This window comes from Mesoplodon mirus, assembly GCF_964341445.2.
Source record: "Mesoplodon mirus genome assembly, chromosome: 6".
Taxonomy (NCBI): domain Eukaryota; kingdom Metazoa; phylum Chordata; class Mammalia; order Artiodactyla; family Ziphiidae; genus Mesoplodon; species Mesoplodon mirus.
Genome location: NC_138982.1, coordinates 145,725,269 through 145,863,621, shown reverse-complemented (window position 1 = coordinate 145,863,621; position 138,353 = coordinate 145,725,269). Strand labels below are relative to the sequence as shown.

At 54.5% G+C, this 138,353-nt stretch overlaps 4 protein-coding genes across 7 annotated transcripts; all 4 read left to right on the top strand.

The window, feature by feature from the left end:
• The first annotated feature begins 9,679 nt into the window (after nt 1-9,679).
• ITGB2 (integrin subunit beta 2) lies at nt 9,680-35,165 on the top strand. 3 transcript variants are annotated; one of them, XM_082626026.1, is made up of 16 exons: nt 9,680-9,789; nt 19,489-19,549; nt 19,884-19,972; nt 22,695-22,875; nt 24,149-24,319; nt 24,556-24,797; nt 25,698-25,853; nt 26,618-26,713; nt 29,079-29,168; nt 29,963-30,103; nt 31,361-31,548; nt 31,632-31,876; nt 31,982-32,201; nt 32,396-32,598; nt 34,372-34,538; nt 34,700-35,165. In XM_082626026.1, the coding sequence occupies exons 2-16, from the start codon at nt 19,492-19,494 to the stop codon at nt 34,760-34,762; spliced, it is 2,310 nt and encodes a 769-aa protein (XP_082482152.1). In that variant the 5' UTR covers nt 9,680-9,789; nt 19,489-19,491; the 3' UTR covers nt 34,763-35,165. The 3 variants fall into 3 exon arrangements, with proteins under 3 accessions (XP_082482152.1, XP_082482151.1, XP_082482150.1); XM_082626025.1 differs by lacking the exon at nt 9,680-9,789 and adding an exon at nt 15,558-19,187 and having other exon boundaries at nt 24,556-24,782; XM_082626024.1 differs by lacking the exon at nt 9,680-9,789 and adding an exon at nt 15,558-19,187.
• A 7,271-nt stretch (nt 35,166-42,436) lies between these two features.
• PTTG1IP (PTTG1 interacting protein) lies at nt 42,437-60,031 on the top strand. The gene is made up of 6 exons (XM_082625086.1): nt 42,437-42,656; nt 49,840-49,892; nt 51,685-51,793; nt 55,379-55,553; nt 56,373-56,419; nt 58,233-60,031. Exons 1-6 carry the CDS (start codon nt 42,557-42,559, stop codon nt 58,277-58,279), a joined length of 531 nt encoding a protein of 176 aa, XP_082481212.1. The 5' UTR covers nt 42,437-42,556; the 3' UTR covers nt 58,280-60,031.
• An 8,649-nt stretch (nt 60,032-68,680) lies between these two features.
• Nucleotides 68,681-79,951, top strand: SUMO3 (small ubiquitin like modifier 3). Its single transcript, XM_082625540.1, has 4 exons — nt 68,681-68,822; nt 73,447-73,575; nt 77,597-77,668; nt 78,649-79,951. The coding sequence occupies exons 1-4, from the start codon at nt 68,802-68,804 to the stop codon at nt 78,781-78,783; spliced, it is 357 nt and encodes a 118-aa protein (XP_082481666.1). The 5' UTR covers nt 68,681-68,801; the 3' UTR covers nt 78,784-79,951.
• A 3,050-nt stretch (nt 79,952-83,001) lies between these two features.
• Nucleotides 83,002-113,824, top strand: UBE2G2 (ubiquitin conjugating enzyme E2 G2). 2 transcript variants are annotated; one of them, XM_082624962.1, is made up of 6 exons: nt 83,002-83,113; nt 97,373-97,408; nt 97,502-97,547; nt 107,530-107,648; nt 110,505-110,629; nt 111,999-113,824. In XM_082624962.1, exons 1-6 carry the CDS (start codon nt 83,071-83,073, stop codon nt 112,200-112,202), a joined length of 573 nt encoding a protein of 190 aa, XP_082481088.1. In that variant the 5' UTR covers nt 83,002-83,070; the 3' UTR covers nt 112,203-113,824. The 2 variants fall into 2 exon arrangements, with proteins under 2 accessions (XP_082481088.1, XP_082481089.1); XM_082624963.1 differs by having other exon boundaries at nt 110,505-110,645.
• The last annotated feature ends 24,529 nt before the right edge of the window (nt 113,825-138,353 follow it).

Below are 138,353 nucleotides of genomic sequence, written 5' to 3'. Positions count from 1 at the left end.
TGCTTGACAATGAGAAGTGGGGGGCTGGGTGTGCTGTGGCCAGTGTTCAGGACAGCAGGTAGCTAGAAACGGCCCCCAGCCTCTCACATCTCTTCTCTCCTTTCCATGCTCACTTGGCTACCCTCCTGCACGTAGCGCGGCCTGGATTAGCGCAAGGCTCTCCACTGCCCTGGCTGGGTGGCTTGCTGCCTGTTGGTGTGGGTTTGTGGGGGGCCGAATGAGCCAGAGCTGCTTAGAGCCCTTGCCCTGGCGAGCACTACTTCCTGCTCCGCTCTCCCAGCCCCCCTGGAGTGTGCTTGCCACCCCCTCTGCAGCTGCCTCTGCCAGCACCTCCCCTTCCCCCCGTCACGCCCCCACCCCCGCCTCCCCACCCCGCCGCCATCCCCCCCACCTCCCACCCCCGCCTCCCCACAAAAGAGCAACAGCTGAATCCACGTTGCAGAAGGAACTACTGGCAGGAAGAAATTTAAAAGAGAAAAGCAAAGATGCGGGAAGGGTCTGGAGAAGATAAGGGCTGGGTTGGAGGGGGAATTTGCCGGCCAGGTGGGAGGGCGGTTGGCAGAGGGAGGTGAGATGGTGGAGGCGTGCCGGCCAGGAGCTGAGGGCTGGGAAGGAGCTGCCGGCAGCCTTGCTGCTCCCATGAACGCCCGCACGTCACGTGGGGCGTGTCCTCAAGGGACTGCGTCTGCCTTTTGGGTGCTGGGTGCTGGGTTGGTCTTTCTCCGGCTCTCGTGCCTCATCTGTCCCACAGACACAGCATCGTGGGCTTCAGTGTCTGATTGCAGCCTCCCCCCAGTGTCAGCAACAAAACTGCACCCACCCGGGAACCTCTGTATGGTGAGCCTGGAACCCCTTCGCATGTTCTCCATCATTAAATATTTCTTAATCTTCACACTGTTGCAAAGGAGCCCCCTTCTTGTGCTCTCGGGGCTGTGGGTTGTGGGGACATGGCTGGGCGGGAAGGGGGCTGGCGGAGCCCAGGTCAATGTCCACGATGGCAAGGGGATGGCATCTCTTCCTCTTTTCTACACTCACCTGGCTGCCTCCTGCCCACCCCAGCCCCCAGGCCTGGCACACTTTGGGGTATCCCTCCCCACCCTGCTTTATATCACCGTGACATGCTTGCCTCCCGAGCCAGGCCATGATGTTCCGGAGGGCATGGCCGTGCACCCTCTGGGAGTCCAGCTCAGTGTCCCGCCCAGGCACTGGAGCCCTCAGTGAACACCTGGTGAAATAGAGTCAATTTTCTGGAAGGTGGAGGTAAAAGTGACTGGACTTGGAATTTCTCGGCTGACTTAGGGGAGAAGATTATTCCCAGAATCCTGCTCTGAAAGCTCACTCATCCCTGGCTTCAGTTTTCTTCGAGATGCAAAGCCCTGTCCCTCTCGGTCACTCCCCACAAAGGCCTGTGATGTCCTGTGTTTCACGTTTTAATTCCCAGAAGTCCCTGTCTGCCTTCTTGCCGCCGGCGTTTCAACTACTTAGTGAATTCCCAGGAATGGATGCACCAGGGTTTGCCGAGGCCATTTCCCTGGTACTAGATGAGATTTAATGACATTTCATACAAATACTGCCCCATAAAGACACAGACACTTCAGAAGTCCTGGTGGGTATCGTTCCTGGTGGGTGCTGCTGAGCCGAATGGGGTGCACACTGTGCACCTAAATACAGGATGCCACCCCCCCCATTTCCCCCCACTCTTTAATTCGCCTTGTAGATTTTGTCCCTGTGATGGCTGGGAGAAGGATTCTCATGGCAGTTCTGATGGTAATCTCCCCATAGGCTGGAGTCTCTATTTGCTGGTCTTCTCAGCACAATGCCTGAGAATCATTCATGTTGTTGGGTCTCTAATGTTTGCATTTAATGCTATAAATTTCCCTCTATACCTTGCTTTAGCTACATCCTACAAATACGGTATGTTGTGTTTTATTTCATTCCATCCAAAATATTTTCTAATTTCCCTTGAGGCTCTGTTTGATCCATGGATTATTTAGAAGTACGTTGTTTCTTAGGAGATTTCTTCTGTCTTTCTGTTGCTTATTTTCTGGTTTAATTCCATTTAATAATTCCATTATGGCTACAGAACATACCGTGCATGATTTCAATTCTCTTAACTGTGTTCTGGTTTATTTTATGGCCCAGGACACAGTCTTCCTTAGTGACTGTGTTGTGGGCACCTTCTGCTGCTGCTGGGTGGAATGTCTTTCAGGTCCAGTTGGTCAGGGGTACTTTTTAGGTCTTCTGTGTACTTGCTGATCTTGTGTCTAATTTTTTAAAAATTGATCACTGGGAAAGGAGTATGGAAGGCTCCAGCTGTCATTGTCTATTCCTCCTATTAGTTCTTTCAGATTTTGCTTCATGTATTTCGATGTTCTGTCATTGGATGTACGCACATTTACAACTGTTGTATTGTCTTGTTGAATAGACCTTTTCATCATTAAGTCAAGCCCCACCATACACCTGGTAATTTGCATTGCTGTGAAGTCTCCTTTGCTTGACACTAGCCCAGTCATTCTATTTTTCTTTTTATTAGTGCTTGTATGGTATAGCTTTCCCATCCGTCTTCTCTTTACCTACCTATATTGTCATATTTAAAGTGTGCTTCTTACAGGCAGCATATAGTTGAGTCATATTTTTAGAAATTCCACCTGCTAGTATCTGTTTTACAGTTGGTGTATTTAGATCATTTACACAATGTAATTATTGAAATTGTTGGATTTAGGTCTGTTGTTCAAATTTTTGTTTTCTGTTTGCTCCCTTTGGTTTTCACTTTTCTATTTCCATTTTCTGCTTTCTTTTGGATTGTATCAGTGTTTTTAGTATTACATTTTAATTTATCGGTTGGTTTTTAAACTATATCGTTGTACATAGGCTTTTCAATGGTTGCTGGAGGAATTGCAATATATATACTAAACACCTCATTGTCTACTTAAAATGAACATTTTACCATTTCAAGTGAAATGAAGCGGAACTTTAAAACTGTGTATATTCCTTCACTGTTCTCCTTTTATGTTGGAGCTGCCACGTATTTTACATCTACATACATTGAAAACTCCACCAGACAATTTTGTCTTTTTCCTTTTTTTTTTTTTTTTTTTTTTGCGGTATGTGGGCCTCTCACTGTTGTGGCCTCTCCCGTTGCAGAGCACAGTCACCGGACGTGCAGGCTCAGCATCCATGGCTCATGGGCCCAGCTGCTCCGTGGCATGTGGGATCTTCCCAGACCGGGGCACAAACCCGTGTCCCCTGCATCGGCAGGCGGACTCTCAACCACTGCGCCACCAGGGAAGCCCCAATGTTGTCATTTTTACCATTAGCATATTGCAAAGACCTTAAGAGGGACAATAGCGTCGTTACCCTCTATTTTCCATTTCTGTTGTTTTTTCTTCCTTTCTGAGTTTCCCACGTTTCCTCTGGTAGCATTGCCCTCCTGACATCTTACGATTTCTCTTAGAGTTTGTCTGCTGGGGACTCGTTTTCTTACTGTCCCGTCATCTGCGAGTGTCTTTTTTTTTGACCACACTGCATGGCATACGGGATCTTAGTTCCCCAACCAGGGGTTGAAGCCTCGCCTCCTGCAGTGGAAGCTCAGAGTCTTAACCACTGGACTGTAAGGGAAGTCCCGAGAATGTTTTTATTTCCCCTTCATTGGTGGAAATAATTTTGTGGGAACAGAATTGAGAGCTGGCAGTTCTTTCCTTTGAGCACTTTATACAGGTTGTTCCATTGTCTTCTGACCTCTGTGGATTCTGACGGGAAATTAGATGTTTTTCAAATGGTTCTTCCTGTATATGTGATGTGTCATTTTTATCTGGATGCCTTCAGGACATTTTTCTTTATCTTTGGTTTTCAGCAGTCTAAGTATGGTGTGTATAGGCTTGATTTTCTTCAAGTTTATCCTACTTGAGATTCACTGAGATTCATTAATCTGTAAATTTATATTTTTCCTCAAATTTGGGAAGTTTTCAGCCATTATTTTTTCAAATACTTTTTCTGGGTCAACCCATTATGCCTCTTATCCTGGGGCTCCAACAGCAACAAATGTTAGATCTCTTGATGTTATTCCACAGGTCCCCAGGCTCTGTTCATTTTTTGTCAATCTTTTTTTCTTTGTCTTTAATATTGGATAATTTCTACCGGTCCTCAAGTTCACTCGCTCTTTCTTCTATCTTCACCACTCTCCTATTAAGCCCACTCAGTGAATTTTTTATTTCTGTAATCATATTTTTAATTTTAATACCCATTTGGTTCTTTTTTATAGCTTTTATATCTCTGCTGAAAATTTTTACCTTTGCATTTGTTTCAAGGGTGTTTTCCTCACTTAATAGGGCACATTTTAAATAATTGATTTAAATGCTTTATGTGATAATTTCAACATTTGGATCATCTCAGAGTTGGCATCTATTAATTGTTTTTTTCTCTTACAAATCCTTGAGATTTTCTTTGTTGTTATTGTTGTTTGAGTACTTCTCGATTGTGTCTCGGACATTTTAGATATTATTTAATGAGGCTCTGGATCCTATCAAAATCTTCTCCAATGTTCTCCAACATCTCTCTCTCTCTCTCTCTCTCTCTCTCTTTTTCTGGCCATCAGCCTGGTTGGGTCAGACCACAAGTTCAGACCTGCCTCCTGTGGGCTGTGGTTCCAATGTGAGTTTAGTTTTCAGACCTGCCTCCTGTGGGCTGTGGTTCCAATGTGAGTTTAGTTTTCAAAGTATCTGCTGTGCTACTTGGATCCATCTTGCACTTGCATCCCCCGGTCCAGTTTTCAACTTTGGCAGTGGTCTACACCCCGATTCAATTCTCAAAGCTTTTGACATGGTATTTGGGTCATTTCCACATATGTCCAGCTCAGGGGTGAGTTTGGAACTTCATATAAAGCTTTATAGGGGACTTCCCTGGTGGCTCAGTGGTTAAGAATCCGCCTTCCAATGCAGGGGATGCAGGTTCGATCCCTGGTCAGGGAACTAGATCCCAAATGCATGCCCCAACTAAGATTTTGCATGCCGCAACTAGCGAGCCCGAGAGCCGCAACTAAGGAGCAGGCCTGCCACAACTAAGACCTGGAGCAACCAAAATAAATAAATAAATATTTTTAAAAAGGCTCTATAGGGTCTCTTTCTTAATCTCCTTCTTATTAATTTCTGTGATGCTCTCTGGCTTCCCGAGTCTTCCTTTCCAGGTCCTCTGGCTATAAAGCAGGAATTTTAGCCTCCTGCACTGTCACATGCTTCCTGTGCCTAGATCCACCTCTGGGTCAAAGTGACGATTACAGTAGCTTCTGCCGCTATAGCTGCTGCTACCACCATCTTGGGAGTGTGGCTTTGGGACAGAAATTTGTCTCTGGGGCAAGACCAGGAAAAAGAAAATGAAATAGGGCATTTCTCTCACTCTCTCTGTCTTTCAGGGCATTGCTCCTCCCAGCCCACTGACCAGAAAGGAGGGGTTCTCTTGGCTGTGCTCACTGTGCTGTCCTGGGGTGCAGGCTACCTTGAATCTAACGCAGGGGATGTAGGGGGACAAGACATTTGCTACCATATCAGCCTTTCATCAGGTTTTGATTTCTCACCCCAGTCTGTCTAGAAAGTTGCTTTATTTTATTCTGTGTGATATTTTTAGCTCTGGTCAGTGTAAAGGTGGAGTGCAGTGTGCTTACTCTGTCTTAGCTGGGACTGGAAGATGTTGGTGCTTTTTTCTCTTATTCTTAATTTCAATTCATGTTTTACAGCTTCATTAAGATAAAGTTTGAATGCCAATATCCACTCATATTAAGTGTACAATTTAATGATAATGATTTTTAGCTGAATTTAAAGATTTGTGCAATCATCACCACAATCTATTTTTAGAGCATTTCCATTACCCTCAAAAGATCCTCATGCTCATTTGCAGTCACTCCCCATTAGTTCCTTTTTTTTTTTGAATTTTCTTTTCTATACAGCAGGTTCTTATTAGTTACCCATTTTATACATATTAGTGTATATATGTCAATTCCCAATCTCCCAACCCATTAGTTCCTTTTCAAAAAAGAAAATAGATTAATCTCAAGACTACAGGAAAGGGTGGAGATCAGCATCACCAATACCCTTGTACCCACCATCCAACTTCATCAAATCTTAATATTTTGCTTTACTTTGCCAAGAATTGTTTCTTCTTTCTTCCTCATAAAACTTAAAAACATAAAATTGAAGCCCTCTACATACCTCTGCCAGGACCACTACTTTCTCCATCTTCAGAGGTAGCCACTACCCTGAACACGGGTTGGTGAGTACAGGGGTGTTTCTCCTGTAATCACGGGTGGTATAATAGGAAGCCCCCTGTTGCAACTTGCCTTTAAAAATAACCTCAGTGTTAACGGTTTGGGGCGTGTCGTGTGGGCACATAGAGCTCCAGATCCATATTTTAATTGCTGCTCCTTGTGCATGAAGGCCACAAGGTATCTATTTATGCCATGTTGGGTTTGTTTCCAGTTTCTTGGGGTGCTGGGTTTTTCTTTAATGCTATTCTTTGGTCAGCACCTACTGTTATTACATTGTGTCTGTGAATTTGGCCTCCTTATGATTTCTGTGCTTTAGAAGATGTTGAGATTTCCTTTGTGGCTTAATAAATGATCTGTTGTCATTGTCCCTCATGTTTTAACTCTACTGTGTACAAGGTAAAGAGAAAGCGTTATATTCCTCAAATTCTCCATAGGCCTGGTTTTCTATTTGATCTGTTCATTTCTGAGAGAAGTATATTAAAGATGTTTGCTACGTTTGTGGCTGTGTCCATTTGCTTATGTATTCGTCAGTTTTTGGTTTTTATATATTGTGGTGATTTTGTTCAGTATATAAAAATTCATGACTGCTAAACTTTCTTTGTGGATTGAAGCTTTCATTACATACATCTTTCTTTATTCGTTTAATGCTTTTTGCCTTGAATTATATCTTTTAATATTATCTCTATATTATATTTTTAGTATTTTCTAGCATGTGATATGTAAGTTTTCCAATACTTTATTTTCAGCCTTCAGTGTCACTTTTAACAGTTTATCTGATAGGTGGCATTTTTTTCTTTTTAACTGTGGTAAAATACATATAACATAAATTTAACCATTTAAACATCTTTACCATTTTTAAGTGTAAAGTTCAGTATTATTAAGTATATTCACACTGTTGTGCAACTAACCTCTGGAACTTTTTCATCTTGCAAAACTGAAACTTTATCCCCATTAAACAAATTTACACTTCTGTTTAAAGTTAGAAAAAAATTTTTTTTACTACAGAAAATCTCACACCTATGCAAAGTAGACGGAACAGTTTAATGAACCCATGTGTCCTTGACGTCTGCTTCAACAATTATCAATTTGTAGCCAATCTTGTTTTATTTATATCCCTACCCAGTCTCCCCTACCCACCCCACCCCTGATTATTTGGAAGCAAATCTGAAACATCCTGTCATGTCCTGTGCAAATATCTTAACATGAGACTCTAAAAGGTGACGATTCTTTAACATAATCACGAAACCTTTAACACGTCCAAAAGTCTAACAGTAATTTGTTAGTGTCCTATGGTCCGTGCACTGTGACTGGTTGATATTCTCTCCCATCTCTTATCTCGGGTTCCCACACCTCCTCTCCTCTCTTGCAACCTGCTCTTCATCTTGGGGGCTTCTGTCCAGCCTGGATTTTGCTCAGTGCATCCCTGCCAGACCATTAACCCAGTCCTCCGTCCCCATTGCTCCCATGTACCGGGAGGTGAAGGGTTGACCTGATTCGGGTTCAAGAGTAAAAGTTGTGATTTTTATGTGATTTACTTTATGATTAACTTACTTTCTATTGCTGTTTTCTCCAAGGCCTAGGACAGCAAGCAACTTGTGTCTGTGAGTGGAGTGTGTCCTTGTGGTGTCACAGCCAGCGACAGTCAGTGCTCCATCTGGTCAGTCACCAGGGGGCGTGATTCGGGGACATTCTCAATCTCTCCTTTCTTTTCTGTTGTATTTTCCGGAATAGTTCCATAAAGAGGAAGTTCCCTTGATAGAGAACACTATTTTTAAAACTCATCAAGACTGTATTTGAGGAAGGTGACCCCTTCACAGGTGCTGTGACCCTGGAACTCTGGATTCTCCGGAACTTCTGAGATCATCCCTGATACCTTACTGTGTGTTCTTAATTCACAATCCTTTCTTGTTTGTTCTGTTTCCCTTGCATTAAAAAAAGGATTTGTCATATTTTCTTCTTTTTCAGATGTATACTTCCTATTTCTATTCTTTTTTTTTTTTTTTTTCTTTTCGGTACGTGGGCCTCTCACTGTTGTGGCCTCTCCCGTTGCGGAGCACAGGCTCCGGACGCGCAGGCTGAGCGGCCATGGCTCACGGGCCCAGCCGCTCCGCGGCATGTGGGATCTTCCTGGACCGGGGCATGAACCCGTGTCCCCTGCATCGGCAGGCGGACTCTCAACCACTGCGCCACCAGGGAAGCCCCCTATTTCTATTCTTTAGGAGAGTTTTAAGTGTTGTCACATATAAAATTAAATATTTCCTAGCAAAGCGTCCATTGATGAGTATCAGAAACTGCAGCATGCCCCCCTACTCATCTGTCCTGCTCCTCTAGGATTTTTGTTTCAAATTGTTAATATTTTTACCTCTATTTTAAAATCAACAATTACTTAGGCTTAACAATTTTTCCTTATTTCTTTGGTCACCTTTCCCTCAGGGACCCTTGGATTCCTCTTGGATTCCTTCATCTGTCTGTCTTTATTTCGGGAGGGCATCTTCCAAATAGATTTTAGGGTAGTTATGTATCCGAGCCCTGGTTCATCTGAAGACTCCGCTTTCTGTTTCTTTGTGGATGTAACCAGTGTCTCCTCTTCTGCTTCCCCTCCTCCCATCCTAACCCTCCCCTTCCCTCTTCTCTCTCTCTGTCTGTCTCTGTCTCTCTCTGAATCTGTCCTGTTTTCTTTCTATCACTAACGTTCTGTGATAGCGTCACAATTTAACCAGTTTCGGGACCTTTGTTCTTCCTCCCAAGCCACGCAGCAGCCTCTTCATCTGGGTCCCCTCTCTCGGAACTTCTCTTCTGTTGTCTGAGTCTCTCCCCTCTCTGTTTACTGCTCTCTCCTGGAATTCCTGTGGGCAGGGCCGGGCACATGGACTGGCCTCTTCCCCGTCCCATTGTCCTCCCAAGCCGACGCCCTCATCCTGCTCTCCAGCTGATTTGCTGTCCAGCTTCTTGTTCTGCCCTTTGGTCCGTGTGATGCCTTTTTATTTCCGTGACCCAAGTTTGAATCCCCGGTGCCTGTCTGCTTCTTCTTTGGTGGGTGCATGCTCCCCTCCCGTGTGCACAGTCTGCAGGCCGGGTCCCTTCCTGGGGTGAAAATTCCTGGGCACTGCCCTCCAGGGTTTTCTGTCCCCTGCGGGGCACGGCCACCCCCTCGGCCCGTGGGGGCATCGCCTGGTGCCGCCAGAGGCCCTGCTCCCACCCCATCCTCCCCGCACGCTGTTCCACTTCCAGCTGTGAGCATGTGTGATGGATGGTGTGTTCCCATTGTGTGTTGCTCCTCTGACAGCCCTCTGTCAGGGGCCCTGTAGGCAGAGGGGCTGAGGTTGGAAGGGACACATGTGGTGCAATCAGCCACATGTAACTACTTCCTCCAGTTCCTGACTTAGAACAGGAAGCATCGTGCCTTCACCAGTCTTGCACAGGCCGGTGTCTTCCCACACCCGCTGCAGCACCAGCCTGGTGAAGAGCGGAGCCGAAGCCCCTGCCAGCCCAGCCAGGACCACCCCTGCTGAGACCTCCAGGGCATCGAGCAGGTCAGTGGACAGAGGCCCCTCTGTGTCCGGACTGGTTTCTCTGAAGGGGAACAGCTCAGCCCTGAGGCTCTTCCCCTGGCCGTGGCTGCTGCCTTTCCCAAGACAAGCAGCTCCAAGGGGCCCAGCCTGCAGAGGCCCTGGTGGCCCTGGTCCGTGTCACACACCCCGGGATCGTCCACTCTAGGCCCCCTGAGCTGAGATCCGGCAAGGGGAAGTGCTGAGCCCACCGTGGGCAGAGCTAGTGCGGGGTGATGGGAGGGATGTAACCAAGGCGATGTGACCGGCCTGGTGGGAGGATGCACTCGGACCCCAGCCTCGGCTCCCCTGGTGAGGGTCCCTCAACAAGCCCCAGGCACTTGCTGAGCCCCCAACGCGGGGGCTGCGAGACCGGGCAGAGCCAGGAGGAGGCTGGGGGACAGGCAAAACCCCCGTCTGGTGGGTATGGGGCCGGCATGGCCAGGCTGTGCAGGAGGGTCCCTGGGCCTCCCCAGCTGCGCCTTCCACTTCCTGCTTGAGCAGGTCCCGTTCTGTCTTCACAGCTCTGTGGTTGCTGGGGTGGTTCTGTCCTCCAGCAGTGTGTGTGTGTGTCTGTGTGTGTGTACGTGTGTCTGTGTGTGTATGTTTGTGTATGTGTGTATGTCTGTGTCTGTGTGTGTATGTGTGTGTCTCTGTGTGTATGTATGTGTGCGTATCTGTGTGTGTCTGTGTATGTGTGTATGTCTGTGTCTGTGTGTGTGTGTGTGTGTGTGTGTGTCTGTGTGTGTGTGTGTTCTGTGTGTGTCTGTGTATATGTTTGTGTGTGTGTGTGTATGTGTGTATGTGTGTGTGTATGTGTGTGTGTGTGCACGGTACATTGTCTCGGGGGTGGGTCTGCTGCTTCTCTCGGACTCCCGAAGGTTCACGAGCTCTGGCCTAACGATGTGAACACGCTGGGTGACAGTTAAGCTTTAGGGGGTGAGGCATTGGGTGTGTGACCTAAACCTCCCACAACCAGGCCCCTGGAGGCCTGTCCCCTTAGGAGTGGGGGGGCTGGGGCCCGAGGACCCGAACAAGCACCAGGAGAGGGGACTCATGGCTGCCCCAGGGCTTTGTCCCGACGGGAGTGAATCGAGACGTTTCTTGAGGGGCTCGGCCCAGCAGCCAGACACGGCTCCACTGGCCTCGGGTTTCTCAGCTGAAATCGCATGGATTTGTCTGCCTGCGGCTGTCAGCTTGCACTGTGCTGGAGCAAAGACCCTGGGCGTGTCACGGTCACTTACTGGAGTTTTCACGAGGGAAGACACCCCAGACAGCTACGGGCCCTGAAGAAGCTCAGCAGAGGGAGCACCACTGTCCAGGGGATGGGAGAGGCCTGTCCTGCCTGGTCCAAGGTCCCCCCCACCAAAAGCCAGGGGTGTCCGGGCGGCTCACCCTCCCAGCAGTCGAGCAGCAGGCCCAGGGTTGGGGTGCCACCTCCGCAGGGCTCTGGTGGGGGTGGAGAGAAGCAGGAGCCCAGTACCCTCACTGCCTCCGAAACCCACGGAGCAGGAAAGCACGGCTCTGCCCGCTCACCTCGAAGCGGTGCTGAAAAACCCCTCCAGCAGCTTCCCCTGAACCTGGGGTGCTCGTGTTGGGGTCTGTAGTAGTGCGGGCTCCCCAGAGAGACAGAACCAATAGGATGTGTGCACGTGTGCGTGTGTGAGTGTGTGTGTGTGTGTACAGAGGCAGAGATTTATTTCGGGGCTTGTACGATTGTGGAGGCTTGCAAACCCCAAATCTGCAGGGCAGGCTAGAGACCCAGAGGAGAGGTGACATTGCAGCTCGAGCCCAAAGGCCACCTGGAGGCAGAGGTCTCCCCTTCTTGGGGGACATCAGTCTTTTCTTTAAGGCCTTCGACTGGTTGGATGAGGCCCGCCCGCATCATGGAGGGCCATGTGCTTTACTCAGAGTCCACTTCTGTAACGTTGAGCTCATCTAAGAAACACCTTTTCAGCAAACATCCCGACCAGGGTTTGAGCAAACCTCTGGGTACCACGGCCCAGCGGAGTTGGCATGTGAAATTCACCATCACAGCACCCTTCGCTCTCTGTGACAAAGGAGGAAACTGAGGTCCAGAAGGGGAAGTCACTTGTCCACACTCACTTGGCAGCTGGGCGTAGACTTGAGCGTGTCAGCCCTGGGGTCAGGCTGACGTGGGCCCCTGTCCTGGCATCTGTCCTGGCTGTGTGGCTGAGGGGCTGACCGTCTCAGAGCCCTCCCTAGGAACAGGGAGCAGGTTTGGTCCACCCCCAGGGCAGCTGCGGGCGAATTGAGGCTGTGAGTGCAGAATGTAGCCAGGCCAGCAGGGTGGCTGCCATGGGCAGGGATCCCTCTGGTATCTGGGGTCCTGAGTGGCTGTCCAGGCAGGGACCGCCGCCCACTAGCTGAGGCTCCCTTGAGGACTGACCATGTCTGCCGTGGTCCCCAGCGCTGTGGCCCAGCCTTGCACAGCCACTGCCCCCTGCCCAGGAGTCGTCACAGAGCAAGTCACAGCCCCTTTCCCATTGGCAGATGTGGCGTCAGGCCCCTCGGATGCTCAGATCTGGCCAGTCTGAGATGCAGAGGCCTCCACACCCATGTGGCCTGATTCCGCTGCTCTGGAAGCTTCTGGAGGGAAGGTCATCTGGGTGTGTCACACCCTGGGCTGCAGCCAGAAGTAGTTGGAAGGGTTCCCTGCTGGCTGAGGAGCTAAGATCAGGGGCTGAGGTCAGCCTCCTTGACGGACGAGACCTCCGCGAGACAGGGCTCCTGCCTGACGGACCTCCGTGGGCCCCGGGGCCAGGCGTTCTTTCACAGTGCTCCAGGGGCTGGGGGCACACAGAAAGGCAGCCCCTCGGGAGCCGTGCTGCCACCAATTTATTTTTTTTGTAAACATATTTTTATTTGTATATGGTTACAAAAGACAAAACAAATGCTTTATAATTTGTTGCAAGTTGGAAGCATCCAACGGTGGTCTGGAGGCCCTTGCTGAACACCTAGTGATGAAAACCCACCAGTTCATTTTTAAATAGTATAGGTGTGGCCATGCGTTGGTGTCTGCAGCAGTGGGGCTTTCGGGTGTGATGCGAATCCGGGGGAGGTGTGGGGTGTGGAGATGCCCTAAGGTCTTGGCAGAGGTCAGAATCCTAGAATCCGGGAGAGCAGTGCCCAGGGGCCAGACAGGCAGCACTTGTTCAGTGAATGAATGAGTGAGCAAGCGAGCTATGAGCAGATGTCCCAGCAGGGAGTCACTGTCCTCAGAAGTGTCAGCAGTGGGAACAGAGAAACGGACCACTTTAGGAATCTAGAGACATTTCCAAGCAATTCCTCAACCACCACGATATTCAGATTTTCTTAAATGTATGAATTTTAAAAAAATCATTATATATGTTTATTGTAGAAGGTTTGGAAAATACAAACCAGAATAATGAAGACAATTGAAAATACTTATAATGCCACCACACAGAAGAAACATGGCCTATTTTGGTTATTTACATTTATTGTTTTCCCACTCAGCGACTTTTGACTGTAGAAATTGAGCTGCGAGCAGCCATTCACAGATTTTCATGCCATGTAGGTTCCACTGGGTGGGCCTCATGGATGTTAAAAACAGTGTCCAGTTTGACAGCTAGACCAGGAATCTAGATATTTTGATTACAATACCCAATTATCAGCCAGAGCAACCTTTCCAAATGTTTGGTAACAAGCTGCCTTTTTTCTTTTGTGAATTATCTGTTCACAAGATCCTTTTCTACGGGGTATTTGCCTTTTTGTTATTATTTCTAAAATCTCCTTGGACACAAAGATTACCATTCACCTTCTGCATGAGACAGATACTAAATATTTTCATCTATTCAATTTTTTATGTACAAAATTTGTTTTTAGAGCCTGTCTTCTTTTTATTTATTTAATTTATTCAAGTGTAGTTGATTTACCATGTTTCAGGTGTGCAGCAAAATGATTCCGTTTCGTATATATATATTCTTTTTCAGTTTCTTTTCCATTATAGGTTATTACAGATATCGAATATAGTTCCCTGTGCTATACAGTAGGTCCTTGTTGTTTATCTATTTTATACAGAATAGTGTGTATATGTTAATCCCAAACTCCTAATTTATCCCTCCCCCTTTTCCCCTTTTAAACCATAAATTTGTTTTCTATGTCTGTGAGTCTGTTTCTGTTTTGTAAATTAGTTCATTTGTATCAATTTTTAGATTCCACATGTAAGTGATATCATATGCTATTTGTCTTTCTTTGTCTGACTTACTTCAGTTCGTATAATTTCTAGGTCCATCCATGTTGCTGCAAATGGCATTATTTCATTCTTTTTTTATGGCTGAGTAGTGTTCCATTGTATATATGTACCACATCTTCCTTATGCATTCCTCTGTTGATGGACACTTAGGCTGCTTCCATGTCTTGGCTGTTGTGAATACTGCTGCTATGAACGCTGGGGTGCATGTATCTTTTCGAATTAGACTTTTCATCTTAGAGTCTATCTTCTTTTTTTTGGTGTTTATTTATTTGGCTGCACTGGGTCTTAGTTGCGGCATGCATGCAGGATCTAGTTCCCTGACCAGGGATCGAACCCAGGCCCCCTCTATTGGGAGCGCAGAGTCTTAACCACTAGACCACCAGGGAAGTCTGAGTCTATCTTCTTGGTATTTTCTCCTTTAGTTTTTACGTTCAATGTCCTTACTCTGAGATACACATTCTTCTATTCCTTTTATCATTTTATTTCCTAAACCTGGGTTCACGGGTCCCATGGTGTGAGGGGGCACTGCAGGGCGCGTGCCTTCCCGGGAACGTGCTCTGCCTGGTGCCTTTGAGGCCGGAGTGCCGCTGCTCACTTCCCTCCCCCCGGCCACCGGCCCGAGGGCCAGGGTCACACCGACTCTGTCCCCAAAGCTTCTGGATGCATTTTACAGGCCAGTGCACAGCTCACTGCTGCCTTGCCTCTTCCTTTCCTAAGCTCCCTGGCGACTGCCATACATGCTCTCTTCCAGATGACCCATTTTATTGCTTTTTCCAAAGAAACGATTTTTGATGTATTTATCAATTTTAGCTTTTTTGTTTGTTTTCGGATTCATCGACTTTTTCTGTTGTCTGTGTATTTCCCACCTCCCTTCCCTTATTTCCTGAGCTTTGTGGCTCTTTCTCTCACGTCTGAACTTTCCGTCCTGCACGTTTATCATTCCCTTCCGTCAGGCAGAAAAACATTTAGGGCCTCGGGCTTCTCTCTCCATCGGGGACCCGTTGAACAGAGAAAGTTGTGTTGTCTCTTTTCTGAAGTGTCTGTACATATAAATTTGATTTCCTCTTGGACTTAAGGGATATTGAGCAGAGTGTTTTAAAGGTTCTAATTAATATGTGTATGTTGGGGGGCATCTCATTTTATTCCATTTGGTCAGAAACTGTGGCCCTTAAAATTTCCACCATCAGCCTTCACGGGTGGTGAACGGAGCAGCAATGAACACGTGCAGTGGATTCTCCTGGGGCCGAGAATGTGTGGGTTCAGAGAATACGTGGGTGGCCTCCTCCTCAATCCCCTCTGCCCTTGTCTTCTGATCTGTCTGGAAACTCCGTGACCTGGGGCGGGGCGGGGAGGGGTTCCAGCCCCCACTGGAATCCGCTTCTGTCCAATTCTTTTTCGTCTTTACATAAAGCAGAAACGACCACATCCTAACTTTGTCTTTTGGTTTAAAAAGGTTGATGCTTATTTTAGATCCATTGTCAGCACTGGCCTTTTTCTACATGAAACAGCCTTGCACCCTCAGCTCCTGGGATGAATACCGCACCCCTGCCTTCCCCTCTTGTAACCTTTTCCTGCCAGCATCTCTGTTCCTTGTCACACACTGGCCGTGCCTCTTGGAAACCAGCACCAGGTGGTTTATGGTCTGACCTTGAACAGTCAAGGGCAGGCTCTGACGCGAAGTCCTGACGGTGGGTGAGTCCTGGGGCCCCGCAGGGCCTTGTCTGAGGGTCTGCACTTTGGCAAAGCTTTCGTGTTTCTGACAGCAAGCCTGACCTGACAGCAGCGTACCCCGCCTCGGACCCTCCTCTGCCTCTTAAACTTTTCTTTTTTGATGTTTCCTCTTTCTCTTCTGTCTTTTACGAAATAGAGACTATGGGCTTTTGTGGAGTGCGTGGGATTTGGAAGGAATAGATCCTAGTTTTCTTCTGGTGTTCCCTGACGGACCCCGACACTCAGAGTTTTATTCATCGTGAAGGGTGATCTTCAGGGTGCCCGGGGCCCGCGGGGATGGGGATGCGCCACTTCCTGCAGTTGCGCTCGGTCGCGCCAGCAACCCTCTGCCGGGCAGGGTCAAGCTCAGGGGTAGCTCTGACGCAAAGTCCTCACAGGCCCGTGGGGCCTTGGGTTTCTCAAGCCACCTCGACTTGGGGTTTTGCACCTTGAGTCCTGGGGCGGGGCTGCCCTTAGATCTGGGGAGAGTGCAGCCTCGGGGCCGTCGGAGTGGCAGGGAGGGTGCCGCCGGTCTGGCCCAGCTGGAGCCCACGCCCTCCTCCCTGCTCTCGGACCAGCTGTCCCAGCCGAGTCTGAGTCAGGGCCTCACATTCACGAGGGCGGTCCGAGCCTGCCCTCCCCCAGAGCGGGACCGGGCCCGCAAGCCCTTCCAGGCACGCAGAGGGAGCCGAGGCAGAGTATGCCGCTGGGGCAGCCAGGGACCCGGGCACGGGCACTGCCCTGTGCCGTCCAGGGGGCCGGGCCCCAGGATGACACCCAGAGGAGGCCTTGGTCTGTGAGGCCCCGCCATGCTGGTTGCGGCATCGGGGCCTCTGATGGCCAGTCCTGGCTGCCGGGCATGTCCGCTGGCACCCCTGCCCGGGGCCGAGAGGAGGGCTGGCTGCAGGCTCTTTGCTCCGAGCTCCCAGAGCCACTGCGTGTGCGGGCGCCCTGCCCCCGAGGGGCCGTGGGCACTGGGGCTGGGACGGAGCCGGTCGCAGCAGGAGTCCCAGTGCTTAAGGGGGAAGAGAGAGCGGCCCCACCCCTCCCGTGGCCTGTGGGTCTTCTTGCCATAACCGAGGTGCTCCCCCCACCGCCTGGGAGGGTGCTCCAGCTGTGAGCGGCCCCGGGTCCGCATCCTGCTGCTGCCGGGGCCTCGGCTTCCGCAGGTGGGGACCGGACCGGGGTTTGCCTGCTGGTTGCTGTGACTGCTTGGGGTCCGTGGCCACAGGGACGGGCGTCGAGCTGCTTTTGGAGGGCCTTCCCCACCCCTGGCGGGACTGCCCCCCCGCCGGCTACGTGCACAGCTGGGGCGCCTGGGGCGGGGGCTCCGCGACCTCTACTGGGATCAGCCTCTGACTCCGAAGTGGGGTGCTATCCTGAGGCCGACTGGACCCGGCGGCGCCCAGGTCAGCCGGGGGGTCAGTGAGCACGCGCGGGCCTCGCGGGGCGTCCGGCTGCGGAACGTTAGGGACCCTGGGGGCTCTGGGGCAACACGGGGCTTTCAGAAGTGGGTGCGCGTGTTGTAAACCGAAAGCACCTTCCCAGCTCCCGCTCTGTGACCCCGGAAGCCAGAGCAGGGCGTGAGTTCTGCTTTTGACCTGAACAGGAAAGAAAAGGGAAGGGGTCTGTTCTGTTTTGACACTTCTAGCTCCTGGTTACGAGCTTGGTGGGGACCGGGGTGCGGGGTCACCCCCAAAACGACCGGAGAGTGGGGCTGGGCGGGACCTCTAAGCACTGGGTCCCTCCGTGGGACCCCCTGGGATCCTCCTCCACCCCAGAGCCCCTGGTACACATGCAGGGGTTATGCGAGGGCAGAGGCGAGGGCAGCACCCACCTTCAGGTGCACCCAGAGCCCACAGGCCATGGCAGAGGCCACCACGGCAGGGGCCACATGGTCTTCAACACAAGCGGGCCTTGGGTTGGAGCATCTGCCGGCACAGATTTGGGACCCTGAGCCCACCGTGCTGGCCCAGCACTGCCGAGCAGTGTGCTGGGGAGAGGAGCTGGCGTTTGCGGGTGTTCAGGGTGAGCCTGCTGACCCTGGTTTCGGATAAAACACCCCCCTTCCTGCCTGCTGCCTCTGGTTTGCTGGCGGCTCAGCACCCTCCCCGCTCTCTTGGCGTCAGATTAAAAGGCAGCAGCCCTCCAGGTTCTCACACGTGGGGGCTCGCGGGCCGACGAAGCGCTGCCACCCGTCCCGGAAGCTGGCCTGGAGGAGGTTTGCTGCTTTGGGCCCAGCCTGGGTCCCTCGGGGCACTTCCGGGGGAGGGTGGAGCTGCCCTCCTGGCCCCTGCGCAGCGGGTTTGAAGGTGCTGCTTCCACCTCCAAGACCTGGAGCCCCAGCGCCAGGCCTCCAGCCCGCCCCCATGCTCTTGCCTCTGGGAGCATCAGGACCAGCCGGTGATGGCCCAACATCCTGTCCACGCCTTACCCCAGGCCCAGCAGGTGTGGACGAAGAAGAGCTAAATAATGGTCGCCTAGAGCTCGTGGCCTTGGGCACAGCAGGTGATGGCTCTGCGGGCCCTTCTGTTGTCAGACAGCCCAAGTTCGAGTGCCTGATGCACAGTGAGGCCAAACAAACCGAAACAGCGGAGTCTGGAGCAGAGAAAGGTTTACTGCAGGGCCGAGCAGGGAGACGGGTGGCTCAGGCCCAGAAAACCCCGAGTTCCCCAAAGGGTTTCGGTAAAGGCCAGGTGAGGGAGGGGGGTCGCAGGGTGTACGATCAGCTCGTGCACAGTTCTTTGATTGGCTGATGGCCGGGTAACCAGGCCGGGTCACAGAGGCTCACATTATCAATCCTTAGGCTCCAGTAGGTGTGGGGGCTGCATGTTCATGGTCATCGTGCAATTAACGTCTTCCATTTGGTAGGGGGTTTAGCATCTGTAAAACAGCTTAGGATATGTGCATCAGATACCCTTAGCTAGGTACTTCAAGGAGGAACTAAAGATTCTGTGACTGCCGTACGGCTGATTTACTGTTTAAATTCTTACCAGTTCTCCTGGCCCAACTGCTACTTTTTTTTTTTTTTTTTTCCAACTGCTACTTTTGTCACGACGTGTTCACATCCTTTCAATTGTTAATTCTCCAGCCAGGCTTTTGTGACTCGGGAGGCCTGGGAGACTAAGCTTTTCTACGGACAAGAGGCAGGCAGAGGACATGGGGGGAGGGGTCTGTCCCAGGCAGGACCCAGATGTCCTGCCCGATTACACATCCTCGCCCAGCGGGCAGCTGGCACAGTCCTGGCGCCGGTAGGTGCTCAGAGTTGGCTTCTCTTCCAAGTCCTGGTTCAGCCTCCTCCCAGGAGACCTGGGCCAGCCGAGTCTCTGCTCCAAGCTCAGCTCAATTCACTGAGGATTCGGGGCCACGAAGGCCACGCGGGGCCCTGACCCGGAGCGCACGGCACCTTGGGCACGCGTGTGTGCGCACATGCGTGGTGAGTGTGTACGTGTGCGTGTGAGCATGTGTGCGTGGGTCACTGTCAGGAGGCCCACCCCCTGCTGGTCCTCGGGGGCTGGGGGCTCGGCTGCACGGAGCGCACGCGGCCCCATGCAGCCCTCCTCTCCCGCTGGTCCGCACGGCCCCGTTGGTGGGGGGGGGGTCGGGGAGACTGACCCGTGCTGGCTACGCCCCAGCGCTGAGCACCCCTTGGCAGCAGGGACGGCCCACCCAGCGCTGCGTCTCTAGGCCCAGGGGCTGGGGTCCCAGGCCCTGTCACCGCCCCCTCCCCTCCACAGGACATGCTGCGCCAGCGCCCCCAGCTGCTGCTCCTGGGGGGCCTGCTTGCCCTCCGGTCCGGTGAGTCCCGCGGGGGTAGCTCCTCATGGGAGGAATGGGACCCGCCCTGGCACCCTCCTGCCCCGAAGTCCCCTGGTGGAGGCTTAGGAAGGGCCCTGCTCTGCCGCCCTCCTCCATTCCCCCACCCACTGTGGGGCCCAGCCTCCTGGAGGCCGCTTCCCCTGGGGCCCTGGTCTCCCCCCTCCCTTCTGGTCCTCCCGCTGCCCCTTGTTCTCCACCACCCCGTTCACACCCCCGGTCCACTACCGCTGTCCCTGGAGGGCCTGCTCTCTCTGGGGGGGTCGGCCAGTGCCCGCCACAGGCTACGCCCACCAGCCTGCCTCCTCTCCCCCAGTCCTCTCCCAGGAGTGCACGAACTACAAGGTCAGCACCTGCCGGGACTGCATCGAGTCAGGGCCTGGCTGCGCCTGGTGCCAGAAGCTGGTAAGAGCCTCACTGAATGCTGTCAGCCACCCTGAGGGTCCTCACGCCTGGCCTGCCCTTCCCCCCTTCCCTCCTCCTGGGCTGGACCCCTTTCTCTGCCTCTGAAACTGCTGGCCTCCAGGAGCTTCACCACTCTGCTTTCTAGTGGGGCAGGAGCAGCCCAGGGACACAGTGCTGTCGGAGAGACAGACAGGCAGACACAGCATGTCCCCAGGCAGCCTGGCAGAGGCAGATCGGAGAGTGAAGCCGCTGGGTCTGGACAGGTGCAGCCCGAGCCCCAGAGGCAGGAGCCCTGGCCAGAGACAAGGCAGAGATGCTTTGCAGCAGGAGGGCAGCTGCTACCACCCGCCCGTGTGCCCCGCTGTCCACTCCCAGAACACGGAGGACTGGGGCAGTTCCCTGCTGGAAACCTAACTCTGCTGTCCTTAGTTACTTCATATTTTACTTGTGAGACCCTCTGGGAAGAAAGGCAAAGGCCCAAGACGGCCAGGACGGGGGGTAGCTCCACCTCCTCCTGGGGAGGACCCCTTCCCTAGGGACCCCCAGATCCTGACCACGCCCTCCTCATGGGGGTCCCTGAGGTTCTGACACCACAGGTCTGTTTGGAAACACACACATGCACACATATTATTTTCTTTCTCAGTTGTTTGAGGGTAGGTTGCAGACACAAACCCCTTTGTCCCTTAATATTTCCAGGGACTTTGCCGAGAACAAGGTACTCAGTTACAAAACCACAATGCATTTATCAAAGATTGGAAATTTAACACGGTACTTTACTCTGATCAAATTTACGCACCTTGTGCATATTTTGCCAATTGTTCCCATAATGTCTTTGATATCATCCCCCCCTTCCCCCCCTACTCCGCACCCGCCCCACTGGTCAATATTATAATCCAGGACCACACATTGCATTCAAATGTCTCTTTATCTCCTGGAATCTGGAACATTCATCAGCTTTCTTTGTCTTTCACATCCTTGACATTTCTGAGGAGTTCACGACAGCAGTTTTGCAGAATGCCCCTCATGTGGGTTTGTCTGGCCTTCCCTCTGATTCAGCCCAGGGTGTGTGCTTTGGCAGGAACCCCATGCAAGGCTCCTGTTGTCACTTCGTCCTGATATTGGGGGTGCAGCCTGGACCACTCAGCTGAGGTGGCGTCTGCCAGGCTCTCCACCATGACGTCACTATTTCCCTTTTGCAATAGTAAGTAATTTGTGGGGAGATACTCCGAGGCCAGGAAATACTCTGCTTCCCATCAGGCTTACACCCACTAACTTGAGCATCTGTTGGTGTTGGGTGCCTGAATCAGTTCTCACTGGAATGGTTGCAAAATGGTGACATTCCTGTTCATTACTCCTTCTAATGGCTTCTAATGTAAGGAGGAATGTTTCCTTCCCCCAATCTCCCTCTCTCTGTCTCTCTCATCGGTGTGAACCTGTAGATGTTTATTTTATTCAGTAGCTTATAAGCTATCACTTTCATTTTGTCATTTTGAAGCTCGAATTGTTCCCCGTTTGGCCTTTAGGAGCCCCCAGGCCGGCCCTGTGTCCTGTTAGCACGCCCCAGCATCACTTCCTGAGCTCTCTTACTCTCTGGGATGGGCAGAGTTCCAGGCCCGTCTGCACTTGCCTCGCCCCCACTGGGGACTCAGACATTTCTCTGAGGGTTCCTGGTTCCCCTTCATGAGAAGCCAGGTTCCCAACATCCGCAATACATTTCCCCATTTTCTTAATCCTACGATTCACAGAAAGTGGTTACAGAGTTGCTACCCACACCACTGCAGGGGGCAGATCGGGTGTGGTCTGTGTTGTCTCCTCTTGTTGGGGTGCGGTCATAGTCCCGGCTTAAAAAGTCCCTCCTCAGGTTGAATTTCTCCCTTCCCCTTCCTGAGTTTATCATATGCATTTGAAATGCAGTCAGGTTCAATTGTTTCCGAGTGGATTCCATTTTAGGGGTTTCTTCCCTCTCCATTCCTGTTAATTTTCTTTCTCGAGTACTTAAAGCATTAATAGGGTTCCAAAAGCGAGGACAGTTCAGAGGCAGCTCAGGAAGCACCGCCCCCTGCTGGCCCCGCCCAGGCACTGGGCACGCCCCCTGCACCTGCCTGGTCTCCTGCCTGCGGTTGCTCTTCCGAGCCTCCTTTTGTCGAGGAAGCCGAGGGCAGGACCCTCCGAATGCGGCCGCTTCTCTCTCCCTGCCGTGTCCACATCCAGGGGGCCTTCGTGGGGGCTCAGTGGTCACGAGGGAAGACCCAGGACCCCCACGCTCCCCTTCGGCCTGTTTCCTTCTGAGCTGCCTGGCCCAGAGCCCTGGCCTGTATTCCGAGTCCGCGTGGTGCCTGGGGGCTAACACGTGGGCCAAGAGGGGGCGCTCGCGTCCCCTTGGGAGGGAACCACTCCCTCCTTCGTCGGGTGCTGCTGACGTTGCCCAAGGGCCTGAAAACCCGGGGCCAGATGCTCCGTGGGCCGCAGAGAGTCCCCGTGGCTCCACCTGGGGCTGGAGCCGTAGGATCCTGAGTCGCCTCTGCCTGCTCGCGGGCTCTCCTGGGCTGCGGAGCCTCGGGAAGAGGCCCTCTGGAGGCCACCCAGCCCCTGCCTCGTCCCGCTGCCACGGGGACTCCTGACCCGAATCCGGTGCAGATGAGGGGGTCAGCTTTGCACAGCACCCACAGTGTGGGCTCCCATCTTTTCTCTGCCCCTGATCCCTGACCCCTGGCTCCCCCAGAACTTCACGGGGCAAGGGGAGCCTGACTCCGCTCGCTGTGACACGTGGGAGCACCTGCTGTCAAAGGGCTGTGTGACGGATGACATCACGGACCCCAGGAGCCACGCCACGACCCAGGAGGACCAGGTGGGGGGCCAGAAGCAGCTGTCCCCACAGAAAGTGACGCTCTACCTGAGACCAGGTAGGTTTGGCCTCGGCTGGGGGTGAGCCAGCCCCTGATGGCCGCATATCCATGTGTCCAGGTCAGACAGCCAGGTGGGCTGGGCGAGGCCCTGGGACTGCTGGGAACCAGTCTGAGCTCCTCTCTCTGCCCAGGGGAGGATGCCCCCAAGAACCCCGTCTGCGGCTCGTGTCTAGTCTCTCTCTTTTTTTTTTTTTTGCGGTACGCTGGCCTCTCAGTGTTGTGGCCTCTCCCGTTGCGGAGCACAGGCTCCGGACGCGCAGGCTCAGCGGCCATGGCTCATGGACCCAGCCGCTCCGTGGCATGTGGGATCTTCCCGGACCAGGGCACGAACCCGTGTCCCCTGCATCGGCAGGCGGACTCTCAACCACTGCGCCACCAGGGAAGCACCCTAGTGTCTCTTTTAACCCTGAGTTCTGTGTCCTTTTTAAAAGGGAGAACAAACCATCTGGAAAGCACTCATTTGTCCCACTCTCAGAAGGCCAGGTACTCTTGGCAAAGTAAAGGCTCTGACAAGTCCTGCAGCCAAGGAACCCCAGTAACCATTTAAATCAGTGTTGCCCACCTGACTTGACCACGGACCCAGGTTCAGGACATAGCTCCCTGTTAGCGCTCCGAGAAACACCCTTCAGGAAGGCGGCGCGGTGGAGCAGTGGGGGGACGTGGCGGGCGGGCCTGGGCAGGGCTGGGGCGGCCACACGTGGGAGCTGGTGCTGGAAGGTGGGCCAGGCAGAGGGGACTCGATTTGGAGCTCGGTTCCTCACGTCTGTGTCCAGCACCAGCTGTGTGCTAGGCACCGTCCTGGGAGCTGGGGACACAGGCTATTCGTATTGACAGATAGACAAGTAATTACAGGCACAGGTGGTGATTAAGATGAGGAAGAGCGGAGGCCAGCGGGATGTGACTGAGGAGGGGGGGTATCCCCAGGGTGGCCAGGGAGCCCGTGCTGGGACGGGACGGATCTGCTTGCTGGCTGGTGGTAGAGAAGGCCTTGCCGGGGAGATTGAGGGAGATCCAGGTGGATCTGAATTTCAACAATGCCAGATAAACAACGAACACTTTTCAGTATCTCTGTGCCCAAATAGTCTTCTATTTGGGAATGTGCTCTTTATCTGAAATTCGAATCTGAGTAGGCGCCCTGCATCTTACCTGCAGGCCTCAGAGAGTGGGGAAGTCATGAGGGTCCTGAGGCCTGCAGGGGGCACCAGTGCCCCCGAGCCCCGCTAGATGCGGTGGCGTGCCTTCACTCTCCCGCGATCCCCACATCCCGCAGGTCAGGCGGCTGTGTTCAACGTGACCTTCCAGCGGGCCAAGGGCTACCCCATCGACCTGTACTACCTGATGGACCTCTCCTACTCCATGCTGGACGACCTCATCAACGTCAAGAAGCTGGGGGGCGACCTACTCCGGGCCCTCAACGAGATCACTGAGTCCGGCCGCATCGGTGAGCTGCCCGCTCCCTCCTCCCCTGAGCCCCGGCCAGCCTGCTGCCTGCACACCCCCCAGGCCCCCACCCTGGGCACCTCTGTGCCCCCACGTCCCGAGGGCAGGGCACCAGGGCTCCAGACCTAGTGTCCCTGGGTGCAACCCCCCAAGTGCCACCTTGCTTCCTCCCCCCCACCCCACCGCCCTCTGGCATGAGGTGGGGAAGCCGGGGCTCACAGCCCGCCCGACCCCTAGGCTTCGGGTCCTTCGTGGACAAGACGGTGCTCCCCTTCGTCAACACGCACCCCGAGAAGCTGCGGAACCCGTGCCCCAACAAGGAGAAGGAGTGCCAGGCCCCGTTCGCCTTTAGGCACGTGCTGAGGCTCACCAACAACTCGAACCAGTTCCAGACAGAGGTCGGGAAGCAGCTGATCTCGGGAAACCTGGACGCCCCCGAGGGCGGGCTGGACGCCATGATGCAGGTCGCTGCATGCCCGGTGAGGCCCCTGCCTGCCCTGATTTCTCCAGACCTGGGGGCCTCCGTCACGACACCCACAGATTCCACTATTGGCTTGCGACCCTGTGCAAATCTTTTGAAGCCTAAATACAAGGAAATGATCCCATTAAGCAAGACCCCTGAGCTACCTAACCCAGGCGGTTCCTGCAGTAGAATCACCCCTACTTCCAGTGCCCCTCAAGGAACAGAGGGTGTCCTGGCCAGGCTCCCCGACAGTTATGTGGCTTAAGTGTCGGTGCCGGCCATCCCCTGCCCGCTGCTGACCCCTTGCCACGTGGTCCTGTCCCGCTGCTGTATTGTGATGTGTTGCAACACATCGACCCGTGTTTAGCCACGCAGTCCTGCCACCTTCACAGACCGGACCCCAGTCCTCCAGCCTCTCTGGTCCCTGGGTGCAGCATCCCGCATCGCAGACACACACTTTCATTTCTGTGTGATGTCACGGTTCATGATGTGCCTGTGCCCTGGCTCTGGCAACCCCCTCATCACGGTGTCCGTGGGTTCCTCCCTCTGTGTTTGCAGTGCTTTTCCCTGAGATAAACATTTCCAAGTATTTTTTCTTCTTTGGGAGTATCCCCTTAGGAGGTGGTCCCAGGTCTGAGCTGACTGGGCCACAGAGTGTGCAAATGTAAACGTGCATTCCTGTCCCTTCGGTGTCCCACACATTCACCTGGGCATCTGGGAGGTTGTCGTCCCACAGACACTTCTCGAGCTCCCCTGGGCGCTGGGTCCTGTCTCTGGTCCTCCTGCTCCCCAGAAAACCCAGGAGTGGGGGGCACACAGCCCTGAGGCCAACACAGCAAGCTCTGCCCTGGCTCCCCCAGTCTGTGGGTCCCCGCTGCGGAAGCTGAGGCAGGTCACCATGCCCTCTCCTTGTCAGGAGGAAATTGGCTGGCGCAACGTCACCAGGCTGCTGGTGTTTGCCACAGATGATGGCTTCCACTTTGCGGGAGATGGGAAGCTGGGCGCCATCCTGACTCCCAACGACGGCCGCTGCCACTTGGAGGACAACGTGTACAAAAGCAGCAATGAATTCGTGAGTGCGGTGTCTTGGGGGGCGGAGTGGGGAGGTAGGCTCACTCCCAGCCCCGGATCCAGAGGGGTGGGGAGGGGCCCTCGCTCTGGGAGCAGCACTTTAATGGCACCAAGAGGTCAGAATTCTCTGGTCCAGGGCTGCTGTGCAATGATGCTCGGCACCCTGGAATCATAAACCCCAGGCACTGCAGAGGACTTTAGAGATGTGACCCTTGGGGTCCTCCACCTGCAGCCTCCAGACTCGAGGTGGGTGTTGGTGGCAGCTCTCAGGCCCACCGACTGGGACAGGACAGATGTGACATCTGAGGCTCCACTGAGCCTCTGCCTGAAATTGCGCATGTCATGAGGTTGTGAAAATAGGTGCCACTGTGCTGGGGGCAGCGTCTGAGATGCCCCCCCCAGGAGAAGTCAGAGGCGTCTCCCCAGTGCCCCACAGTGCGGACACCGCAAAATGCTGCTCACTCTTCTCCACTTTGAGTGTCTGGGAGCAGTTATTCGCCACTGGATTTCTTTTTTAGCGCATTGATCAGGAAGCACTTCTCAGCTTTTAATATTTTCTTGAGCGTATTTCAATATTGTCAGTTTCCCTCCTAATCCCATTATCTCACGCGTTTGCGAACATCATTGGGAACGGCCCCATCACAGCAGGAGGCAGGCGGAGCCTCTGCGCCCTGGGCCGTCACTTCTGCCAACAGGAGCGGACAGGCAGCCTGGATGGCTTGTCCCCAGCCTTGGGAGCCATCTGACGGGGGGTCCCCTCTCTAGGACTACCCATCAGTGGGCCAGCTGGCGCACAAACTGGCAGAAAGCAACATCCAGCCCATCTTTGCTGTGACCAAGAGAATGGTGGAAACGTACGAGGTAGGTGGGCTTGAGCAATCTGGCAGGACAAGGTGTCGCAACTGAATGGTGACAAAATCCAGGGTGACCACAGCCTGAGTTCTGCTTCCGTGCTGGGTGCGTGGGCTGTGGCCACGCGGGCGGCCCCGAGTTTCGGGGAGTGACCCCTGCTGCTGAGGAGCTGAGGCTTCTTTAGGCCACATGACAGTGAGAAGTCCTTGTACTTCAGTGATCATGGTTTTGCCTCAGCAAAACCCTTTGGGCCTGCAGACCCCATTCTTCACGGCAGGGGGAGTTCCTTGTCTTGTGTCCACATACGTTTGCACGTCAACACTGTCCGTGCAGTGTAAGGTGTACACAGGAGGCTCTGGAACCCCCAGCGCACGGCTCAGTGTCGCGAGGAAAACACCCTCAGAACCAGCAGGCGCGCGGGCCCCCCAGCAGCCGAGACAGCACTTCCTTCCCGGCTCAGGAGACCTGGGTCTGTCCTGACTTTTCTGAATTGCTGTTCTTACTAAAGTTTTCTGTGCCGTGGAATTCTCGTGGGGAATTTTCTTTTGTCTTAGAGCGTTTTTCATCCGTCCTCCCTTCTCCCAGTCACGGTGGGGCTGTTTTACTTGCTGTGCTTTCATCTGCCGGGCTCAGCGTGGTGGCCTCTGGCTGCGATGGGCTGGGAGCGCCTCCTGGCCCCTCTCCTTCCCTAAGTCCTGGTCCCCTTCCTGCTGAGGCCTGTGGCGTGCTGTGCCTGTGTGGGGCGTTTGCCAGTGGGGCCAGCCGCGCCTGCCATGAGCGTTCCCAGACCCCAGACTGGGGACACGTTGCAGGGGATGCCGAGGGAGGAGGGGCAGGTGTCCGGAAGACCCCCCGGGGGCTGGCAGTGGGAGCTGGCCAAGCCACAAGGACAGCAAGGCTGGTGGCCGGGGGCCGCTGAGAGACCAGCCGCCCACACGAGTTGCCCGAGCGCTGGCAAGTCAGGGCCTCACAGCTGCCGTGTCCCCGACCGTATTACGGGATGTAACAGTCTCCTCCTCGCCAGGTGGTGGCAGGTCCCAGTAATTTGCTATTAGGTGCAGGAGTCGTGTCCCAGAAGGCAGTGCGGTGATGGGGTAGAAGCTGGAGACGGGAGCCTTGGACCCCAGACCCTGCTCCCCAACAGCAGGGACAAGGCCCTGGGCAGGTCACAGGCCCTTCTGAGCCTTAGCTTCCTGACCCCATTCCCGGGGCTCCTAGGGAGGGGGGGTCGAGGAGGCCCGAGTGTGTATGGGCAGCTTACGCTGGACCCTCCTCAGTATGTGTTTCTGCACCGAATGGAGAGCGGGTGGCCAGGAGGGCTCTCCGAGCCCTGGCGGGGTCCCGAGGCAGAGGAGGAGGGGAGAGGGTGGCAGAGGGCAGAGGTGGGGTGGCCAGGCTGTGTGTCCTCGTGAGGTTTGAGGAGGAGACTGGACTCCATTCTGGGGCGTCACAGCAGGGCTTTGTGGCAGGGACGTGACCCACCCTTGGTTCTGCAAGATAAAGTGATGGTGCAATTTCCCGTGAAAGATGGGCTAAGCTAAGGGTGGCAGGGGACACAGATGTTCCCTGGAGGCTGCCCCAGGCTTGTCTGCATGACCCCGGGCTCCGGCCTGCCCACCCCAGAGGTGCCGCTGGACCAGCTGGCCCCGCCTGCCAGAGCCATTTGTCACAATGTTATTTAACACAGCCATTATGAAAGTTCAGTTATGTCAACGCACATGCTCAGAACACATCGCTTCCTGATCTTTTGCCACATTTCACGATTACCTGTGCCCTTGGGTTGTTTGTGCCCATCACATCTGCGTGATGCGGTGGCATCTTTTTTTTTAATAGACTTTATTTATTTATTTATTTTATTTGGCTGCGTCAGACCTTGAGGCACGTGGGATCTTTCGTTGCAGCGTGGGCTCTCTAGTTGTGGCGCGCGGGCTTAGTTGCCCCGTGGCGTGTGGGATCTTAGTTCCCCGACCAGGGAGTGAACCCGTGTCCCCTGCATTGGGAGGCAGATTCTTAACCCCTGGACCACCGGGGAAGTCCCTGGGGTGGCATCTAACCATGGCGAGGCACATCTTCCCAGCTCTGCCTTCAATGCTGGGAAATCAACCAGGGTGGAGTATTTCTACCGAGGAAATCGGCAAACGCCGCAATTCACGGTGTTTTCCTTCCTGAGAGCCAGTGGTTAAACGTTTGCCTGCACAACACTTGACTACGTGCTGTCTTAACTAAGTACAGTAAGAAATCGGGGGCAGGGTTGTCTGAGCCATCTCACAAGCAGGAAGGAAACCCTCTGGGGTGTTATTACAAAACTGGGTGGATGCCGAGGTGTCCTGGTACCAGGGTTCTGGCCACGCCCACCTGTCTTCTTCCCTGACAGAAGCTCACGGAGATCATCCCCAAGTCTGCAGTCGGGGAGCTGTCAGACGATTCCAGCAACGTAGTCCAGCTTATTAAGAACGCCTACAACGTAAGTGCCCCCTGGGTAGTCAGCCAAGACGCCGCCCCGCTGCAGGCCAACGGGAGGATGGTCTGGAGAGGAGAGCCCCTGCGTTCTGGGGGCCATCCTCAGGCACTTCCCCAGGCCCTCCGTGCCTTCCCTGGGACACAAGCATCAGGCCCTCTTCCAGCCAAAGGGTCTGCTGGCCTCGCGAGCATAGCTCGCTGGGAGCACCCAGTAAGCGCTGATGACACTGCATTGAGTCAGAGCCCCACTGAGGCAGCTCCGTTTGCTGCTCGTACCCTCTTGGAGCCCTAGCCGCCCCCCACCCCGAGCAGGCCCTGCCGAACTCCACATGCTGCCCGTGGGGGGCTCTGTCTTTGCACCGATGATGCCACCTTCAGTGAGTGGCTCATTCACCTCTCTGTGTCTCTCTGTGTCTCTCTCTGTCTCTGCTTCTCTGTCTCTCTTCCTGTCTGACGGTCTGTCTCGCTCTCTCTCATTCACTTAGACAGTTTTTCCAGCTCCCACCCTGTGCCAGGCACTGGGGTTTCAGTGGTGGGTGGACGGTCAAGCTCCCGTTCTTGCAGGGCTATGACCTGTCTCCACGTCTGTCCCTTCCACTGGCCTGTCTCGGGGGGCGTGGCATGGGTAACCCACCCGTAACCAGCGGCATGGGGTGCAGGACCCGGCACCCATGGAGCTCTCAGTGGACACACGGGTGGAGGGAGGGGGAGGAGAGGCGTGCCAGCCATCGGCTGGGAAGGGGCGGGAAGGGTCGGGGACAGCGGGATGAGCCTGATCATGATGCTCTTTGCCCACAGAAACTGTCCTCCAGAGTGTTTCTGGATCACAACACCCTCCCTGACACCCTGAAAGTCACCTACGACTCCTTCTGCAGTAACGGGGTATTGAAGGTGGACCAGCCCAGAGGGGACTGCGACGGCGTCCAGATCAACGTGCCGGTGAGGCTCCCTCCCGGCCTCTGGAAGGGGCTCCCCCAGGGACAGCGAGGGAGGGTGCACCCCGGCACACGGCTTCACAGGGACCAGCAAGAGGTGGGGTCCAGTCCACCGCGGGTCCAGTTCCTTCCCTTGAAAATCCACACACACTGTTCGCGGCCTGGTGTACACCGACCGCCGCGAGGACGGCAGCGCCCCCTGGGGGCAGATGCCGGGTACAGCGCCACCCGCCTAAGAAGGGCGTTCCTTCTACACGGGGCCATCTGCTTTGATTTGATTTTCTTGATTTTTGTGTTTTTGTTTTTTGACAAACACATTAAAGTAGAGGCCACACAAATGATCATAAACAGGCACTGAGTTATTTCCCTGATATTTTAAATTTGTCGTGACCAGAACAATTAAACTTTTCCTTTCTCCAGCTGTGAATTAATATTCAGCAAAATACTTGCTTTTACTTCTAAACGACATCGGAATTCTTTCAACTATGTGACTTACTAAATGTGTGTGACCTTTTAGTGAAATGTATCCCCCTCATACTGGGTGATCCATACAGGAATTTATTCAGTCTTGTGACTGATTGATTACTTCCCTGATGTTTCTGCTCTGTCTTAACATACGGGTTGGAGATTCACTTACATTGATTTGCAGTGAGGCTTGCCGTGGACAAGCCGGTGCTCCCTGAAGCTCAGTGCTGGCTGAGCAGCAGTGCTGTGTGAGTGGCAGGGACTTCGCCCGGCCCGCTCGGTTCCCCTTGGGCATTCAGGGTCAGAATACAACCCCACTTGCAGAACTTAGGACTTCCTGTGCGATTTTGGCATCTTAGCCTCCAGGCTTCAGGACAAAATACATGGAGAAAATATACATCATTTACAAAGTCACTCTAAAATTCTTTAAAAGTATTCTAAAGACATCCCTGCCCAGTCCAGGCCACCAGAGGATGGTGGGTGGGGGAGCTGTGGGAGGGCTGGGGGGCATGTTCCAGTATCTCTGACTCTGAGTTTCCAACTCTCATCCTCTCTTCCCTCATCTCCCCTCCCAAGTCCTGGAGCCACCTGGAGTGTCCATGTCCTTCCCTCCCCCCACCGACATGCACTCCCCCGGGGGCCCAGCAGAGGCGGTCCCCTCCATGCTTGGGAGCCCAGGACGCTGACCCTCACCCTGCTAGGCCGTGCCCTTGTCCACGCTGCCCAGGGAGGAGATGGGAGCAGGGTTGTGTGGCCGGGGTCCAATGTTCACCTGAGCCCTGCTTTCCCGCTACAGATCACCTTCCAGGTGAAGGTCACAGCCACAGAGTGCATCCAGGAGCAGTCATTCGTCATCCGGGCGCTGGGCTTCACGGACATGGTGACTGTGCGGGTCCTCCCCCAGTGCCAGTGCCGGTGCCGGGACGCGAGCCGGGACCACAGCCTCTGCGGCGGCAGGGGCTCCATGGAGTGCGGAGTCTGCAGGTGAGGCCGCGGCCCCGCCCCCCGCGCAGGCGCGCTGCGGCAGAGCCGGTTTGGGAGGGCTCTGACCTCACATCCCTCTGCAGGTGCGACGCCGGCTACATGGGGAAGAACTGCGAGTGCCAGACGCAGGGCCGGAGCAGCCAGGAGCTGGAGGGAAGCTGCCGGAAGGACAACAGCTCCATCATCTGCTCGGGGCTGGGGGACTGCATCTGCGGGCAGTGCGTGTGCCACACGAGCGATGTGCCCAACAAGAAGATCTACGGCCAGTTCTGCGAGTGTGACAACATCAACTGCGAGCGCTACGACGGCCAAGTCTGCGGGGGCGAGAGTGAGCGCGGGGGACAGACCAACGGGCGGAGCCTCCGCCGCCCCTGGGACGGGAGGGGGCGGGTTCGGGCGGGGCTCAGTCTGCGGGGGGGCCCCTGTCTTCCAGAGCGAGGGCTCTGCTTCTGCGGCACCTGCAGGTGCCAGCACGGCTACGAGGGTTCGGCGTGCCAGTGCCTCAAGTCTACGAAGGGCTGCCTCAACCTGGATGGCGTCGAGTGCAGCGGCCGCGGCCGGTGCCGCTGCAACGTGTGCCAGTGCGACCCCGGCTACCAGCCGCCCCTGTGCCTCGAGTGCCCGGGCTGCCCCGCGCCCTGCGCTCGCTACGCGTGAGTGTCCCGCCGCCCCGCCCGCCTCGCGCCTCCGCGCCCGGGAGAACCGCCGTCCGGCCGGACCCGGGGCGCGGGACGCTGGGGACGGCCCTCCCCCGACTGCCCTGCACGGCCCCGAAGCTCCGGGTGGCCCGAGCCCCGCGCCGCGCGGACACCCGGGACCCCGCGGTCATGCCGCGCCTTGCCCACAGCAACTGCGCCGAGTGTCTGAAGTTCGAGCAGGGCCCCTTTGCCAAGAACTGCAGCGCAGCGTGCGGGGAGACGAAGCTGCTGCCCAAGCCACTGCCCGGCCGCACGTGCAAGGAGCGCGACTCCGAGGGCTGCTGGATGACCTACACCCTGTTGCAGCGCGAGGGGCGAGACAGATACGACGTGCACGTGAACGACACGCGCGGTGAGCCCGGGCGGGTGGAGTCAGGACCGGGTCCTCGCGCCGCTCAGCCCGCGCGCCGTGCCGTGCGCTCTGCTCTGGGGCGGCTGGCTGTCCCGCAGGGGCGCTGCCTGGAGCGCTGGCGCTGAGCGCGGCCTGGAACGCAAGTCCCGAGAGCCGGCCCGGGGGACCATGGGGGCCGCCGGACCCACATCCGGCCCTGGCCCTGGAGGGGCCCGCGGAGCCGGAGCCGGCTTCCCCAGGTGCTGCGGCCCGCCCGCCGCCCTGCTCGCCGAGGGCCCAGAGGCTGACTCTGTCTTCATAGGTTCCCGGGACACCGGGTGGGGACACATGAACCTGTTCCCAGGGGCAAAGACACCGGCGGGGCGTGTCTCAGAGATCATAAGGTCTCTCTGAGGAGGACACTTGCAGCTGAGATCAGGGGATGAGAGGGCCAGAGGTGCTGGGCTGGGCTCTTACTGGGCCCCTGTGAGTCCGGGGGCGGGGGTGGGGTGGGAGGGGTTGGGCTTATGTCTCTTCCCAGACACACCGGAGGGCTGCCAGCCGGCTTTCAGAGGAGTGAGCTGTGCTCTCACAGGCCGGGTGCAGACCTGGGAAAGGCCACTGCCCAGTCCGGGCACTGAGCAGGGCTGGGTTGGGGTCCTGGGGGCGGCGTGGACAGAGCCTGCCCTTGGATGGAGCTCTGGGCGGGATCGGGAGGGAGGGCAACAAGTGGGGACGGAGGGTAGGTCAGTGTCGAGGAGGTAGGTTGAGTGGACAATGACAAAGTGTGTGTGGAACGTGGGGACTTAGAGTACCACACCCACGAGGGGATGGGCTTGAGGGTTACATCAGCAGCACGCGGAGCCGTGTGGACATACCAGCTCTCGGTACCCCCGCCCCTTGACTGCTCAGAGAGGCTGCGGGGATGGGGCACAGGCTGCAAGGCCGGCCTCTCGGGTGACCGCAGCAGACGTGGACAGCAGTCCACCCCGGGGTCACTGCAGGACTGAGACCTGCTCCCAGCTCCCCTCCCCACGACAGGACCCCCAGGAAGGCAGCTAGGGCCCAAGCCCTTTGTTACCGGGGCGGCAGAGCCCAGCCTGCTGGTGCAGGCAGCTCTCCCCGGGCGGGCGTTTTAACAGGCACGTGTGGGGTCAGGTCTGGTTTTGTGCGCGCTGGCTAAGTTGTTCCACTTTTGTGAGGACATGGAGGCTCCCTGGAGAGGCCAGGATGGTGCGGGGAGAGTGCCCGCAAACCCCAGTGCCCACGAGCCAGGCAAACGGGCTCACACTGAACACTGCCTTGGTCAGGGGCCGCGCAGGCGTGCTGCAGCCTAGAGCCTCCCTCTCCCCCAAGCTCAGCAGGAGGCTGGGTGCAGCCCCTCGGGCACTGGGACCCCACCCCTCTCATTCCCAAGGCTGCTGCCATTGGTTCTCCTGGGAAAGCTTTTATGAGGAGAGCGCCCATCCCTAAACTCTGATCCAGCGTGGGTTAGGTTAGGTTCCAGTGATTGGGTCATTGGCTGTCCAAGTGGGAGGCCACTGTCCGGCCCTGGTTACTTACTGGCCACCACGGCCCCCCTTCCTTCTCCATGAACAAAGGGCCTCTCAAGTTCATTTGGAACCACAGGGCCTGGCCTTGTGCCCAGCTCTGCACCCTCCCTGGCTGGGGGCTGGGGCCGGGGCCAGGGCCAGTTTGCTCACTACCTGTCGCTGAGAGCCAGCAGTGGGGCCCCGACACCGTGCAGGGATGGGGCGGGCCTGACGCCCCCGTGTGTGTGCCTCCTTGCCTTAGAGTGCGTGAAGGGCCCCAACATCGCCGCCATCGTGGGGAGCACCGTGGCCGGAGTCGTGCTCGTCGGCATCCTGCTGCTGGGCATCTGGAAGGTCCTGACCCACCTGAGTGACCTCAGGGAGTACAAGCGCTTCGAGAAGGAGAAGCTCAAGTCCCAGTGGAATAACGTGAGTGGCCCCGGGCCCCCGCAAAGGCGCACCTCCCACCCTCTGCACCGAGGGCATGCCCACGGGAGTGCGAGCCTGCCTCACCCCACCCTCGCAGCTCGTCCCCAGAGCCCAGCGCCTTCCTCCCTGCGCTGACAAGTCACGCTTGCTTTTCTCACCAGGATAACCCCCTTTTCAAGAGCGCCACCACGACAGTCATGAACCCTAAGTTTGCTGAGAGTTAGGACTGCTTGGTGAAGACAGGGCCTCCTGCACCGCCCAGGTGGGAGCACCCCACGCCACGTCCGCTCCAGCAGGCCGACCGTGACCCCGTCGCCCGGTGGACTTGGGTGACGACACTTGACAGCTTCACCACTAACTGAAAATCCACCGTTTTTCCTGCCCCCAGAATGACAGATGGCGGCCAGATAATTCTAGGGACTCATCGGAAGGGCCAGCCTCCCCCTTCTAATATGAGTGACTTTTGATAGCAACCTGAAGAAGGAATTGCTCGCGGCCTGTAAGGTTAGACACGTGTTGTCCTTTGTAAAAATTAGCACAGCAGTCTGGTGAAAGGTGGTACAGATTTATTTATATGTGAACTTCTCAGGGTGTAAAATTACATCCCATTGATCATGCTGCCCCCAATCATGTGTACAGAAAAAATTAATAACCCTTCCACGGGGGCTTCCCTGGGAGCCGGGCTCTGTGCCCCACCTCCACTGCTCTTCACACACTCCGAGGGTCCGTGTAGACTTTGGGCCGCGGCTCAGGGTTCTCTTTTTTTCCTTCCTCACCTGTTGGCCATGCAAGCCCCTCTCTGTCCCTGTCCCGGCGCCACCTCCTAGGCAGCTTTCAGAAGACGGGACAGCCCCAGCATAAGGGGGTCCCCCTGCAGAGCTTGAACGGGGCCGAGGCAAGATGGGAAAGCGGGCGTCTGTCACGCTCTTGGCTGTCTACACCCGCTCTTGGATAATGAGTGGAAGAGAGTTTAAATAAGTGTGTTTCTCACAGGCTGTTTCCTGGGGTGACCTGGAGGTCAAGGTGATCCGGTGTGATGGTAGTAGGTGGCAGGTCCCAGCGTGATCACCTAGCCGTGTGCGTGTCCGCCAACCTCTGCAGGGTCCGTGTGGGTCAGGGTCCGGGTGTGGCCCGTGAGGGCCCGTCAGGGTGGGGCAGTCCTGGGTCCCCAAGGAAAGGGTTCTATTCTGGTATGTTAACATCCTCCGCAGCCCTGCCAATGCTGGCTCTGTGCTCGTGTTACACAGACCTGAGGGAAGCAGACAGATGTGAGTACGGGGTGCGTATTTGGGAATATATATTCACATGCATAGACATAGCTTCAGATGATATTTTCCCTTATTTTTTTCCATAAAATGTATAATATTTTATTAAAACCCCAGCATAACTCTTTATTAAAAAAACATCAGTTCAGGGACTTCCCTGGCGGTTCAGTGGTTAAGAGTCTGCCCTGGCACTTACAGAGTACTGCTCATGCCCATCTCTGTGCAGAGAACAGTGGGCAAAAGCAGAGACCCTCACTGCCCTCCTGGAGGTACACAGAGGGTAGCCTCACAGCCAGTGTAAAATGATAAACGGTGCCCGTTGAGATGGAAAAGCACGTGGTCCAGGATTGAGAGCAAGGTTTAAAGAAATAAAAGTGACCATCTCACCCACTACACTCCCGCAGCTGATAACTTTCACTGCTGCTTGTTCCCCTGCAGGGGGCAAGCTCTGCCTTCCCTGCTCGAGCCCACTCACAGCTGCTTGGATGTCAGCACCCCGTCCTGTCTCGTCCTGTGTCGCCTCATCCCACCTAAGGCCTCTTACGCCTCTCCATCCACGCACCAAGCGAGGAGTGTGGCTAAGGCCCACGGGTGCTCCCGCCTGTTGCCCATCACTCTAGTGCCCCTGGCATCCCTCCTTCCTGCCCTGTCCATAAACAAGCGGGTTTAAAACAGAATAACCAAAGGTTAATCTTCTACCACCTTAGTGGTGCTGCATCCTTCCACACCTAGGCGAAGAATCAGGCTTTATTTTTCCAAAATGTTAAAACCCAATTGAACAAAATGGAATCACTTGCAGACAACGTTGGGCTGCAGGTCATCCAGTCTCCCCACCTGGTAAATGTGGATGGCTGTGCACGTTCCCAGCCTTGACCCTTCCCTCCATAATCCCCGGAAGGCGAGCCCCTCCTCCGACGTGGTCTGTAAGCCAAAGGTCCTCACTCTGGTCCCAAGCCCTTGCAGACGCCCCGCCCACCACCATGTCACACAGGCATGTCCAAGGAAGTCTGGTACCCTCTCTCAAACGGCTCCTTCCTCTGGGGTCCCCTGTATACAGTCCCCGTGCCCTTCCTGTGCATCCGCATCCACAGACAATGATCATATTCCCTCTGTTACAACTGGGGTGCAGTTCCCTCCTGATGCCCCTTGGTCCCCAAAACTCCAGCTAGACGAGTGCCCTTCTTCCTCTGGCAGCACAAGCCAGTGGACCAGAAAAAACGTCCCGAGCTGCACCCTCCAGCTTCGGCGGTGTCCTCATTCACCTTTTGTTTTTTTGTTTTTTGTTTTTTTTTGTGGAATGCGGGCCTCTCACTGTTGTGGCCTCTCCTGTTGCGGAGCACAGGCTCCAGACGCGCAGGCTCAGCAGCCATGGCTCACAGGCCCAGCCGCTCCGCGGCATGTGGGATCCTCCCGGACCAGGGCACGAACCCGTGTCCCCTGCATCAGCAGGCAGACTCTCAACCACTGCACCACCAGGGAAACCCTCACCTTCTGTTTTAAACACAGGCTTAGAGACTCAATTAGGGTCACAACCCTATGTCACTCATCATGGGCCCGTCACCTGATGGGTGTTTGTTTCTAGACTGTGGGTGCATTTCAACAGGATAAAACAAAACCCATTTCGTGGGTTTGTTTTACCCTTTTTTAATGCAACCTCCATCGTGCACCATCCTGTGCTTCAGCAGTGTCTCCTCCTTAGCCAGATCCATCCCAGTGCCCCACAGCACCTATGTGGGAACCTGGACGCTGCTAAGGCCCCGGGTCAGCTGGGCCCTCCCCCTCCCCCAGCCCTTCCTCCCCGGGGTGTTTGTGCTGTGAACAACTCTGAGCTCCCACACGGGCAGGTTGTGACCTGCGGCAGGTGGCACACACCAGACTGGGGGTGGGGGAGGCGGGCGGTGGTATCGGAATGACGTGGGAGCATCGTTTAACAGCCAGGTGCCAGTGACCAGCTATCCGGGGTGGCCTGGAATGTCCCTTTTCTGGGGGGGGGGACCATGCCTGTGGCTTGCAGGATCTTAGTTCCCTAACCAGGGATGAGCCTGTGGAAGGGCGGAGTCCTAATCACTGGACCACCAGGGAATTCCCAAGGGATGTCATGGTTTTAACCCTCAAAGTCCCTTACCCCGGGAAACCCTGAAGTCTGGGCAAATCTGGACGGTGGGCCATCTGTGGTATGTGTGTTTTTCCCACACAGCCAAGCAATTAACTCAGTTCTCTGAGGACACTGACCAGAGTCCCACAAATTTAACTCCATTCTGACACCATCTACCTGGAGATCTCACAGATTAAGGGCTCAGTCCCACAAGACCACCCCCCTTCCCTTGCCCATCCCAGGTTGTCACCTGTCCTTCTGACGAACCAGCTATAGATCAGAGATTCGGTTCATTTGCAAGAGGGATTCACAGAACTGGAAACCAGTTTACTCACTAGATTACCAGTTTATTTTTGTAATAAATGAACAGCCAGATGAAGAGGTACACAGGGCCCCCAAGCCCTCTGAGCCCACTCCCCGCCGCAACTAGAAGCTCCCTGAACACCGTGCTTCTGGGTTTCTAGGAAGTTCCATTATACAGGCGTAGGCATGGTTGATCAAATCACTCCAGCCCCTCTCCCCTCCCTGAAGGCAGGGGATGCAGAGGGGACTGAAAGTTCCCCAGGCAACCAGACGCCTTCCACAGTTGCTTTCCAAAGGTCACCACATGAACAAACTCAGATTTGCTTGAAAGGGGATTGTTATGAATAACAAAGACACTCCTGTATCACTCTTGGGAAATTCCAAGGGTTTTAGGAACTCTGTGCCTTGAACAGATGAAGACCAAATATATATTTCTTATTCTATCACAGTATCACACCACCCTCTGGGCCCCCAGCAGACCTGCGAATGGGCACATCTGGAGGGCATCTGGCTTGGAGTCCGCTACTTTTATTTTAAATTCTAACTGCTGAGGGCCTTGGACTGTATGGGACCTGGGACTCTCCACCTGGGCAGCTGAGGAACTAGAATAGCGGGTGCCTTATCATTGCCCTTCCAGAGCAGCACTTCCCAGCCCAGGGTCTCAGCAGCCTGTGCCTGGGGAGCTTTAGACAACACCTCGCCCACCAAGTTCTGACTTCCTTGCTGGTGTGTGTGTGTGTGTGTGTGTGTCTGTCTGTCTGTCTGAGAGAGCTGGCATTGCCACTTTTAAATGGACTTCAGGTGATGTCAGCTGAGGTTGAGACCCTGCTGGCCCAGAACCATGCTTCTCAAAGGCTGGTTCAGACAGCAGGCTCAGCTTCACCAGGACATTTGTTAGATGCAGATGCTGGGCCTGGCCCCCCACCTGTTGAATGAGAGGCTCTGGGACAGGCTTGAGTTCCACAGTCGAGTTTTGCCAAGCCCTGCAGGTGATTCTGATACACTCCATAGTTTGTGTATAGTCAGGCAAAGCAAGCAGATGGAGATCTAATTCTGTACATAAGGGTGCCTCTGTGGAAGGGGGCTGCAGGTGCTCTGGGTGCAGGGGGTGATGCCCCCTCAGGAGGAGGCTCAGAGGGCGCTCCCCTCCCGCCCCCCTACCCCCCTACCTGCCCACCCTGCCTCTCACTGGCTGCATGACCTTGAAAGAATTAAGTTTTCTGTCTTGTCAAAGTGCAGGTGAAGGGGTCACAAGAGCCCCCTTCCCTGTCCCTGAGAGGAAGTGCGCTGAGGATCATGACTGCCCACGTGGGAGGGGGCAGGTGGCAGGGTTTTCTGTGTCTCAGTCCAGGGCAAATCCCTGGGCTCCAAGAGGTCCACCCTGGCAGGGACCAGGGAGCCCTTCCCAATTGCAGCCCCCCTTGGAGCCATCCTCATACCCCGGGTGCATGCACGGTCTGTCCCATCTCTTAACCCAGCCACAGAAAAGGGGCTCTGGCCTGTCGGCACAGTCCTCTGCTTCTGTCCATCCCTCCCGCTGCCCCAGAGCCCCGCTGCCCCCCAGGGCTGAGAGTACCCACAGACCTTTCCAGATCCCTCCGAGGCACCTCCAAAGTCTGAGGCCCTCAAGTGCACCCTTTGTCCTCAGCTGAGCCGCAAATGAGCTCTCTGCAGTGTTAAATAAAGATTACGGTGGTTAAAGTGTGACCGGCCCAGGTAGAAGCTTCGATCTTTTTACACAGCCTTTCTGGAAGTAATTCTTTAACTTACTAAAGAATGTACTAACAGTGATGAAAAAAATCAGACGGCACACTCAACCACCAAATAAAAACAACTCAGGTGAAAAGGCCCAAATTGTGTGATTCCCATAGGCACAGTCCAGGGGCGGGGGCCCTGGAATTCCAGAACCAGCGGGGCTCAGGCCTCAGCCCACCGTGGCCGGTCCACCCCCGGTCAGCCCTGTCCATGGTGCTGCTGTTGGACACTCCTCCTAAGTTAACACCACGAACTGTATCAAATCTCATCCCTTAACCACAGTTCTGGAAAAACCATACATTCTTTTTAAATTCCAGATGGCAAACAGAATCATCATTCTGTTTCTCTGAAAAGTCACTGTATTTCGTATTTCTCATCCTGTGTGGTTTTGGGTCTTTCCTATCAGCTTGAAGCTCTTTGACAATCGAATGTGTCAAGTTAAATAATGCTGTCCCATCCTCCCCCTTTTCAAACAGGGACTTGGGCTCCAGTTACTGAGTTTTTTTTTGAACTTCCTCATTGTAGAATTGTCCCACAGCTCAGTTGTATTTTAAAATGCCATCGCTGATGGCACTGTTTGAGATGCAGTAGCGTTCACTGCGTCTTGGTTAATGTTTACAAATGTCCAATGTCCTTCAAATGCCAGTACATGGTGGTTGTGTGGTTGTTAGGATGAAAAAATGTTGCTTTCTGGGGCCATAGTTCTAAGCCCAGGATGGTGTTTTTGTTTTTAATTCCAAAACTTTCTTTTTAAAAAAATTTTTTTTAAATTGAAGTCTAGTTGATTTACAGTGTTGTACCAATCTCTGCTGTACAGCCAAGTGACTCAGTTACACACTTATAGACATTCTTTTTTTATATTATTTTCCATTATGGTTTATCACAGGATATTCAATATAGTTCCCTGTGCTGTACAGTAGGACCTTGTTGTTTATCTCGGGCTGGTGTTTACTCCAGTTCCAATGGCAAATGAGTCTTTAAACATCTTTTTCTGTATCAGAAGATCCAAACCAAAGGGAGATAAGAAGTGTTTGAACTGGAGGATGTGGGGCAGACACAGCTTACTGCAGTCAAGGGCGCTTTGCTGCCTCACAAAACAGGAAGGAACTTTGTCCCTCTACAAAGAGCCAGAGCCAAGTTGAAGGCATGCTTGTTAAAACATTGGACATCCACACTGGTGTGACGTCACCGATGTGCAGTCACCGTGTGCAGGAGCGCCAGGCACAGGGACGCTAACACTGGGCCCCAACCTGTGGCCCTCGGGTCCTTTCTGTGCGAGACCCCGTGACCTTGTGATGGTCAGCGGTGCTGTGAGCTGAGCTGTGCCACTAAAGCGCACGAAAGCTCAGGTCATGGAGGTAGGAACTGGCGGGGTTGGGATGCCAGCCTCACAGTCCTGATGCGCTGTCTTCCTGGCCCTATGACCTTCTGCAGGCACCCTGCTGGGCCCAGTTTTCCACATCTGGCAGCGGGGCAGGATGAGGTCACCTTGCCTTTGGTCCCTGCACGTGGTAGAGGCACAAATACACTGCAACCAACTGTGTCCTCCTGGCCGAGAAGTCTTTCCACACTGACCCTGGGGGTTGAGGGCCAGTTACATTCCAACCAGTTGGGGCCGTCTCAGGGAGAGCAAGCATGGAAGATTTTAAAGGCCACACCGCTGAATCCCAGCACACTGAGAGGGAGGGATGCTCTGATCAGTCTGCACCACGCCTACCTCGCCGGGGTCAGCTCGATTCCGTATTGGACTGCAAAGCCCACTGCCCGGATTTCACCACAGCCCTGAGTTGAGGTAGGTGAGGGACAGCAGTGGAACGCGACCCAGTAAATGACGCCGGGGCCCTGGATTAGGTCAAAGACGGCAGACACCTCCCCCGTGACGGACGGCCCACCCTGATCCCAGCACTGCTGCTACTGGGAAGGTGGTCTTACCAGGCTGGTCCAGGAAGCCACAAGCCAGTGACCCCAGGAAGTTTAGGAGAAGTATCCCTGGCTTCCCTATACAATACTCAAAGCCCCACTGTACTTTGGCTGTGGAAACACAATCTTAAAAAGAAAGCAACTGGACTCTGGCAGTATATGTTTTTATCATTCCATGACGCCGTCCGGGGCCGGGATCCAGCAGACCTCCCAGGAGCCGGCCGCCGCCCGCCCGCTCCCTCCCCGCGGCCCGAGCCCCGACTCGGGGGAGGTGACCTCCGGGACGAAGGTCTTCCGGGCGGGGGTCAGGGCCCAGCGTGCTGGCTCTGCGAGGCCCGCGGGACCAGCCCAGAAAGCAACGGCTCCCCTCCACTCCCTGAGCGATCCTCCACCCCTTTACGGTCAAGGTTGCGTAGCGCCCCTCCCAGCCGCGCAAGCGCACTGAGCCTCAGCGGCCCTCCGCAGCCCGCGGCCTTCCCGCCGCGCAGGCGCACCGATCCGCGCGCCGGGAGGCGGGACCGCGAGCGGCGAGGGGCGGGCCCCTGTTCCGCACTGGCCCGTCCGCCGCCCCCCCCACCTCCGGCGCGCGGCCCTTCCGGGCGGAGGCGCCTGGCTGGGGTCCGAGGTGCTGCGCGTCCGGCAGACGAGGAAGACGACCGATCGGCGGGGCTGCAGCCGCCATGGCATCTGGCAGGGTCCGCGGGCCGACTCCGCGCTGGGGACTGGCCCTCGGCGGCACCGCGCTGTTCCTGGTGCTCCTCCCGGCGGCCGCCGCGCAGGGTGAGGGCAGCCGGCGGGCTCGGGGGCGGGGGGGCCGGGGGGTGCGAGGCGGGGTCGCGGCGGAGGGGGAGGGCGCGGGGGGCGCGGTGTCGGGGTCAAGGGGGGCGGAGGGCCGGGGGTCACAGCCGCTCTGAATCGCTGCTCCGGGCCCGCGCGGCCTGCGGCCGGGGCGCCAGCCTGGGGCGGCGGGGCTCGGGGACGGCGGTGGGCCGGCCCTTTGTCCTGGCTCAGCATGCGGGGTGGTCTAGGACCACGGCGTCGGCCTGGCCGAACGCAGCGGCGCCACGACCCTCGGAAAGAGCCGTCTCGGGTGTGGACTCGGGGTCGAAAGCAGAGCTGGGGAGCTCGCTTGTCCCACAGCGGGTCGGCGGCCGGAGTCCAGGGGCCGGGCCCTTGTGCGGGCGCGACTGGTGTGTTGGGGGCCCTGCTTGCTTCGAGGAGGCCTGTATGCGGCCCCTACACCCGCCACCGTGCGGAGTAGGCCCCTCCGAGGAGCTCCAGGGATAGCGGCCGGTGCTTGGGCTGAGCCCGCCCTGCCGCTGGTTCCTGGGCTCTGCGGGCCCGCGCTCCGTGGGCAGGTGGGCGCCCTTGCTAGGCGATCCCCCCTGTTCTCCGTAACTAAATACCTGTGCCAGGTGCCGGGCCCACGGTGGTGACCGGCAAGTGGAGGCGACGGGTTTCTGGGGGGCCTGACCAGGAAACGGCAGTTAAGAGTCGGGGGGTGTGGTGAGGGGAGTGCGTGACCTAAGGGCCCAGCAGTTCCAGAAGCGCTGGTGCTGGAGGGTGGCTTCCTGTCGGTGGTCTGCAGGCTGCTGGGAATCTTGGGAGCGTTTGATCTGGCTGCTGTGTGTGGCATCCCCGCGTGGTCGCTAGTGTGGGGAATCGAGCCTCGGGCCGGTGGCCTAACCGACCTGGGTCAGCCTGAGGGGCCGGGGGTTTTCTCAGCGCCAGTTAGCTGCGGCTTCGTTACTTTTTGTTTATCACAGCAAAGCACCTTTCCTCTTTGTGACCTCTTGGGGTGTCGGTTCCAGGGCAGGACTGCTTGAGTTTTTTCTCATCGCCTTCTAAGCATACTTGTGTGTACGTTTGTGATATTATTCGTTAATGCAGCAGTCGAGTGACACAGAATAGGGAACTTTCGGTCCAGATGGATTGTTCAGCACAAATGTGGTGAGTGCTTTTTTACCAAACTGGGTGGCTGAGAGCCAGGAGTCCTCAGTCACCCGAGAACCTCTCCTTGGTGGCCACCGGCTGTATATTGTTAAAGTGGGTGTGTCAGGAAATGCCCCAGGTGTGTTTGACTGCCAGCTTTTCACCGCGCCCTAGCCCTGGACTTAAGGGCAGAGACCCCTGTGGGTTGAGTGGGCATGTCCTGTGACAGTTTGGGAGTGAAACTGGACTCGAACCCTAGTATTTCAGGAGAAAAGTGGCTCTTCTTCTAGCCACACTGAGCCTGGGCTTGCTGTGAGATTTTACCGCTTGTCATGCTATAGGAATGTGACTACACTGTTTAAGAGACTTTGTTTTCCTCGCAAGGATGCTGTGTGTATTAGGAAAAATCACTCTAGAGAAACAGAACCAACAGGATATACGTAGCTATAGAGAAAGAGTTATTTTGAGGGACTGGATCACGTGACTGAGGGGCCGAGGAGCCCACAAGCTGCCGTCTGCTTTCCCGGAGAGCTGGCGCGTAGTCCAGGCCACACCTCAAGGCCAGGCAGCGGGGAGCCCGGGGGATACGGCCCAGTCTACGCCTGAAGGCCCAAGGGCAGGGGGAGGTGGACGTCTCGGTTCTCACACAAAGAGCAGACTCCTCCTTCCTTGCCTTTCTGTTCTGTTCGGGCCCTCAGTTGGTTAGGTGATGCCCACCCACCTTGGAGAGGGCCAGGTGCTTTCATCCATCCACCAACTCATGCTCGTCTCTTCTGGAAACACCCTCACGGACACTACCAGAAACAGTGTTTGGGGAATTCCCTGGCAGTCCCTTGGTTAGGACTCTGCGCTTCCATTGCCGGGGGCTCGGGTTCCATCCCTGGTTGGGGAACTAAGATCCTGCAAGCTGCACAGCAAGGCCACAGAAAAAAAAAAGAAAAAAGAAAAAAACCTTAAAAAAAGAAAGAAAGACACAAAGTGTTTCACCAGCTCTCTGGGCATCCCTTAGCCCAGTCAAGTTGACAGATGAAATTAACCATCACGGGTATGTGAATTCAGAGACCATCATACCAGTCCAAACCCAGCTGTGTCTAACGTCTGTCTTCTCTACTGTGCACTTGGGTGGGGGGGAGACGTTAGGAACCGATAAGGTGTTGGAGATCTTCAGAGGGAAGTTCATTGAATTAAGGAAGTTTCAGGGGCTTCGGACCCCGCTTTAATTGTGTGTGGGGTCAGACTCCACCCCAGAGTTTCACCTTTACATCTAGAGGGAAGGCAGCCCCTAAAGGGACCTCAGTCTTGTCCTAAACAGAGGGGTCCGGAGGAGCTGGTGGTGGCCAGGGTAGCTGGGGGCGGGGGCTCCTTACAGCGGTCCTGCTGCGGAGAACTGGGGCTTCCAAGCAGGTTGCGGGGCATTGGGTGTGTGCACGGGTCCGAGCCTTTGCCCTCTGCCCTCCTCACTCCCCCTTTTCTGCTGAGGCGGTGGGACAGCCAGGACTGTTTGTCAAGGTGAACTTTCTGCCTCGTTTCTCACGTGAAACGGACAGCGCAGGCACTCTGTGCCCTGTCACCGTGCGGCACGGCCGTAGTGCCCGGTTCTGGGGCTTTTCCACTGCCGAGGGCACTGCCGAATGCAGCCCTCTGGCCTGTCGTGTTCCACGGTAAATATATTTATTCACTTCCTTGTTTTTTAAAACCATACCTCTTTACACACACTAGTGTGTGCCCTTTTGTGCTTAAGCAGTGACTCACCCGAAACTTTAGGAAGGAACTCAAATGTATCATGGGTTAGTGTGTCCTGAGAACCTTTTTTTTTTTAACTTAGTTTCCCAAGAGCATGAGACTTAAGGGTCTCTAGTCACTGGTAAGGGGAGTCCAAGCTGAAGAGTCCCGGCCACGGGCCTTCCGAAGTCAGAACAGTGACATTCAGCGTTAGACCTCGGAAACTCAGGCCACATGTTTACACGTCTCTGGCTTTCGGCACAAAGTTTTCTGTTTCCGGGATGAGATAAGATGCAGTGAGTGACTGCTGATGCCCAGTCTGAAGCAGCTGCAAATGGTTAACGTATTTCCCTGTCTTACTACGCAAAACACCCTGGTGTTTTCAAGGGCGAGGAGGGAACCACCTTTTCTCGGCTCTGAACCGGCTTTGGGAGGGCTGTTGAACCTGGGCGTTTCCGGGTTGAGGACCTGCCTGGTTCCCGGCCGTGCTGGGAGCAGGAGAAGGGCGAGGCCGGCTCCTTGGCCCTTCCCCTCCCAGGCCTCTCTGTTGACTCATCTGGCCCGTGACCCAGAGACCCCAGGGTGGACGGGTTTATGGTGTGTATCTTGGAGCCGAGGTCTGTTAGTTCACGCAAGGCCAGTTATCACACAGACTTTTAAATTGGAGAGGCCTGAGAAAAAATTCCCATGCTTCATCACCTGCTGCCTGGGGCCTCTCTTACAGTGCTTCAGAAGGCCTCAGAGTGGGTGTGACAGGTGTCGTGCAGGTCCCCACCATACCTCCCTGCCCATCGCTTTAGCAGAAAAAGTTGAAGGAGTAAATGGTACAGTGAACTCCTGAGTCCCTTTCTGTTCTTACAGCCTTTGCCATATTTGCTTTGCTGCTCCTTGTCTGTGTCTGCTTGTTTCTGTTTCTTTTGGCCGTGCCTGGCAGCTTGTGGGATCTTCCTTCCCCGAGCAGGGATTGAACCCGGGCCACTGCAGTGAAAGCGCTGAGTCTTAACCATTGGGCCACCGGGGAGGCCGCTGCCTGTTAGTGTTGTCACCAGACCGTTTGAGAGCACGTTGTGATGTGGCCATTTACCCTAAATTCGCCAGGGTGCACCTCCTAAGAAGGACATAGCCAGAACGTGACAGTCAAGTCTGCACAGAGACCATTGGTACGATCCCGGACCCTTGATCTAACACACGCCTGTACACACAGATCACCACTTACCTCAATAGCGTCCTCGGTCCTCTGACCCCGGCTGGCGTGTTGCTTTTAGGTGTCATGTCTCTCAACCTCTGTTCCCCTGGAATAGCTCCTCGGCCTGTCCTTGTGCTCAGAGGCCCCTCTGTGGTCCTGTCTGGTTTCCTCTGATTTGATTCGGGCGCATTTGGGGAGGGTGCAGCCGCTGGGTGACTGTCCCTTTCCTGCACCCCTCAGAGGCCCCTCTGTGGTCCTGTCTGGTTTCCTCTGATTTGATTCGGGCGCATTCGGGGAGGGTGCAGCCGCTGGGTGACTGTCCGTTTCCTGCACCCCTCAGAGGCACCTGCTGTCACCTTGTGCCGCTGTCTTGTCACAGGTGGTCTTGGTGATATCTCCGATCACTTTTCAGGTGCCATTTTCTATTCACAAGTATAAATAGACCGGGGTGGGGGGTGCTCTGAGACCGTACACAGCATCTCGACCCTCCGCAGACGGCGCAGTGGTCTTGGTGTCCCTGTTGACTGTGACGGGGGACTCTTGGCTACGTGTCCTTCCCTGTGTTTGTTCTGTATCCGTGTGGAATCATGGGCGTTCAGGAGCTGGGAGTCCGTTACTGTCATTCACTCTGATGTTACGTTGAGCCATGCCGGCCTCTGGGTCCTTGTGCCACTTTCTGGCTCAGCAAGCTGTCCAAGGCCGGGGTGTCCTTTCTCTGCCCCGGTTCTGGCATTGTTGTTCCGCCCGTTTCCTTTCAGTGGGGACAGTGGCTGGAGACCACAGACCTGGCAACATGTGTGCCGTCCTCTCTCAGCCCCTTGGTGCACAGAACTGGGAATCCGGCTCGTGAGTGAAACCGTCCTCGGGGCTGTTCCCTCCTGCCGGTCCACAGGGCCCCGGGGCCCCTCTCGGCAGTGCTCTGAGAAGTGGAGGTGTTTCGGGGGCCGCCAACTGGCTCTACCTTCCTGGGGCTGAGGGAGTAAAGCGGTTTAGGATCGGCTTGAACACAAACCAGGCAGCACGCCGCTAGAGGCTCTGAGGAGGGTACTACTCAATAACGACTGCCGTAGAATGGTGCGTTGTGACAGGTGAGCTTTCATTTCAAATAAAATAGGATTTTGATTTTTAAATTTATTTATTTATTTATTTAGGGCTGTGTTGGGTCTTCATTTCTGTGCGGCGAGGGCTTTTCTCTCTAGTTGTGGCAAGCGGGGGCCACTCTTCATCGCGGTGCGCGGGCCTCTCACTATCGCAGCCTCTCTTGTTGCGGAGCACAGGTTCCAGACATGCAGGCTCAGCAGTTGTGGCTCACGGGCCTAGTTGCTCCGCGGCATGTGGGATCTTCCCGGACCAGGGCTTGAACCCGTGTCCCCTGCATCAGCAGGCAGATTCTCAACCACTGCGCCACCAGGGAAGCCCGGATTTTGGTTTTTAAAAATGGAACGTAGAAGACTGTTGAATAGAAGAACTCTCTAGCTATTTCAAAGTAGCAGTTTACTGTATGAGTCCTGCTTAGCAAACATGAATACAATTGTAACTTAAAGCTAAAGCTCTTTCCCCCTGCATTTTATTAGGAGAATCTTGGAAAGTAGAGGGAAGTTGGGAGAGCTGGGCAGTGAGCAGCCCTCTGCCCACCACCAGGTCTGTCGCATTTTGAAGTTACAGCCGCGCACCCCCCCCCCCCCCCCGCCGTGCACCTCATCACTAAGAGCTCAATGTTCGTCTCCTTCTTTTGAGATCAAGTTTACATACAGTGAAATGCAGGAATCCTACGTGTGCCATCCAGTGAGTTACACCCATGAGACCCTGACCTCCTACAAGCCTCAGAACAGGCCTCTCCAGGGGGTTGGTGCCCCACCCAGCCCATCCTTCCCCCGCTCCGCCCCTGAAGATGAGTAACCCATCCCCGAGCCCTGCGCTGCGGGCCTTTGCGGGAGGCTTCCCCCAACCCACGTCATTTGTAGAGTCATTGTGTGTGACGTAGACGGCGCACTTCTTTTCAGGGCTGAAGAGCGTCCCACCGTAGGACTGGTCCGGTTTCCCTGTCCATCCTCCAACGACCTCTGTCCCCTTGCCCCTTGGGTGCAGCGTGTCAGGAGGAGGTGGTCCCGGGGAGGGTCGGGTCCTCCATCCAGGTAGGAGGAGCAGGCCGCACAGAGGCCCTGGCCAGGGAGCCACCTGGCAGCTCTCAGGACCAGTGGGGAGGCCGAGGGGCGTGCGGGGCGCCTGGACATCTGGGCCATTTTCAGCTCTCGGCTGTTCCTATACGTAAAGTTGCCATCAGCCCCCCTGTGCACGTGTCCCTGTGCAGGTGTCCCTGTGCACGTGTCCCTGTGCAGGTGTCCCTGTGCACGTGTGTTCTGGTTTGTCGTGGGTACGAGACTGAGAGTGGAATTGCCAGGTCTCGGAGGAGCACGTGTTTGTTGTCGAGCCGCTGAGCCCCGTCCTCACCACCATGAGCATCGTCAGTCTTTGTAATGCAGCCGTTCTGGTGGGTGTGAAGTGGGGCCTGACTGCGATTCTCATGTGCCTTTCCTGGTGGCTGATGGGATGTGCTCAGGCCTCTTCCAAGTGTGTGCGTGTCTTAAGGGGCGGCGTGGGGTGAAGCGCGGCTGCTTGGTGGTGGATTGGAATCCTTTATTCGTACACCAGCTCTTCACTTCTGCTTAGCTTGCCTTCCGGAGCTGTCAGCTGCTCGGGGTTTGAACCCTTCCCATAGCACCTGTACAGTGAAGAGTGCCCGGGGGTGCAGGGGGTGTCCGCAGGGTTGGGACCAGCGTGGGGGCCACGGCCTGGCTTGAGTCTGGCCTGGCATCGCTGAGGCCTCTGGCTCCAGGGTGTCTGCTGACGAGCCGGTCAGTGGTGTGTGACCACGCAGGTGAGACGTAGGCGGCCGGCCTTGCTGGGCGGCACCGTCTTCTCTCCCAGGAGACCCCTGGGGTCAGGACCACACGTGTGCTGCTTGTGTGTCCTCCCAGGGCCCTGCTAGGAGAGGCTCAGTCATGTGCCTTGAAGGCTTGGTGCGGGAGGGGCCGTCCCTTCGGGGTTCTGAGCGTCACTTGCCTGCCCCTCCCCACGTCGATGCCGCAGGATTCTCAGTGATGCTTGTTCTTTCCCCTGCAGGTTGTTCTCAGAACACAAACAGAACCTGTGAAGAGTGCCTGAAGAACGTCTCTGTAAGTATCACAGGGTCAGCACGTGATCCAGAAGCAGACCCGCTGTCCCTGACTCCAGGGCCGCTTGTGTGTGTTCCGGGTTCTGTGGTCTGGGGTTTGTGGAGGTATTTTTCATGATGGCTCTTAACAGCCTTTCTCAGGCATATTAAACCATCTCATGAAAGCTGCACACACCACTTGAGTGTTGTTCACATGCTACTTCTGCTCCTGAAATAAAACACATAAGTTTCACACAGCCTGGAACTTGTGTGAGACCCCGGGGCCCGCAGGCGTGAGCAGAGGTGCCCGGCAGCAGGGTGGGGGCCAGGGAGGCGGGAGCATGTTTAGCCCCTCCTCTGCAACTGTTGACCTGTGCCCAGGGCTTTCCCACGGGGCTCACTCCACCTTGGAGGCCTCTTGTCTTACAGACGGGCCCCGAGACGCGGCGGGTGTGCTCGGAGCCCTCCCAGCCCCCGCCGGACTCTCGCAGTGCTGAGGGGGCCTCAAGCTGGAGTGCCCGTGCTCGGCCTCCTTGTGTGGGGTTGGGGGGTGCCCAGACCACAGTGGGGCGCCACCTCCTCTGAAGGCCTGACCCCCACTCTGAACCCAGACAGGTGAGGTCAGAAGTGCAGATGAAAGCCAGGGCCAGGGTAGACCCCGCCGCGTGCCAATCCTCAATGCACATGGGCTTCCAGAAGGATCTGCTGGCGCCCCTGCGTTGTTCACCACGTGCGTGTACCTCATTAATCTAAAAAACAAGAGCGACAGACAGCCACGACACCACGACAAAGAGAACTTATCCTCCTAGTGAGCTCATACGGCTTTCGGTAAAACTGTCATGTAAAAACGGAAAATTAGGTGTTTAAAACTTGAGCTGTTTGAAAATGGTGGATTTCCCAGAAATTGTTAAGCCAGGAAAGAACCACTGAAATGGAAGGTATTCTGAAACGGCCAGAATGAAGAGGGCCTCCCTGCTGTTCGTCATTTTGAACACAAGACACCAAAGTGGACACCGTGTCAGTGGCCCTGGGACTCCAGGTTTCAGTAAAACATTTTTCTGTAATAGATTTTCACCCTAACTTGGGACCAAAACATACCATAACCTTCCATCCTGTTAAAACCTCAAAGAAAAAAAACTTAGTGAAATCTTTACCTTCAAGCTTGAAAATATCCTGAACGTCCTGACCTGGGTGGGTTGTTAGGTTGACCCAAACCTCAACATCTGTGCCAGGGCCTGCCCGGCTCTGGGCCCCTTGGCTGGTGTGCTGGCCAGGTCTCTGCCGTGCGTTCCAGGGACTCGGGCACACCTGCCAGGTTCTCTCCAGCTCTGCGGTTCTGGACAGATGCCCTTGCGCTTTAGTTGAATCATCTTTAAGACAGCCAGCAATAAGACAGACCGCTTGGTTCAGTCCTAGAGATCAAATTAGGATCTTTACAGGGTGCTGACCATGGGCGGACACCACTCCAACCGTGCCCGGCTCGGTCCCTCCTGCAGGGGGACGTGGAGAAGGGCAGAGGCCTGCCTTCCTGCAGGCGGCTGACGCCTGGGTGCTCCGGGTGCTAGAAGGTGGTGCCTCGGAAGGTAGGGGAGCGTCCGGGCGGGAGGAGCAGGCCGTGCAGAGGCCCCGAGGCAGGCAGGGCGCCCGGTGGAAGAGGTTTGAGTGGGGAGGGCCTTGGTGGGTTGGCGGCGTTGAGCCAGTGTGGGAGGGGCCGAGGGGACAGCAGTGCGGCCGGCGGGGCTGGCGCGGTCGGGCCCCGGCCCGTCTGCCCTCCAGCCTTCACGCGTCTGATGCCCTGTCGCCGCCTTTTACAGTGTCTGTGGTGCAACGCTGACGAGGCGTGCTCGGACTACCCGGTGACCAGAATCCTGCCGCCCAGCTCTCTCTGCAAGCTGAGCTCTGCGCGCTGGGGCGTGTGCTGGGGTAAGTCGCTGTTGTCGCTGGCCTCCTGCAAAACCAGTGCCGTTTTGAACATTCTGGTTGTGCTCAGTTAATGTGAGCTGCCACAAGTGGGGAGGTGGCGGAGGCCGGTGAGAGCGGTGGCGGCTGGGAAAGTGGCCGGCCCGGGTCTGGAGGCTGCCCTGAAGGCCACGGCCTTGGCTCTGCTCTGCAGGCATCGCCCCACGTCCCGGGGCCATGCGGGTGGTGTGTCAGCACCTGTCTCAGTGGTGCTCTTTCTCCAAGGGAAGCGATCCCTAGGTGAGTCCCAGGTTGTTTCCTAGGTGGCCTTTTAAGTTGGTTTGTGGTGTGTGTTGCCACGTGGAGCTCATTTTTATGAGTTGGGCTTATCGATCCTCTCCTTTATGGCTTCAGGTCTGGGGCCATCGGGAGGCCGCCTGGCTACAGGTCACAGGAGCCAGTGCTCTCACAGAGAATTGTGATGAGCTGTTTTATCTGTCTTTTTTCTAATTGATTTCCACCTCAGAATCTGTCAGCCTCCGTCTGAAACTTCTGATTTCATTTCTGAAATCACTTCTGATTTCACCAGCTGAAACCCAGGGAACCCAGAAGTTTGTGTCTGTGGGAGTGTGTGCGTATGAGTGCGGGTACATGTGCAGACACACCCGTCACGTCCTCCCAGCTGGCCGTTCCCTCTGCTGCCCTCACTCCAGAAAGGCTCCTTGGGCCACACGGCCGTCTGCTTCCATGTTGGCGGCCGCCTCCTCCGTGGAACCTTCCCTCCCCGTCTGTTCCGCAGAGATGGCTCCCGCACCAGGGAACCAACCATCGGCATCTGGGACCTTAACTGTTACAATGCTTTTAAACTGAAGCATGACTCTAACACAGTGCACACGTGAGCCCTCGCTCCCTCTCTCCGGGCCCTGGCCTCCAGAGGACATGCACACGTATACACGTGCAAGTACAGACACATGCGTGCACAGATGCACGTACACTTGTGCATATACAAATGCCCGTGTACTCAGTGAATCTTCCCGTGAGTCTGCAGGTTATCGCCACTCAGCAGAACACACAGACCACGTCCAGTGCTCGCCTGTCCCTCAGGACCCCGTGGGCGACTGCTGCGGGGCACTGGTGCACACCGGGCTGTGTGCGGGCTGCCGTGTGCTCCCGCGGGGGCTGGACACAGACGCCCACCCGCCCTGGGCGTGCGCTTCGGAGCAGACTGCTGACTGGCACCCCTTTCACGTCTAGCCTTAGTCGGTCGGCCGCACGTTTCTCAAGAGTGGCTGCCCCAGTTGATGCCACCCCAGGCAGCATGGGGGCACATGGGCTCACGGGGGGTGAGCAGGGGCGCTGGGGGGCAGACTTTGTAGTAACAGGAGGGTGCAGTAGTACCCCGGTTCCTGAGAGAAGGTGCGTTGACCTTGTCGGGTTTATTCCTCGGGCCTGCAGGGAGCTGGGACCTCATCCACGGGAGCTGAGCGGTGGGGCCTTGCGGTCAGGCCACTGGAGACCCTCTTGGTCCACCCCGTGGGGCCAGCGCCTCTCGCTAACTCAGCCCTGGGCCACAGGTGCTTTTATTCTTACAAGTTAACTGTGGAATCATCTTAACCAGTTCTAGGCAGAATTGGGGTTGTGATTGTAACGACCTTAAATATATACGTTCAGGGGACTTCCATGGTGGTTCAGTGGTTAAGACTCTGCGCTTCTACTGCAGGGGACCTGGTTCGATCCCTGGTCGGGGAACTAAGATCCCACACGCTGCACAGCTCAGCCAAAAAACAAACAAACAAAAATACACACACACACACGTTCAGTTGGAGAACAGCAAGATCTTTACCGTTTGAACCCTCGTCTGGGAACAGGTGTCTCTCTCCGTTCCGGTCTAGTACGTCCTAGAGTAGATTTCTCGGAAAGAAGCCCATAGTTTTGTTTCCCATCGTGGTGGGATTTCTGTTTCTGTTTTATAACTGGGTTTAGCTGCTAATCAGAAAAGCTCTTGTGGGGGTAGGTGTATTTTAGAGCCAACTGTCTTACTGGTCTCACAGGTTTTTGGTTTTTTTGGTTTCTTTTAAATTTTATTTTATTTATTTATTTTGGGGGCACTGGGTCTTAGTTGTGGCAGGCAGGCTCCTTAGTTGCGGCATGCAGGCTCCTTAGTTGTGGCTCGCAGGCTCCATAATTGTGGCATGCAGACTCTTAGTTGCAGCATGTGGGATCTAGTTCCCTGACCAGGAATCAAACCCACATCCCCTGCACTGGGAGGCGGATTCTTAACCGCTGTGCCACCAGGAAAGTCCCTCGCCAGTATTTAAAGTTGATTGTTCTCGGGACTTCCCTGGTGGCACAGCGGTTAAGAATCCACTTGCCAACACAGGGGACACGGGTTCAATCCCTGGTCCGGCAAGATCCCACATGCAGCGGAGCAACTAACCCTGTGCACCACAACTACTGAAGCCCATGCGCCTAGATCCCATGCTCCACAATAAAGAGAAGCCACCACAATGAGAAGCCCGCGCACCACAATGAAGAGTAGCCCCTGCTCGCCGCAACTAGAGAAAGTCCACGTGTAGCGACGAAGACCCAACGCGGCCAAAAATAAATAAATAAAATAAATGAATTTATTTTAAAAAGTAAATAAAAATAAAGTTGATTGTTCTCGAGTTCTCTAGTCAAAAAGTTACGCCACCTGCTTGTGGCAGTCTCCTGTTACTACTGTATCTTGCAGTTCTGGCACCTCCAGATCAGGTCAGAGGAGGAAAATCCACGTGGTTCAAAGGTCAGAAGGCAGAGCGAGTGCTGTGACACTGGCAGCCTGAGGGGGGCTGGGGGCACCGGGGCACTGGTGTCTCCCTCCCTGACCCGAGGAAGCGCTCTCACCTTCCAGACCCCAGCCCACCCCACCTCCCCCCAACCAAGAAACCAGTGGCACCCGAGCTTACGAGCTCTGTGCTGCAGGAGGCCGTCCTGTGATGGCCGCACCGCTGTCCAGGGTGGGGCGGTGCTCACTGGAAGGTGTCAGCCCGTCCTGTGATGGGCTCTGGCTTGAATGGAGTGGAAAAGTACCGACTGACGGGTCTTAATTTGTAAATCCTCAAGAGAAGTTGGAAAGAATTGCAACTCGTTCTGAGTGCGTTTGGTCTGGACAGGAAATCACAGTCACCGTTTTCCAGCCCCTGGGCGTTGGCCTGGGCCGCGGCTCCAGCTGGTACTCTGCCCACGCGGGCAGACGTGTGTCCTGTCGGCAGCAGGTGGGAGGCTCTGGGCTTTGACTTACATAATCACGGAAGCCGCGTCGGGCTTAGCATCCGATTGCGTGAGATGGAGTTCCAAGTGGTGTAGCAGCTGAGTGCACTGCGGAGCTTCTCTTTTTTCCTGGTTTTGTTAACTTTTCTCAGGTTGGAAACCGCTTTTCAGCATCAGGTGATGAGAAGAGCTACCTGCTGCTTCAGGTGGAGGGGAATGGTGACTAAGTCACAGAAGCAGGCTGGAGGAAGGCGGGGGTGTCGTCGTCCGAGTCCCCCACCCCCCCCACCCACCCCCACCCCGCCGAGGAGGGGGCGTGGCCGTGAGCCGGGCCCTGACTCTGCGCCTTTGCGTCGGCAGTGAACTTCGAGGCCCTGATCATCGCCCTGTCGGTGCTTGGGGGCGCGCTGCTCCTGGCCGTCGCCGGCTGCTGCTGCTGCTGCTGCTGCGGGAGGAGGCGGAGCCGGCGGCCGGACAAGAGCGAGGAGAGGGCTGCTCGGGAGCGAGAGGAGCGCCGGGTCCGCCAGGAGGAGCGGTGAGGCCCCGCGACCCGGGGGCGGTTACTTGGTCCCAGTTTTCTCCACGTGCAAAAGTCAGGACCGTGTCGGGCGTCCGAGGGGGCTTCTCGGTGGTGACGTGGAGGGTGGGAAGCCGCGTGGCAGGGACCTGGCCGGTGGCCACCAGCCGGGACTTCGGGGTTGGGCCGGCGAGGCCTCTGGAGGCCCGTCCGGTTCTGAGCCCGCGGGGGCTCAGCAGGAGGAAGGCTTCTGCCTGGGGTCTCCTGTCTGTCCGAGGCCACACCGGGTCTTTTGTGTGACTAGCGCTCTGGTGACCGTGCGTCCCAGGTTCCAGAGCCCTTTGGCGTGTGCGCGGGGGGCTGGGGGCTTGTCAGCCCACGGCTGCTGGGCCGAGGCTCCTGCGAGCTCCTAACCACCTTCAGAACCAAGCGTAAGATCGTTGCCGATTGGTTCGTTTTCATACGGAAAAAAATGTCGTCAATCACGGTACGGGGTATTGGAATTGCTTTTCTTGAAATGAAGGGGTCCGTGCTCAGCACCCTGCCCGTCCCGGTGGGAGCGTGGCCGTGGCCACGTCAGAGCCGCCACCACTCAGTTCTGGCTCCCGGAGGCCACAAGGGAGTGAAAGGCACAGCTGTTGGAATTACACTGTGGGGACTTCCCTGGCGGTCCAGTGGTTAGAGCTCTGCGCTTCCACTGCAGGGGCCCCGGCTTTGATCCCTGGTCGGGGAACTAAAATCCCACAAGCCGTGCAGACACACACACACACACACACATACACACACACGAAACTGACACTGTAATTTGCTGCTGAACGAGATTTCTGTGTTTTCTAGGAGAGCAGAGATGAAGTCAAGACACGATGAAATCAGAAGGAAATATGGTGAGAATTGCCTGGCTCTCCATTTCCGTTGGCAGGAGCTGGCCTGGCCGTCTTGGCCGCCCCCAGCGCCCGGCGGGCTCTGCTGTAGGGTGTGGGCTGCACCGGGAGCAGTGCCCCGTGAGACGAGGCCTGCGAGTGCTCCTGCCTCTGCCGGCCTTCCGGGCACCTGCTTGCTGGTGAAGTGCTGTCCCCCTTTGCCGCCTTGTGGTCTTGTTTGCCCTACGGTGGGGTGAGTCCCTTACCTGCGGGGCTCTGCCCGCCTTCTCCCTTGTGCTGGAGTTGCTCCCGGCCCGCCTCCTGACCGAGTCGGCAGTAGCCACACTGAGGCCTTGGACCGCTTGTTTCCCGGGAGCTGTGTCCTGGTTCTGTTCTGGGTTTTTGTTCGGTGAGGTTTTCGGTGGGGGGACTATGTTTTCGGTGTTTGAGAGCATTGAACCTGCTCCTGTGTTTAGCTGGCTCTGTACTGATTTTCAAACCACTGATATCATTGGTGTTTTCTGCTCCCTGGCACTTGGTTTCCAACGAAATTTGGAAATTATGGAAAGGAGCTTTTTGGCATCTTATTTTAACATTAATGTAAATAAAAGACAAGATGGTTGTGTGTTCGTGTGCGTGTACACACACACACACACACCATAGCACAGGTTGTGATGGGATCCTGGAGCTCTGCTCTGCCCGGCCTGCACGAGGCCTTTTCTGGAACAGTCACGGATTCGCTGTGTTCCTATCTTGGAGCCGGTCGGTTGCCCTTTAATTGCACTGATAGAATTATCTTGTGCCCTTTGTGTAAAGCCCTTTGAGTGGCCTGGACTTTGGAAGGAAGCCTCAGCTGTGGGGAACCTTCGAGCTACGGGTGGGAGGGGGAGGGAGGTGCTTGCCCCTATTAACAGCAAACGCACCGCAGACGAAACCATCTCTTGACTTCACGAGGCCTTTGGTTTCTTTATCACAAAGCAGTTTGTGTCTGTTTTACCCTCTAAACTAGAAGTAGAGCCAGGAGCTGGGGGTTTTGGGTTTTTTTTTTTTTTTTTCCCAACAGGGCCTTAACAAGACTGCTTGTATTTGGTATTTGGCACATGATAGTTTTTTACCCAAAACCAGCTGTGTGCTCCGCCCCACCCCCAGGCTGAGTGCTTCCCCCCCCCCCCAGGCTGAGCGCTTTCCCCCCGCGGCTAAGCTCACCCTGTTCCTCTGACAGAAGGGCCTTCTCCCCTCTGCCCTTACCTTTCCCCCATTGTCCCCCACCCCGCAAAACCCTGTGGTAAGTCGATTTGTTGCAATGGCTCCGGATAGGTGTGTGTACAGTCCAGACGTTTAAAGAGGGGAGAGAGAGGGTGTGTTTCCAGGATGCAGAGAGCAAACTCCGAGTCTCTGGGTACTTGGCTCCTTCACAGTTCAACTGACAGTCACCTGCTTTGTGTGGCCTTAATTCTGAAAATTAATCAGCATTTATAAGAATATCTAAAGTAAGGTGGTTTTGTTTTGTTTTCTTCTGTATAATTTAGCCAACCACTGAGGGAAGAAACGGTGGCTTTAAATTTCTTATTTCTCTTTGAGAGAATCAGCAAACAAGTCTTATTTCTTAGGATCTGTGTTTCTTAGAAATATTGTTTCCAATAAATTCCACTTCAGTTTTAAAGTCACCTGTGGTGTGACTTTCACGAAAAGGTTAAGGGTAGTGTTTGAACTTGCTTAGCATACCCGTCTTCCTTTTGGCCTCAGTAAATCTTCATATAAGACACCACGTGTTGCTTTCTGACCCTCGTTTCCTGTTGGCTGAGTGCATTTCTAATCAGGCCCGTTTTGTTTTCAGGTTTGTTTAGAGAAGAAAACCCATACGCTAGATTTGAGAACAACTGAGATGCACTTCGTGGCACGGCAAGCGGTCTCCACGCCTTTCCTCGGGCTGTGGGTCAGCAGGGACCCGCTGCCCCATCTGCCTCTGACCCTGGGGAGGGAAGCTGCCCTCCAGGCCCAGGCCTGGGAGCTTCTGTTCCCTCTTCTCTGATTTCTGTATTTAGTCACTTGAGACATTAAGACCGTCAGGGCTTTTCTGTTGTTCGTTTGGGGAGGAAACTGCACATCCCAGGCCTCTGCTCCGTCTGCGAGCCAGTGCAGGGCGTGTCCCTGCGTCCGGGCCCGCGCAGCTCCACGCGCAGGAAGTGGGGCGTCTGCAGTCCGTCTTGGGGCCACCCCCCAGCCCCTGTCATTTCCCCAGAAAAGCACAGACGACTTGCCGTTGACATCGGGGTTGGACGCAGTTGGACGAGGGTTTGCTTTCTGACCTTGACTATACCGAATAGCACTGAGCCGTAGTTAAACTCACCTTACGTCGTCTTCTTTTTTTTTTTTTTTTTAATAATTCTTGGATTTTATTCTCCCACCTAAAAGATTCCACCAAAAAGCTTTGCTGTCAAAGTTCAGGCCACTTATGGGATGATTTTTTAGTGTGTCTCTTTACTGGGAACATCAAGATAATTTTCCAGTAAAAGTTTGAATTATAAAACCTCTCTGAGGGGCGGTAGTCGGTCAGGTGCTGGCGTGTGGATGGCAGGGGGCGCGTCTAAGAGGCTCCGCCTGCCTTCTTTCCCGCCCCGTTGACCACAGGCCTCAGGCCCCAGGGGCGGAGTCTCCTGAATCAGACCTTCCCTGCCGTCTGCGATGGTCACCTAGGCTCTTGGGTGACCGCAGGTCCGCCCTCGGCAGGCCTGCACTGGCCAGGCTCCGCGGGGCCGCTGATGGGATCTCCACACACGACAGACGCTGGTGGTTCTCCTGCTTGGCCAACAACCTGAGCTCCGGCCTCCTCCTTTGTCTCGGCCGTGTTCTGGGAACTTCCTTCAGTGGCCACACGTGGTGGTTCCTTTTCTTCTAGATCAAGATGCATGACTGCAGTAAATGGTCTGAGCGCTTCCTGGCAGGGCCAGCAGACCGTGGAGTCACCGTGAATGGCCTTTCTTAAATCTGAAAATAGTCCTAGTTGCCAAATTGCTTTGAATGTGAAAATCATTGAGCTTCAGGGAGGCGGGTGAACAAGCACATGAAGTGAGTGAGTTCGTGCGGACCCAGCGATCAAAGGACGTGTCATCAAACGGTTGCACGTGCCTTGTTAGCTACACAGATCTGTTTGATTTAACAATTCTACCTTTAAGTTTCACAAACAACCTTTAACAAACTCTTTAGTCTTATTTCTTTGGTTTCTTGGGCATTTGATAGCAATGAAAGTATTATGAAACATTCCTAAGTATTTTATAACATTTTGCAAATTTTTACTTTCTACTGTTTGTTCATAAAAGAAACTTTGTGATAGACTTCAGTGAACTTTGTATTAACACGGTAGTTCGTGTGGATGTAAAATCACTCTCTTGACCTGAGGCTGCCGAGCTGAAAGCAGAGCCGGGTTGTGAGCGCGAGTGGTTAGAGTGAGGCGTTACGGCGGGCGCCGTCCTCCCACAGGGCACGGAGCCCGCCCCGGGAGCGTCGCTGTAGTCATGAGCTTCTGAAGTGGTACCAAGCAGCCAAAAACCATAACCTCACAGAGACCGTAAGCCTGAGTGCCTTAATCTTTAACCAGTTTCCAATCAGCAGATTAATACACGCTTTTGTTGACGATGCTTTGCGTTCCTTGTGTTTCATTTCTGGGCGGTGTGGACGTGACTGCTTGGGGGGTGAGGACAGTGGGACTGTCCGGGTAAAGACGGGCTTCTGCACCCATCGGTGTGAATGAGCAGCCCCCCTCCTAACACCCGGCCGGCGGGGATCGGCCCCACCGTGTGTTCCTCCTGCAGCGCTGGGATCAGGTACAGAGCGCTCCAGGGGAAGCAGCTGTACCTTTGAGCTCGGAGTCCTTGGCTCTCCTGTTTGAAGCAAGTGACCAGCAACAGACATCTCCCACCCTAACACCCAGAGGCTTTTTGAGCCCCAGCCCCCCGTCTCCTTGCTGGGCCCTTCTCTGCTCCAAACTGCAATGTTTTGCTTGGCTTGGCCTCACTGTGCGTTGGGCACAGAAGCTTGCCTTCAGCGACAGGGCTGCTGACGTGACTGGAAGGGGGGCCCCTCCGGCCTCCCCCGGGAGGAGGTGGAACGATCCACGCCCGGAACCGAGCGGCTCAAAGCCCCACCCCAGGACCCAGCTTCTTGGGAAGGGAAACCGTGGTGGGAGCGAGCCTGGGTGGCTGCTTGGGGGAGCTGGCCGCTTTCCCAGGAGGGTCCGGGCGCCCCCTGCCCAAGGGACGGAGAGGTCGTGCCAGCCGGTGAGGAGCCTGCCCGCTTGGCGACTCTGACCCCGCGGTCCTGGGCTCCAGAGCATGGTGGCCGAGGGTCCGGCCTCAGAGCCGGGCCAGCTCCCTCCCCTCCCCCTGCTCAGGCCCCAGAGACCCCGACTCCACTTTCCCGCCCCTCTCCCTGAGTGGGGGAGCCACCAGGGTCACGTGTCCTGAGCCGGGGCCGCTTCCTCCCCCACCCTGGCCCCCGCCGGTCCTAGCTGAGCGTCTGGGCTGCCGCCGCCTCCTGTGCACCAGGCCCACCACCTCCAGGGATGTCGGGGTGCGCCGCGGGTGACCGGACCAGAAGGTCGCCCGGCCGAGGTCAGCGTGGAGGCGCTCTGCTCTCCCAGCCCCTGCAGGCACCCGCCGGCTGGCGACCGCGGTCGGCGGGGCCAGAAGAGAGCAAAGCCCGGGTGCCAGGAGCTGCGACCCCAGGGCCCTGGCAGTGACCCACAGCCGTTCTTCAGGACCCGTGGTCTGTAACAGCCACAGAGGGGGTTCAGTGGGCCGTGGGCTATCTGCTCAGGTCACCGTGACAAGCACCGCAGACTCGGGGCTTAAACAACAGACATGTATCGTCTCACAGTCTGGAGGCTGGGAGTCCAAGGCCCAGCGGTCGCAGGGCTGTCCCTCCCGAGGCCTCTCCTGGGCCTGTGGACAGCCGTCCCCTCCCCGTGTCCCCGCGTGCTCGTCCCGTGTGTGTCTGTGTCCTCGTCTCTCCTCGTAAGGACCCGGTCAGGTTGGATTAGGACCCACCCAGCGACCTCGTTTTAACTTCATGAACTCATTAAAGGTCCTCTCTCCAGATTCTGCACATTCTGAGGTGCTGGGATTAGGGCTCTGGCTTGTGAACTTGGGGGGACACAGTCCAGCTAGTCACAGGCAGGAAGCCTTGCGTTCGAGCCTCGGGGGCGCCCTGACCTGCAGCACTCCCTCTGGGGATGTGGCGCCTCTGGGCCGCCTCCCGCAGCAGGGGGTAGGGCTCCGCGGGCTTCCACGGGGCCTTTCTACAGCATGGCCTCCGCTCCGGCCCCGAGCACAAGTGGGGAGACTCCATAGGGTGCTAGGTGTGCTTGTCCCCGCTACACGTTCTGGGTCCATGGTTCCCACGGGCCCACGGTGAGCTAGACTCGGGGTGAGACCCATTCTCATCCGGCCTCCACAAGCCCACTCTGGCCAGTGGACCTCAGTGGCTGACCGGGCCTCTTCAGAGCTGGTGTGTAGTAACCCCTGAGGGTCAGGGGCTTTCCTTTGCTCCAGGACACAGTGACCCTTGAAAATGGTCATCGGTCCTTCTGAGGAAGCCCTGAGAGCCACTTGCTGGTCTCACCTGTGGCTGAATTGCAGGGTCCTTCCTCACCAGTCCTGGAAGCTGCTGGGAAGAGCCAGGCATCCCCGTTACAGTGACGGGTTGGGGCTTGACCAAAAGACCTAGAATTATCCTGCCTGCTAGTTTAGCAGCTGTGCATCAGTTTCATTCCCAGGGTCCCTGCCATAGGTTCAAAAAATTCTGATTCCTCTCCTTCCATGATTATTTGCTCTGCGTCTGTCTCTAGTGTTAAGCACTGACATCTGGTACCACCATGCCAGGACCCCTCATCCCCAGGGAGATCGGATGACCCCGCTCCATGGCAGCCTCCCCGGTCTGCAGAGGACAGCCACCGAGGGCACTTTGCCCATGCATTTCTCCATGACTCTGTGCAGGGAGCGTCCTGAGATCAGCTGGAGGGGAGGTGCGCAGGCTCATGTAATAGGCCCACCGACACCCCCGTTCCTGGGAGCCCAGGCCTTTCCTCCGCAGCAGCGGGCCTGCACCTCGGCTGTTCGCTGCGCTCGCCAGTGCCAGGCCACACTCCCAGCCACGCTCATCTCATGGGTCTCATTTCACAGGTGGTTTTTTTCCCAACATCTCCAAGTGATTCTAATGCACAGCCGAGGCTGAGAACCGCTGCCCTCGAGGCTTGCTCCTCATGATGTGGCCCAAGTTTTAGTAGACTGGCATCACCTGGGAGCTCGATAGACCTGCAGCACATCAGTCCCTACCCAGGACCTGCTGAGTCAGAACCTGCATTTCGCCAAGATTCCCTGATGATTTGTCTAGTGTCCCATCTGAGCAGCACTGCTGTCCACCAGGGGTTCTCAAGCTTGAGCTGCATCGGAACCTTCTGGAAGGCTCATAAAACCCAGATGGCGGGGCCCCGCCCCCGAATTTCCGAGCCAGCGGGTCTGGGAGGGGCCCCAGAGTGTGCACTTGTAACACGTTTCCAGCAGATGTGGATGCTGCTGGTCCAGGGACGTTGGGAAGATTGCTCTAGAATGCCGGGGACATTTGTTATTCTCAGCGGTTGGATGCCGGTGATGCCCACATTTCCGTTAGCCAGACTGGTGACACCATCCCCGCATCCTGGGGCGGTTCTCACGGAGGTACCTTCAGCCCAGTCAGGCTTGTGCATCATCTCCCTGGTCTGACAGGTGTGAGCTCTGGTTCTACGATGTTCCTAGACCCTGCCAATATAGCTGGTGAGGGCCCACAACCTTCAGGTAGACGTGTGGACCTCTGACCCTTCTTTGGGGCCGGCAGGAGGTCAGCGGAGGGGCCCCGCCTGCCTAGGGGAGGGGCCGGTGGGGTCATGTGCCTGGGGCTGCCTGAGGGCCAGGCAGGGAGGGAAGAGGGATAAAATGAAGGATCCCCGCCGCTCCCTGGACCACAGGACCCCTCTTCCCGGTTTCTGTGGCCAGAGGGATGGGTTTTCTCCTGAGGTGTGGGGTGCCTGGTCTACGGCCACAGTGCAGCTCCAGGATCGGGGTCTCTTCAGGACAGGATCCGGTGAGTAAAAAGCACAAGACCAGCCAACCAACCAACCAACCAAAACCTGGGTTCACTCACATGCTTTGGCTCGCAGGGTCTCCCTTCCTCCGGCCAGAGAGAGAGGCTTTCTCTTGGAGGTTTTGACACCTGCACTGGTATGTAATCCCACACTGGGGTCGACCTCTGGTCGAAGCTGGCCGATGAAAGACGGGGAACACTTGGAAAGTCACCCCATCAGGTCTTTAAGTTTTGGGTCTGCTCTCCAAGCTGCCTGCTATTACTGACCTTTCAGAGTCCTCGGAGGGTTGTGTCCTGTCCACACCAGAAGTCTCTCCTTGGCTTCTGAAGGCTGGTTTGCTGAGTATAGAGACCTTAATGATATGTTAAGCTCAGATTTCTTTCTTTTTTTTTTCGAATTTTTTATTTACTTTTGGCTGGGTTGGGTCTTCGTTGCTGCACGCGGGCTTCTCATTGTGGTGGCTTTTCTTGTTGCAGAGCACAGGCTCTTGGCAGGCAGGCTTCAGTAGTTGCAGCACGTGGGCTCAGTAGCTCTGAGGCATGTGGGATCTTCCCAGACCAGGGATCAAACCCATGTCCCCTGCATTGGCAGGCAGATTCTTAACCTCTGCACCACCAGGGAAGTCCTTAAGCTCAGATTTCTATACTCAGAAAACTAACCTTCAAAAATGGAGAGAGTTCTGGCGTGGACAAGACAAAGTAAGCAACTGTCTGAGACTATGAAAGCTTAATAATAGCAGGCAGATTAGGAAGAGGACCCCAAACTTAAAGACAAGGAAGCCGAAATCCCAGCTTTTTGAGAGGTTTAGGAAAAGTTACGATTTTGAGCTTGTTCAGCTTTTCTTGTTTTTAGACGGGGGTAATGATCATTCCAGCTTTCTACATCCTAGGCAGAACTCGCCCTCTGTATGATTTTGCTTCTTACAATTTAATGAGGTTTTCTTAAAGACCTAACATTGCTCAAACTTTGTAAATATTCCACAGGTGATTAAAAATATTACATAAATTTTTCATTGGTTTCCAGATTCTTTCTCTATGCATTATCATGAGTTTATTGATTATGTTATTCAGATCTTCTATATGCTTACTTAGTCTTTGTCATTGTGACACCTTTCAGAAAGAAGAGGGAACCTCACCCAAAATTTGGTCCAGTTGTCAAGACTGGTGACAACACACACACACACACACACCCCAAGAGGGTATGGAAATGTTCATCCCTCACATAAGGAGGCTTTCTAGGGAGAGCAGTGCAGGCCTCCCAAGCTGGCCTGAAAATGGCTTGAGAGCCAGGAAAGGAGATGCACTTGGGGCTTCTATTGTGCTAGGGCGGGGCCGTGGTGAGGGTTTCTGCATGGGCAGGTGCTTGAGTGGTTTGAATTTCCCACCGGTACCAAAGGAGGCAGCGCCCAGTCTTTATCTGCGTGCTAAGATGTGGGGAAGAAAGAGAAGAGGCAGGGATGAGGCTTTAAAGGTGTCAGCTGTTAAACATCAAAAATACAGTCAGACCCTATTTGCATTTTTCTACCTGCTTCTTGGTGGCATGGACCCATTACTAATGTAATATATCTCTCATTGTCCATTTAATGCTTTGCAGGTTGAAATGTATTTCATCTGATATGAAAACTGTTATAAGCTATAGCATTTTTGCCTTTTATTTTTACCCTTTCTCTACTCTACAGTAGAAGAAAACATAGTTGTATTTTTTTGACCCACGTAGGGAGCCACTGTCCTTAAATAGAACAATTTAATCCATACATATCTAGTATGATTGCTGGTCTTATTCTTTTTTTTTTAAAGGTAAAGTCTTTTTTTAAAATTTATTTATTTTTATTGATTTATTTTTGGCTGCATTGGGTCTTCGTTGCTGCGCATGGGCTTTCTCTAGTTGTGGCGAGCGGGGGCTGCTCTTCATTGTGGTGCGTGGGCTTCCCATTGCAGTGGCTTCTCTTGTTGCAGAGCAAGGGCTCTAGGCTTGCAGGCTTCAGTAGTTGTGGCACGTGGGCTCAGTAGTTGTGGCTCACAGGCTCTAGAGCACAGGCTCAGTAGTTGTGGTGCACGGGCTTAGTTGCTCCGCGGCATGTGGGATCTTCCCAGACCAGGGCTCGAACCCGTGTCCCCTGCATTGGCAAGCAGATTCTTAGCCACTGCACCACCAGGGAAGCCCTACTTATTCTTACTATCTTATTTTGTATGCTCTATTCTACTTTCTTGTTGTAGAGCTGGTATAATTTCCTTTGCTTGAATCCTTGCTCTGCTGCTTTTAGTAACCAGGTAAGCTTGGATGTGAACTTGTGCCTCAGCTTCCATATCTGTGAAATGGTACAATAATGGTACCTACCTCATTCCATTAATGTGTATGAAGGTATGAGAGTGCAGGTCACATAAGTGCTACATAAATGTCTTCTGTTATTTCTATTGTTTCCTTTTATCTGTTTTTATGACGTTGTCAGATTGGTTGAGTTTTGTTGCATTGTTCTTGCAGTGGTTTGAAAGTTATTTCTCCTGTCCTTGGGACAGTCCTCTCCCTCTGCTTCTGTTTTCTTCTGACCTACCTTCCAGTTCATAATCTTCTCTTCCACTGTGTCTAATCTGTTGTTAAACCCATCTACTGAATTCATAGTTTCAGTGATTGTATTTGTTTTCAAATTTCCATTTCTTTATAGATTTCACTTATCTGCTGAAAATTTCCATCTCATCGTCTATTTCCTTGAACATATTAGAGTTATTTAAAAATCTATCTAATAATGCCAATATACTGTTCTGCTGTGGATTTATTACTAATATACACATATTTCTTCCCTTGGTTTTGGATCATTTGTTTTCTGGTTTTCTTTGTGAATTTTTATTCTGTTCTGGATCACCTGAGGCCCCAGGTGATGCTGCTGTCCTCCAGAGGTTTCCTTCGGCTTCAGGCTGGCAATGGGAAGGAGAGCAGATCAGCTTGGTGCAATTTGGGAGTGAGCCGTTTGGATGCTGGGTTTCAGTCTGTGAGGATTGATCTACACCTCAGCCTCACTCCTTTGTTGTAGGTTTCAGTGTTCCAGCTGCAGGTCCAGGTTATTATCAAAGCCCCCCGACCAGTTTATCTTGCAGTAGGTCCTGCCCAATTATTGTCTCCCCCATCCTATGAGACTCAAAAGTGTGCTCAGTGTCTCAGCTTCTTGTGTGCTGCACATATTAGGGACTGCATTGTGTGTCTACCTCCCTCCCTTTCCCTCTCCCCCTCCCCTGCACACACAGAGGAAAGCCATGCGAGGACATGGGGAGATGGCGGCCATCTACAAGCCAAGGAGAGAGGCCTCAGGAGATACCCATACTGTCCACACCTTGATCTTGGACTTCCAGCCTCCAGAACTGTGAGAGAATATTTGTTTAAGCTGCCCAGTCTGTGGTATTTTGTTACGACTGCTGAGCTGACTGAAACATCATACTAATCGCTAAATATCTCAAAAGGAAAACCACGTCCCTTCTTTCTGGGATCTTCGCTCCTCAAGAAAGTCTTCTCTGTTTTGGCAGTTATCGGGTGTCTTCAAACAGATTTTCAAAATATTTTATACAGATTTTCTTGTTGTTCAAAACCATAATGGTTTTATAATTTGCTTTAAAAAAAACACATAATGTGTGAGCATCTTTTACTGTTTTCAACTACTCTTTCTTTTTACACATTTAATAGTGGCATAGCCTTTCATTATATGAATCAACCATAGTTTAATTCCTTCTTGTAACACATTTAGATACTGTATTTCATCAATTCTAATTGGGGTGTCTTGCATCCATAACCTGTCATAGTTTAACGTGTGTGTTAAATAAAACAATGTTTTATAATTGCTGATGTCTTAAGAGTCGATGATGGATAATGGGTCCAAGCTCTGCCTACCTGAAGTTACACCACAGCCAATAATCTGGGGTGGGGGGGGCGTCTGGTTCCCATTGTCCACGTGTCCTGGAAGGGGCCAGTTCCTGGAGATTCCCCTCTCCAGGAAGCACAGCTCGAGCTGGCCACTGTGCCCGGGGATCCCCTGGTAGAGGCACCACAGTCCAGGGTGAAAGGGACCAAATCCTTGGACCTGGCTGAGATGGAGGTCGGCTCTGACCAGAACTTTCAACAGACAGACTTCGTCAGCCTGTGACATGGCAGCTCCATTCTGGGGGGGGCGGCCCATTCCCCTCTCCTAATTGGTGCCTCTAGCCCAGGAAATGAATTCTGAAGAGTCAAAATTGGTTTGTGAAATTAAGGCCCGTGAAAACTTGGCTCTATGGCCTTTCAGTGTTAACAGGAAATGAGCTGAACCCAGGAGGCTAGGTCGCTGTCTCCCCCAGATGCTCAGCTTCCACTGGCTGGGCTCAGAAGGCCCCAAAGGGGGCTGGACAAGGGGAGACAAAGGAGCCGCAGAGTCAGCCTGGCTAAGCGCTCAGTGAGAAGTGGACGGAGTGAGAGACCTTCCACCTCCCTGACCCCCTCCTAGAAAAGCCCCGTTTAGGCCTCCGTCCACTGGGAGCTCTGGGTGGAAGCAGCTGCAGCTTGTGCGGCCTCGCTGAATGAACACGTGCCGGGTGTCCTTAGTGGACGGAGCTGCCCGGTGGGTCAGCCTGTTAGGCCTTCTTCCTTCACCCCCACTTCCTCAGGACCTGACACTTGGCTCCTCTGTGAAGGTGAACCGAGACTTTCCTAGCCCTGGGGTCGTCCCCGCCGGGGCCACTGGAGGTAGTTCACCTGGCTGGCTTTATTTTCCTTGTTTCCCTGTGAGACGCACTCATCACAGAGGAAGCCAGTGGATACATCCGGTCTCAGCTGGCGGAGCAGCGGTAGGTGAGGGGCCAGTTCGGGGGACGGGCGGGCCATTCTCAGGCGCCAAGATAATGTGCCAGGCCTGCCCCCGACTCCGCACCTGTAGGGCTGATGGCCTGGCTCTCCGTGCACCCTTGGGGTCCCAGCGCGCCCCACCCACACAGCTCCCCCCTTCCCCCACGACCCTAGCTGCCCTGTGTTCCCGCGGCTCCCAGCGCGCCCCCCGAAGTACGGACGCCGGACCGCGCGAGCCCCGCCGGCTGACGCATTTGGAACCGCCAAGAACCTCGGCCGGCCGGGCACGCGCCCCACGCCCGGGAGCGCGCCTCGTGCACGCGCGCCCCCACCGCGTGACCCGCGCCGGCCAACCTGCGCGCGGGGATTCGGGGGCAAAGCGCGGCCCCGCGAGCAGCTGCGGCGGGAGAGCGGCGGGCCGAGAGCGTGAGTCGCCCACTCGGCGCTGCCTGCTGCCCCGCCGCCCGCCGCCCGCCGCGCGCAGCCATGTCCGAGGAGAAGCCCAAGGTAAGGGCCGGCGGGCGCGGGCCGGGCCCCGGACTCGGCCCCCCCGCCCGCGTCGCCCCCGTGCCCCGGGCCCCGCCGCCCTCCGCCGCCGGCCTCCGGGGCCCAGGCCCAGCGGCGCCGCCAGGCCTTCCCGCCTTCCTCCCTCCTCCCCTCTCCACCCTTCGCCCCCCCTCACCGCATCGCCCGGCTCCGCTGGTCTCCCCTCCCCCGCACGTCCCGCCCTCCGCCCAGGCCCCGCCCCACGGGGCCGCCCCGCCCTCGAGCTCCCCCTGCCCGGGCCCCGCCCCCCGGCTCCCTCCGCCCAGACTCCTCCTCCGCGGTCCGAGCTCCACCCCTCCAGTGGGCCGAGTCCCGAAGAGCGGCCGCCTCTAGCCCGGGCCCTCCTGCCTGCGACCCACTCCCTCTGCTGACATCGCCCCCCCCGCGTCCCCAGTCCCTCTCTGGGACCGCCTCTCCCCAGGACCTCTTCCCTCGCCGGGACCCACCCCCACTACGCCTCTTACGCGGGGACCCACGGTCCGGGCTGGCCTGGGCCCTATTGTCCCGCGTGCGTGGGGCCCCCTCTTCAGTCCTCACTGCGGAGCGCCGAGAGGGCGCAGGCTGGGCAGGGGCTCTGAGAGGCCGGACCTGTCTGGACGCACTGCCGCCCCCAGGGTGTGCGCCCACCTCCCGTCGCTGTCACCCGGTGTGCGCCACGCCCTGCGCACCGGGCTCTCTGGTGCGCGCTCCGCACTCTGGTGCCCTGGACGGCAGTCCTCGCGAAGGCCCGCGGTTGTGCTAACTAGTTTTAAAAACAGGTTTCTGGAGCTCTTCATCTGCACTCTTGGGGTCTGCCTTTTTGAAGTGGACCATCTGCTGCGCATTGAGTGCTTTGCGTGCAGGCTCCCGCTGACCCCGCTGATGCTGGAGGTTGAGCTGAAGTTGGGGCCCCTGGTCACGGAGCCCCCCCCCCCCGGTCGGGATCACACGGTGGGGCTCCGGTGGACGCTGCCCTCTCCTGTGAGAAAAAGTCACCCTCCAGGAGGGTCCTCCCTCCAGGTGTAGTTGGAACTGCCTTTGCTTTTCACGCTTGGGGAGGCCAAATGTAAATGCCCTTTTATGATTTCTAGGTGGCCTCCTCTTACTGTAGTTTATAGGCAACGAAATACACACAGTACCATCCCTTCGGTGTGTTTAAACTTAACTCTCCCACGTGGTCAACGTCCAAGGCCCAATTCAGTAGAATGAACTTGTTTTAACTACTTCCAAGGCAGCTGGATGGTTGTGCCTCATGCCCCACCAGTGCTCACTGTGCCTGCCGGGCACTGCTCCCTACCTGGAGCCACTCTTTCCTCTGGGCCTGGAGAGGACAGGGTAGGAGGTACACTCCCAGGCCATCTTGGCAGAAAGAAAACCTTGTGGATCAGTTGGGAAAGACAGTTTGCCTCCCCTCAAGAGCCCAGGCAGGGGACTGATAGTGTGAAGTGTGGTTCTGGTTTTTAGGCTCCCCTCCCCTCCCCTCCCCTCCCCTCCCCTCCTCTAAGTTCCTTTGTTTATTAGGGATTCACCGGGGGCCTGGGACAGGCCATTCGTTCTTGGTGTCTTTCTCTGCCTGGTCTGCCCTCTTTCTGTTTGTTTTGTGTTCTAGCCCTTGCAGTCTCTTTGTTTTGAACACACCCATATTGTTTCATTAAAAAAGCAAATGCATTCTCTATCCTCGTTGAAAAGAATGAAGTTGGACCTTTTTGAACGCGGTATGCAAAAATTAAGTCAAGATGGTTGGAGGACTTAAACGTAAGACCTAAAACAATAAAACTTTTAGGAGAAAACATAGGACAGAAGCTCCGTGACGTTGGACTTGGTGATGATTTCTCGGATATGACACCAAAGACACAGGTAACATGAAAAGAATAAACTAGACTCATGAAAGTTAAAAGTTTGTACATCAGAAGACACCGTGAACAGAGTAAACAGGCAACCCACAGAAGGGGAGAAGATACTTTCAAATCACTATCAACCAGAAAAAGAACCGCAGAAGGCTGCAGATGAGAAAATAACTTATTTGGGGTGTTAAGAATTGCAGTTTGGGAGACACAGATTTGGGTAAAACCGAAAGAGCTTTCCGAGGAAGAGAAAGAATCAGGGGCTTTATAATAAAGGTGAAAGCCACGAGGCTGAGTTCTGACTCAAGGAAGGAAATATTTGTCCTTAAGGGATGGCTGTCACGAGTTGTTTTAGGGTCTGGGTCCCACAGGTATCTTGGGTTTCTGGCAGGTGTCCTGGATGCCTTCATCAGGACAGGACGTGGTCACAGGGTCAGATTCCGCCTGGGCTGAGATGAGCGTAAGGACCGTCCTCAGTGGCCTCCTGGCTCTGTTTGAGAGGCTCTCTGAGCAACACTGACTCCATTTTGATTTTCCTTCCACATCGTATATCTAATAAAGGATCAGTATCCAGAATATATAGAGAACTCCTAAAGCTCAACAACAAGAAATAAGCAACCTGATTCAGAAATGAGCAAAAAAACTTGAATAGACATTTCTCCGAAGAAGACGTACAAATGGCCGAGAAGCCCATGCAAAGATGCTCAACACCACTGATTATCAGGGAAATGCACATCAGAACTACAGTGAGATACCACCTCACCCATTAGGATTGCTGCTTTCAAAAAACGAGAGAAAACAAGAAGTGTTGGCGAGGAGAAGTTGGAACTGGTGGTGGGAGTGTAGAATGGTGCAGCTGCTGTGGAAGAGAGTCTGGGAATTCCTCAAAAGTTACAAGTAGAATTACCATGTGATCGAGCAGCTCTGCTTCTGGATATAGACCCAAAGTGATTGAAAGCAGGGCCTCAAAGAGAGATTTGTGCGCCCGTGTTCATAGCAGCATTACTGACGATAGGTAAAATCGTGGAAGAACGGAAGTGTGGATGAATGGATAAGCAAAACTTGGTCTATGCATATTATTCAGGCCTGAAAAGGAAGGAAATCCTTTTAGGATTTCCTAAACACATGCTACAACAGGGATGAACCTTGAAGACGTTATTATGCTGAGTGACGTAAGCCAGTCACAAAAGGACAAATACTGTGTGATTCCACTTACAGAAGGTCCCTGGGGGAGTCAGATTCGTAGGGGCAGGAGAACAGTGGGGGCCAGGGGCTGGAGGGGGAGGAGCTAGTGTTCAGTGGGGACAGAGTTTCGGGTTTACAGGATGAAAAGAGTTGTGGAGGTGGATGGCGGCAATGGTTGTATTTTATACTGAACGGTACGCTTGCAAATGGTGAAGGTGGTAAATTTTATGTGCATTTTAACACGATGAATAAATGGAAAAGAAACCTTATCTGTAAATGCAAGGTGGTACCCCGGATTGGATCCTGGAACAGAAAAGGGTATTAGTGGAAAACCTGGTGAAATACAAAAGAGCTTGCATTTCCGTTGTCAGCGGTGTGCCAGTGTTGGTTTCTCGGGTGTGATGGGCACTGCAGTACGTGAGATGTTAACGGGCGGGGCTGGTGTAGGAGTGCACTGTGCCTCGGTATTGCAACTTCTCTGGAAATGTAAGATTATTCCAAAATAAAACCTTTATTTGAAAAAATGGAAAAGCATCTGCATCCTCAGTCTCTGGGGAGTGGTCCTGGGGCCCCAGCTCCATCAGAGGAGGCTCCTGGCCGGAGTCTCGCCTCCTGGGGCCACTTCTCGGGCCAGCCCGAGCTCACCTACTGTGGCCTCCAGGGGCCAGAGTGCTGAGTGGCCTCCTTTCGTCTCCCCCTCCGTGAGGCAGGGAGGCGGCGGGGAAACGGCGGGGAGTGGGTCCCGGGGGAGGAAGGGGAAGCAGCAGGGAAGGAGCAGAGAGCCTGCGGCGGCCGGACCTGCCGGAGCCTCAGGAGGAGGACGAGAGCGTGTGGCTGGACAGCATACAAACCCGCTTTGGTCTCCATCCCAACTCGTCTGCAGATTGACTCAGGGGTCAGCTTCATCATTTTGTTAAAAAATAAACAACTCCTGTCTTCCCCAACGGTCCTCTCAGGCTGAGCCTCTGCTCTGAACACGAGCTTCTTGCATCAACTTCCAGTAGTTTCCAGGGGCCAGAGACCCCCACTACGGGATCATGTCAGGATAGAGTATGGCGGTGACCCTGTCCAGGTGGGACTGGTGGCACAGAACGGACTTGAGGGTGGCCCTCCCTGGGTGGCGAGCAGGGAAGCTGTGGGCCATCTGGACCCCAAGCCACTCGCACCCCGCTTTCCCAGCCGGAAACGTCTGTCGTTTGGTCTCATTCATCCACGTGCGTAAGTATAACTCACCTGTGCATACGTGCGGCTCCTAGTCTCATGAGAACGATCTTAGAACAAAGATGGATCTTCTCTCCATTGTTTTCTGGATCTATTGAGCAGATTTTCCCCCTTGAATTGACAGTCTGTGGAAACACTAGACTGGCAGGGCATTTCCTGACTCAGCAGGTAGAAGTTAAAAATAAGTTTTGTGTAGAAATCAAACAATCACTCGAGTGACTGAATTGCTGGGGAATTTTAAGAAGTAGCTTGGTTTTAATGACTTCAAAAAAGACCAGCAGCCACGCAAACACTTGCCTTTAAAGTGGTGTTTGCGGGGCGACGGGCTGGAGGCCGAGATTCATGTCTCTTTGCAGGAGGGAGTGAAGACGGAGAACGACCACATCAACCTGAAGGTGGCCGGGCAGGACGGCTCCGTCGTCCAGTTCAAGATCAAGAGGCACACGCCGCTCAGCAAGCTGATGAAGGCCTACTGCGAGCGCCAGGTGTGGGGAGGGGTCCCGGAGTGTGTGTGCGTGTGCCTGTGTGTGTGCGCGTGCCTGTGTGTGCGCGCGTGCCTGTGTGTGCACACCTCCCCCGGAGGTGCTCCCCTCCACCTGTCCCCTCCAGGCTGGCCGGTCACTCCCTCTTCAGCCACCCGGTTGTCCCCGGTCAGGGGTGGATGTCTGGTGATGTCTTCGTGGTGCTGCTGGAATCGGAGTGGTGGCTTCGCCTGGGATTCCATCCTTCCACCTTTGCGTCTGTGGGGCAACTGCCCTCGACACAGTTCAGTTTCCAGACGATGCTTGATTCTTGCCCTTTGTTTACTACATTTCAAAATAAGGAGCCGATGCTCGTATGCTCTCCCACGGTGACCAGAGAGACTGACCGCGTGGAGTGTGGAGTGTGTGTTACGTGTGAGCGTGACTGTGCCCTCGGTCCCCTCGGTCCCCTGTGCTCTCTGATGCTCCTCCCCAGTCTCTCCCCCTGAGCCTGTCCTTTCAGGTGAGGCAGCTTTTCTCAGGATACTTCGGAAATACTGGACCTTTGTTAGTTTCCGTTCTTGGCTTTGATAAATCCTTGCCTTGCGCTTTTTGTTGTTATTATTAAAAACACCCTAGGGGGCTTCCCTGGTGGCTCAGTGGTTGAGAGTCCGCCTGCCGATGCAGAAGACACGGGCTCGTGCCCCGGTCCGGGAAGGTCCCACATGCCGCAGAGCGGCTGGGCGCTGAGCCTGCGCGTCCGGAGCCTGTGCTCCGCAACGGGAGAGGCCACAACAGTGAGAGGCCCGCGTACCGCAAAAAAAAGAAACAAAACACCCTAGGGCTTCCCTGGTGGCGCAGTGGTTGAGAGTCCGCCTGCCGATGCAGGGGACACGGGTTCGTGCCCTGGTCTGGGAAGATCCCACATGCCGTGGAACGGCTGGGCCCGTGGGCCATGGCCGCCAAGCCTGTGCGTCTGGAGCCTGTGCTCCGGAACGGGAGAGGCCACAACAGTGAGAGGCCCGCGTACCGCAAAAACCCCACTTTTCAGAGCTTGCTCCTCAGAGGAGATCACTTTCAACTCCAACTTTTTTTTTCACTTTTCTTTGGTAAATATGCTTGCACTTCTATTTCTTCACGTTTTTTGATTTTGGAGATTTTTTTCGCCTGTGAAAGGTGGGACTTCAGCTCTGGCCCGCTGTCCGCACATCCACCGCCCGCGCTGGCACATGGCTCCTTCCCTGGGCTCCAGACCATCGCTCTGGAATCTCCTGCTTCTGTCCTGACTGGGGCAGCGCCAGCCCTGAGCCACACAGTGGCCTGTGAAGATTTCTGGCTCTTGTCTGAGTCCTGTTTCTCCTGGTCTGGTGGTGGTTGTGTGTGTCATTTTCTGGGGGCCCATTGTTAATTTATGCCCTGAATTGCCCGCCGTGCTGCACCGTCCCTCGTGTTCCTGGGTCTTTTGCTTTCCCACCGTCCCTCCCAGGGCCCCGCCCTCCCTGCCCCACCTGGACTGCTGCTCAGCCATCATCCCAGAGCCGCCTCCTGTGTATTTTCTGGATTAGTCTTCTTCCCCTGTTTTGATGGAGCATATCTTCCAGTATCTTGCTCAGAAAGGGTATGAAAAATACTGCACGTCGGAAAGTGATTTGCTTTATAAACTTTCACGCTTGAATGTTTGCACATAGGTTGCAGTTCATTTTCTTTTCTTGGAGCGATTGCATCATTTTCGTCTAGTTTCCAACGCTGGTGTGGAAAGTTCAATGGCATTCTGATTCTCTCTCCTCTGTTTGCGGCTTGCTTTATCTCTGATAGCTTTTGGGACTTTGTTCTCGTGCTTTAAGGCAGTGTTACCCTTTACTCTTCTGGGCACATTCTGGGCCTTTTCGGTCTAGAAACTCATTTTAGTTCAGGAACTAGACCTTCTGTTAGTTCTTTGGTAATTTGTGTCCCTCTTCACTGGAATGCCCATCTGGCTTGCAGTTACCTGCTCCAGGTGTGTTCATTTGGATCATTTCCTCCCATTGTGCATTGGGTTTTGTTGCTATTGGTCTCTGTTCTGGGAGGTTTTATCAACTTCATGTTCCCACTTTTTATGGACAGTCTTGTTTCTGTCATGATTTCTGATTTTTAAAATTCTTGTTCTGGGCCTCCCTGGTGGCGCAGTGGTTGAGAGTCCGCCTGCTGATGCAGGGGATGCTGGTTCGTGCCCCGGTCCGGGAAGATCCCACATGCCGCGGAGCAGCTGGGCCTGTGAGCCATGGCCGCTGAGCCTGCGCGTCCGGAGCCTGTGCTCCGCAGCGGGAGAGGCCACGACAGTGAGGGGCCCGCGTACTGCAAAAAAAAAAAAAAAAAAAAGTTCTTTTTCTTTCCTGTTTTCTGAGGCTCCTTTTTCCCCAGGGGAACTTTCTGTTGTTTTCTATCTCCCTAAAAGCTTCGGGTGTGTGTATGCATCTGTGTGCGCGTGTGTGCACATGTGTGTGTGCACATGTGTGTGCGTGCACGTGTGTGTGCACGTGTGCGTATGTGTGCGTGTGCACGCGGCTGTGTCTCTGCACATCTTTGAGTGCGTGTGTGTGCGCGCGCGTCCCGGCGTCCTCTGATCCTTCCTCCCCCTGTGCCCTCCTCACCCCTTTTTCTTTCTTCTTTGCTTTGACTCCTCACACATTGGTCTTTCCTTAACTGTCCTCTCTCCCTGGGTGACGGCTCGTGTTTAAGCACGAAGCACTAAAAAGCTGGTGGAAAGCTGCATACCTGGTGTGTGGGCGGGGCCCGCATGTTGTCCCAGGGCGGCCTGCCCGGGTGGGTGTTCTGTGGGGGTCCCAGTGTTGCAATCCGTGAGTCTTTAAGTCTCCCCGGAGTGGCCCCCAGGCTCCCGCCTGTGCCCTGGGAGCGTGGCGGCCGGGAGGAGCAGCTCGGCAGGGCTCCGGGTGTACTGGGCGTCACTCGCCTGCCTCCGCCGGCCACCTGTCACTGCCCTGTTTGTACCTGTGTCCCCAGCCCAGGGCTCTGAGTCCACCTCTCCAGAACGGGGACCTTCTGCCCGTGGGAGGGACAGTGCCCGACCTTGGGGTTGGGGGCCCTGCTTTGGGAGTCGGATATGGACTTTCCTGCAGTCGTCCCAGATCAGCTGCATCGCTGCCTCGTACACCTGTGTGCCCGGCCCCTGCCCCTCTCGGGGCTCTTGTGGTCCGCCCTGCGGTCCCCCAGCGCACCGCATCCGGACCTTGGGGTCTAGGGTCCACAGCCCTGTAGCTTCCAGCCCGGAGGTGACGCCCTTTGCTGGCCTGGCCCCTCTCCTGTTTTCTTTGTTTCTTTATGTCACATCAGTAGGTTTCAGGAGGGAGCAGAGATGGGTGTTTTAATCCTGTCTGTCCTGATGAACTGGCTGTGCCCCCGACCACGTCCAGCTGTTCCCTCAGGAGGCAGAAGGGCCTCTTCCCAGCTTCAGGCTGGCGGCTCATCACATGCCTCAGGGTCGCCTGACCTATTTCTGAGAATTGTTTAAAGGGGAGGAAGTGATGGTGCCAACGTGTCGAAATTCTGCTCAGCGCCTGGAGGGAAGCGAGAGAGATGGATGAGGGCGGAGCCCCAGGAGCTAGAAGGTGCTAGAACAGCAATGTCTGAAAGGTGGTTCTGGGTGCATCACATGAACTAGGTTGCAGCCCCACTGGTGAGGCTTCGTAGTCAACTGCATCGTAAATCTGTATATTCAGAAATCTGGTGTTTCCACATAAATGTGTGATTCTTTTTTTTTTTTTTTTTTTTTTTTTTTTTTTTTTGCAGTACATGGGCCTCTCACTGCTGTGGCCTCTCCCATTGCGGAGCACAGGCTCTGGACGCACAGGCTCAGCGGCCATGGCTCACGGGCCCAGCCGCTCTGCGGCATGTGGGATCTTCCCGGACCGGGGCACGAACCCGTGTCCCCTGCATCGGCAGGCGGACTCCCAACCACTGTGCCGCCAGGGAAGCCCCAAATGTGTGATTCTTTTTGAATTAATGTGTTAGCTGAAAATGTTTAATGATGATTGCTTTTTCTTTTCAGGGCTTGTCAATGAGACAGATTCGATTCAGGTTTGATGGACAACCAATTAATGAAACAGACACCCCAGCACAGGTAGGAAAGCCAACCCTGTCTATACTTGAGGGCTTCTTCCGATCTGCATTTCATAACTGCCATTTGGAATACTTGCATTTGAGAGTCACCGATTGCTTCTCACATAGAAAGAATATCTTACATTTTCTCTCTTTCTTTTTTTTCGGCCGCACCAAGTGGCTTGCGGGATCCTAGTTCCCCAGACCTGGGCCCTCGGCAGCGGAAATGCAGAGTCCTAGCCACTGGACCACCAGGGAATACCCACCTTACCTTTTATATTCTTTATTTATCGAAAAAAAATTTTTTTTTGGCTGTGCTCTGTGGCATGTGGGGTCTCAGTTCCCTGAGCAGGGATCGAACCTGTGCCCCCTGCAGTGGAAGCGTGGAGTCCTAACCACTGGACCTCCAGGGAAGTCCCTACATTTTCTTAATGGCTTTAATTATTAGATCATTTGACTTTGTAATTTTGAGGTTCAGTTTTCGAATGAGGAAGCTGTCCTTTGTCAGCCTCTTCTGTGTTGGGAGAAGGACCAGGAGGGCTGGGTGCCCGGCAGAGGTGGTCCAGAGACAGGGACGAGGCCTGGGCCTGCCCATGCCCGCCGCCGTCTGCAGGCTCCGGGCGAGCCAGGCACATGCGGTCACCACCCACTTGTAGCCTGGATACTGGGTCTGCAACGTTAGCCAGTTTGTACTTTTCAGTAAAACTTTATAGAGACTTGTTTATAGTCCTTGTTTGTAACAGGACTTAGTGTTTCTATCAGGTCAAGTCCCCAATGTTGACCGTTCCTTTGTTAGGGGAAGCTTGGGGAATAAGCGGGCTTGTTGGAAATCCACAGCTCAGCCTCTGTCCCCGGGTGCCCACCGAGGGCAGGCTCGGGGCTCAGGCGCCTCAGAGTGGTGTCCCTGGCGTGGGCGGGGGCAGCTCCAAGACCCTGGTGCTCAGCGGGGTGGGACCCCTTCCTGTGACGTGAGGATACTCACTGCCCCCTCTGTGCCTGCAGCTGGAGATGGAGGACGAAGACACCATTGACGTGTTCCAGCAGCAGACGGGGGGGTCCGGAAAGGCCAGCTGCCTCTTGGGTGCAGCCTCTAGAGCCACCGTCCCCTCGTGTCACTGCACTTGTGTTCGCTATTGAACAGTGAAGGTGTGACCGTGCCCACACCAGGGAGGCTCAGACACCGAGGACATTCCCCAGAAGGACTCTGCTCTCTGATGCACTTCAGTGCGGCCGCGGGGACGTCCACGGCTTCCCCCAGCCCATCACCCCAGTACCTCTGTTTGGGTAAAATGCATGGCGAGGGGTTTTGGTTTTGGTTTTACTTTCATTTTTGTTTTTTCTCCCTCCTATGACATTTCCCCCAAACTTGTGGCCCGAGTGCCCACTTTCCGTCCAGGTGGGGCTCTTACCCCAGGTATTGGCCCCTACCCATTCCAGTCATGTAGAGAACTCACGTCACTGCTCTGGGGGTGTTTCTGTGGGGCGAGTTTTGGGGACACAGTCGAGATGGGAGACAAACTTTCACTTATTGTTTCTTGCTGGCACAGTTTTTTTTTAATGCTAAATATTACAAGTGTAAGCTTTGTCAGAATATAGTAAAGTTGAAGGGAAAATACTGGAATGTTTCTTAAGAAGTTCTTCAATAACGTGGTCCCGGATGGGGCCTGGGGCCTAGGAGCCAGGACGCATCGCCGCCCATGGCCGGTGATGCTGTTCAGGGGCAGTGAAAGTTGGCTTTTCCCCTTTCCTTAACAGAGAAAAAAGTAATTCCCACACGTCTCACCTGGTAATACTGCCGGGGCCTCAGATTTCTTCCAGTATTTGCTTCTGATGAATAATGATAGTCTGTATATAAAAAAGGAAGATGGAGTATTGCTGATTTTGCAATTCACGTTTTTGTGTAAAAGAGCTGCTTCCCAGTGTGGTGACGAGGGAGACGGCTCCGGGCTCTCCCCGTGGACTGTGTTCTGCCCCCCGCGTTGCTGTGGAGTTTACGTGTTACACGTGATTTCAGTTCTGTGAAGCACTGGGGTCTGTCCTGATGATCCGATAGCTGTCCTGTTGCCCTCGTGTGTGGACCCACTGCCGCCGGATGGCCCGGCACTGCCCGTGCGGATCACCTGGGCAGCGCGACCGCCGTCATCTCGTCTGGCTGGCGTCTCGCTGAAGGTGTCTGCTTTTCCTTTGTGTTTCGCTCTTCGGGCGCGGGTGGCGCGTCTGCCGGCTCTGTTGTGTTTACTCCCGTTTGTACATTATCTGTTGTTCTTTACTACTGTCAACAGTAAACATAGTTTGCTATTCGGTCTCTCGGCTTGTATTCAGTACTGCGTTTGGAGCTTGGGCATTGGGTCCCGTTCAGTATTTGCAGCGACCCTCCAGCGAGGCCACTCAGACTTCGATCTAAAGGCCGGTTCACCGCTGCCCCCCTCCTGCGCCCGCGCAGGCTTCCCAGGCGGGTGGCGTCTCCTGCCGAGGACACCCCCTCACCCTCAGAACCCTCCTCCGTCCTCTCCTGGGCGTCCTGGGTGGAGGGGCACTGTTCCTCTGGGCTTCTTGACATTTCTGGTGTTTAAGGCTTTTCCTTGGTGCAGCTGACAACCTTCTCACTCATCTGTTTGAAACGGAAGCGAGTTGGCACTAATTTGAGAACTTCCCTGCGCGCCGCGCTGTGACAGCACGGGGGGCATCAGGTGAGGTGAGCACAAGGTGAAAGGTCAAGGGCATCCGGGCAATGGAGCCCTTGATTCACTTACAGCAGCAGCAGGAGGTGGATCAAGGCACAGCACAGGGATTGGGTCGTTTGCCAGATGCCGCGGCGGGTGGTGAAGGCCAACAGGGCAGCCCCTGTACTTGTGCCGAGGGGGGCCTTAGGTTAGGAGCAGCGCTGTTTCCTTGGGAGCCTGAGATCAGTGCTGCCTGACCGAAGAGCAGGCAGTGTCCTGGAGGTTGTCTTTTATCTTAGAAATGTATGCAGATTGTGCATTCGGAATAATCTGTTGATATCAATGTTTTTAAAATATTGTTACCTAAACCCAACTCCCAGAATCTCTGGGTTAAATTGATGCTTCAGTCGGAGACAGGCCCTATTGATGCTCTTATTGGTGCCCTGGGTCCCAGCTGGCACTTTCTCAGTTTCGGTACTGCAAGCCCCATGTCCCAGGACCCCTCAGTTCCAGGCACACGGGCGATGCCAGCCTGGCTGTGCTGCACAGCACAGGTGGGGAAGCATGTGTTAATATTGGCTCTGCCACTAGACACAGCTTCCATGGAAAGGAACTGCAAAAAGCAGATCCTTTTTGTACCTCAGAACTTCAGTTCCCAAAGAAACTAGTTTATTCTGAACTTGCTGGCCTGTCCAGTGGGCCAAAGCCTCTAAGTATTGATATCACACACCTGCTACTCAGAAGCCTGGGGATACCAGGACCGACTGACCGAGCAGAGAGTTGCCAGATTGAGTGAATAAAATACAGGGTGCCCAGTTACACTTGAATCTCAGAGAAGACGTGTGGAGGGGGCCTGCTTCCCTGAAGGCGAGGCTGTCCCACCAGCCACAGTGAGGTGAGAGCCTTCTGTTATGTTGAGCACCTCATATTTTGGGTTTTTGTCACTTGAAACTAATCCTGGTACAAGCTGTGAATTCACACACTGCTGTACAACAGGAAAATGATGTGACAAAGACAGCAGTGACACAGACGTGGACGCAGCTAAGAAAATACCCAGTGTCTGACAGGTGCTGTTGTCTGAGCGTCATAATGTTGACGACAATGCTTTTCATCACCCACACTTCCTTTAGGTGACCAAGTGGAGTTTTCCTTTAGTCTCCATGGGAACCACACCCTCTGACCCGACAGGCTTGCGGGGATGGGGTGTGGTTTGATTGCAGAGGGCAACTACTTGAACAGAAGAACGTGAGTATTTGTGCAAACCCATTACTCTTTGGAACTGTCTAAAAGTACTGTGTTGTTTGATAAATCACCATGGTCATTTGAAAAGACAGTGTCAGACTGAATTTTTGTGACACCTCTACCGCAAAATATGCACCGTTGTGAGGTTTGTGCGAATTGTTTAATTTTATTCAACTCGACAGAGACCTCCTGCCACGTCCAGGTACTGAGGCTGCATCTGGGAACACACGAGAAGAGAACACCCTGCCCTGACGGGACATGTTTCTGGTCACAGGAGACAGCTAAGTCGTGTACTGTGCTGGAAAATTATACAGGACGTTACATAGAAATTCTGTGGAGGAGTACGTTGGATATGTGTTGCGAAGATGAAAACTCTTCTTTTTTAAAAGGTGCATATACCCTCGCCACAAAGCACTGAAGGTACTGACTTTCTCTGAAGTAAGAATGGGGCTCTAAGAGGCATAAACAGGCCAACAGATAGATCAGTGGGCCAGCCAGCAGAACCACCATGAATGTTTCGGAAAAAAAAAGACTCGCCCGTCTAGTTATCCGATGCACGTTACTCAGTGGAGAAGCCAGAGCAGCAGCGGGGGCGGGGGGGGGGCGGTGTATGGCCTGAGGAAGAGGACAGCCCCTTGCTGGCCTCCTGAAGCAGTGGCCTGGGGGACTGCCAAGGGCGCCGTGGGGAAGTCTGGACCCGCTGCCTCTGGGAGCTGCTGGTCCCCAGGCTGGCGGTTGGGAGGGGAGCCCAGCCACACCTGGGGTGGGGGAGGGGTCTGGCCGCTGCTCTGTTCCCTCCTCGAGCTCCCAAAGCTCCTCTCTTGGCCGAGTGGAATCCAGAACCACACCGACACGGCATAAAACCGCCACAATCGCCAGTCTCACTTTTTCAAACCTAAAGCGGTGTGAGGGTAGCCACCGGGGCACCAAATGTGTTCTGCGTGGATTCTCGCTCTGACTGCAGCTGGGCCTGAAAGTCGCCTCCTCTGAACTGCACGGGTGACAGGAGGGAGCCCCGACACGGCCCACGGTGTACCTTCAGCAAATAGTCTGAACGACATCTGCTCATCCGGCCCGCGAGTGGCCAGCCCTGCCCACCGCCCCCCTCGTCCGCCCTCCCCGCCGTCTCCATCTTCTGTCCACGATCCTCCATCCCCGTCCCCGGCGTCGGGGCCGCCCTGAGGCCATGAGGACGGAACAGGCGGTTCACACACACTCTGCGGGCGCTCGCTGCTCCGGGATCTTCTGCAGCGTTCCCTACTGGAACCCGGACCCCCCCGGAAGCGGCGCTGATCCCACAAAGCGGCTTAGGGCCCGGCCCGGCCCGGCCCGCCCCGCCCCGCCCCGCCCCGCCCCGCCCCGCCCCGCCCCACCGCGCACGCGCCCCGCGCACGCGCACGCGCCTCGCGTCCCGGAAGGGCTCCTGTGCCCCCGCGGCGACCCGGAAGCGGCCTGGTCGTCGGGCGGGAGGGAGGAGCGCTGAGGAGGCGAGGCCGACGGCGCAGCTGTTGCCCGAAAGATGGCGGGGACGGCGCTCAAGAGGTTGATGGCCGAGTACAAACGTGAGTTCGGGGCCGCGCACCGCCCTTCGGCCCCCCGCCGGGCCCCGCGCCCCCGCCCGCCCGCCTGCTGCTGGCGGCCACCCCGACGTCCGGGTGCGGGGCGTGGACTCGGTCTGCCGCCGAGCCCGGCCCGTCTGTGCGCCGTCGGGGCGGGTTTCGTGTGGTCGCCGGCGGCCGCCCGCGATCCCGGGCGGGGAGAAGACGGCGCGGCGCTGGTCTGGGGACCCTGGGCTCCGGCTCTGCTGGTAACCGGAGGGCTCCCCGACCCAGCCTCGCGGACGCCGGTGGGCCGGGCGGAGGGACAGCTCACCGGCCTAGTGAGAAGTTGCGGGAAGCGTCCTAGTAGGGTAATCACGTACTGATGAGGCGGAGGCGAAAGGTCAGATTTGGGTTTTCTCTTTAACGAGGGAACAGGGTTTTTGGATAATGCCACCTGCCATTCTTCCCGGGTAGCGTTGCAAAAGCCTCCTTCGTGCTTTCTTAGCCCGCAGAATTTTCTGATGTTTGGGGAAAGCAAAGGGAGAAGCGAGAAGCGTGCTCTCCCTTTTACAGTGGAGGCTTCCTTGCAGGAGTCGCTGTGAGAAGCCGGGGATGGATGCCGTTGTGTTTGCTGGGCGCAAGGTGGGAGGGAGCCTGCTGGGGGTTCACACCTGCCTCTGCTTGTTAGTTGTGGACCTTGACCTCGGACGTCGCCCTCTGCCTTTCCCCGTCTGTGAAGATGGTGCTTAGCCAGGTACCTGACAGCTGGCTGTCCGCAGCGTGAGCTGTTCCTGTTGTCATTACACTGAGGACACTTTCCGAAGAAACTTGAACATAAACCAAAATAACTAATGTCGTAAAGCTAACTGGTAAATACGCACGCAGCTGAGTTTCCTAAACCAGCTTGGCGGCCCTGCGCAGCGGGTGTCAGTGTTTGGCTAGAGCAAACCACAGAGTTGCAAATGCAGGCTCGTTAAAATAAATGGTTAGATAACACTAGATAACCATCTGGTGTTCTCTAAAGTAAGAATGTATATTTAGAGGAGACTCTGGGGGGGCAGAGTGGGGGAAGAGATGGTTCCCCCTGAACAGAGGGTTGGAGATGGGGGCCGTTGCCTGTGTCTCCTCATGGGAAACCTGGCTGGGGGTCAGATGTCTGGGAACACGTGCCACTTCCTGCCATCCTGGTCTGTGTCGCTGCATCTGTTTTAGTTTATTTGGCCCCGTTTCTAGACTGCCAGCAGGTACTATTTTCTCATTTCTGTAGAGAAGGGCTCTGTTAAACCCCTGCATGGGGAATTTAGGTGGCTGCTTCAGTCCAGTCTTTGCGTTGTTGAGCTTGTGTTTCCTAATATTTTCCCCTTTTCTGTGCTTACAAAAGTCCCATCCAGTATCTCAACCATGTTGTCAATTTGTAGTAATAAAACGTAAATAGCAGTTGACTTCCAAAGCTGTATCACAGAAGTGTATCGTGTGTTTTTATGTGTAAATATACGACATTTTGGAGTGTGTCGCAGACAGAGCTCTACAGGTGTCTCCCTAAGACTCCCGTCCCCTGGTTACTCAGACACTGACCTGGGCACCGTGTGAAGGGACTTTGGAGATGTTGGTTACAGGTAACTAACGAGCTGACATTAAGATGGGGAGAGTGTCCTGGGTTATGGGGGTGGAACCCCATTGTCATGTGAGGCCCCCAGACGGGAGAGGAGACAGGATAGGGGAGGCAGGAGACCCAGAGCAGGAGGAGGACCCCCTGCCGTGGCTGGGCCAGGAGCTGAGGACCTCGGTGGCTTCTAGAATCTGCGAATGACCCCGGCTGACAGTGGTGAGGGCCCTAGAGCCCCGGTCTTGCAGCCGCAGGGAGCAGGGTTCTACCAACCCTCTGAATGAACTTGGGGTGGCAGCCTGGTGAGGCTCTCGGCAGAGAACCAGGTGGCCTGTGCAGTGCCCAGGCTCTGACACACAGAAACCGCGAGATCATCAGTGGGTGTTGTTTTCAGCCACTGAGTTTGTTGTCATCGTCACATCAGCCGTAGAAAATGACTCCAGTGTGTTGCTGGGGACGGGGGTTGTTGATGCGGTATCTTAGGAACATGATAAAATCCCACTTAGTGATTCTTGTCTTTTGTGTCTTAGCATCTGGTTTGCCCTCCTACCGCATTTTAAGGTGGCACATTCAGTAGAAAGGTAGGCTTTACAGAAGCAACTTCTGTGCGGAATGGATGGGGTTCAGGCCCCCTGTCTTGTATTTGGAATAGTCACAGAGCTGCAGAAACTCAGAGGTGGTAGGACCTTGGATATGATTCCATTCAGGCCCCTAATTTTACAAATTTATAGGAGATTGAATAACAGACAAAATGATTTGCCCAGGTTCTTATAACCAGAAAAAAAGAAAGATGGGAAAAGAAACAAGGTGTCTTAAACCGATATCTTTTCTCGATGTTTTATCTTCGTGCATCGTCTAGCTTTTTCTGGGAGTATCAGAGATGGACTTAGGTATTAGTTGCCAGGGTTCCCGTAACAGATTTGCACGATCTAGGGGCTTAACACAACAGAAGTGTGTCCTCTCACAGCTCTGGAGGCCGGAAGTCCCAAATCAAGGTGCCAGCAGGGCCAGGCTCCCCGCAGAGGCTCTAGGAAGGATCCTTCCTTGCCTCTGTTGGCTTCTGGGCATTGCTGGCAGCCCACGGCGCTCCTTGGCTAGTGGTAGCAGAACCCCCGTCTCTGCCCCTGTCTTCCCGTGGTCGTCTTCCCTCTTTTAAAGACACCAGTCACTGGTTTAGGCTCATCCTAATCCAGCGAGATCTCGTTTTAACTTGATCACATCTGCACAGCCCCCGTTTCCAAATAAGGTTACTTTCACAGGTTCTGGGGGACACTGTTCAACCCAGTACGGTGTCTAGTAGGAACCCCAAACTTACACGCGTGGCGCCGAGCCGCTGTGCTCCTGCACCGTTGTTGTCCCACAGCCTTACCCGTCTCGGTGGCGGCCTTATTCTTCCAGCTGTTTGGGCTCAAAACCTTAGATTGGTCTTTTGAGGACTCACTTTCTTCTGTATCCAGGTGTAACCTGTTGACCTGCCTTCAGACGTTATTCATTTATCCGGAGTCCAGTGCTGGCTCAGGCCACTCACCTCCGGCCTGCGTAACTGCAGCCCAGTCCTGACGGCGGTCTGCTTCTCTCTTGCCCCGCTTGGCTCTGTTCTCAGCACAGCAAAGTCAGATCGGGTCGCCCTGTCCAGAAGCCCTTGCAGTGACTTCTCAGGCTCTGTGTGCTCCGGCCCTTCTCTCGCCTCTGACCTCACTGACGCCTGCGCCCCGGCGCGTCTCCCCAGCCCCACTTGGCGGCTGCAGCAGCGCGCTCCTCTTGGGGTGTGGGCCCTTCCTTGCCCTGCTCCCCTGGAGACGCCTTCTCTGAGCCACCAGACTCAGCCTGTCCTTCCCATCACTGTCATTAACCCGTTTTAGTTTTTTAAAGCATCCTTTATTGTGAAGTATGTTACGTATGAAAAGGATATAAAAGGTGTACTTTCAGATGAAACAGTGAAATGAACACCTGTACCCGTGACACCAGCTTAAGAAGTAGGACGTTAGCAGGAACTGAGCAGTCTGGTTCGTGCTGCTTCCCACCCCCACCAGGAGTTACCACCACCGAATTTTGTGTGACTTGTTCTTTTCTTTTTCTTTATAGTTCTGTCACTTAATATCCTTCTACACAACATTTTATTTACTTTTGCCTGTGTTTGCACTTAGTGGAAATAGGATTGCACAGTATGTATTCTGCAGATTGAATCTTTGCTCAGCACTCTTTCTGAGATTCATTTATGTTGAAACATATAGCTGTGTCTCTTTTCACTGCTGCATAGTATTTCATTTCATGAATAAGCCACAATTTGTCCTTTACTGCTGGGCATGTAGGTTATTTCCAGCCTTTGCTTATTATACAGATTGGTTGCTGTGGACATTTCTGGTGCCTGTGCGCAGTGTGACGCAGCCCTGGAGCGCTCACGAGTCGGCCTTATGGATGAGGCTTCCCTGTGTGCATGTTCCACGTGCATCGCTGTGGATGTTCACCGACACCATGGTGTTGTGCGGGGTCTGTTTCCTCCCACCCGGTGGGTGTGATGTGGTTCCTTGTGGTTTTAATTTGTAGATCATGACTAATGAATGAAGGTGAGCATCCTGTCGTGTTTTCCCTTTGTGAAATGTCCGTATCTTTTACCAGATTTCCATAGTGTGGTTTCTTTTTCTTACTGATTTGTAGGAGTCCTTTGTAAATTCCCTATCCCTTTTTATATTCCTAATCCTTTGTTGGTTATATGTGTTACAGGTATTTTATCCCAGTTTGTGCTTTGTCTTTTCAACCTTTGTGGTGTCTTTTTTTCTAGCCACCCTTTTAAAATAGTTTTATTGAGGTATAATTGACATACAGTAAGCTGATGTATTTAAGCGTACATTTGATGAGTTTGGATGTACGTGCACACACCTGTGAAGCCATTGCCACAGTCAGGATGCTGAGTAACCACCGCCCCCTGGTCTCCTCCTGCCTCTTTGTAATCTGGCTCGGCCTTCTCTCGCCTGCGCCCCCAGGTCCCAGGCAGTGACTGAGCTGCCTTCGGTCGCTCCTGTGGTTGTTTTGTACTTTCTTTGTCAGAGGCCCTTCACTCAGCCTAACCATGTTGCAGTTCGTCCAGGTTGTTGCTTGGGTCCGTAGTCCCTTCAAGACCACAACTTGTTGCTGCATTCACCTGTTGGTGGACCTTTGGATTGTTTCCAGTTCTTGGCTATTACATATAAACCTGCTGTGAACGTTTGGGTTAGGGTTAGGGTTAAACCTTTCTTTCCGTGGACATATGCTTTTGTTTCTTTTGAGTAAATTCCTGGGTCATATGTGAGGTGTGTGTTTAATTTTTAAGAAGTAGCCAAACTGTTTTCCCAAGTGGTTTGTACCGTTTTACATCCCCACCAGCAGTGTATCAAGAGTTCCACTTCCTGCCGACACTTGTATAGTCAGTTTTAAAGTTTTTAGTCATTCTGTTGGGTGTGTAGTGACATGTTATTGTGGTTTTAGTTTATGTTTTTATATGCCATCCATATATCTTTTCTGATAATGTGTATTGAATCTTTTCCTCAGTTTTTTTTTTTCGTGTGTGGTACGCGGGCCTCTCACTGTCGTGGCCTCTCCCGTTGCGGAGCACAGGCTCCGGACGCGCAGGCTCAGCGGCCATGGCTCACGGGCCCAGCCGCTCCACGGCATGTGGGATCTTCCCGGACCGGGGCACGAACCCGTGTCCCCTGCATCGGCAGGCGGACTCTCAACCACTGTGCCACCAGGGAAGCCTTTTTCCTCAGTTTTTAATCGAGTTTTTTAATCCTTATTAAGTTGTAAGAGTTCTTTATATAATGCAGGTACAGGTGTTTTGTTGGATATTTTGTAAATATTTTCACTTAGACTGTAGCTTGCCTTTTAAAAAATTGTGGTAAGAAGCACATACTGTTGTCTTGCTGCCATCTGAAGTGGACAGTGCAGTGTTTTGAGCTCTGTGCATGTGGCTGTGTGGCAGGGCTCTGCAGCTCCTTGACTAGGCTGCACGGAAAGGCTCTGTCCCGTGAACGACAGCTCCTGTGGTTTGCCTTGTAATTTTCATAACATTGCCTTTAAAAGAACAAAGGTTTTAAAAGTTTCAGTGACATCCAATTGATTGACTTTTAAAACATTTCTTGCTTTCTGTGTTGTGTTTAGAAAATCATTGCCTAACATAAGATCACTAAGGTTTTCTCCTATGATTTCCTTATACTCTCAGCTCTTACGTTTCAATCTGTGATCCACGTCGAGTAAAGTTTTGTATGTGGTATGAGATAAAGGTCAAGTTTTATTTGCAGATGATTTGCAACTGGCCGTCCAGTTGTTTGGGCACTGTATTAGTTTGCTTGGGCTGCTGTAACAAAGTACCACAGGCTAAGGAGCTTAAACCACAGAAATTATTTCCTTGCAGTCAGAGATCCAGTTGCAGCGGGGCTGGTCCCTCCTGAAGCCTCTCTCCTGGGCGTGTAGACAGCCACCCCCTCCGTGTGTCCTCACAGCGTTTGTCCCTCTGTCCATGTCTGTGCCCTAATCTCCTTCTTATAAGGACATCTGTTAGACTGGATTAGGGCCCACCCGATGACCTCATTTAATTACTTCTTTTTTAAAGACCCTAGTTATACACTCTTCTGCACTTTTTGTCATTTACTATATCCTGGAGTTCATTCTGTACTAGGACACAGAGGTGTTCAACATTCCCTTTTACAGCTGCAAAGTGTCCCATCAGTAGACGTATCATAATTTGACTGGTCCCCTATTGAAAGACATTTGGGTTGTTTCCAGTTTTTTTTTTTTTTTTGCTATTACAGAAAGTCCTGAAATGAATAACTTTACGCATGTGTCTTTTCTTGCCGAGGGATGGATTCTGAGAAGTGGGACTACTGGTCAAAGTTTATATTTACATTTTATTTTGCATGGTATCTATTTTTAAAGCCACTATTTATTTAAAGCAGTGTTTTTATTAACCAATTAACGTTCTCAAGGAATCAGTGGCAAAGAATGGTCATTGCAAATTTCTCTGATATTGTTAAGATTTTGTTTCTGTTTTTGAAGTTGTTTTTATCATTAAACATGAAACTATATGGTTGTGGGTGTGTGTTTTAAAAACAAAAAACAAGGAAACAATGTAATCCAGAAACATTCCCTCCATCTGGAGAACTCGGTTGCTGTAATTCTTTGCTGACCGGTAGATGCCGCTGTTGACCAGGATGCAGGTGGGCAGGCTGCTGGAGGTGGCAGTTGTGACCCTGAAGGGAGGGTGTCATGGAGGGGAGTGCCCAGGGGATCTCCGCACAGGAGAAGTAAGGCCAGCTCTTTCTGGTGTAAGCTCCTCCTCGAGGCTCCAGGTGCCCCGCTCCCTTTCCCACTGACATTCTATCCTCTGCCCCTCTTTAGCACTTTGCAATTCATCCGCCCTAATCTGGCGCGGGGCTTTTTCTTATAGAAGATGAGAAGTGCTGGGGATGCCATGTACAGCATGGGACTGTAGTAAATAACTCTGTGTTGTGTGTTTGACAGTTGTTAAGAGAGTAGGTCTTAAGAGTTCTCACCACGACAAAAAAAATCTGTAACTCTCTGTGGTGATGGACGTCAGCTAGACACACTGTGCGGATCATTTCACAATAGATACAAGTATGGAATCGCTTTGTTGTACACCTGAAATTAATATAATGTTCAATGTCAGTTATACCTCAGTTTAAAAAAAAGAGCCCACCTTCAATACCACCTGCCAGCAGGCCTTTCCTGACCACCTGGCCACGTCTTGCTGTCACTTCATTGTGTTCTTCACTGCGCTCGTCAGTATCTGAAACACTCTTTGTGTTTATACGTCTCCGTGTTCACTGCCTGTCTTCCGCCCCTAGAACTGAAGCTCACTGGAGGCAGGACCTTGTCTGTCTCATTCACCACGACACCCCCCGCTGCCGGGAATAGCTTTGCAGAGAGGAAGTGTAGTTGATATTTGTTAGTTGATATGTGATTAGTGGTTGGCTACTTCTGATCGTATTGGCCAAGTGTGGGTGCTCAAGCCATTGCCCTGTGGCTTGTCTAGCTCCTCAGAGCTTCAGATATCATCACCACAAAGCAAGCGTAAAGAGAAAAATACCACCTGGAGTTGAATGATTCTGTGATTAGAATTGTAACTAAAACATTATATAGGGGCTTCCCTGGTGGCGCAATGGTTAAGAATCCGCCTGCCAATGCAGGGGACACAGGTTCGAGCCCTGGTCGGGAAGATCCCACATGCCGCAGAGCAACTAAGCCCGAGCGCCACACCTACTGAGCCTGCGCTCTAGAGCCTGTGCTCTGCAACGGGCGGGGCCACCGCAATGAGAAGCCCACACACCACAACAAAGAGTAGCCCCGGCTCGCTGCAACTAGAGAAAGCCCGTGCGCAGCAACGAAGACCCAACACAGCCAAAAATAAATAAATAAATAAAAACAAAAAAACATTATATAGCAAAATAGAGACACATTACCAACCTTTAAACCACCAGTGAGAACAATATTTTCATGACAGTGGAGAAATACTTAGATTGTCCTTTGTCTTACAAGATGTAGATTCATCAAGACTCTTCAGCAGTGGTACTGGCGAATTCTCCTCCTTACTCTTGCTTAAGCTACTATCCTTGGTCAGAGCCCATTCTCTGTCCCTTTTGGGAGAATTGCCACATGTTACAATATAAAACTCCTTAATCACATCCAGTGACATTTCACCTGCTGTTTCCCCATGTTTTCAGAAGTTGACACATACGGGGATTGTTGTAATTTGTTTTAAGTTGCTCTGCATGTTGGTTGCTACCTAGATTCTGAAGCTAGTCTTCTAAGTCATGCCATCAACAGTAAAAAAAAAAAAAAAAAAATTCTTTGACATGTCTCTTGGTGCACATGTGCACATGTATCTGTGAGTTTGCACTCTGGAGAGGAATTTCTAGGTCATAGGAGGTGAGAGCAACCTCATTTTCAAAGTGGCTGTACCGATTTCACACTCCTTCCGGCATTCTATTTCTGTGGCTCCTTTCTGCGTGGACACTTCGTAGGGTCAGCGCTCTCAGCTGTGGTCACTGGGTGATTCTGGCTGGGGTGGTGCTCTGATTGTGGGCTTGGTTCGCATTTCCCCCAATTAATGACGTTGAACACCTTGTCTTAGGTTTATTGGCCACTTAGATGTCGTGTGTGTGTGTGTGTGTGTGTGTGTGTGTGTGTGTGTGTGTGTGTGTGAAGTGCCTGTTCAAGGCTTGCTTGTGCTTGATTTTCTTTTGGGTTGTTTATATATTTGTATTGATTTGTAAGGCATTCTTTCAAAGTTCAGATAGTAGCTCTTTGTTGGCTGTATCTGTTACAGATGTCTTCTTCCTCTCCGAGGCTTACCTTTGCATTCTCTTAGAGGTGGGTTTTATTTTGTTTTTGGGGTTTTTTTTAGGATAATGAAGCTATTTTAATATTATTTAAAATAAGAACAAGCTTTAAACTGTATAAAGTGGGCAACAGGGGAGAAGCACGCCTTCCTGAGAAGGGTCCTCCGAGAAGGGTCTTCTCAGGGGAAAAGGCAGGAAGCGTGGGTGGGCAGGAGGGAGTGCAGGCTTGGACGTCAGCAGTGCTTCCTCAGGGCGGGCTCTGCAGGTAGGAGAGGTGGCTCTGGGGCTTGGCAGCCCCTGGCTGGAGTGGAGGGAGCTGGCCTGGCGGTCGGTGCCAGTGACTCAGGCAGGGGTAGAGCAGGGGTCAGCTGGGTAAAAAGAACTGTGGGTTCGAGTGTCAGGAGGAGGTGGTGGCCGGGCCTTGGCTCCCAGGACTCAAGGGGGATGTCAGGCTGCAGGAGGCCCAGGCCCGGGAGTGCTGATCCGCTCCCATGTCTCCAGCGAGGCTCTGTGACTGTGCCCTGGGCGGGGGGTGGCCTTGCCTTGTCTTTTTTGAATGTTAAAAACAAAAATATCTTTTGACGTCAGACTTTTTGTTTGTTTCTTTTGTTTTTGGCGGCGCTGCTCGGCTTGCGGAGGAGGGATGGAACCCATGCCTGCCTCCCTCCCTCCCTCCCCCGAGACCGCCAGGGAATTCCCAGAAGTTCTTAATTTTAGTCCTGTTAATTTTATCAGTCTTTTCCTTTATGTTCATGCTTTTTGGTTATTAACTTCACAGTTAGTTCTGTTTAAGAAGTCTTTACACTAAGAGCACGAAGAGATTCTTCTGCATTATTCTCTAGGAGACTTACTGTTTTATAGTTCATAAAAAAATATTAATTTGGGCCGGTCAGCTTTATTGAGATAAAATTTACACACTATAAAATGTGTCAATTTCAAGTATACCATTTTTTTTCAATTAATTTATCTTTGGCTGAGTTGGGTCTTTGTTGCTGTGCCCGGGCTTTCTCTAGTTGCGGCGAGCAGGGGCTACTGTTCGTTGCAGTGCGTGGGCTTCTCATCGCGGTGGCTTCCCTTATTGTGGAGCACGGGCTGTAGGCGTGTGGGCTTCAGTAGTTGTGGCACATGGGCTCAGTAGTTGTGGCGCACGGGCTTAGTTGCTCCACGGCATGGGCTCTTCCCGGACCAGGGCTCAAACCCATGTCCCCCGCATTGGCAGGTGGATTCTTAACCACTGCGCCACCAGGGAAGCCCCAAGTGTACCATTCTTTGAGCTTTGACACGTGTATGCTGTGTATAGTTGTCAACACAATCGTGGCAGACTGTTTCCATTGCCCTGGAAAGCTCCCTAGTGACTGGGCCCTGGTCTCTGGCAATGTTGGATTTGCTTTCTATTACTATAGCTTGCTTCTTTTAGAATTTGGTATAAACAGGCGCAGCGTGTAGCCTGTGTGTCAGGTTCTTTCACCCAGCCCAGTGCTTTGAGCGTCACCCTTGTTGTCACGTGTGCTGGTGGTTTGCTCCTGTCTGTTGCTGCCTAATGTTCCTGGTGTGGAAGGGTCACCCCTCATTCATTTACCAGTGGATGGATATTTGGGTTGCTTCCACTGTGGGGCTGTTGTGAGTAAAGTTGCTGGGAACATTCACATACGAGTCCGTGGGGACAAAAGTTTGAATTTTATTTGTTTGTATTCCATTCCTGTTTTCAGGTACCATCCTGTTTCAGGACCCCTGATTTATGTGTCCAGCCTGGACTGCTGTTCAGGGCTCTAGTCTCACGTCCAGTTTTCTCTTTGACCGTCCGCACTTAGATGACTTACCAGCATCTTTAACTTGATGTTTTCAGAACTAGACTGTTTTCTTCCCTCTGAAACATGCTTCTCTGGTGGGGTTTTCCAACTCAGTAGCACCCGTTCTCCCTGTGGTTCAAGTTAGACGCGCAGCTGCATCCCTGACTCTCCTGGTCCTTAGCTGCCTACAGAGTTCGGCACGCGCTGTCTGTTATGTCTGGTTTCAGCCGTGCAGCTGGTATCAAGGCTCCAGGATTTCTTCGGGCTTCGTGCTCGCTGGCTCCGCGGTAGGAGCAGTGTGGCAGGATCTACCTTAGCGGCAGGTGTTGAACACTGGGTCTGGTGCAGCCAGGGGTCAGATCCCAGAGAGGAATGCAAGAGATCTCAGGATCCTTAATGCAGCAGTACCATTTTGATGATAAAACTACTATTTGTATCATTTTTATTAACTGAACGTATGCATTTTGTGTTAAGATAAATAATACACGTTTCTTTTGGGGAAGGGAAAGGAGGTACTTTGCTTTGTCCACAGTCTTTAATCCCTGGGAATCAAGAATAAGAAAATATTACAGATTTACAGCAACAAAGCAAGCAAATGAAAGTACAGTGTAAACCTCTTCTGTAAACAGCGTAGTCAGTCAAGTATTTCCTGAACACCCACTTGATGCCAGGAGCTCTGCTCGCTGCTGTGAAGGGGCTCACTGACCACTAAGACAGGGCTCCTGTGTGTGCACAAAGTAGTCCAGAAAACAAGTTTTCATTTCTCTTGGGTAGGCAGTCAGTAGTAGAGTTGCGGGGTCTCAGGGTGAGTACACGTTTAAACTGTTTGCCAGGGGCAGCAAGCATTTTGCATTCCCACTGGTGAAGCGTGAGAGACCCAGCTGCCGAACTTACCAACGCTGGTATTAGCAGGCTTTTAAATGTTAGCTCTTCTGTACTGAGTGAAGACACTCTCACCGATAGGGCTGTATAGCGGTGTCTGTTAGTGTCTTAATTCCGTTTCCCTCTGACTCACCGTGTCGAGCATCTTCTCATGTGCGCCTTTGCCTCCGTGCCCTCTTTGGTGAGGGGTCTGTTGCATTCTCTTGCCCAGTTTAGAAAACCTCGCTTGTCCTGCATTTCTCCTGTACGTTCCTTCAACTGCCACACTCACAGCGCTGCCGACGACAGACGCATGGGGGTGTTCCCACACCCGGCACCTCTGTGACCCCAGCTGGGTGTCCTACGGTTGCACTCAGTTCTGACACTACCTACCTGGAGTTAGTGTGTCAGATCCCACAGCCTGAGGGCCCAGTCCCACGAGACTGCTCCCCCTCCCCCACCCGTTGCAAATCCAGGGTGTCGCCTGTGCTTCTGACTGATCGGCTATAAATTGGAGGTTTCCGTGACCCCCTCCTCGGGGTTGGTCAGCCTGCCAGAGCAGCTCACAGAACCCAGAGAAGCATTTTACATGCGTGACATCCAGTCTATTGTAGAAGGGTGGAACTCGGGCACGGCCGGCTGGAGGAGAAGCCGGGGGCAGGGGCGGCGAGGAGGCCGAGGTTCCTGCTCTCTGGGCACCTCTCCCCGCCAGCCCCGCCGCGTGCTCACCAACCCGGGACCTCCCTGATCTTACGCTGATGGGATTGTGTGGAGGCTTCCTCACGGGGGCCTGACTCGCCAGTAACTCCGCCTCCAGCCCCTCGCACGCTGGAGAATGGGGGGTGGGCCTGCAACCTTCTAACCATGGCTCGGTCTTGGGGCCAGCAGCCACCCAGAGTGGGAGATGCTCCTGGTGCTCTTGTCGCTTGGGAATTCACGAGGGACTTAGGAGCTTTGCTGGGAACTGGGGCAGAGGCCCATGTGTATATTTTCTACTAGTTCTCGTGCCCCTTCTCCCCTTTTCCTTGTATACTTTGATTTTTGTATGTGGTTTGAGATAAGGAAAAGGGCTTTCTTTTTTCACCTCTGTTCTTTCCCCTCTTTCCTGTGGGGCGACCTTCCTAGCAGATGGAGGACCTCTCTTTGCCTGGCCTGCGCTGGGCGTGCTCACTTCTGTTCCATCGTCTATTGAACTTTGTGCCAGTGTCTACTGCCTGCTTACTGCAGCTTTGTAATGAGTTTTGCTGGCCCATGGATGGTTCTCAGTTTACCCTTTTTAAAGAATGCCTTGGCTGTTCTGGTCGTTCACATGTTCATGTGTGTTCACCTAGTCAGAGTCAGACAAGAAAACCTGGTGGGGTTTTGGCTGAGGTTGTGCTCGATCCGTAGGTTCAGTTTGAGGAGGATTGATCACTTGATAATGTTGAATTTTTAGTCTATGAACGTGATATAATCTCCATTTATTAAGGTCTCTTAAAATTTTTTGTTAATGTTTTCTATTCTGTTACAGATCTTGCACATCTTTGAAAAGCTAATTTCTGCATGTTTCCCATTATAATTGGTGTCTTTTTTAGACTTTTCTAACTTGCTGATATGTAGAAGCACAGTTCAGTTGTATGTATTGACCTTGTATTCAGCAACTTTGGCAGACTCACTTTTTATTATAATTTATCTTTTGACTCTTTTGGACTTTATGTAGGTAAGTGGAGCATCTGTGAATAATGATTATTTTTTCTTCTTCAGTCCTTACGCTTTATGTTTACTTGGCAGGGAATTGTTAGTTTTATGTCTCTTCAGAGAACTAGCTTTTGTTTTGTTGATCTTCTGTGTGTGTCTCACTGTTTCAGTCACGTCCCAGCCCTGCACTCGGCCCAGCGGGGGTGCCCTTGCCACCTGACCCCCTGCTCCCGCGGCCGGCCTTCTTGCCGAGTCCTCCTCCATCTCCCGGTGTTCGCCTTGCCAGATTTGCCAGATTTGCCCGCAGGTGTGGTTTCGTTCTGTAGCCTCCCGGTATCATACAAAGTGAGGAGGCCAGGAGTGCAAAGGACAGCTTCCGGGTTGGCAAAGCCTTAGAACAACTACTAGCCTTCAGTTGCTGAGCAATGCTGCTGCTGCTGCTTTCCTCCTGTTTCTGCTCGCAGTCTGCTCTTCTGTGGGACCTCGCACGTGAGGGGGCTCATGGATCTTGTAGCGTGGTGTCGGAGGTCGACAGCCAGCCTGTACGGTGCTGACGGACTCGATAATACCAGCCTTTTGAAACCTCGGCGCGGGCTCATAGCTCTACCTTGTGGCATTCAGAAAGCTTTGTGCCCACTCTCAAAATGACAGGAAATCCCTTCAGTTAGGAAATAATATACCGTGTTTGATTTATGAGCTTTAATCAAAATAACCAGCAGGAGTATGTTGGAAAGAGAGTTAACAACACCTTTTGTTTGTTTCTGCATTGTGAGTTGAACGTGTTGGCAGTTCTGGATTCTGCGTTTTGCTGGTGTAAAGAACAGTTGACATAGTCTTGATCGGAAATGGAACTGCAGCACGTGTTCACTTGGGACAAGCAGAATTTTAATTTTCATCTGCTAATATGTATGCCATATAATGTATAGCCTTGTATACGTTTTAATGTTTTTTTGTTAAAATGCAACATAATATTCATTCTTTTTCATAATGGTTTTACTTTTTAACCTTGCAGAATTAACACTGAATCCTCCGGAAGGAATTGTGGCAGGTAAGGTAGTGTGAAGTTCGCCTCTTTATCATTTACTCCTGATTGCCAAGTTTCCTTCAAAGTAAAGTTGTGGAATTTCTTCTTTTCCTGCAGGCCCCATGAATGAAGAGAATTTTTTTGAATGGGAGGCATTGATCATGTAAGTTAATCATATGTGTTGTTTGGTTTTAAGCCTTTATTGGAAATTAGAGCCATGAATCCCATGCTGCACTGTGAGTGATCAGGAGCGTCAATCGGGAGAAAAGGCCAAGTGCGCCTCTTTCGTTGAGCTTTTCTGTGTCTGCTGATCTGGAAGCAGAGAACACGTGCGTTCGTCCAGAAGAAATGAAAGTACTTCCTTAGAACCAGTAAAAGGTTTAGTTGTAAGTGTTTGTATTTGTAGAGTTTCAAAATCATGAAGTTTGCGTGTTGGGTTAGAGCGTCAAACAGAACGGGCTTTGGCTTCAAGGAGTCCCTGTGAGCCTGGGGCTCTGACGGTGCAGAGGGGTCCTCAGGGTGCGGGTGACGCCCCAGGCCTATCGGTGCAGCCTGGGCCCTGCCCAGGATTCGTCCCCCTCCTCCTTCCCCTCCTCCTCCCCCTCCCCTTCCCTTCCCAGTTCTTCAGCTCGTCTGCTGCTGCTCCTTTTCTGTGTACCTTGTCTGGCCTTCCCTTGTCCCTGACTTAGACATTTGGCTTAGTTCTAAGGTGAGCAGTGTGGTTCCTGACCTCATTTTAGAAAGATCCTGACTGGATTTCATATTTCACTTACAGTGATGTTGCTTGGAAAGAGCCAAATGGACCCCTGATTCCAGAGTATTCTTTGGCCCTATGACCCAGGCCCTTTTTTTCTCATCTTTCTACCTTAGATGTACAATTCTTGGCCATTCTTAGACAGTACTTGTAACAAAATGTGGTTAGGTAGACTTCAGGAAGTTGAAATTTATAATCCATTTCAGTAGTCTCGTTAGTAAAATGCGAAATTAGCTAGAAAGTTTTCAGGTGGGATTTCGTTGGGCTGAGGCGTGCTCTAGTGGGGTGGGCCTGGAAGATGTGTGAGGGGTATGTAGTGTCAGCCTCATCAGACTTTCTGCATTTGCCCTGTGCTTGTTTCCCATTTAGTCTGAAAAACAAATTGCTGCTCAACGTTGTCTGTGGAGCTTAGATTAATACATGAAAATTGGTGTGAAAATGAGTTTCTTTCATAAGCAAATTGTTTTAAAAATCATTAATAAACACTATCCAGAGAAAGTACAGTGCACCTAACATTTCCTGATCATTTGTTATACCCTAATTGCTTGGGCCTGTGATACCCATTTTTTTTTCTGTGTTTAAATGTTTCTGGCATGATGATGACAGTCTGTGTTTGTATCTAATATGGTGTTGTGTCTTTCACCCCCTAAAGCACTTAGAAATTGCGTGGTGGGTCTCCTGGTCAGCGGTGTCCTTCGTTTCATGTAACAGGGCATTGTGCACTCGGGTCAGCTATAGCTTTTTATCTTCAGGGAAACAGTACACCCCAGGGCAGCTGTCCTGGCTGGGGTGCACAGATGATTGGAAGGCCTCTGTGAGGGCACAGGTCAGCGGGCCCCTGACGGTTTTTCTGTCTTTGGAAGATGTGGCTGGTGCGCACCCACAGGAGACGACTGAGAAGCCCTTCCAGGGACACTTGAGCCTTCCAGTACGGTTTCCTTTTAAGGGTTTATTCTTAAGAATCTGTTAGGATAAATATTACTAATTATAGACAAATAAAGTAAAATTAAACCAATATTTTGAAAACTTATTTTAAAAAGTAATTAGAACTGTTTTTATGTAGAACACTTTTATGTTTGGATAAGGCTTTTGCGTTAGTATGGAATTCCCCTGCTTCACGATCTGGTGAGTTTGTGGGTTTTGGTCCTGTTCCAGATCCTTTCACAAACAAGAGGCCGTTTACAAATGTCCTTAAACATCTATTAAGGAATTAACTGCCCTCCTATTGACGTGTCTCACTCCGCTGTTTTGGCAGCCAGCTGGCTGAGTTTCACTCCCTAGCGATAGGTTTCCTCTTCTCTCATTTTCTTCTCTGGTTGTTTCCAGAGTTCCTTCCGTACCCCAGCGCTTCTAAACGCCACACTCGCCTCCGTTTCCGGGGCCGCTGCTGTCGCAGTAGTACTTACCTGCGGAGCCTCAGCCGTGCAGTGAAGAGAGCATCTTTTCAGATGTTCAGGCAACAAACACTGAGTGCCTGTTATATATTAGGGCCCTCGTCTGGGGGTACAGGCGCGTCCTAGGCGACCCCAAATCTCTGCCCTGAAAGAACAAGATTAAGGGACTAGGATGGGGAGCACAACAAATCAACCAACAGTAATAAAATCACCACAGCCTGTTCTCTGATTAAAAGGAGACAGGACTCGAGTGACTCCCGGCCGAGCTTAGGGCAGAGTTTGACCTGTGACCCGGTGGGAGAGGGCTGGGGCTTCCGGTCAGTGACACTGACGGCTGCGGGCCCCTGAGCTGTGTGTGGCTGGCCTGGCTTTATGGTCTTGGGCAGTCACTCTGCCTCTCTGACCTTCACTTATTTGGATCAGTACAGAGCCTCGACACCTTTTTAGACCAGTGGCTTCACTTCCACCCCTTCCAGCTCCGGGGTCTCTGGCCTGTGCAACCTCGTTGGCCCTTGGCTGCGGCGTGGCAGCTGTGGAGGGTCGACGCAAGCTTCTGCAGGACAGGAGGAGCCCTGCCGTGCAGGACGGCGGTTTATCCTCCGTGGCTGGAAGAGGCGTGAAGCCCTTGGCGTCTTGCTGCCCCGTTTCTGTCCTGCCCCAGGTTTCTTCAAGCAGCCGCATGGTGACCTCCCTGCCTGGTCTGTGGCCGAGCCGCTGTCCCGTCTCCAGATCAGGGCCCCGAGGCTGTGGTGCGATGAGAAGGCCCTTCCCTTCCCCAATGGTTGGGGGCCCTTGGCTGACCCCATCCCCGCATCTCTGCTGGCGCACTTGGGTCCCAGCTGGTTCACACCTGCGGCGGGGAGGATTCCCCCGGCTGCGGCTCCTCCTAGGCTGTGCCTGGCTCATGCTGGGTGCCCAGGCCACGGTCACGGCACCACCCTCTACACCAGGCTTTCTTCTTTACAGAAGCCTGGCTCCTGTCAGGATTGTGCCTGCTCAGATACACCTGAGATATTGCAATAGATGTTTATGATTTGCACTGCATGTTCTGACCCAGCGGTTCCCACCCTGGGAATGTCTTCGTCAGACATTCTGTTAGGAAAACCTGTGTGTGAGGACGTTTATTACAACATTCACTGCAGTCATAACAGAAAGTGGAAACATCGTTGTCCGGTATAAGTTACGGGCATCCAATCAGCAGCATCCGGCAGCACTGCCGTGGTTCAGGCGGCCGCTGCACGACGGGTCTAGACCAGTGTTGTCACCAGGTGTGGCCTCACCCCCAGGGACTTCGGGCGGCGTCGGGAGACATTGTGGCTGTCACACTGGGTAGCAGGAGGAGATCTCTACTGGCCCCGGGTGGGGGAGCGCTGAGCGCCCCGCCGTGCCCAGGACGCCCGAGGTGGCAGTGGTGCTGAGGCCGAGAGACCCTGGTGTGGCCGGGTGCACTCAATAGCTTTACTGAGATAGAAGTTACATGCAGAGTTTCACCTGTATTAAGTGCACAAGTCAATGATTTTTAGTAAATTAAATTTATAGAGTTTGCAGCCATCACACTTCACTTTTAGAGCATTTCCAAACACGTGCTCATGCCCCTGTGCACTCAGTCCCCACTCCCCCTCCGCCACGGGCACCCTCTGATCTGCCCCCTGACTCTGTTGATTTGCCTTTTCTGGACTTCTGCTGCAAGTGGGATGCAGCATCTTCGGTGTCTGGCTCCTTTTTCTGGGCATGGTGTCTCCGAGGTTCCCGGCGCAGCCTGTGGGAGCGGCCCCTTCCCGTCACCACTGAGCTGTGTCCACCGTGAATGGACCCACTCACCCGTTGATGGGCATTTGGCTGCTTCCCTCTTCAGCTGTTGTGACGGTGCAGCTGCGAACACGGGGCCTAAGTCTGTGCAGCCGGGTTTCCACCTCCCTCGGCTGGATGCACAGGAGTGGGCCTCCCGGCGTATAGTGTCACCATTTTACACTCCCACCCGCAGTGCTGAGTTCTTGGCTCTCCATTTCCTCACCCTCTTGGTGGTATCTAATGCCAGCTGTCCTGCTGAGTGTGAGGTGGGTCTCATTGTGGGTTTGGACTGCATTGCCCTAGTAACCGATGCTGTTGAGCATCTTTTCATGGGCTTATGAGCCATTCACCTATCTTTTTTGGTGAACTTAAGAACTTTTGCCCATTTTTTAATTGGGTTGTCTTCTTATTTGGTCCTAAGAGTTCTTTATATATTTTGGATACAAAGTCCTTTATCAGATGTATCAATATGATTTTCAGATATTTTCTCCCAGTCTGCAGCTTTCCTTTTCCTTTTCATTTGTTTTTTCTTTCTTTCTTTCTTTCTTTTTTTTTTTTTGTGGTACGCGGGCCTCTCACTGTTGTGGCCTCTCCTGTTGTGGAGCACAGGCTCCGGACGTCCAGGCTCAGCGGCCATGGCTCACGGGCCCAGCCGCTCCACGGCATGTGGGATCTTCCCGGACCGTGGCATGAACCCGTGTCCCCTGCATCGGCAGGCGGACTCTCAACCACTGCGCCACCAAGGAAGCCCTTCTTTTCTTTTTTATGTTTTAGGCCGAGCTGTGCGGAATGCGGGATCTTAGTTCCCTGAGCAGGGATCAAACCCATGCCCCCTGCATTGGGAGCGTGTAGTCTTAACCACTGGACCACTAGGGAAGTCCCTCCTTTTCATTTTCTTAATGGGGTCTTCTGAAACGCAAAGGTTTTCATTTCCAATGAAATGCAGTTCAGCAGTTTTTCCTTGTATAGATTATGCCTTTGATGTCATATAACCCAAGGTTGAAAAGATTTTCTCCTGTGTTTTCTTCTAGAAGTTTTATACTTATAGCTCTTAAATTTAGGTTTTTGGCCCATTTTGGATAATTTTGGAGTATAGCATTAGGTAGGAGCCAGGCTCATTTTTTGGCATGTGGCTGTGCAGTTGTCTTGCACCGTTTGTTGAAAAGAAAAAATCCTTCCTGCATTGAATCGCCTTGGACCTTTGTCGGAATCAGTTCCCTAAGTGTGAGGGTTCATTGTGGACTCTGAATCCTGTTCTGTCGACCTGTGCTTGACCCTCCATGAGCACCGTACACTCCGTCATGGCAGCTCAGTAGTAAGTTTTGAAATTGGGAGGTGTTTTGTTCTCCTCTTTCAAGGTGTCTTACCTATTCTGGGTCCCTTGCGTCTCCATTGGAATCTGGGGATCAGCTTGTCATTGTCTGTGAAGAAACCAGCTGGGATTTGACAGGGATTGTGTTGAGGCTTTAGGTCAGTTTGAGGAATGTTGACAGTTTAACAATCTTGAGTGTTCCAATCCATGTACATGGAGTGTCTCTCCACTTATTCAGGCCTTTGAAAATTCCTCTCAGCGATGCCATGATACGTTTTTAATAAAAAATGATCCAGGGGCTTCCCTGGTGGTGCAGTGGTTGGGAGTCCACCTGCCGATGCAGGGGACACGGGTTCGTGCCCCGGTCTGGGAGGATCCCACATGCCGCGGAATGGCTGGGCCCGTGAGCCATGGCCGCTGAGCCTGCGTGTCTGGAGCCTGTGCTCCGCAATGGGAGAGGCCACAGCAGTGAGAGACCCGCGTACCGCAAAAAAAAAAAAAAAAAGATCCAGTTTTTGCGGATGAAGGTATGTGAGTGGATGCACTCGGAGGGGAAGCCTGGGAGGGTGACCAGACTCCGTAGTGGCTGCTTCAGAGCTGATTCAGGAAGGGGGCAAGGAGGCATTTGCTTTTTACTTTATTTACTTATGTATTTGAGTATTTTCTAACACACATATTTTTTCTAGTTAGAGTCAAAGTTTATGTTGCAGAAGTTATTGTCCATGTCAGAATTCACTACGAAGTCCTTGTAATTGATGAACTTACTTAGTGAACTTTAAATATAGTTCAAATATATTTGAGTTAAAGTTTTCAGAAATTTCTGTTGCAAGCAAAAATTAGGGGATGACCGTAGGCTCCTTTCAGACGGATTTAATCACGAAAATAATTATATGGAAGGAAGCCTGTATTTGTCACCATGTGCGTTCCTGAGATGGAAGGCCCTGTCCTTCTCCTCCCTCACAGTTAAACCAGCGCTGGTTCTCTACATCAGGATCGCTAGGGTGCTTAGCACACAACAAAAGAGGAAAGCGGCTCTTGGGTCCATCCCCAGAGACTGTGCGCTGAGTCAGGGCTGGTTGCCAGATGGGTGTAGACACATAGTCCGGCCGAGACCACCAGGCTCCCAAGGAGACAGGCAGTGAGGGCACTGTCTCGGGGACGACAGCTCCCTGCAGCTCGTCCTGGCTTTCCTGCAGGTGTGAAGGTCCTGTGAGCGGGAACTTCTGGTCAGTTTCTGTGCAGCCTCGCTGCTGGCGGGGTGACCCTCACGCAGCAGGCGCTCCTTCAGTGACTTGGGGGCTTAGAGGCACAGCAGGGCACCCCGGAGCTGGAGTCGTGGCTTCTAGAGCCCCTGGCCTGGGGGCTGTGCTTGCAGCCCACCTGCACTGGGGAGGTGGGGGCTTTGGCAAGAAGCTTCGGCCGAGCTGCGGAGCCAGGGGCGCAGGAAGGAGGCGGCGCCCCTGCTCTGACGCCAGGCACCCTCATGCCACCACCGGGTGCTCTGTGTGGGTTCCGCAGCGAGAGAGCGAGGGCAGTGGCACCCTCGCCTGGACTGGAGGGCATTTGTGAAGCCGTGGGCCCTGCTTTGTTATGCTTCAGGTGGTCATGGCTTTGGAGGATACTTGTCCCTTGGTAATCCAGTTCAAGTGTGCGCCAGTGAATGGGTTTACGGTCTCCATTATTTCAAGCCTCGTATGTATGTCTGAGAATTTTGTCTGTGTGCTATGACAAACTTGAAAAAGAACAGCGCAAAAACAGCTTCTTCCACACCTGCTGCAGCTGGAGTGACGTGCAGGCTGCGGTCCTGGAACATGCCTGGTGGGCAGATGGCTCACTGACGCCCAGACACACCCAGCTTCCACAGTGGAGCACCCTGGCTTCCCTGCCGACTTCCGTATGCAGGCCGTGGGCTTCTTTTGTCATCTCCGTACAGTTTTAGAGATGAAAGGCAAAGAACGGTGCTTCACTCGAGTTTAATGTTGAAAGACTAACCAAGCGTGTCTCCAGTTTTTTTTTTTTTTTTTTTTTGCGGTATGCGGGCCTCTCACTGTTGTGGCCTCTCCCGTTGCGGAGCACAGGCTCCGGATGCGCAGGCCCAGCGGCCATGGCTCACGGGCCCAGCCGCTCCGCGGCATATGGGATCCTCCCAGACCGGGGCACGAACCCGTATCCCCTGCATCGGCAGGCGGACTCTCAACCACTGCGCCACCAGGGAGGCCCTGTCTCCAGTTTTTATTTGCTCTGCAAGTGACCGACCACCAGTGATGGCGCGTGGCTGCAGGTGTTGAGCCAGCGCTGTCCTTTGGGGAGAGTGAGCGTTGCTGGGTCCTGGTTGGGCTTGGACCATGGGTGCAGCTCTCCCAGTGGCTCCCTGGCCTCTCGTTCCCCTAAAGCCGGGAAGTCAGAGTGCACTATTGCCTTTACAGAGGAGAGCAAGGGCGTTCTGCTTTATTCTTAATACGAGTCTCAGAAAAGAAATAAAACACTTACCTCAGAGCTCTGAAATAATTCAGGCCGTTATTTTAATCAATTAAGATAGAAAATAACTTGCAGGCTTTGAAGAGTTTGTATTTGCCTCAGATAAATTTGATTTTGAGGTGAAGCCTTCTTTGGTGAAAGAGGAGTGAGGCTGTCCTGAGTATGACAGGAAAGCTTGTCCAAAAATAACACGAATTATGTCTCCCGTCTTGGTCCAGGAATTTACTCGATAGCGTTTTCCATGAAGCCAGCGGACAGGCCCCCGTGCACGTGGGCGCACCTGTGTGCTGGGCCAAGGCACTGGGCATTATGGAAGAGAAAGAAGCCCCTGTTTCAAACTAGTAGCAAACCAGAGCATTTGAAAATGGCTTTGATATTTCAGGTGTGCGAGCACTTTAGGAAATGTTTGATCTTGCTTCTGAAGCTGTGGACGACCTAGTGGGTTTTTTTGGTTTTTTTTTTTTTTTAAAGAAAGCTCTATTATGAGAAACAAAGATCTGAGCAAATATCAAAGTCTTGAGAAAATACCATTTGGCTCAGTCCAAAAGCACTTCACTACCCAGACATTCTTTTCTGTTCTAACTTGGAGGTGCCAGGAATACCGAGGCGCTGCGAGCATTCCTGGTGTGGCCGCAGCCCTGATTTACAGGCTCCTGGGTTAGCAGCCTGAGCTGCCCTCTGCCCTCCGCTGAGCCACCTGATCTGGGACCTGGCCTGAGTCAGGTGACCCTCGCTGAGGTGACGGCACTGCTTCCTGGCACCTTCCCTCGCGAGGCCGTGTGAGAGCCGGCGCAGTGGTGTTTGTCCTCTCCTGGGAGTTGTAGGCTGGAAGAGGGGTGGGGGGCGCAGTCGAGGGAGGCCGTGTGAGAGCCGGCGCAGTGGTGTTTGTCCTCTCCTGGGAGTTGTAGGCTGGAAGAGGGGCGGGGAACGCAGGCCGTCCCCTGCCGTCGGCGCTGACCCCCTCCAGAGGGGAGGGCGGCTGTCGGGGAGCCCCGGCCCCCGATCTCGCCTCTCCGTGTGGCCGTCCTGTCCCTGCTTCCTGCCGGGGCTCTGGTGCCGCTGTCCGGGGACGCTCATCCGTCCACGGCAGAGTCCTAGCTTTCCACTCTTGGTCTCCCCAGAAGTGGCGAGGACACAGTTTTCAGAATCCAGATGTGTGTCTTCAATTGAAAAAACTGTGGCTCCACCAAACACTTGCTGCCTTGTTCTTGTTTTGGCCATTTTACCAGCCCCTCCCCACCCCATGATGCAGTCCTGGCCTCCACTGCACAGGTGCCATCGCAATCCCTAGGCGTTGTCACCAGGTGGAAGTGAAGCCGCCTGCACGGTTTCTTTGAGAAGTTTTTGTCTACTTGAACTGCTGCTGTAGCGCGGGGTCTCGGCCCCTGTGCCGGTCGGCGGGGCTCGTGTGTTACGCGCTTGGGGCCTCGCCCTCTCCGCGCCCAGAAAGAGAACGGGATTCCCCTTCGTTGTTGAACTGACCGGTCTTCCCAGAGTGCTTGTCTGGCGTCGCTGTGTGTAGCTGTCATTCCGCAGCTCCGCCTCCTGATAAAGATGTACGGAGGAGAGACGGTCTTCGAGTTTAAAGGAGATTGTAAACTGCTGTTCTGCGTGTTCTATAAAGGACGTTTGTAAGGGGAGGAGGCGTTCCTCTCTCTGGTAAGCTGCAAGCTGCTCTCCCTCTCCCTCTCCGGCTGGCCTTCACGTCTTGTCTGTTGGTCAAGATAGTGTTAATTTATACACACAGAGTTTTAAAATTTGACAGGACTTTGGAAGTGGTTTGGCCCGTTTCTACCATTTTCCACATGAGGAGGACGTGAACTCAGGCAGGCAGGCAGGCAGGCATGTGCCTGGTGACGGTGAGGACTCAGGTGACCACGTCGTCCCAGGATGTGGCACGAGCCCAGGCCTGCAGGTCAGGGCTTGCGGCTGACGCACGTGCGCACGAGCATCATCAGTGATCTGTCTGTTCTCTGTATCTGTTTCTTGAAGGTTACGAAACCACTTCTCAGGCACATTTAAAAATTAAAAGTAGCCTTTGAAGTAACAACTCTGAACCCCTCATTCATTAGTACAATAGAGTCCTGCTCTAACAGGTACCAGGGTCTGTATCTTTATCCTGACGTGTAATTGTACCACAGAGAAAACAGAATCCCTGCTGCCCCACCCGCAACCTTATTAATGTGAAAACTGCCTGTGATCCGCTCTTTGTGATTTAAACCTCATTGGAACGGAACAATGACACGTTACTTTCCAACCATAAAAAAATACCAATTTATCGTTATTATAATATTTAGATAGTCTTTTCATGCACATTTGTAAAGCAGTAGATATTTTCTTAACTCGTTTCTGAAGTGTGGTAGACATTGAAAAAAGTCTACCTTGAAGTTCTGTCTCTGTATTTTGTATCTTTTAGGGGCCCAGAAGACACCTGTTTTGAGTTTGGGGTTTTTCCTGCCATCCTGAGTTTCCCACTTGATTACCCGTTAAGTCCTCCAAAGATGAGATTTACCTGTGAGATGTTTCATCCCAACAGTAAGTGCTTTTGAAGTAGTTTCGATGGTTCCAGGAGAGGCCTAGAGATTGTGCGCATGTGGGCATTCATGGTATACTGCTGTTTTGCTCTGTGTTTGGAATTTTCCATAATACAAAGTTTAAAAATTCATTATGGTCAGAAGAGTTGATTGAGGAAGTCAACAAGTTCAAGGCGATTAACCATAAAATATGACTATGAAGAGGATTGTGGGTAATTAAAAAATGAATGATAAGGGCCTCCCTAGTGGTGCAGTGGTTAGGAATCCGCCTGCCAATGCAGGGGACACGGGTTTGAGCCCTGGTCCAGGAAGATCCCACATTGCCACGGAGCAACTAAGCCCGTGTGCCACAACTAGTGAGCCCACGTGCCACAACTGCTGAAGCTCGAGTGCCTAGAGCCCATGCTCCACAACAGGAGAAGCCACCACAGTGAGAATCCCGCACACCACAATGAAGAGTAGCCCCCGCTTGCAGCAACTAGAGAAAGCCCTCACGCAGCAACGAAGACCCAACGCGGCAAAAATAAATAAGTAAATAATAAGATTATATTGAAGATAAATACATTCTTTAGAACGATACCTGTGATGTGGTTTAAAGACAAATACGGCCAATAAACTGATTGAATTATGTGTGTACTAAGAATAGCCTGATAATATTATTTTTGATGTTCAGGTAATCAATGCAAATAGTTTTGTTTTTTTGTTCTTTTTGCGGTACGCGGGCCTCTCACTGTTGTGGCCTCTCCCATTGCGGAGCACAGGCTCCGGACGCGCAGGCTCAGCGGCCATGGCTCACGGGCCCAGCCGCTCCGTGGCATGTGGGATCTTCCTGGACCGGGGCATGAACCCGTGTCCCCTGCATCGGCAGGCGGACTCTCAACCACTGTGCCACCAGGGAAGCCCCAAAGCAAATAGTTTTTAAATTTGGCCTTACTGTAGTGGGTATGTGTTACTTTTATTTTGTAAAAATTATTTTTGAGAAGAGCTATTCAGTAGGTCTACCAATGTCATAAAAATTGGTCGGTCCATAAATACTTAAAAAAATAATCCAGCAGATTCACTGAGAGTTGCTGGGATGGGGTGGTGAGCAGACCATCAGAGGTGGGGGGCTGGACGGTCAGGAGCTCCCAGTCTGAGGGCAGCGATGGACTCTGATGAAGGAATCATACAGAGAGATGTGAAACCACGTGGGAGGCCAGGGAGGCCCCTGCAGGGGTGGTGGTTGAACCCACCACCTGCAGGAGGAGCTGTAGGAGTTACCCAGGGGTCTGTTTGGGGCGGGGAGGGGGTCTAGCAGGTGCAGAGGCCCAGTGTGAGGAGGGAGGGGGAGGGGAGGGGGAGGGGCCAAACCAGTTCAGGCCTTTTGGTCAACATTAAGGATTTTGATGTTTATCCGAGGAGCAGTGGAGGCCCACTGAGGGGCTGGGAGTGAGCGTGAGGGGCGGCATGACCAGCATGGCCTTTGAAGGGTGACTGTGGTGCAGGCTGGAGGTGGAGCGGAGCGTGTGCTGGGCCGCTGCCGTGGCCTGGAGGGGAGACCGCCAGCCTGGCACCAGCGGGAGTTGTTGGCGCTGAAGCGCTGTGGCTGGGCGGGGACTTGGGAGGGTTAGGAAATGACGCTGCTGTGGTGTGGTGGCGGGGGTGTGACAGGGACACAGCTGCTTTTTGATGTTTCTGGGGTCAGTGGTGTCATCACGTGGTGTGTCACCTTGAGGAAGTGACACCGAAGTTGAAAACTCTGCAACACCTCTTCTCTGTCCGTGGCAGAGAGAACTGTTCAAAGCATTCTGGGCGCCCTGGTCCCGTGTGTGTGGACTTCAGACGGACATCCTGGTGTCTGAGACAGATCGCACGTGGTTTCCTAACCCTTCAGTGAGAGTGTGCGTTACACTTTCAAAGCGCAGAAACCACTAGAACAAGGGATGCATGGGGAAAATGAGGGACCAGGTGTAAAAGAAAGGCTGTTTATAACGACTCACATTTCTAAATGGTCACGAGATGCGGAGTTCATGAGTGAGGGTGAATTAAATAACTTCATTTAAAATTGTCTGGTATTCTTATTATTATAACTTAATAGCCTTACAGTTTACAAGTGATTCCTGGATATCTGAGCATATACTAAATCATCTGAGAATTTCCCCAAGTATGTGTAAAAGAAAGATAACAGATGCTTTTGACCTTCCTGACAGGACCAACCCTAGACTTTGAATTAAAAATTTATTTTTCTTGAATCAGATCTTGAGGGTCTTGTTAGTGATGCTGTTGATGGGAGATGCATTTAGATTCAGGCATAGCTGATTTCCAGAGAAGACAGGCGGTCGTTTTTCTGTTACAGTAAGTTACCAAGAGAAATCTCGGTATCTGTCTTTCTCCGGATATTTAAGTAATTCCTGTAGCGTTTTTCCCAGCTATGGCAACGTATATTTTACACAGTCCATTTTAGGGATTTAATGGCAGAACGAGGGATATCTAGGAAACTTTTTATGAAAAGTGTTGTGAAGAGTCTAATTACATGAGATATTTTGGTGGAATATCTGGCTGCCAGGTAGCCTTTCATTTATCCGCTTTGGATATAATGCTTTTAAAATCCATATGAAGGTGGAATCACCCCATGATACTAGAGCCGTTCAGACCGGCCCAGCACCCTGTCGGTGCCCTGGGAGCCCGGCCGGGCCCGCGGGGAGCGCGTGGACGTGAGCATGGCCGTGAACGCGGCGCTGGGGCCGCAGGTGGTGCCGCGTGCAGACAGCTCCATCTCGGTGTCTGCGCCGCTTGCTGCCTTTTCTCTGTGGGCCTGACCGAGCGCCCTATCGCGGGCCCATTCCCTCGGCTCACCGGGTGTGCTCTGACCCCGCAGTCTACCCTGACGGCAGAGTCTGCATCTCCATCCTGCACGCTCCCGGTGACGACCCCATGGGCTATGAGAGCAGTGCCGAGCGGTGGAGCCCCGTGCAGAGCGTGGAGAAGATCCTCCTGTCGGTGGTGAGCATGCTGGCAGGTAACGCCCGCCCCGCCAGCTCCTGGCACGCTGCAGGTTCACGTCCAGGCGGGGAGACCCGACACTCGGTGCTGCTTCTCTTTCCTCGTTAACCCTTGTCTTATAACTCCCTGTCCACCGTGAGGAGTCGATATATACTGTTTTCTTTTGTGCTTTTTCATGTAATGTTATTCATGCACACTTTTCCAAGTGTAAGCTGCTTTTTATAATTACGGATGTAAAGATGTCTTGTGTGTATCACATTGTTGGCCATGAGTATCCGTGGGCATTTCATTCATTCAGTGGGCACTATATTGCAGACACCGTGTCCTGGGGTGTAAAGCTCAGGTGACACTGACCCCAGCCTTAAGGCCCCACGTTCTAAGGGAACTTTCACAGCCACCAACTATTGCAGGCCACTGTGATAAATCCTGAGATCAGGGTACAGGGGCCACTTCCCGAGGTGAGTTTAGAACACGTGGGAGTTAACAAGGCTGGGGGGGGGGCACGGACCCTCTGGCGGCGTCGCCAGGACTATAGGTATGGCTGGAGCCCGGCTGGGGGCGGGGCGCCCTGTGGACCTGCACTGGCCTGGAGCTGACGCTCGCTCGTGGGGCTGTTAGACCACGGATCGCCCTTGCAGCCCACGTGCTTGAAACAGGCGGGGTGGGTCCCAGGCCAAGAGGATGGGGGAGGTTGGGGGGACCTTGGAGACTCCGGCTCTAGGGCTCAGCGTCCTGGTGGGGGCTCCTGCCCTCACTGCCAGGTGGAGGGGTGCTGACTTTGGGGACAGGACTCCAGAGGGAGCAGGATTTGGGGGAGAGAAGAGTTCGGGGTGTTGTGTAAGTGGCCACCTTGACGGGGGCTCTCCGGGGACTGGCCGTGGAGGTGAGGGTGTGTGCCCTGTCCAGGTAGACAGGGCTCGTGGTGGGAGGGAGCCGAGGGAGGAACAGCCCGGCAGCCCTGGGGGAAGAGAGCGCCCATGAAACGGAGGAGCCTCGAACGGAGAGAGCTGGTGGCGAAACAGGAGGCCCGAGGGGGAGGCCCACAATGGCCGCTTGATCGGCTCGGCTGGTGCCTCCTGAGTGAAGCCGAGTTGGCTGGTGTGGGCCCTTGGGAGGCTCGGGTGGAGGAGCCCTGAGGGTGGGTCTGTCCGCTGCCCTCTCGTCGCTGCTCAGCCCCGTCCCTCAGGAGAAGGCTCTCGTCTCCACAGAACGGATGTCCTTGCCCGGAGTTCCACATCCCTCGGCGCTTCTGGTTTGTCTGTGGTTACCTCTCTGGGAAGATCAGTGATGTTCTTACAGGGGGTGGGTGGCCTTGCCAGGTCCTTCCTTCTTGAGCCCCTTTCACTTGGAGGTTCTCCTTCTCTTTCAGAGCCCAACGATGAAAGTGGGGCCAACGTGGATGCCTCCAAAATGTGGCGGGATGACCGCGAACAGTTTTACAAGATCGCCAAGCAGATCGTGCAGAAGTCGCTGGGGCTCTGAGCCTTGCCCACGTGTGCACAGCCGTGTGCCTGCGCGTGCGTGCAGGCACACCACCGAGCAGTTTTTGGAGTTTCTCCTCCAAAACACTTAGTGACAGTGACACTCTGTGCTGGTACCAAAAAAGGCAAGCTTGCAGAACCACAGCATCTATTTCTCTTCTACCTTTCCCACCCCAAACAGCCTTCTCTTCTGCAGTGATGGTTTCTGTCGGACGGTGACAGCTGGGTGCAGCTGAGGGACACGCCCCTCGTTCTTGCCGAGGTGGCCCAGGGAGGTGATGAGAGCTGTCACCACTACCTCTCCGGCTGACGTGCCTGCGGACCCAGCGCTTAGTGCGCAGCGGGGAGGGGCGTACGCGCCGGCCCCCAAGGACTAGAACCAGTGGCGCTCCTTCCGAAGACGTGGGGCCTTGCAGACCAGGAGGAGGGTGGCGGCCGATGTCTGGGGGCCCCTCCTGGTTCCCTTGTCCCCTGTGAGGAGGACATGACTTTGTTTCAGGACTTTGTTTTACAAGCAGATTTTTTTCTTGCAATCTAGTCACATTTTTCATTTGTTGTATGTTACAAATAATCACATTTAGAAATACTTCAGGAAATAAATACTTTTTTAAAATGTGGACTAATGAAAAATTGGGCACATAGAAAAGAAGTTTTCTCCTGGCCGTGAAGACCGGCGATTTCCCTGCTGGTGTTGATCACAGTTCACGCTCGTGTCTCAGTTCCTAGTGCATTTACCAGAGCAGGGGCACGTGAGACCGAGATTTTAGTCAGAGTGTCTTCTGGGTGTGTCGGAGCTTTGCTTTTCCAATCTGAAAACGGGAAAGTGCTAAGCGTTTGTACGTGGTGACTGCAGCAGGACCTTCAACTATCGGGACAGAACCGTTCTTCACAGCTTGGGAAGGGACGCTCCCTCCCATCTTAGCGCAGAGCACAGAGGTGTGCTTCATCCCAGACCTGACCAGCGCTCGTGGGAGCGTGGCACACGGGGTCCCCGGGGTCTCGGGGTCGGTGGGGGGCGCTCAGCTGCGGCTCGTGGTTTTGAGGTGGTCTGGATTCCTCCGGCGTGGGTAGCTCAGCCGAGGGGCCAGAGCTCCGTTTCAAGCAATAACAGATCTGTTGCGTGCAGTTAAATATTTGGCCTGTTTTGAACAGGTTAAATTTAAACAGGAGTTTCTATTTTTGAAATAAGGGACAGTCTACAAGGCGTACAATACATTTTACTTCATGTTATCCTTTCCCTTTCACAATGTGCCCGCGGGCAGGAGTCTGATTTACTGAAACCTCGCTAATTTCTTGGTGTTAAGTGGTACTGGCTAAAGGGCTTCTGTGGAAACCAGACTTTCCTTCTCAGAAGGGAATCATTTAAAAGTTGAAATTCAGTACGAGGACTTGTATTCGGAACGGGATGGGGAAAGGAGAGGTATTGTACCTACATAGTATCTGCGGGTGTGTTGGATGAGACGTAGCCCTCTCCATAGAGAGGAAAAGGTGGGTGTGGTGGAGTGTGGGCCTGTGACCACGTCAGCAGGTGGCCATGGGGGCTCAGGAAATCTGGAGAAGGAAGAAAGGCAGTCTTTTTGCAAAAGAAAGTATTTTTATTCATTTGTATTTATTAAATGAAACAAAAGAGAAGGAGTCCCATGGTGTCCTTATTCTGTGACGGAGTTTATTAATTCCTATGGTAAAATAAAGCTATATTTTCCCCCTGTCCCGAGCAGTGTTTTCTCTGTCGTGTTTTAATATAATCGTATGGGAACCCCGTGGCCGGCGGGGGCGCCCCCCAACAGGTGGCACAGCCGCCAGGACTCCCACTACCGCCTCCTTCCCGAGACACCTGAGCTTTGGGAAGCTTCGCTCTTCTCTGTTCCTTCCGCCCGCTGGTCTCCCCTGGAATTCCCGGGTGTCCCTGTCGGGGTCGGCAGACGTCTTCACCAGCCTCGACTGACCCTCGGCCTTTCCTTGAGCTGTGAGTGTTGGCAGCAGATGGCCGTCGGGCGAGGAGAGACCAGCAGGTGCGGAGGTGGCGCTTCTGTCCTGCTCTCGAGTCTCCAATCTCGTCACGGCTGCTGACGTGAGTCTGCTTATGTCCCTCGGCCTCCTCTCCCCCAGCGCCCTCTGCGCCGTGTCCGGGCCAGGGGCTCGGCCCGCCCTCCAGCAGCCTTCATTCTGCCTTTTGCCCAGGAGTTTCCAGCATACTTCTTACTATTGAAGATCTCCAACGTGATCGTGAGTTGGGGTCCCCGATACCACCCCCATGTTCAGTGGTTCCCTGGGAGGCCTCACGGCTGAGATCTATTACAGCCAAAGGCCCAGGGACTCGAGCGCCACAGGGAACGTGGTGTGGGGAGGGGTCGGGGGGCACCAGGCACAGGCCTCCCGAGCACCCCCCAGCGGAGCCACACGGCGTGCACTTGACTCCCCAGCAGGGAGCTCCTGGGGGACCAGCGCCCAGGGTTTTTATCGGGGGCTGGTCACGTGGGCACCCTCTGCCTGGCACCAAGACTCCAGCCCCCCGAGGGAGAGCAGGTGTGCAGTGCACACCACACCCTGGTGCAGATCGTTTAGGCCAGTGAGGCGCTCCCGTCCCACCACGTGGGACCCCCTCCCCAAGCGCATGTCCCCAGCTGCCTGAGGACGGCCGTCCCAGGCCAGCCGTGCTCTTTCTTGCACAGGTCTCCTGAACTTTTCCCCTTTGGGGATGTTAAGTAGGTTTACCTGAGAAGGTTGGTTTGCTCCGTTAGGTTTTCTGTGTTTCATTTTTCATGTGTTTGGTGCCCCTTCTCCGTGGCACTGGTCTTCTGCAGGTGTTTGGATATTTGAGGCGAATGTCCACCCTTGTTTTCCTGTTTGCCAGTCTGGTTCTGCGCACAAAGGGGGTGTTCTGGGGTTTGATCTTCTGGGTGCGGGAGCCCCACTGCGGTGTCCGGACGTGTCCTGGGGGAGGGGCGCGTCCCTGCCTGCTCTGCGGCCCCGGATGACTGGAAGCACGGGGCCCGCGGGGCCCGTGTGGCTGTGGCTGCCTTCCGTCTGGTTTCTGTACAGGTCAGGTTGCTGATTTTTCAGAGGTCGTGCTGGTGTGATGCATTCGTCCTGTGCATCAGTCAGGGCTCCTGGGTGGGATACAGACCCCACCCTGGTTACATGGGGGAGGCTCAGCATCGCCTGCTGCCACTTCCCCCGCGCCCCCCAAGGCCTGACCGCAGGCCATGTGGCCAGAAGTCTATGCCCCGGCCCTGGAAGTCAGCTCAGAGCACAGCAGGGCACTGGACTGGCCTTTGTAGAGGGCACAGAACCACGGTCCAGTGCCCGCAGAGGCAGAAGTCTGCCTTCCCCACCCCTGACCGAGTCCCCGAGCCCTGCCCCCGCTGCCCGGGCCCCGCGGCATCTGGCCTGTGTCCTGGGTGTGGCCTCACCCCGGGCCCACCACCTCCCCGCTCGAGCAAAGCCCAGCTCCTGAGGATGCCAGCCTGGCCGGGTCACCGAGGCCGCCCCTCCAGCCTCCCCTCAGCGCCATCGGCCTGGGCCCCCAGCCCTGTCCCCCTGAGCTTCTCTCTCCACAGCGCCTGCCCTGCTGGGGCCGCCGCGCGTGCCCTGGGCGCAGGCTCCCCGCAGCGGTCTGCGCCGCCGCCAGCCTCGGGGGAGCGGTGCTCCGTCCTCCGCCCGGCTGCTCCCCTCCTTCCGTGCCAGGGTGGGGCCCTGGAGCCCACTGCGGCCTGCGTCCCGGCGGCCCTCATCAGCCCAGTGAGCTGGCAGGCCCCCGCCGCCCCGGGCTCCTCATCTGAACAGCCGTGGCTCCCATGGGGCGCGGCTCCCATGGGGCGTGTTCCGCTGTGTCCCCACGGACGCAGCGTTGCTGGGGCAAGTCGACCTGCAGCCCTTCGGACACGACACGTGGGGCGTCCTTGGCCTCACCTTCTCTGCTGACTACACTTGCCAAGTGAAGGACGACGTGTAAAACGCACGGAGCATGGAAGGGAGAGGTCCCCGGGGCGGGGAGTGTCTGCTGTGACACCGAGGGGCGCTCGCGGAGCCAGCAGGGGCGCAGCTGCGCGGTGGAGGTCCTCCCTCGAGTCCCAGCGCGTCTTGGTGGTGTCATCTCCTTTCAGGGACCCAGAGAAGGGTGGACGTGTTCATGAGCCCCAGGCCTGGGCATCCAGCCCTGCACGGAGCTGAGCTCGGCCCCTGGAGGGGCGCAGGCTGCGGGGGACGGTCCGGTGGGGATGGCGGTGGGTGGCGGTGAGACCGCATCGCCTCCACCCCTCCGCGCAGGTCGTGGCTGTGGGCTGCCCTGTCTGAGCGGCTCCCACTGGGCCCTGGCAACAGCACTGGGAGGGCGCCCGGGCCTGCTGAGTGGGGGCCGTGGACTGGGCCTGTCCCCACCCCACGCGGCTTGGCGGAGCTGTGTGTGAGCGACTGGACGTCCCTGTGACTCGTGCTCGCTCCAGGGAACGGTGGCGACATGTCCCTTTCAAGCGGGCGTGAGCGTGTGCGCACGTGTGGACTTACCTTCCCGGCAGAGGACCTGACGCTGGAACCGACCCGGTGGAGATGAGAGACCGAGGATATTTTGCCGGTGGCTTTTGGAAATCCTGGGTGATGTACTAAACGCGTTGGAACCACAGGACACACTTGCAGCTTCAGGGCAGAGCCGATTTGGGGGCTCTCACCGGGGTCTCCCTCCTGGACTAGTTCCCGCCCGTGGAGCAGCTCCCCGGGGCGGCGGGTGGCAGGGAGGTCCCACCCGCAGACCTGGGCACTACCTCGCCCAGCCGGCCCTGTCTGCTTAAGGCCGGTGCCCCCCCCCCCCCGCCACGTGTGCCCACACTGCAGCCTTGGTGTCCAGGGAGGATGAGACCACCCGAGGTCCGGCCGTGTGGGGTGGGGGGTGGAGCTCGGCCTTCACGTCCCGCCCCTGCAGCCCCTGGGCACCGCCAGGAGCCAGGCAGTCCTACAGGGACCCTGAGGCCTGGGCGAGAGACGGAGGGCGTCCTAGCCCTGCTGCTGCGCCAGAGCTGAGGTCACCGGGTTGTGACCGGCCGCCAGCCAGGGCCCAGCAACGGGGGAGGGTGGGAGTGAATCCTCCATCTGTCCCCTCTCCTCCGGGCCACGGACACATGCTGGAGCTTCCCTCGGCCAAACCTGGCCCAAGGCCCCCGAGGGCAGAGCCTGAGCCAGGGTAGCAGAGGGAGGAGGGGTGGGCCGGGTCCTGGGGCTCAGCGCACCCTGCAGGTGGGGCGCGCAGGGGCCCCTCGGGGCCAGCCTTCTTCTGGGCTGGGACCCGTGGGTGGTCGAGAGAGTGGTCACAGTGCGTACTTGGGCCAGGGCCCCGGGGGGTCTTTGGAACACCTCTGGGGAGAACGCAGCCTGCCCTTCAGCGCAGATCTCTGGGTCTCCTCTCGCCCCCATCGGCCGGGGCCACCCCGTCGCGTCAGCACTCCCCGCTGTGGACGTGCAATCAGGGTGGATGAGCACGGTGAGGTGCCCGCTGGGTGTTCATCACGCTGCCACCCAGGGCCGAGGGGACCCGGAGTGGGGCTGCCAGTTGCCGCAGGGAAAGCAAAGCTCCCCCCAGATCACTAGTCTTTCAAAGCAGAAGCTGAGTCCTGCGGCCCCTGTGCTATGAAACCGGAGGGTTCCCGGTCACCGGAGGACAGGACGGGCCGGAGAGCCTGCCCCCCGACCCCCTCCCCATGTGAGATGCAGCCCCCACTCCGGGTAGTTTTCGGGGCGCTGCTCAGACTTCACTTGCTCTGATGATGCCTGCCCTGCCCCTGCTGCCCACCTGCACCCGTGAGCACCCTTTTCCTGTTAATCCGTAAAATGAGTTGCGTTTCCGGATTTTTCTATAATTGCACCATCCTGTGTTTGTGGGGTAATCAGTGTGTTCTTCCTGAAATTGTCTGCTCCACTTGACTGGCAGCGTTTGGCTGAGGGGTTTCTGGCTACACTCAAGATGGAGTGGGTTGGCTTCTCCTGTCTGTGTCTTGGTTTTGGCATCAGAGTCAGACTGGCCTCAAGGATGGTTTGGGGAGTCTCTGTTCTTTTTTCTTACTGGATCACCTGTTTCTTGAAAGTTTGGTAGAACTTACCTGTTAACCTATCTGGACTTGTTGGTTTCTTTGGGGAATTTTTTTTTTTTAACATTTAAGCCATATATAACATTATATTTAAAGTGGATTTCTTATAGATAGCATGTCCTGGGGTCTTGTTTCTCTGTTTTTATTATTTTTATCCGATGTGACAATCTCTCTTTTAATTAGTATATTTTTGTTTAATGAAGTCATCAAGGTGTTTGGATCTGGTCTACAGCTTTATTTGCTTTCTGTCTGCTCCTCTGGTTGGGGTATTTGCTCCTGTTTTCCTGCCCTCTTTTAGGTTATTTGAATCTTTTTTAGTATTCTATTTAGTTTGTTAGCTTTAAAATATATTTATTTGTATTAATCTTCTAACGATTGCTCTAGGGATTACAGTAGACATACCTGATTTTGCACAGTCTATGTTAATGATTTACCACTTTAAGTGACACCCAGAACCCATACAGCCGTGCAGGACCCCCCCATTTGTCATCCGTGCCACATGTGCACACGGTGGGGGGGGGGTCACCCAGACGGTGTTCTGGTTTTTGCTTTCAGGATTTAGTTATTTTAAAGACTTTCGAGGAGACAAATAACGTCTTATCCTTGTGGAGATGTTCACTCTGTTTTCTGCACCTGCCTCTGGGGCCTCGTCCCCCTGGGGACATTTTCTGCCTCGAGAACGTCCTCCTGGTTTCTTTCCTCCCAGCCTGTTGGGTTTGCCTCTGTTCCTGGAGATGCTGCACCCCACGTAGGATTCGGACTAGACTCGCCGTCCCCGCCACCTCTTGGCCTCCACATCCGGCGAGGAACCGTCGTGGCTGGACTTGCCGTCCCTTGAGCACTCCATCCCTCTGACAGCTTCCAGGCTCCGGCCTCCATCTCCGCTTCTCTTAATGGGATGAGTGTGGCCCTGGGCCCCTTTGAGTTTGTCCTGTTTGGGTGTCATGGAGCTTTGTGAGTATGTAGATTGGTGTGTCTGCCAGATTTGAGCAGTTGTCAGCCATCCTTGCTCCGGGGCACTTTGCTGCACCATCTTCTCTCTCACCCTGGACTCCTGGAGGTTACTTTTAAAGTGTGCTTCACATTAGTTTTTGGCTTTGACTAACCGTCCTCTGTATGAACCCACACTCTGTTCTGGGGCCTCGCACAGACCTTGGTGTCAGGCCCATCCAAAGACCCAAAGCAGCAAGAACCAGAACCCCCGACACGGCAAGGCCACCGTGCAGGTGTGCCTGGCCCGGGGACTGTGGCGGGTGTGGTCAGCGACTAGTGCACGGAGGGCGCCCAGCGTCCGTGGGGCAGCCCGCCCAGGAGGTACGGGCCATGGGAGCAGGGCAGGGTTTCCCGCCACAGTGATGGAGTGGTGAGCGAGGGGGCGGTTCACGGGGCAGCCATGGGGCAGCGGGGTTACCTCGGCTGCCAGAGGTTCTGCGTTGATGGTGGGAGGAGCCAGCCGTGGCCGGTGCTCTGACTGGCTGTGTGCAGCCCCCCGAGCTCTCCAGCAGGGTCAGCTGGGGGAGCCAGACCATTCAGAGGGATGGCTGAGCTGGCAGGTGGCCCGGAGCGGGGCTCTGACCAGGGGTGGGGGTCGGGGAGGCTGAAGTCTCAGGGGAGGAGCCAGGCGGGGGGGCCCTGCATCCCACGGTTTCTAGATTGATCTAGAAAGTTCAGTTGTGCTGCTGAATGGAAGAGGGTGGGTGGGACGAGGGGGCCAGGACGGAGGAATTGGGGTGGGGACCCCACTATGGTAACAGCACCCAGGGGCCCGCTGGTGACCCCGGTCTTGGCATCCAGGCTTATCGAGGCAGGGGCCGCAGGGCTGGGCAGGCAGACAGTGCCCGGAGCACACACTCACAGCTAAGTGCCTGGACACCCTGCAAGGGGTCCTCAGTCCCCTCCCGGAGCAGGGCAGAGGCCTGGACCCAGCGCCGCCCCCGCCCCCCGCCCCTGGCGCTCTCTGCCGCGGGCATCCTGTCCATCAGATAGATAGCGCCCCGTACCCGGCAGCGCTCCACGTTCGTGGACTGACTTCAGGTATTTTCATGTACCCTCGAGAGAATGATTAAAAAATAATTAACCTAATTTAGCCTGATTGTCATAAAGAAATTAGCCACATGAATCACCTGTGATTTGCCAGCCTGTGCACGCCGGGCTCCAGGTGTTCGGGGCGCCGGGGAGACAGCTGCCTGCCGCCGCGGGGGAGGGGCCCGAGCCTCATCCGGAGGACCGGGACCTGCCAAAGCCCCTGCCCACCGGCTGCGTCCCTGCTGACCGTAGGTGGCCGACGAGGTCCTGGTGCATTGACACATGCCAGGCCGCCTCGGTGGCCGAGGCTGGGGCCCCTGCCTGGAGCCCCGTGGGCTTGCCTGGGCAGTGGCCGGCCCCTCAGCCCAGCGCTCCAGGGAGGGGCGTCCTCTGACGCAGGAGCCTGCGGGGTCTCCAGATGTGGCCTGGGTGGCCACTCGTGCTGCGGCCAGGTGGCTGCGGGGCTCCAGGATGGCGGGGGTGGGGTGGGCCTGCCCCTCGCTGTCCATCCCGGGGCTCTCGGCTGCGGGATCCTCCCCTGCACCCTGCACGGGCCCCTCCAGGAAGGGAGGGGCTCAGAGCCAGCAGGGGGCGGGGACCGGGTGGGGCGGTGGGGGGGGTCGGGTCTGCGCATGGGAAGGACGAAGGGGAGACAATAAACCATGAAGTAAGACACGTCTGTCCCCATCCCGACCAGGAGGTGTCGATGGCAAAGTACGAAAACACAGTTTAGTTGTGGCCGCTTGGGTCTGGGGCATCTGTTGATGAACTGGTGACGTCGGATGTGTAATCAACACAGACACGGTTTATTCCCTCGTTGTTGTGCATTTATCCCATAAAATGTATATTCCTTCCCTCATTTCAACAGAATCAGTAATCACGTCATACTCAAGATTTTCACTAAATTAATATCTATTAACAGTGTTGCTCTAAAATATTCTTGAAAGCTGTGATTATATTCAGTGTACAAAACTTGAATACATTTCCATCAAATAAGTAAAGTTAAATAGAAAGATAAATGACAAAGTACTTTTCAGTGTTTTCAAAAAGTTCTCTTCCGAGGTATTCAAAGGTACCTATTAAAAGTGAAAGTGCAAATTATAATGGATGATTTGCAAAATACAAATATAATTAATGATTATAACATGGAAATCAAAATTATTAAAATTCAGCTTTTGAAAATCTAATTCTTTTGAAAATGCAGCTAAATCTTACTGAAGGTGCTTTAAAGGAGCGACTTGCCATCTGAGTATGATGTAGAAGGAGGAGCCAGGGGTCCTTCCGGGCTGGCATCGAGAGGTGCTTCGTCACGAGGAACGTCCCTGGGTCTCAGCAGCAAGGGCTGCAAATCCGCAAATCCCCGAGCACGCTGAGACCTATTGCCCATCAGAACGAGAGGAAGCGCCGGGCAGCCAGACCCGCACTGCTGTGTGGCCAGGACTGGACAGGTGAACTCACCTGGTCCTCTCACGCCCGGATTTTCCTCCCGTCCCTCCGGGGCCCAGGCCCAGCTCTGCAGACGCACTAGCCACAGGCCAGCCCTTCCCGGGATGAGGGCCTGAGCCCGGGGCCTGGGTGTGCTGGCTGCACCGAGCAGTGCTGGGTCCCTCGCGGGTGTCCCCTCCCCGTCTTCAGTGAGTGTGACCTGCAGGTGCCTGACACGTGGGCCGGGACCACCCCCGCCACCTACCCTTCTGGGCTGCGGTCACCTCGCTCACAGCCCACTGGCCAGAAGCAGTCACCCACAGGGCTCGGGACAAGGATGGGGCCTCCCGGGCCTGGAAGGATTGGGGGGTGGCCAGTCTTAGGTCAGGACTCTCCTCTCACACCCTCCCTCCCCTGGAGCCTCTCCCTGCACTTGACCGTGGGCTCACCTGGGGCTTGTGATATCTGCTGGGGAGGAGTGGACCAGCCAAGATTTCGCTCAGCTGTATGCATATTTTTGAACTCTGTTTCCTTTTAAAGTTTGCAAATGCACATGAGTAAGTGTGACTGTCCTGACTCCCGTCCCAGCATGCCGTGCGTGCCGCTCCTCCAGGACGGGGTCCCTGGCTCTGCTGCGTTGAGGGCCACCTTCCTAGACTCCCTGCGTTCGGGACTGTGGTCACCCAGAGAGTGCAGCCCTTTGCGGGGTGTCCTGCCTCTTCTCAGGAGCCCGGGGTCCTGCCTTCCAACGTGAGGGCTCAGCCAGGCTGGGCAGCCGAGCCCGGGTTCCCAGGTCCCCCCCCACCACACCACCCGCGGGCTCCTGCTGTCACTCGGCCCTGAATGCACTGGGGGGTGTTTCTCATACCCCCACCACTGTCTGCCCCAGCATCCCACCCTTCTGTCTAGTCTCTTGTCTGTCTCTATGGAGACACATGGGGAAGGCATGGCACTGCCACGTGAAACGCACGGGCGGCCGCTTGAGAAATGGACGTTCACCGCTCGTGGGTCGGTGCCCGGGGGACAGGGCTGAGGCCAGCTGCCTGCACGGTCGGGCCTGGGGAGAAGCCTCTTCCTGGCCCGCAGCCTCCGTGCCGCGTCCTCTCAGGGCAGGAGTGGAAGCTCAGGTCTCCCCCTCTTCTCTCAAGGACACGAATCCCGCTGGGGCCCCACCCTCATGACCTCGGTTGACCTAGCTACAACCCAAAGCTCCCACCTCCAAACACCATCACACTGGGGCTTCAGTGTGTGAATCTGGGGGACATGACGGCCTCCTGCCCCGTGCAGAGAGCCGGGCCTGGCTTGGATTCCCTGCCCTGTAAGTGTTCATGGAACAAGCGGTCCCCTTTCCCAGCACGCTGCAGTGGAGGCTCCCAGCCCCCTCCCCATCCCTGGCGTCTGGGCCCTGCAGTGCCCACTGGCCTGGTACCTCCTTGATGGCGTGAATGTCCCAGCTGCGGGAGCCTCCCGCACCAGGGGGCCCCAGGGAGGGGCATCCTTCTCTGCGGCTCCTCCTCTGTTTCCCTCGGCCCAGCTTCAAGTCCAGAGCCTTTGTCCTCAAGGCGGAGCCGCGTCTGCTGCTGCAGGGCCTCCCATCTCCCATTCCCTGAGGAGCCACCCTGCTGGCTGTGAGGTAGTGATTGAAACTGACCCCAGGAGGACTGTCCTGAGGTCAGACCGTGGAGTCCCCATGGAGGGCCTCGCAGAGCTGCCCAGGGGTGGCTGAGAACTTAGCTTAGGAGCAGCCAGACCTGGATTTGGGCCTGGATCCTTCTTGCTGGAGCTAGAGCCTGGCGCTCAGGGGCCCGACGTAAACAGGACCCGTGACCATTGTTATTGTCATTTGTCACCGTCATCGCCCACTATGGCTCAGGGGGCTGACCTCCCCGGGGTCCTCGAGGGCAGGGGGCCTTGAGTAACAGGCACTTTCTACTAAGCTGCCTTCCAGGGTGCCTCCACCACCACCTCTGCCCAGAGCACCGGCATGGGGAGCCCCACCCTCACCCTCGTGTATATATGTTCACACACACACACACACACACACACACAGAGGCGGGCTCACTGCGTGTCCAGACCAGTCGCCAGCCCCTCATTAGCGATGACCCTCCAGGAGTCAGGCGTGCTCGGAACCTGTCCAGCTCCCTCCCTCACCTGCAGCTGCCCTGCGCACCTGGTCTGCCCAGATCCTATCAAAGCTGGGCCTGCCCCCAGCGCTCATCACCTGGGGCTGGAGGAGACGCACAGGCCTCGGAATCTCGTGGGGCCCTATCCTTACTGGTTAGACGGCCACAGGCGCGTGCACAGGAACATGCATACAAACATGCCCACACGCAAACGTGCACAGAGATGGCTGGGAACGGGGCGTCCCGGTGAGGCTGGACGGAGTGGCCCGGACATGGCCGCATGGGCGGCGTGTCCAGCGTGGCTGTCCTTCCGCAGGTGATGGGGCCCTCGAGGTCCCAGGAGCCACCCGCGTGGAGTGGCGTCTTCAAAGTCCCCTCCTGCTGGTGGGGGACGGGTGGGGCAGGGGGCACGGAAGCTGGGTCAGCTGGAGGCTGTGCTAGGGGGTTGGGGCCGGAGAAGATGGAGACTGGAGGCACTCGAGGCTGGTTTTGGAGAATCCACGGGATTTGCCAATGGATCCACGGAGGAGCAGAGGCAGGGACTAAGGCTGCTGGCTGGAGCAGCCGGGGGTACGGGGACAGCTGGGGCAGTGTGACACGTGAGGTGCTTGCTTGCGCCCTGGGCTCCTTCTCCCCTATTTTGGCAATGCCCCCACCCCCCACCAGCGCCCTTTGGGAATTGCCTTCCTCCATGGCTGCCGTCGGCGGGACGGGGAGCCTGCAATCCACGCCTCAGCCACTAGGGCTGTGCCTCGGGGGCTGGAGCCCTGAGCCGAGGGTCCCAGGACAGGCACACTGCAAGCATGTCCCCCTCGGGACAGACGTCCTGTGGCCTGTGACCCCGGGGCCCTCCATCCACTTCCGCTCCCAGGGGCAGATTTTGTTCTTTGCAACCCGAGGATCCCGTCTCTGGGGCCTCTGCAAGTTCACCACGAGAGTGTGTGACACACGTGTCCTGCCTGAGCTCAGGGGACCACGGCAGGTCAGAGGCACAAATCCCAGGGAGTGAAACCGCTCAGAGTGTTAGAAAGGGCCGGAGCTTCCACGGGGATGTTCCTGTTTGCGGTGCTCACCTGTAATTGGTCTGCGCGTTCCGGTAGATTCTGTGGGGGCACTGCCCTCGCTCCACTTGTGGGTTGTGGCCCTGGCTCGACCGTCTGGCACACGCACGCCTGGCGTTTAATTCTGCCTGTTTTACGCCGATACCCGCCACCGGGAGCGAGGGGTTAACCCTGCCTAAAACCGCTCTAGTTTCAGAGTGCAAGAGACCAGCGGGGCGTTGTGTTGGTTTGTGAGGAAGAGCATCTGGGCGGACACTCGTCGCCTGGATGCGCAGAGGGGACACAGCTCAGCCTCTGTGTCCACAGCCCAGCGTCTCTGTCCATCGCCAGAAACGTAAGAGCTTCCAGCGGAGCCCCTCCTGCCGTCCAGAGCCAGTGAGAGCCGGCTGGTGCCCCAGACCAGGGTCTGAGTCCTAGGGGGAGTGCAGGGGCGCAGCAGGGCTGCAGCCAGGCCTCGTGGGGCTTGGGGGAGCCCCAGGAATCCGCCATCTCCTCAGTGACGTGTCAGTGGGGCAGGGACGTCATTCACTCACTCATCTGGTACGAACAGTGTGTACTGCTCAGCCTGGTGGTGCAGGGGATGAACTGCAAGATTGTTGCCCAGATCTTGGAAAGATTTAGCCAAGTGCTTCACAGCTTTGGGCAGGGGCTGGGTGGCCCACGTTATCTCTAGTCACAGGCTCCAAAGACCCAGCCGCCAGGCCTCTGGACTTTTTCACTCGAGGCTCAGGTGGACTCTGGTTGGTGGAAGGGCCCTGTAAGCACCGACACCGCAGGATGCGGCCTCCAACGTGGGGCTGGCTCAGGCAGCCTTGCTTCACGTGGGGTCCCTGGCAGGTGACTGGGGGCAGGGCCAGCACGGTGCAGGCTGCCCTGGCCGGGTGGGAACTCCTGGGACCAGCCTGAGAGGAGTCAGGGGTCGGCTGGGTCAGCAGCGAGTGTCCTGTGTCTGGAGACGCCTGGTCAGGCTCTGGCATGTGGGGAGAACAAGAGCCACCCACCCTGAAGGGGACCGCAATCACCCTGCTCCCCCAGACCCGGTCGACATCTGAGCCTGAGCGCTGGCACCTGCCTTTCCTGTTCCTGATGTCCCCATTTAGGGGCTGCAGGCAGTGATCTGGGTCACGGCATCGGGTGACAGCTATCAGTGGTGATGGCAACTGGCCCAGAGCCCCGGCCTCTGAGCTAAGCACGCACTGGGCGCCCTTGGCCTCAGGGCAGCCCCGTGGGGAAGCTGCACCATTGCCATCCTGGGGAGTCACTGGGAAGAGACAGCCTGAGCACTGGTTCCATCCAGCCCTGCAGTGCCATCCCCCCGCCAAGGCCTTAAGAGGTTCTTCCTGTCTGGGACCCTCCTGGGGCCATGGGGCCGGGCAGAGCCCACCAGCATCACTGACCCGCTGATCAACGAGGCCTTTGGTCTCTGGTACTGGGGCAGCTGTGCTGACGGGAAAGGATCTCAGACAGCTCGTGACCTAAGTGACGATGGAAGTGTGGGGGGGTGACAGACAGACGGAATCACGCTGTGGTCCCCAGCGGGCTTTTTTTAAGGGAAAATTCATATAACATAAAATTACCAGTTTTAAAGTGACCGTTCAGCAGCATTTAGCACGTTCACATTACCGTACAGACATCACCTCTGTCTGGTCCCCAGAGGTGAACCCCGCACCCATCAGCCGTCACTCCCCTCCCCTCTCCCGGCTGGCACCCCAGAATCCGCTCTCTGCTGCTGCAGAGCTGCCCTCTGAGCACTTCACAGAAACAGAGTCGCACACGTGCTCCTGGGGCCTGGCTGCTTTCGCTGAGCTTGGGGTTTTGAGGTCCGGCCGCGACGCATGGCGCGTGGCTTTTACGGAACAGTGGCCTGGAGGGAAATCTGTGCCTGGCCCGGCCTCCCACTGGGGCTGTGGGGGGGGGGGGGGAACGGGGGCTCTGCCTCGGCTCTGACCTTCCCTCCCATGTCCCGGTGCCCTGGCGCCTTCTGCAGCGCAGCCCGTCCTGGCCCACGCCTCCCCGCACCTGAGGGTCTGGGTTCTCGGCCTTTCTGCCGCAGATACAAAACCCCACTCTTCCTCCTCCCGCCTCCGTGTCCCTCCCTCTCCCCACAGCTGCTCCCAGTCCACACCCAGGGTGGGGCCTGAGACTTTGCATTTCTAAGGAGTACCCAGGTGATGCCCCTGGGGCTGCTCTGGGAGGCCTGGTCCCCGACTGCTTCCTGCCTAGGCACCGATAGGTGCTGCCCCACCTCTGACGCAGGTCTGACTCAGGTCTGGCCGGCCCGGCAGAGCGGGGGGCCTGCACGTGGCACGCCGAGAGCAGGCTTGTCTAACTGACACCCAGAGGACAGCACAGAGCCCGGGGAGCTTGTTCCTCAGCGGAGCTGCCCACGCTCACAGTTTAACCAGAGTCCCACTGTTTGGCTGGGAACGGCTTTTTTTTTTTTTTAGAAGAAGTTGGGGGTAGGAGTTTATTAATTTTATTTTTATTTATTTTTGCTGTGTTGGGTCTTCGTTTCTGTGCGAGGGCTTTCTCTAGTTGTGGCAAGCGGGGGCCCCTCTTCATCGCGGTGCGCGGGCCTTTCACTATCACGACCTCTCTTGTTGCGGAGCACAGGCTCCAGACGTGCAGGCTCAGTAGTTGTGGCTCACGGGCCTAGTTGCTCCGCGGCATGTGGATCCTCCCAGACCAGGGCTCGAACCCGTGTCCCCTGCATTAGCAGGCAGATTCTCAACCACTACGCCACCAGGGAAGCCCTGGGAAAGGCTTTTGTGGTTCATCCTATCACAATTCTCTGCAATGGAAGTCGGAAGTTGGTGTGCCAATCGAAACGAGCGTTTAAACAGTTCTGTGAACATTTCTTTTGGATTTTTCTGGATTTTCCCCTAAATTAATCTTAGTACAAAATGCATAACTCTGCATAAACAATATAATTATATATATATATATATATCTATATATTTTGGCTGTGTTGGGTCTTCGTTGCTGCACATGGGCTTTCTCTAGTTGCGGTGAGCGGGGGCTACTCTTCATTGCGGTGCGCGGGCTTCTCATTGTGGTGGCTTCTCTTGTTGCAGAGCACGGGCTCTAGGCACATGGGCTCAGTAGTTGTGGCATGTAGGCTCAGTAGTTGTGGCACACGGGCTTCGTTGCTCCGCGGCATGTGGGATCTTCCCGGACCAGGGCTCGAACCTGTGTCCCCTGCATTGGCAGGCGGATTCTTAACCACTGCGCCACCAGGGAAGTCCTAATTATATCTTTTGATAAAATATTTAAAACCACAGTAGGCATTTTTTTTGGGAAATGCATCTCTTGCTTAGGTGGCTGTTTGGGTTTTTCTCTGGTTCATGTATCACTGATTGATAGGATCAAACAAGCCTCAGTGACATTAACACTGAACTGATGACCACGTCACAGGCCACGCAGAAGTCCGGGGCTCACGCGAGTACTTTGATGACTGGCTGAGTGTCTCACGTGAGTTGGGGTTGACATTGCATTGCTGTTAGTTTGATCCACAGCCAATCGGTAGATGATGGGGCTGGATGGAGAAGTGAAGGTGGCCGTCAGGTGACAGGAGGAAAGGCTGTGTCTGAACAGAAGAGGGTACCTGCCTGAGTACCTGCTCTGTGACATGTCACCCAAACTTAGCTACTCGAGACAGGCACACGTTTCCTCTCTGTCTCTGAGGGTCGGGCATCCCGCAGCCACCGAGCTGGGTGGTTCTGGTTCAGCCATCCTGCGAGGCTGCCGTCAGGGTGTTGGCCGGGCTCCGTCATCTGGAGGCTCCTGTGGGCTGGAGGGTCCACGGCTGCCTCGCAGGGTTAGCCTTGTCGTGCTGGTCGTCAGCTGGGTGCCTGAGGGCCCTGCCTCGTGGCCTCTCCAGCGGGGTGGCCTGGACCATTTGGCGGCTGGGCTCTGAGAGGGGGTTGGGGAGAGACAGAGAGATGAGGGTGGGAGAGATCTGGGCAGAGACAGGGAGACACTGGGCCGGCCAACCCTGGAGCTCCCGGCCCGCACCCCCAGGGCCGCCCCCACCACCTTGGGGCCACATCTCTCGTCTGGGATCTTCGCTTCCTCCTCTGAGGGGCTGTGCGTGGCACATCCCGCACCCCTCCCCTCTGCCCCGCTAAAGGCTGGCACCTGGCCCTGGGGCCCATGCTACTCGGGGCGTCAGGCCGGGCTCTGGGACAGGGCACAGTTCGGGTGCAGATGGTCTTCCTTGTTTCACAGGGGCCGGTGGGGAGAGGAGACTGGCCAAATCTCCCGGGTCCCAGGCCGGCCCCTGCGGAGGGACGTGGGGCAGCGGCCAGAGGTGGTGCATCCACCTGGTTCCAGTGCCCGGGGTCGGGGTGGGGGGGCGGTGAGCTCCCCTCGCCGGGCCTGCAGCTGCCTGCGCAGTGCAAGGTCCCCTGGTGTCGCCCGGCGGGGCTTGGTGCTCACTGCCCTCGGTGCCGTCCGGGCTCCAGAGCCACAGGCGGCGTGGGGAACGTGCCGATGAGCCCCCTCCTCCAGCAGCTCCTCCACGCACCTGCCCCCCGATCGAGGCCCCTCCGGCTGACGGCCAGGATGCCTCCACCCCCCACCCGGTGCTGCTGACAGCCTTCTTCTCTGTCCTTGTGCTTCTGTGGGAGTAGTCTGTGACCGTGTCCCCGGCGGGACTCGCTGGGTCAGAGGGCTGGCCGCCCTCAATGCCGAGCTCCCACCGGGGGCGCGAGGCCCAGGCCTCCACTGCAAGGACAGTGGCACTGGCCTGGCTCACCTTCCCGGCTGGAGCAGGGTGGGCCCTAATCCAACAGCAGGCGCCCTTGAGTGGAGCTGTGAGAAGACAGACCAGGGAGAAGCCAGTGATCGGGGCAGAGGCGCAGCCAGAGCCTGGACAGCGAGGCTGTGGGCACGGCGGGTGTGGAGGTCAGCTGCTCGCAGACCTGAGACGGGTCTTGGCCCCCTGGGCCAGGGAGCCCACGCTGGACCCCCGCCTCCCACCCCCGGACACCTGCCGCTCCAGGGCGCACGCAGCCCTTCCGCTCTGGAGGTGCTGCTCCGCAGACTTTGGGGAGAGAGGGAGGAACAGGAGGGGGCGGGTGAGGAGGGGCCCAGGGTGCACGGGGCTCTCCAGGGTGGGGAAGGAGCCTGCGCCCCGGGTCAGGGCACAGGGATGCCGGGCACCGGGCTTTCAGAACTGCTGTCCTGGAGCCTCCCTTAGCAGGTGGAGTGAATGGCCCTTGTGGGGGAGAGGGAGGGGCTTGGAGGGAGGGGCGCCCTCAGGAATGAGGGCCTGGAGAGGAGGAGGGGCTGGACACCCCCGGGGGCTGCAGCGACCAGGGACTCGGTCTCACCTGCAGGGCAAGGGGGCAGGTGTGTGGGCCTGCTCAGATAAGAGTGAGGCAGCTCAGCTGAGGAAGAAGGGGGTTGTGCCAGGAGCCCGGGGAGGGCACACGGCCTCTGACCCCGCGGTCCCCCGCGGTCCCCCGCGGTCCCCCACGCAGCAAGGAGGCCGAGGCCGGGGCGCCGTTTGTGGGAATAACGGAGAGGCCGCGTGCACTCTGGCACATGTCCGCTGCCGCCAGGCAGGCTGGGTCCCGGCTCCCCCACCTCACTGACCGGGCAGCGTGACACCCACGCCTGCCTGGGCAAGAAGACATCTCGAGAGAAGATCTTGATGCAGGACTGAGGGTCCACAAATGCCCCAAAGTCCAGTTCTAGTTAAGCCAGAAAACTATGCGTTCACCATCACTACCCCGAAACCCATCTAAATCTGAGCACACGGTGCCCCAGGGCAGCATTCACACAGCCTGTGTCTTTGGAAGACACGGTTTTAAAAATGTCTTAAGGTAACAAGGATAGGACACCAACATGGAGGCCAAAATACTCTGATTTGGGCCCAGTCTGGGGCCAACTGGCTATCAGGCAAGTGGCCTGTGGATGGTCACCGTGGACCCCGAGCTTTCTTCTCTCTGGTAGGTCCTTCTGCAGGCCCCCCAAGCCTGGCTTCCCTCCCCAGATCCCAAGGTCCCCGTGGCAGGGAGGGCGGGGCCCCTGCTCTTCAGGTGCCCGGGACACCCAGCCCCAGGGAGGCTCTGACCTCTGCCTGCCAAGGGCAGCTGGGGTCCCGAGAGGGTGCAGGCCAGGGCACAGACCTAGCCCTGTCCTGGCAGATGCCCCCCAAGGGTGGGAGGCAGACCACGCCCATCTCCATCCTGCTTTGGGGCACCCGGGCCAGCACGGATGGGGAGCGGATCAGTCCCGTTGGTCTCCCCAGAGCCTGGCCTGTTGCACCCCTGAGTTTGCACGGACCGGGCAGAGGGAGGGCGGCTGGCGGGGTCCCCGGGGCAGGGTGCAGGGTGGAGGTGCACGCCTCCTCTCCCGGACTCGGGTTGACTCACATCAAGCAGTGGGGCCTTTGTCCCTGCCGCTCTGAGCGTGCAAGGCTTTCTTGCTCCTCAGCTCGCTAATTACACCTCTGCCTGCTCCGCCCCCATCCCCAGCCTTTGAAGTGGGTGCTGCCCCGCCGGCCTCGCACCCCCGTAATTGCAGCTTCCCTCCAGGCCCTGCTGCCGGTTGCTACGTTTTCTTGGTCTTTTCACCAGGTTGTTGGGGGGAAATTACAGTGCAGCTGAGTAGAAGGTAAAACCTATGCTTTAATCGGGCTTAGATTAATGTGGGTTAATCTGTAAAGAATTTTAAGAACATGCTTTGTGTGGCAAGGATGGGCTTGGCCTGGAGGTGGGAACTGGTGCCCCGGCCAGCTGGAAATGACGGCCTGGTGGGCCAGGGGGAGGAAGCAGCCTGGTGGCCTCGGCACCGAGGCTGAGAGGTGCAGCCTGGCCTCCACAGGGCAGATGTGCGACGTCCCTTGTCCTGCCTTTGGGGCACAGCAGTCACAGAAATAGCACAGAGCAGAATGCCCTGGCTACCTGGCCACTTCGCATTTGCTCCCTTTTTATGACCAGCTAATAAAACGAACTTGAGTGATTAAACTAATGCAGCTTTTGGTATTTATTTACTTATTTTAAATTTATTTATTTATTTATATTTATTTATGGCTGTGTTGGGTCTTTGTTGCTGCGTGCAGGCTTTCTCTAGTTGCGGTGAGCGGGGGCTGCTCTTCGTTGTGGTGCGCGGGCTTCTCATTGCGGTGGCTTCTCTTGTTTCGGAGCATGGGCTCTAGGTGCGCAGGCTTCAGTAGTTGTGGCACATGGGCTCAGTAGTTGTGGTGCACGGGCTTAGTTGCTCTGCGGCATGTGGGATCTTCCCGGACCAGGGCTCGAACCCGTGTCCCCTGCATTGGCAGGCGGATTCTTAACCACTGCGCCACCAGGGAAGCCGGCTTTTGGTATTTAAAATAAGCCAAAAGCCTGTTAGTGGGGGAAAAGCAGGGTCATACTTCCTTCTACCCAACTCCACTCCGCCATCTCACATTTGGTCCCAACATAATGGGTGGAGCCTTTACAGATGACCACTCCAGCAGTAAATATACTTCTAGAAACAATTACGTGGGGTTGGGGGGGGGGGTGTGGTGTTAGAAATTCAGCATGCCTTCCTCCTCCAGGCAGGCTCCTGGTGACAGCGAGCTGCCTTCCCTCTTTCTGGAATGGGCTTCCCTGGGCCACATTTGCGGCAAACCTGGCTGAGCCCAGGACCTTCAAAGGAAAACTGCCAGGGCCTCCTTGAACCATAAATGTGACATAATGCTGAGCTCTTGGACAGGGTTCGTCTAGGTGGAGTCTATAACAAAGAGTCCCTTAGAAGTTTCTGGGATGTCATCATAGGGCAGAATAATGTAGAAAACAGTAAATAAGTGCCTAAGGCGTGTGGTAACCTACTCAAGGAATAGAAGTGCCCACTGAGAATAGATCCTCCCATCTGGATCCACGTAAATGGATCACATTGAACTTCCCTACCACCGTGGTTTCTAGACTTAAATCTTAACAAAGGAGACCCTCTCCCCCTAAAGGGACATTACATGGAGCTCCAGTTTGTAAGCACAGTAAAAGCAGAGCTCTGCTTGCAGAGCGGTCAGTGTCCGGGAGCCTCACCCTCTCAGCTCATCTTCCTCCTTCCCCTGCCCCTCTGCTTTCCCCTCTCCACCCTGGGGTGTGTCCTGAAGATAATTTATGAAGCACTGCCTTAGTTATAGTCGCCAGAGAAACTGAAGCAATAGGAGAGAGAGAGAGAGAGACTGGTTTTAAGGAGGTGGCTTCCGTAACTGTGGGGATTAGCGACTCCAAAACGTCCAGAACTGCAGGGCAAGCTGGCAGGCTGGAGACCCAGGGAAGAGCTGATATTGCAGCTCCAGTCTGAATACAGATTTCTGGCAGAATTCCTTCCTCCTTGAAAGAACATCAGTCTTTTTCCTGAAGCTTTTAACTGGTTGGAGGAGGCCTGCTCACCTTATGGCAGGTAATCTGCTTTATTCAAAATCTACTGATTTAAATGTTAATCTCATCTAAAAAACACCTTCACAGCCACATCCAGACATGTTTGACCAAATATCTGAGTACCGTGGCCCAGCCGAGTTGACACATAAAATCAACCATCACGCCAGCAAATTTCAGGGCATCATTCATTTCCCAAATGGTGCACCTGCTCCCAGGACATTTCCTGTGGGTTCTGAGCAGGCAGTTCCAGCCCCCCGGGAGCCTGGGGGCCTTCCTGACAGTGTGGGGCTCGACTGTCAGCCCTTTCCTTCCTGACTGTGTGTGCGTCATGGGCACCAGTGGGCAGTACCTCCCCGTCAGTCAGTGGTAAATGGGTGTTTACGAGGAAAAGCAAAGGGTAGGGACAAACTAGGCTTCAGGCCTCACTTGATGTGAAGTTCGTTAGTAAACTCTGAGCTCCTCGTGATGGGGCTTTGTTTAATTTCAGGACGGGCTCAAATGTCTCCTGCCCGTGACTCTGTCCCCAAGTCCCCAGAGGGAGAGCCCTCCTGTAGGCTCTCCTGGTACTTTTTTTTTTTTTTTTTTTTGTGGTACGCGGGCTTCACTGTTGTGGCCTCTCCCGTTGCGGAGCACAGGCTCTGGACGCGCAGGCTCAGTGGCCATGGCTCACGGGCCCAGCCGCTCCGCGGCATGTGGGATCCTCCTGGACCGGGTCACGAACCCGTGTCCCCTGCATCGGCAGGCGGACTCTCAACCACTGCGCCACCAGGGAAGCCCTAATTCTAATTTCTAATTCCAAAATCTGTGCACTGTTCAAGGCATATGTTTTAAAATGCCATGTGATGCAACTCTCCTTATTTAACCAGCAAGAGTGTCGTCACGGAGAATCAGGGAGTAGCCGTTAGAAGGATGAGACTGGTGTGTATTTACTGGAAAGTTGTTCACAGTACAGTAGGTGAACAACAGAAGCAGCAGTGGCTCTGTGTCTCGTGCTCACAGTACTTCAGGGGCTATTCTAAGCGCTGACTGTATATACCACCTCATGTAACCCTCCCAACAAACTGGCAAGGCAGGGGCTGTCATTATGCCCATCTCACCCAGGAATTAACAGAGACACAGAGAAGTTAAGTTATTTGCCTAGGATCTGCTCAGCTAATGATTAATAGAGCCAGCATTCAAAGCCAGGAATTCTTGCTTAAGAGTCTGTGTTTTAACCACCTTTCTACATTGCCTCTGTCTAGGTAAAGATGTATGACATAATATCACATTGTGAAACTGTATCAGCTATATATTTACATATAGGCTTATGGAAAGATCTAGACTAAAATCTTAAAAGTGATTGTCTAGAATGAGAGACACCCTTTCCCGTTTTTTGCTTAATTGTATTTTTATACAATGAAAATGAGTAATGTTTTATGGGTAAAGTAGTTGTTGTAGAGTGAAACGTTTCTTAAGGGCAAAGAAAAGACTGGCATTGACCCCTCTATAAACACCTTTAATCCCAAGGCAGAACGAGCATCTCTACTACACGGCTCATTCCAGTTCTTCTGTGAAGCTCCTCTTCCACAGCTGAAGGATGAGAAGAGGATTCAGGTTCTTCCATCGTTTCCCACGCTTTCCAAGCCCGGAGATCTTTTCTCGGTCTTGATGCTTCTGGGGCTGCAGCAGGGTTCCTTGTGCGCACTGGCCTGGATGACAGTCAGCTCGCAGGCCGCTTCGCTGATCCCTCGTCAAATAAGTCATCAATGTTAACTCGTGAAGAAGTATAAAGAGTAAACAAACAAACATAAAAGAAATTGTAAGTTTGTTTGAAACATATATCATTGAAAGAGTCCCGATCTGGAACTTAAATATGGTCATTATTGGATTAATGGTATTTTTCTTAGGTATGATAATCTTATTATAGAAACATTGGAGTGTGTCCTTATTTTAGGAGACACATGCAGAAATATCTGGGGTGAAGATCATGTTAACAAGTTATGTCCAAATGGTTCAACAGAAAAAAGAGTTTCTATAGGCACATAGAGGCATGAGAGAAGCAAATATGACAAAGCGTGAACAACTGTTGCATTAAAGCACGTTTTTTGTCAAATTTTCTGTAGACTTCAAAAGTTTTTTAAAATGTTGCAAGAAGAAGAAGGCTCAAACATTTTCACAAATGAGGCCCAGTGTATCACCAGAAAACAAATTCTTACCATAGTCAAAGTATTCTAGACCATGGAAAAGCCTGGAAAGCACCCCGATTAGTTTTATAAAGCTGGGATAACCTTAGTATCACCCTATGATCAAGATAGTAACTTTACTCATTGATTACATGTTTCTGAATGCCAGGATACAAGGCTGAGCCCTACAAGGTGTGGCCTGGGTGCTGGAGCTTCAGACATCATTCAAAGGGTCACCTGAACAAGAGAGCTCCTGCAGGGAGGCTTCCCCACAGGAGTTAATCAGGCCAGGGAGGCGGAGGGTGCTGGGGAGCCGCCCCACCTGGAGCAGGCCAGGGCAGGAAGAGGCACAGCCTGGACGTGGCGTGTGTGTGGATAGGTGAGACTGCAGCTGGGGGGCGGGCAGGGCCGGCCCCCAGGCCACACCCTGGATGTTGTCTTTATTCTGGGAGCCACTGAAGGGAGACCAGCCAGGCCAGGTCTCAGTCTGCAGAGGTGGCTACTGGCAGGGGCAGGAGGCCCAGAGGGCGTGGGGGATGGCTGAGCAGAGGCAGTGTGGGACGGGGGTGGCTGGACCAGGAGTGCAGGGGGCAGGAGGCAGGAGTATTTGGGGGTAAACTCAATGGGACTTCCTGAGGGAGGTGCCAAGGATGAGTCCTGGGTTTCTAGCCTGCACCCAGGACGGGGTCTGCTCTGAGTGGGGAGCACTGGGACAGTGCCTTTGAGATGCCGGCGGGTGGGGGATGTCAGGTGAGTAGCTGCAAATACGGCCTGATGCTCAGCACAGAGGTACAGGCTGTGTCCCCTGCGTCCGGGGGTAAGACTGAGCCCCAGGGGCTTGTCTGGGAAGAGAGCGAGGAGAAGAGAAGGATGTGAGTATGAAAGCAAGCATTCCAAGTGCAACGTTGGGTGGACTCGGCAGTGTATTAGAAGAAGAATGCACCACGACCCTGTGTGCTTTACCCCAGGCATGTAAGGATGGTTCAACATTAGGAAGAGATCTTGTGATTAATTCCATTGACAAATTAAATATAAAATATGTGAAATCATATCAATCGAGGTGCAAAAGCATTTGAGAAAACACAGCAGCCCTTCCTCCTCTAAGGAAAAGAGGAAAAGAGAAAAAATTCTTTAATATGATAGTGCTTCCAAACTCTACTGTGATTCCCACTGAACTCAGGAATGAGAAAAGCTCGTTATTGTCACTGTTTCCAACATTTTTTTTTTTTTTTTTTTTTTTTTTTTGCGGTACGCGGGCCTCTCACTGCTGTGGCCTCTCCCGTTGCGGAGCACAGGCTCCGGACGCGCAGGCTCAGTGGCCATGGCTCACGGGCCCAGCCGCTCCGCGGCATGTGTGATCCTTCCGGACTGGGGCATGAACCCATGTCCCCTGCATCAGCAGGCGCACTGTCAACCACTGTGCCACCAGGGAAGCCCCCAATTTTCTTTATACTAGCAATAACCAACGACAAGTGGAAATGGGGGCATTATGTTCATGATGATGATAAAATCATAAATAAATTTATAGGATATTTACAGGAACGACTTTACAGAAAAAGGACAGGATCTCTATAGTCAAAACTATACTTTTTTTGATGAATTTAATTCAAGATTGGAATAAACAGAGAGATACACATATCCCTGAGTGGGAAGACTCCATATCATAAAAATATCCAGTATTCTGAGGTTAATCTATAAACTTATTGCCATTCCAATAGGGATTCCTGTAATGCTTTTTGCTCATTTGTTCAAATTTCATTTGAAAGGCAGAGATGAGAACCAATCGTTTTTAAGGTCATATGGGACAATACATGAGAATTGCTAATACATTCTTGAAAAGTGTAAACTAGCGCATATATCCTTTATCTGTCTGTATGAACACTTATTATAAATGCTGTTGTCAAAATAATAGGCTGGGAAAGAAAAGAGACAGAGGTTAGTAGAACAGAGATTAGTGGAATGGATCCAAGTATACGTAGAAGCAGAATCCACCATAAGTGTGACATTTCAAGGTGGTGGGAAAGGAGAGGTATTTAATAAATTGCGCGTGCATAACAGCTTTCTGGAAATAGAGTTCAACTCACTGCATTCCAAATATTCAAGACCACACCCCAGAAGGAATAGAGAGTTACACAAATACAACAGCAGATAAACTCAAAAGTCCTTCAAGACCCACAAGTCTTAAGGAAACTGTTGCTGACTAAATAAAAAATGTAAGTACCTGACAAAAGACAAAAGCATCAAAAAGTATTCAAAAAAAAGCATTTAAACCAAAGCATCAAAAAAGAAGTGACAGGGAGAAAATATTTGCAGTAACCCTTTAACAGACAAAGGGTTACTAGCCCTAGTAAGCTAAAGAACGCTTCTTGTGATAAGAAAAGCAAGCTCTGTTCTCTTACTCAGTAACCTAATGAGACCTCTCTTATTAGATCACGTTCAAAATGGAATTCTAGCCTCTGCGTTTCCTGGAGACAGTGGGTGTCGTGTGCTCCTCTCCAGGTGAGTCCGTGATTGATGGGAGCACAGCTGGGTGCCAGGTGGGAGCCGAACTCCGGAAGGGGGCCTGGCCCAGGAGCGGTTAGCCTGGGGTCGGCTGTCCTCACTGTCCAAGCTTGCTGGGTCCTCCCAAGTCCGTTGAGACTCACTGTCACGTGCCAAGTGTTCTCTTCTGTTCCCCAAAGACATTTCCAAGCATCCTTAGAACAATGGCCATTAAATACCAAACTATGACATATTTCAGAGGAGCGTTTGTGTCTTTAAATTACTAAAGACCACTGAGGTTCCACAGTCTGCAGAAGTGACAGGTTAGTTTAATAGAAAGACCGGGGGATCAGGTGATATGTTTTTGTCACCCGAAGTTACCATTTCAAATTTCTCCTTTACCTGTCACTTCTCCCCGTTTTCCTGGAGGAAGCATCACCCCTGGTTGGCATACAAGCCTCTCTTCCGGGCTGAACAGCTCCAGAGAAGTGGACACGCAGTGGAGAGGGGCAGT

What these genes read in the sequence shown, in the direction of transcription:
- UBE2G2 (XM_082624962.1), top strand. Translation starts at nt 83,071, where the DNA reads ATGGCGGGGACGGCGCTCAAGAGGTTGATGGCCGAGTACAAAC. An exon ending in GTTGATGGCCGAGTACAAAC is followed by an intron (nt 83,114 to 97,372) that starts GTGAGTTCGGGG and finishes TTAACCTTGCAG; the next exon opens with AATTAACACTGAATCCTCCG. An exon ending in GAATGGGAGGCATTGATCAT is followed by an intron (nt 97,548 to 107,529) that starts GTAAGTTAATCA and finishes TGTATCTTTTAG; the next exon opens with GGGCCCAGAAGACACCTGTT.
- PTTG1IP (XM_082625086.1), top strand. Translation starts at nt 42,557, where the DNA reads ATGGCATCTGGCAGGGTCCGCGGGCCGACTCCGCGCTGGGGACTGGCC. An exon ending in CCCGGCGGCCGCCGCGCAGG is followed by an intron (nt 42,657 to 49,839) that starts GTGAGGGCAGCC and finishes TTTCCCCTGCAG; the next exon opens with GTTGTTCTCAGAACACAAAC. An exon ending in AGTGCCTGAAGAACGTCTCT is followed by an intron (nt 49,893 to 51,684) that starts GTAAGTATCACA and finishes CGCCTTTTACAG; the next exon opens with TGTCTGTGGTGCAACGCTGA.
- ITGB2 (XM_082626024.1), top strand. Translation starts at nt 18,945, where the DNA reads ATGTCCTGCCCGATTACACATCCTCGCCCAGCGGGCAGCTGGCACAGT. An exon ending in CCTGCTTGCCCTCCGGTCCG is followed by an intron (nt 19,550 to 19,883) that starts GTGAGTCCCGCG and finishes CCTCTCCCCCAG; the next exon opens with TCCTCTCCCAGGAGTGCACG. An exon ending in TGCAGGTCGCTGCATGCCCG is followed by an intron (nt 24,798 to 25,697) that starts GTGAGGCCCCTG and finishes TCTCCTTGTCAG; the next exon opens with GAGGAAATTGGCTGGCGCAA.
- SUMO3 (XM_082625540.1), top strand. Translation starts at nt 68,802, where the DNA reads ATGTCCGAGGAGAAGCCCAAG. An exon ending in TGTCCGAGGAGAAGCCCAAG is followed by an intron (nt 68,823 to 73,446) that starts GTAAGGGCCGGC and finishes GTCTCTTTGCAG; the next exon opens with GAGGGAGTGAAGACGGAGAA. An exon ending in AGGCCTACTGCGAGCGCCAG is followed by an intron (nt 73,576 to 77,596) that starts GTGTGGGGAGGG and finishes TTTTCTTTTCAG; the next exon opens with GGCTTGTCAATGAGACAGAT.